Source organism: Sphaeramia orbicularis, chromosome 14 (genome assembly GCF_902148855.1).
Source record: "Sphaeramia orbicularis chromosome 14, fSphaOr1.1, whole genome shotgun sequence".
Classification (NCBI taxonomy): domain Eukaryota; kingdom Metazoa; phylum Chordata; class Actinopteri; order Kurtiformes; family Apogonidae; genus Sphaeramia; species Sphaeramia orbicularis.
In genome coordinates, this window is record NC_043970.1 from 13,550,343 (window position 1) to 13,694,521 (window position 144,179).

General features: G+C 36.4%; 1 protein-coding gene and 1 long non-coding RNA gene across 9 annotated transcripts; one reads left to right on the forward strand and one right to left on the reverse strand.

Moving 5' to 3' along the window:
• The first annotated feature begins 478 nt into the window (after nucleotides 1-478).
• Nucleotides 479-53,325, forward strand: gabra1 (gamma-aminobutyric acid type A receptor subunit alpha1). Of its 8 annotated transcripts, none has more exons than XM_030153849.1 (10): nucleotides 479-680; nucleotides 2,938-3,043; nucleotides 7,166-7,269; nucleotides 10,620-10,687; nucleotides 14,029-14,249; nucleotides 18,428-18,510; nucleotides 19,697-19,840; nucleotides 23,661-23,813; nucleotides 47,612-47,814; nucleotides 49,164-53,325. In XM_030153849.1, exons 1-10 carry the CDS (start codon nucleotides 656-658, stop codon nucleotides 49,482-49,484), a joined length of 1,428 nt encoding a protein of 475 aa, XP_030009709.1. In that variant the 5' UTR covers nucleotides 479-655; the 3' UTR covers nucleotides 49,485-53,325. The 8 variants fall into 8 exon arrangements, with proteins under 8 accessions (XP_030009709.1, XP_030009708.1, XP_030009710.1 ...); XM_030153848.1 differs by having other exon boundaries at nucleotides 480-680; nucleotides 2,935-3,043; XM_030153850.1 differs by having other exon boundaries at nucleotides 480-623; nucleotides 2,935-3,043.
• A 24,328-nt stretch (nucleotides 53,326-77,653) lies between these two features.
• LOC115433555 (uncharacterized) lies at nucleotides 77,654-102,697 on the reverse strand. The gene is made up of 3 exons (XR_003937380.1): nucleotides 102,540-102,697; nucleotides 94,528-94,533; nucleotides 77,654-77,665 (listed from the first exon to the last, which is right to left on the reverse strand). It is a non-coding gene; the product is annotated as an uncharacterized LOC115433555 (long non-coding RNA).
• Nucleotides 102,698-144,179: the final 41,482 nt, after the last annotated feature.

Below are 144,179 nucleotides of genomic sequence, written 5' to 3' on the forward strand. Positions count from 1 at the left end.
TAGATGTAATCCCTTGATGTCCCTCATAATTAATCACGCGCATGCACTACTTTAACCACGCGTGAGGAGGCAACACACGCATACACACACTGACAGAGGAAATGTTGCAGTGCAGACCAGACTGACGTGACTACACTGCCAGCTCACTCTGCCTGCTGTGATGGGAAAAGAAGAAAAAAAAAAAAAAAAAAAAAAAAACAGTCAAACTGGAGGCGTAAAAAAAATGAGTTGTTCTTGTATCAAAAGCATCCCCAAATCAACAGCTGGGGTTTATAGGTTGCTTAGGCGATCATAAATTAACTCTGATGTGAATAAACTGGCCATAAGAATGCCCTTGTTTTCCTCCAAGCCCTCCTGCCGTAGTCCTTGGTGATAAAAATGTCTTCTGATTTGTAGTTTAACTTGAAATACGCAGATGACTACAAAAATATACGCTGGGTATCATCAGCCTTTTTTTTTTTTTTTTTTTTTTTTTTCCTTCCCCTTGCAGATGCACGCAGCTCAGCGCTCCTCGCCGTTCTGTGCTCAGTCTGGAGTGGCGCGGCTCTAGCAGCAGAATATTTGGCTGTAAACAGAGACACAGTGCTGTTGTCTCGATGCGAAACGTGGGCTTTTAGGAGACGGTGAGTGGTTCGAGGGAGATTTTATTGCAGAGATGCTCTACTCTTCAATGCAAGCTGGTGAGGGAACACGATTTTCTTAAACATTTGGAGGTGTCTTTTCCTTGCATGTGTGCGCGCGTTTCCGAACCGTGTAATCCTTGCGTCTTGTGAGGTTTTGTTGCTTCATTTAAGGAACTTACTGTGCATTTTACATTTGCAGTTCTTGGCCATAACACATCTTAGCCTGTGCTGTTTTCGCGAGACTATTTCTGATGATTTCAAATTCTATCTCCTTGAAAATGAAAACGCAGGAGTCAGGGTGAAAGACGAGAGAAAGCGCGACGAGAGGGAAACAAGGGATTCCAGTTGCAAATCTAAGAGGATTTTTATTTAGCAGGCACTGTAAAGAGATTAGGGCGACAGTGGTGGAAGTTAAATTGTGCTGCATATAAAATGGACGGGCTAGTCTTTATATTAGGTTGGTACAGCCGATTCTAAAATAAAATGGACTGCGCTTGGACGCAATCTGATTTCGATGCATTTGGTCTCCTGGGATAATCTATGAGCTATAAGGTTTATAATAAATTGACAGGTCAGTACATAGTCAATATTTGTTAGTTGAGAACATTTGTGTTGCTGACAGACTGAGAGAGTTCAACTCACTACAGCACCACCAATGAACAGTGAGAGAGACCTGCGCATATCGTCAGCAGCCGCTTCTCCAGCCTCAAGCTAAAATTCGTCAGATCTGAGATCACAGAGGATTTTTCTCATTCAGTCCGGCTAGAAAAGATATTCACAAAAAGTTTGAGGATATAGGGAGCGGACAACGAATATACCCCGACTCATCTGCTGTAAGTGATTTTTTTCCTCAATTTTCTCGCCCTTTTTATCAGGCTGAAGAAAGACAGAAGGGAGTAACACTCGTATTTAGAGTGCGATGGTTTGTGTTGCTGGACACCGCTAGAATCAAAGACGAGTTTTATTGCGAGAAGGGGGGAGTTGCCGTCGAAATTAGGACCGTTTAAGGTGCATTTTATGGCAAACGGGAGCTGTTTGAGGTTTTTTTTTTTTTTTTTTTTTTTTTCCTAACAGGAGGCAACCTGCTTTCAGCACCACGGACAGCGCTCCGAATAAAACGGCATCAACGCACATTTGCTTAATTACTCCGCCACGCACGAATTGGATCGCCATGCATGTATTCAGACCAGCATTAAAAGGGATGCCAGTTGCATGCTAAATTTCTCATCAGTCTAAATTTATTCATATAATGTCGAGGAGAGAGAGGCATTTCCTTTGAATAACTTAGAAAGTGTGCTGGTGCGGGATTTTCTCCTCCATTCGTTAATCTGCATCATCCCTGCTTTATCAAATCCTTGTCAACCAAAGGATTTATTTTATTTTTATTTCATTTTAACAGGGCATTGTATGCCCTCCGACTCCCATCCGCTCTCAGTGCACCTTGGAACATCACAAGCAAGTAGGTATCGTCTTGTATGTAGGCGTTATTTCATTGGAAGAATTTGGTGGCCGTTGGTGAAATAGTGGTTTTGCGCTTTTAACAAGTATACGATTCACTTTTAGACACGTCGATTAAAAACGTATCGTGATTGTGGACATTATGTTTTGCATTCACCATAGCGCAGGCTATTGCTTACATACTTTATGACCTGGCTGACATCATGGCTTAGTGATTGAGGAGGAAGCAAATGCTCTTATTTTAGGGGATTTGGTTTGATATTGCGGTACCGCCGCGTTTCACATTGCAGGGTATTAGAGGAGGCTGTATACAGGTGCTACAAGCTCACACGGGGTGTTCTATGGCCGATGATGTGTTACCTTGGATTTTATTGTTAATTGTCATACAATCCATCTGCAGGCTGTGCCCTATGCATGTGTACTGAGTGACGGTTCTGAAAGTCGTATGAGCAATGGGTCAGGTTTGGATCGTCGAATTGCTGAGCAGCTATTTCAGCGGTCTCCTTCATAGTTAGGCTGTAGAGTATGTCTCTGTCAACGTGACACCTAATTCACAATGATGATGTAAAATCTTTAAGGGGTGCGTATGTGAAGTGGCATGTGATGGCTCAATGCATGTGGCAGGGTCATTTGGTTTGATTCATGTGCTGTCATTGAATCTGTGAGAGATGATAAGGGCCAAAAAGAACCTCCATAAAGGAACAAAGCTTTCCTCCCAGCCCCCATCTCCAAGTTAGCAGCTCTCTGAGCACATTTGCATATTTATTGATACTTGATTTGATGAAGTCTTTGACATAGTGATTCATACTGTATGTGTTAGTAATGTGGATCATTCTCTCTGTGTGACCTCCAGCAGTGAAAGGTCCTCATATTGCAACTATGTGTGGACGGAGCAGGACGGCCTTTCTGTGTCTGCTGTGGGCTTGCTTGCTTATCGCCGATGTTGTACTGGGTGGGAAAAGGTAAGGATGAACTTTGACTTACAAATGCATTGTGTTGTTGTGCGTCACATTGGGACACCTGATATTTCCTTATCCATGTATAAAATCCTCACACAACCCAAACAAATCATGGATACGGTTCTTGACAACTTGCTTAAAACACATTTTTAAACCTTTTACATTTCAGACAAGGTAAATCATTAATATTGTATATGAAATTATTGCCTACTTCCCATTGGTTGTGTCGCATAACATTTGGAGATAATCTCTTTTGGACTGCGATGTTCTAAGGTCACAACAGTCTCCAAACATTAAGCCAAATATTGATTTTGTTGAAAAGGATGATTATCTTTTAATGCGGTTCCATGCTGTGATATGTTTCACTGCTTATCAGCTAACTGGTCCACTGACACGTAAATATGTCAGTAAGTCAGTCAGTCAGGCAGCCAGGCAATCAGCCAACCAAGGAGGGCAACCATTTGTTCACCTGCTGAGCTTTTTTTTTTTTTTTTTTTGTCTTTTTCCCCCCATTGGTTGGTTTTTTTTGGGTTACAATCTTACAAAGCATATCCACTCTGGTTGTAACTGGGGCATCCCCACAGGACACCACCATGCTTATAATTGCATAGAGGTAATAAGAAGTACACCGCAGAGAGGAGACAAGGCACCAAAATAGCCACTATCTATGTTACCACAGTTCTTTGTGGTTCACTAGTCTTGTGGGACAACAATAAATTTAAATTTATCAGCTTACAGATAAAGGCTGCGTGCAGTTGATGATGTGTGCTGCACCGTGGTATTTGCTACAGCTGCTTGCACATGTGTTTTTTGACAGTGGCTGTAGGCATAGCGAGGGGAATGTAAAGATACCCTTCTCAATGTCAACACTAAGGTGTCAGATGTCACCCAACCAGAAGCAGTCTCTTCGAGTAGAAACGAGTAAGAGTGAGTGGATATGAGATGACAACTGTAACATGCGCTGTCATGTGACTGCAAATGCATTGATTCCCTCATGATTTAAATGCGAGGCCACCATCCTTGTATAGCTTATATAGCTCAAAGCCTCATAATCTGACGCCACTTCTTAATGGAATAATGTGGATAAATCTGACATTGAACCCCAAATAAACATGCAGCCATATAACCATTCAACTTATGTAAAACAAGCAATGTCAAAGGGACATTTCTGCAGCTGTTGCAACTGCATGTGGGCTCTTATGCTTTTGTTGGTCTTCTTAAGAATCCTGGGGAGACTTTTCTGCATGTGAATAATTCAGTAGGTTTGTCACCGGTAGTTGGTGAGGTTAATATGGTCCGGCTGTTTTTTTTTGTTGTTTTTTTTTGTCATTAACAGAACATAAGCATCAAACACATGTATGTACTTGCATGAAACAGTACATTTGAGATAGCTTTATTGCAAAGCACAGATGGATTCAGGCCTGTTAAATATATGATGCACTGCAACAATGGGAAGCACACTCATTTGATCCAGCTGATTAATCATGACTGTTGTTTAGGTTTGAGATGAACTGACTGGCCAGTTCAGGGTCTGATTTACTGTGTGTGATGTGCTACGCATTGGGCACATTAGAGAAAATGTAAAAAAAATACTGATTACTTTAGTGAGGAACTGTCACTGCAAACTGCAGGGCAATTATCACCCAGAGATTTACTGTATAATCTAGTCGCCTTTTTGAAGTGAAATACAGATTCACACACACTCTGTCTCCCTCTCGCTCTCACTCTCTCCTGCAAACACACACATTTACACACACATACACACACTCACACACACACCTTGGGGGATTTCAACAGGACACGGTAATCAGAGAGACCTAACACTCTCTTACAGTATGTTGCCAACGAAATAAATTGCCTTATAATTAGATATCCGAATATGACGAGTGTGTGAAAGAGAGAGAGAGAGAGAGAGAGAGAGCTCAGAATAGTCAAATGGAGTGAGAAAAGGACAGAGAGACACTGGCAGAGTGAGTGTGAGCGGCACTGTTGCTGTTAAGATGACCTGTAGATGGGGATGGTGTACAATGTTTTATGAGGAAGTGGCCCCTGGCTGATAAACATGTGTATTCTTCCACAGCACCCTTCTTCCTCTCCGTTTTAGTTTCTTTTTCGTTGACATACAACCCTAACCTCTCAACACCACCGCCGCTGCCACCACCCACATTTCTCATACACTGTAAAAAATGTCTACGTGAAAAAAAAAAAAAAAGCATCATTCTGTCTATCCCTGAAGAGTAAAAAGCTTAAGATTGCTCAGTATGTTGAATTCAGGTGAAATAAACCTGATTAGATCATTGAAAAAAATCAAAAAGGAATTGAATTTTTTAAAAAGTGGGATTTTACCATTACATTCAGTGCTAATTAAAAAATTGTGAGCATGTATTTTCATTGATGTTAGTGAACTTTGCATTCTTTGTTGTTTTCCGTCAGTGGGAAATATGCAGAGAGAATCGCAAACCAAAAGGTCTCCGAGTTTGTTTGAAATGCCGGTATGAATAGTTTCAAAATGCCTACGCAATATTAACGCGGAAAGTAAGAATTTTAAAAAGGCATGAGAGACAAAGTTGTTTTTTAAATTTTATTAGCTGACATTCATTAGATGTAGTCTATGCTTCCTTACATATAATTGGCTCCCCCGACGCTAACAACACCCATTAATTATTGTTTTGAATTCGTGGGTTTCAGTGCTGTTGCCTCTGACACCACTGCAAACACAAAAGCGTTCATCACAGTTTCTGCTGTTTAAAAAGCCTGCTTTGGGTCTCAGATGATGATGTTTATTGGCAGACAGAAGGACATTTTGAATGACGAGTAACTGGTGGCAGAGAGAGGCATGTTAACTCTTTTATATAAATCCATTTGTAGCACGGATGAAGCATCCTTATTTAGCACATGAAATGTTAAGAAGCACACATGTAAAGCACTGGATTCTGCTTCAATCCCACTGCTTTGAATTTGAGCTGCGTCTCTCAACTCCATTCCCCATTTTCACATAAGAGCATCTTTACCTTTTCCCAACCTTTTTATACCGGCTTTTATCTCTCCCCCTCTTCTATCTCTGCTATCTCCATCTTTTCTTCTCTTCTTAGCCGTTTCTTTAGAGTTTTCCTCTCATGTTCCTCCCACTGTCCCTCCTACGTCTTCTTCACTCCCTTTGCAGGTCTCCGCTAACTAATCTTGATGACCTCTCCCTCTCCTTGGAGCTGTTCAGCTAGCAGAGCTTGTTTCCAAACACTTGCTGTTTATTTAGCATGCAATCAAACCAGTATGGGCGGCTACTGGCATAAAAAGAACACAGGGCGGTGATTGCTTAGTGGCATACAATAATTTTCTACGCACGTTTATCTGATGATTATCAGCGCAAACATATAGTATGCATGAGAGTGTACACAGACTTGTATATATGCAACAATCCTAAGCCTAAAATACATTGAATGCATTTACTATGATAGGGTATGCAAACACATATGCACACAAACGCACATAGTCACTAAATATTCTCGTCGCATCTTGCCTGAAATGGAATGTAATACATGTAATTAGCGGCATATTCCTGATTATGTGTGTGTTGAAATATTTATGCGTTGAAGTGCTGCAAACACTGCTTGCACAATTACTGATTGTAAGCATTTTTGGCATTGCTGCAAGAATTTTGTTTCGTGCTGATCAAACAGCACATTTTAGAAAGGCCGTTGTGGTCTAAAAGACCACATTAATGTATAAATAATGTATTGTGAGTTCTCTATTCTCTCTCTCTTTGTGAGATTGTGCCTGTTATGGATGTACATTACAGGAACATACAGTAGCCCCACATGCCCAGCAGCTGAAAATAACACAAGCACTTGTAGATGGGTCACACACTGTGAATCGATATGTACAGCAAAGAGTCATTGTCGTAGAAGCCAGCAGATGTATGTTGTCACGTGTGTCCTTTTTTCTAGAACGCGATTTACTGTGCATTCTATCCTTGTGTAATTTAAAAGTGCTGTCCTGTGAGGGCAACGGTTCTCTTTTTCAGATATTTTTCATGCCGTTGACGACTCTGTTCTTATTGTTTTGTCAGATTTTAATGTTATTTTGGATTCTAGTTAAGACTTTAAATCTGATTCTTTGCTTTGCCAGCCTGACAGATGAAGCGGCTAACGACGGTAACACTACAGTGTTCACCAAGATCTTAGACAGCCTTCTGGATGGCTACGACAATCGCCTCAGGCCAGGACTGGGAGGTCAGTAAGTCTAAGTCACTCAGTGTATTTTGTTTTGCTTACTATAAATATTCAAATATGTGCTGAGTGACCCCCTACGGATTATCATCCACATAGCCAAACAGGATAATATCCAAAGTGAAGGACTAAATGCTATGTAGGTGGGTTTCCATGCAGCTGTCAGATTTCCATGTTATAATGTGAAAATATTGCAGTATAAACCATCATCTTCTTCTTTCATTTAACTGTGAATTCTCACACAGTTGATGTGGTTTCATGAAGTGTGTCCCTTTTCAAACTGCTGTCTACTGCTTTAGACAGATAGATAACATCATTGTCTGTTTCAAGTAAAAAAAACAAAATTTCTCTTTTGTTACGGCGGTAAGACAAAGTTTAAAAACCACACTCAGCATTAAAAACACCCCCACACAATCAAAAACACAGTACAATAGATAAAAACAAGTCAGACACATAAAAACACTAAAAACACAGTGCAGTCTATTTTGTGTTGTTAAGTGCAGCTATTGTGGAGGGGATGAAATATTTTTTGTAGATGTTTTTCCCGGTCAGTGGGGTTCTGTAGCGTCTGCCTGATGGCTGCAGCATGAGGGAGCGGTGGAGGGGATGGGAGGGGTCCTCAGTGATGAAGGTGGCTTTCTTCATCTCTGAGCGTCTATACAGTTCACATTGAGGGGGTTGGGCTTTTTGAGTGACTTTACACCTGATTTATTGTTTGGGATAGTTTTGTTTTGTGTTTGATGGTGAAGAAGTTGAACCAGCTTGAGATGTTAGAGGTGAGGATGGATTTGATGAGGGATTTAGAAACGAAGGTTAAAATGTCTTTGCAGATGTTTGAAGAACTGAGCTTCCTGAGCAGGTGGAGACACTGTTGTGCCTTTATTTAGACGGAGTCTGCGTGATGTACAAAGGACAGACAGGTGTTAATCTGTCCCAAGATATTAAAACTTTGCATCTGCTCCACACATAGACCCTGGATCTTCTGGGTTTGGAACAGATCTGGTCTTTACCCTGAGGATCCACAGCATAGCTCTTTAGTTTTCGCAGTGTCGAGCTCTGATGAACTTTCAGCAAAGGTTTGGACCAGGGTGAGGACCTTCTGCCGGTACCGTGCCAGGGCTTGGGTGTCAGTGATACATGCCACCAAGGCTATGTCGTCTGCATATTTAAAAGGTCTCAGTCCTTCCCTGCTACCGGTGATGCTGTTGGTGTAGGCAGAGAACAGGATAGGTGACAAAACACAGCTCTGTTTTTAAAACCATTGAATTGGATTTAAAAAAATTTAAAACAGAGGTCAAAATCTTGCCCACCAAAGGGTCCAGTTTAGCCTCCGGGATGAATTTGTTAAATGCAAAAATTACACTGAATATATTAATTATTTTAGTTCAGGTTCCACAATTTCATCTCATAATAACTATCATAATAACCTTTAAATACTCACAACTTCAAATTTTTCTCTTTCTGAATATAAGCATTTCCCTGTCATTTTACTGTATTTACACTAAAACAAACGGTCATTTCGCAAAAAAAAAAAACGTGAATAATCTGAACAAATATGAAAATTTTAAAATGTCTGAAGTGCAAGTTTACCAATATTCTGCCTGTTATTAAATGTTTTGTGTATTTGTTGATCCACTGTGATCTGTAAGTTGTAATTTACATGTGTAAATCATAAACTGAGACATAATATTGTTAAAATTGCACCTAGTTTTCTTAAGAAATTTCAGTTTGTTCATGTTATTCACATTGTTTTAAAAGATAGTTGGTAGATGGAAACATTTTCATCACATAATTTTACTTTTTTTGCTCAAAAACATAGAGGAAAGATTGGAGTTGATATTATTTATATGTTATTATGTTATTATTTTACTGGTCCAACCCACTTCAGATAAAATGTGGCTTAACCCTTTCATGCATTGTGGTCACTACAGTGGACAGTTATTCTACAGCTGTTTTCTTGTATATTCATAGGTTTTGTTGTTTTAGTTCCATATGAGCCAACACAGTGGACACTTATGCAACATCCTATAATACACTGCAATTCATACCATTACTGTAACTTTGCTGTTCTTGATAAACCTGATCTGCACTAACATGTTTAAGTGTAAATCAGTTGTTATTTGTTAGACAAAAAGAGTTGTTTTTTGCATATTAAATGAGGTAATAACTAGCATTACAATATGGTAAAATGTGAGAAAACATCAAATTAGCAGCCTTAAAAATGTTTTTATTTCATTGTTTTCATTTTACTTTCTGATATTGGGTTTTAAATACATATTTCTTTACTTAAAAAATTAAATGCATGGACATTTTTGTAACTCCATGAAAAAAAAAAAAAAAAACTCGATCGCAATTTTTTTTTTATGCCAAAGGAGGTATAAAAACACTCCAGAAAAAAAAAAAAAAATCTTGACTAAGGTTCTCATAATTCGTGCATGAAAGGGTTAATGTGGCCCCTGAGTTAAAATGAGTTTGAGACCCCTGATTTAAAAACATATGCTGTGGTGTGTCCATTAAAAAGTCCTTTATCCATAAAATCAGTGTGGAGTGAACCTGGAGATCAGAAAGGCGGTGTGGCAGGATGTTGGTATTTACAGTGTTAAAAATTCAAGTCCATGAATAAAATCCTTTGTGTGTAAACGTGTGGAGTCCAGTTATTTAGCGTTTTGTTAGAAAAAGAAACAAAATGGTTGGAGACTGAGACAAGTCCTGAGCTGAGAATGAGAAAAAACAAACCAAAGAAAGACAGAACGGGAGAAAAAAGCAGGAGAGATAATGTGAAAATTGGTATGTGAAGGATATGTGAGGACCGCTCAGAGTGATGCAGCAGGCATCAAACAGACAGGGAATGAAACCAGGACTGGAAGAAGTCCAGCAGCTAAGAGGAAGAAATTATGGAATATGATGGGTATCATTTATAAATCATGCTCTCATATTTCAGCGTCAGAATTGCAAAGAACACACACATTACCTTGCTAACACTTCCAAATGAATATACCCACTAGACTTATTCTGAATATCAGCATTATTGTACAAGAGTGGCATATTTTTTCAGTAAGTAAATTTATTAAGAAATTAAACCAGTGTCTGGGTAATGGAGCTGACACTGAGACCAATACCAGCATAAATGGTTATCGACATCCAAATTGGACATTTTTATGGTGCTGTTTTTTGGGAGGGGGGTTTACATTGTGTATGTGTGTGAGTGTGGAGGTGTCTGAGTGTTAAAAAAAAATGTTAAATAGATTGAATGGATCAGAGGCTGCAGCCAGGTGGTCTTGTATTAACAGGTAGTTAGGGGCTAATGAATGTCACTGATAGTCACTCACTCTGGCAATTTCCTGCTTCAACAGAGCGTGTAACTGAAGTCAAGACTGACATTTTCGTGACTAGTATTGGGCCAGTTTCGGACCATGACATGGTAAGAGTCTCTTCGCCTTTGTAAATGTCACCAGTCTCCCTATGTCCCCGTCTCTCCCCTTCTCATCAGTGTCTTTTAACCTCTTTGGACACAGTGGTCTTTAACCGAGGAAATGTTTATTAATTTGATGATTAATTTCATTAACACTTCATGTGGTAATAAAACTGTCACATGTGCAATTTTTTTTTTTTTTTTTTTATTTTCTTTTTTTCTGTCTCGCAGTCTCACAGTTACTAATCGCACGCTACATAAATGGCAAATATGATTTGTGGCATGTATGATCATGTGTGACTCAGACTATGCTCATGAAATGATAAATTCTTTGTTCTGTCTGTTAAGGACAGTATTTCAGACTTGTTTCATCACTAATTTGTCTTCATTAAAATACTAGAGCTAATAACAGTGCTGGAAATCAAGTTGAAGAGCAAAGTTGTAACGTACTAATTCATCCATCAGACATGTATTGTTTGTCTTTAATTAGCTATTTAACCCATAAAGACCCAGCACTTCTTTTGTGTCAGTTCCCAAATGAAATTTTCTCTATTTCTAACCTTTCTTAAGTGATTTATCACCATTTATTGTAATATTATACTCTGTATTTTGCATTTTATCAGTACAAATCAGGTTTTTCTATATTTAATTTACTGATCATGTAGGTATTCATAAAAGCTCAGATTAGTGTTGAAGGTTATCATATCAAAAACAAAGAAAACAGCAGAAAAAGTGACTTTTTTGGTAAAATGTCATTAACTGAACATAACCCAAGTATTTCCATCCACAACTCCATGAGTTTTACTGGCAAATCAATGTTGTAGAAGATGATGGTGTTTCCACGGTAACTACGGAGCCTCTGAGCATCCAAATGGGACATATCTGATGACCGTGAAAAGATGTAAAACTGTATTTTTTACACCAATTATTTGCATGTATTGATAGATTTAGTGGATCAACAGATATTAAACAGTTTAGATCAGTAGATGATTTTAATTGCCAGTGTTGTTTGGGTCTTTATGGGTTAAATGTAATAGTAGTGAATCAAAAAGAACAGCACTGAATATTGTTTATTTGGCTTCATGTGCTGCTCTGTTTAAGAAACTGGTACCAAATCTATGCTGATTGCATCAACAGCGACATCAAAATACCAATCAATGTTATTTCCACACTCCATATGCTACCCAAGAAAGCTGTGGGCTGTTTAAACATGACCATCTGAGTATTTCTCTGCTCACCGACAACCAATTATTTCATAAATGACACTCCTGCATGTATATTATGCACAACTGTGTGTTACTGTTTAGACTCCAAATTGTGTTTAGGAAATGAGGAAAAAAAATGTAATGTTTTGTTTGTTTAACATAAGTACAGGAGAATATGTCAAAGGCATTTTTTTTTTGGTAACTCACTATTTATTGTTTTTTTTTTTTCTTTGTTTTCATCCATTAAACATTGTATCAGATACAACAGGATATAATTATAAGAAAATATGTCAATAAAAACATGAAAATCAAATATAAAAAACAGCAAAAAAAACAAAAAAAACCCCACTAAAACACATAAAAAAAACAAACAAAAAAAGAATTACAAAAACTATAAAATACTTCTGTGTTACTGTTAAGACTCCAAACTGTGTTTATGAAATGAGAAAAAAAAAAAAAATGTTTTGTTTGTTTAAAGTAAGTACAGGAGAATATGTCAAAGGCAAATTTTTTGTAAGTCACTATCTAGTGTTTTTTTTTTTCCTTCTTTTCATCCATTAAACATTTTACAGTGATACAACAGGATAGAATTATTAGAAAATATATCAATAAAACATGAAAATCAAATATAAAAAACAGAAAAAAAAACAAAACAAAACACTAAAACACACATAAAAAACCAAACGAAAAAAGAATTACAAAAACTATAAAATACTGTAATTTTGTTGTCAAAAGCATTTTAATACTGATTTGTCTTTATTAGAAACTGGAACCAAGACAAATGTTGATAATCAGGTCCCAGTGCAACATTATGACATCCTTATCCATACATTTAGGGATTAATTGGCTGGTTTCAGTTTTGTTCTGTAAATTTAATAACAGTGGATCAAATATAAAGATGCCAAATACTGTTTCAAACATGCTGCTCTAATTAAAAAAACTAATCTTATTAAAAAATTCCTCGATTGACCAAATGATGTGCAGAAAAAACACAGCATCAAAGCAAAAATTTTCTTATGAATTTAAAATGCATCATCAAAATGTGAACCATATGCTACCTAAGAAAGCTGTGGGCTGTTTAAATATGACCATCTGAGTTTTGCCCCGTGCACTGGCGCCCCAATTAATCTCACTGCTTCTTTTTTACTGCTTGAAAATAATGACTCTTGTTTTACGCACGTGAAGTGTCCGTACAGTATTTGACATAATCTCAGTTAATTGCACTGGCTGACATACGGGCCACGACTACTTCACTGCTGTGGTAAAGCCAGAAGGAAGAACTAAGCAGCATTTTCTCCATCTCTAGCCTGTCCCTATCCTCCTCTTCTATTACCTTGAAGCTCTGTTTAAGCTCATACTAATTATCTAACTCGGACCGAGCGAAAGAAGGAGGGGAAGAGGACAAAAAAAAAAGGAAAAAAAAGAAAAAACAGGCTGCACTGTAATTTTTACGGGCTCGCTTTACTCTTCCCAGGCAGTCATGTGGAATCATTAAAATCTGCTCTCAGCTATAGTCATTAGCTGGCTTCAAAATGAAATGTCCTCTTAATTTTGTGTCCAGAGCCTCCTTTTTGTGTCCACTGTAATTCAGATTACCGAGCAAAGAAGTTTTCTGCATGAAAAAACGCTAACAATGATTATTTCTGCCACTTAACCAACAATGCAATACCTAATAACCAAATATTGCTCCATTTTCGTTTGGTGCATTTAGAAGACCACACAGTAATTAAGCAAATAATGAAAAAGAGAGAAAAAAAAACAAAAAAAAAACAAATGGAAAGGCAACCACATAACTGTGCTGACCAATTACCATGTTATAAAATGCAGACATTCTTCTGAAAGGACACAAGCCAGGAAACTCCTCTAGATCCTCTGTATGTGTATCAGAGCCTTTAACATGAAGCGACAGTTACCAGCAGGGAAACCAGGCCAAGGCTACCATAAGAAAGTCAAAGTGACACAAAGAGAAGAAAAGGAAAGTGCAAACATGAAAAAGGGTAAAAGGGAGAAAATAAGGTGTGGTTACTCAGCGTCTTGCGAAAGCCAGTTTGCGGGAGAAAAATATAGAAAGAGAGTGGAGCTTCCTGTTTCTTTGGCTTGTGCTTCTGCCTGCCCTCACTTCTGTTTCCACTTGTCCTCCTGTAGGAGTACACCATCGATGTCTTCTTCAGACAGAGCTGGAAGGACGAAAGGTTAAAGTTCAAAGGCCCCATGGCTGTACTGCGTCTCAACAACCTGATGGCCAGCAAGATCTGGACCCCTGATACTTTCTTCCACAACGGCAAGAAGTCAGTGGCTCACAACATGACAATGCCAAACAAGCTGCTGCGAATTACAGAGGAAGGGACACTGCTGTACACCATGAGGTAGGAAAACACGGTTCAGTGTAACAGTTCAAAATAACAGCCTTAGCAGTAGATTGACGTTTAACCTTTAGGAGTCTGAGCCTATTTAGGCCGTTTTTGAGTACTTTTGATTTTGCCTTTATATACGATATAAAGAAATGTTTACTATACCCATGTTTGGTATCAGTTTTTTCTCAGCACAACTTCATCTACCTCATCTGCCTATTATTTTTTCACTTTAACCTACTATACAGGGTGTCCCATAAGTCTCCATACATAGGAGATATAATACATTCCATGGTTCTAACATGTATTTCTTTATATTTCTTCTTTATAGTTCTTCAGCAGTGGAGGACACGCATTGAAATGTGTTCCCGACAAAATGGCAGTCATATAGAGCATATTATATAAATAAAAATGGTTTATGTCAAGAAACGTTTATTTTTCCTATGTATGGAGACTTATGGGACACCCTGTATTAACACAAAAGGTCAAAAAACACACAAAATATATAAAATCCGATTTGAAAAATGTACATCATTTATTGCATAAATAACATGAAAATGCTTAAAAAACATTTTCAAAGGCTTTAAAAGTGAATATTGGTTCCAAATATTAGGTATATAAGATTAAAATTGTAATAAATGAAAAGTGTGCTCAAATATTTGACGTAAAAGCATATCTTTTTATATCGCTTGTTTTGTCCGGTTTTCTCACCCGCCCCCCGGTTCAGGTGGGGGTCGTCTTCACCCTTACCTGTAATGCTAATGCAGTCTGTGGATTAGAATCCGCAGATTCTGCCATTTTTTTCTGTTTTGAAAAGGGACAAAAAATGACAGATATGGTCAGAAATATAACGCTTGCTTTATATCGCAATGATAACGCTATATCGCTTGTTTACTCCGGTTTCAAAACGTCATATATCCAGTTGTACTTGCTCTATCAACATCAAATAAAAAGTGGGGGAATGTTTCAAGTCCATATTTTTGAATGCAATTGTCCCCAGTGGTCTACGTGACCGACTTCCGACGCTACGACGTGATGAACAAGTCATGTGATTCAGTCACGGGGCCGTGACCATGGACCCCTAAGGGTTGATAGGTATACATATAGAATATAGAAAAGATGAAAATACCATTTTGTGTCTTCTCTAATGCGCCACTACAGAAAATCACACTTTCACAATAAACCAAAAAATATTTTCACACTTTCCATAATTTTGCTCTTTAATTAACAAGGTCAAATCCTCTTAGAGATTAAAGTCTGTCCAAGTTGCACAGGAAAAAGACAACAAACCACTTTTACACACTGCAAATGAACAAATATAACATCTATTAAAATGCAATAAAAATCAAGAACTAATTGAAGACAGAGATGAAAAACAAAACAAAAAAAACAAAAACAAAAAAAAAATCAACTCAATTTCACTGCAAAAATCCAAATCTTACCAAATCTATTTTCTCATTTCTACTCAAAATATCTCATCACACTTTAAATAAGACATAATCACCTAAAGAGTAACTTTTCAGTGAGATATATGAACTTATTTTTACACAATAGATCTTGAAAATCTTATTTCAAGAGATCTTACCAAGATAATTTTCACTTGTTCCATTGGCAGAATTTTTTTCCTTAATTCAAGAGTTTTTTTTTTTTTTTTTTTTTGCTTAATTCAGATTTTTTTTTTTTTTTTTTTGCTAAATTCAAGAGGTTTTTTTTTTTTTTTTTTTTTTTTTTTTTTTTTTTGCTTGATTCAGATTTTTTTTTTTTTTTTGCTCAATTCAAGATTTTTTTTTTTTGCTTAATTTGAGATTTTTTTGCTTAATTCAAGATTTTTTTTTTTGCTTAATTCAAGCAAAAAAAAAAAAAATCTACCAATGGAACAAGTGAAAATTATCTTGACTAGAAATGAGAAAAATACACTTGGTAAGATTTTGATTTTTGCAGTGTTTAGAAGCAATACACTTTGAGAATAGCCTTCAAAACATCCCCATCCCCCCAAAGTATTCCTGGCAGGTCTACATCATTCTGTAAATTATTCCAGGAGGAAGAAACAGCATATCGGAAAGCTTTCTAGTCTGTTCTGACTCTAGGGACATCATTTCTAGTACATATTGAGAGTACAGGCTGTATTGCTTTCTGTTTGTTCACATGCATATACAAAGATAAAAAAAAAAAAAAAAAAAAAAGCTGCCCAAGGAGTGGTTTATAAATGAATCCCAACCAATGGGAAAGCCTGCAGGATCACATAAATGAACATGTACAGATACCCTGGACACAGAGTACAGTACTGTGTTGGTTTCTGCAGCCACAACATAAAAGATCCTTAATGTTGTTTACTCTAGTAACCAGGATTATTGCATGGTTAGATGTCTACAGCCACCAGCAGCTCACTGAATTCCTCCACTGATGCAGTCTGAACTCAGTTAACACCTAAATCTATTTACTGTATTTCCTCAGTGGCAGTAAAAAAAAAAAAAAAACAGTACATAAACTATCTCTGTACACCAACTGAAAACCTTTAGTGTCGACAGACTGCAGAATCACACAAAAATGACAGAAATCCACTCAACAGCCACGCAATATTACCATGATCTAACACTCTCTGCAAAATCCTGTTATTTACATAGAATCACAGAATCTAAATCTATGGTAGTTACTGAAGTGTGGGGCTGTTTTTCTTATCTTTCGTTTCATATACGAGCTTTTGCAGCTGTGTATTTTCAGGCTGGGAACAAAACTATCTTTGCATTTTATTTTGACAATCGGATTTAATAAAAGTGCTTGTGACATCTCATGGCACCGAGGTACATCTCAAAATTCAGCACATTTTGTAGAAAATGCCAAGACACATGTATAAATATATATAGTTTATCCCTATTCAAGATACAAACACAGAAATATGATTTTTCCAAGAGAATGCCAGACAAAGGCAGGCTTTATAGCGAGACATCTTTTTACACAGAAATAGCACACTACAGTAGTAATTCTTACACATTATGGTCAGCCATTTCTAAGTCCTGCATAGCTCATACATTTTCATTACAATTTGTCATTTTCCTATTGTAGTGTTCTTCAGGAAAAATAAAATTGTTTTACACTGTCATGATTTATCACTTTGGGGATGCTAGCTGACAGTTGGAAGCAAGAAGATAAGGTGCACTAGTAGCTGAGCTGAGTTTAGAACCACACATGGCATCTCAGTTGCACTTGTGGGTAAATAAAACCTTTTAAGATGCAAATGCTGATGTACAACACAGAGCGATGTTAATGTGAGATGTCTACGGCAAGGATCATAAAACATTTGTTTTAGCATGTTTACTAGCAGGGGGAGGGGGGTGGAGGCGGAGCCCATATTGCTGTCACAGATGAGCGAGATGAGGGATGGATGGGAGATTAGTGTGTCACGGGTGGCCTGACATGCTGTTTTTCACCAAGCTGTCAGGAAAGAGAAACCCACAGCTCAAGGAACTGGAGCGTTTCTGTTGGTCTAGGGAAAAGTAGCTGCAGTTTGACAATGTTTGGCGCTGAGAGACTGAAAGAAAATAAAAAAATAAATATTACACCACATGTTTCTGTAGACTTCCTGTTCTGATTTGTCACTCATTGTTCCAGTCGCCTTTAACGCTTTCATGCACGAATTATGAGAACCTTAATCAACATTTTTTTCTGAGTGTTTTTGTTCCTCTTTGGGCATGAAAAAAACAATGCGATTGAATATTTTCTTCTGAAAAATAAATAAAAAAAAAAATACATAAAATAAAAATAATTTAAAATTTTTTTTTAAAAAAATAATGAAAAAAAAAATCTTATGAACCTATTTTTCATGAAATTGCAAAAATGTCCACTCAGCTGGACACCACACATTTAATTTTTGACGCACAGAAACATGTATTTACTGATAAATTGTGAGAAAACTATGAGGAGGGCTTGCGATTCTGGGGGTTTATGGTCAGTAGAGATCTACATAATGTTACCGATTCATGTCAGAAAAGATATGTAGTGTCTTAAAACTTTAATAAAGATAAGTGTAAAAAAATAAATAAATAAAATAAAATCCATGAATATAATGGAGAACAGCTGTAGAATAGCTGTCCACTGTAGTGACCAGTGTGCATGAAAGGGTTAAAGACAATCTGAATATCTTGCCACTGATTATTTTACTAATTCAGTGTCTTTATCTGTGTGGTTCATTCTAGGCTTACAGTAAGAGCAGAATGCCCCATGCATCTAGAAGACTTCCCTATGGACGCCCATGCTTGTCCACTCAAGTTCGGAAGCTGTAAGTGGGCAGCTTACTCACACACAAGTTGACATACATGCACATTAATGCTCATGGACAAACTGCGCAGAAATCCAGTCTCACATGCTATTCTGACATGCTGTCACTACCTCATCCAAGTGGAAGAGCGGCCACTGCCACCAGTCTCTGATAAGGGATGACAGTGTGGTAACAGCTGTTCTCCCAGAGGAACTGTCCGCTAAATCCCCTCTGGTCCCCTCTGGTCTCCCCTATCCAACCCTGCCAGACCCTGCAAGACCCTGGCAGGCATGCAACGCTCAGACCTGTGTTTATCCAAGGTTGCACCCTCTGAAAGATTTCCAGAGCATCACACCAGCTGCTCATAGCTGACAGCTACCCCTACCCTGCATCATCCTTGAGAAGGCATAACGAGAGACAGAATAATGGAGGATTGAGACATGAATAGGAAATGAGAGAACACTGGAAAGAGACTGGGCAGAGCATGAGAGAAAAGGCCAAAAATAAAGCCAAAATGAAATATAGAGATGCGAACGTGACACTGTCTCTGTGCCATTCCTTAGACAGCTGCACAGCATGAGTGAGAGGACCAAGCCTCACCACCCCCCCACCCCCCCTTTAAATTGAACTCACTCCCTAAATATTTCAGTGATGAGCTCTCTGCCTTATGCTGCAGTCTGCAGTCGACCCATCCTTTCCTCTGCAGTGGTCGAGCCACACTGCAGCTTTGACAGGTTGGGTCGCTGGAGGGAAGAAAAGACTGACTTTGCTGTTTTAAGGTCATGTCGTCCTGTTGAGATGTTTGTATTTTGACGTGCGTCTTTTAAGGAATGACATTATGTGACGTGACGCGAAGCGGATTGAGACGGAATGAGAATTAAAAACCAAGAAAATATGACAGAGGAAGAATGAAATAATGAAGGATGTGATAAAAGACTGGAGATTAGTGAGTGAAGGTAACATTTAACGAATGCTTTCTAATAGGCTTAACAAGTCAATTAGACTAGACATGTAGAACTGACAAGATGACATGAGGTAAGACTAAAACAGAAGAACTGAGCGGGAGACCTCATTTTAGATCGTTTTTTTTTTTCTTCTTAGTGGTATCCCACAGAGCTCCAAAAATATAACCCGCAAGGCAACACGTGATGAGAAAATCACGGCAGCAGAATAATTTATAACTTTTCACTTTGTCCCTCTTTGGCAGATGCCTACACTCGGGCAGAGGTGGTGTACGTGTGGACCAGAGGCGCTGCCCAGTCTGTGGTGGTAGCAGAGGACGGGTCCAGATTAAACCAGTATGATCTGATGGGGCAGAGTGTGGATTCTGGAGTGGTGCAGTCCAGCACAGGTGGGTTTTCAGTTAGTTATGATGTTAACAGAACACCTATATCCGGGATGTCAAACATGCGGCCCGGGGGCCAAAACCAGCCCACCAAAGGGTCCAATTTGGTCCGAATTTGCAAAATGGAAAAATTACACTGAAACTATTAAGAATCAAGGGTGTCAAATAGCAGTATGTGCATGGGTGTGTATATGTGTGCATATGCATATATGTGTATATATGTATATGTAAGTGTATGTGTATGTATGTATGTATGTATGTATGTGTGTGTGTGTGTGTGTGTGTGTGTGTGTGTGTATATATATACATATATATATATATATATATATATATATATATATATATATATATATATATATATATATATACATATATATAGTTGATTTAGACAAAGGGGTGAGAGCTAATAAGCTCCTTGACTTTTTTTCTTTTTCTTTTTTGTGTCAATTATTATTCTATGCTTCCTTGAATTTTCATTTCTATATTATGTTGTGCAAAGAAGTCAATTAGTAGCAATCAGGAAGCTTGTATCATTTCCATATTAGAAATCAATCAATCAATCAATCAATCAATCATTCAATCAATATATATATATATATATATATATATATATATATATATATATATATATATATATATATATATAAATAAAAATAAAAATAAAAAAAAATATATATATATGTATTTATTTATTTATTTATTTACAATTACAGACTATTCTCACAATAAAATGTGAATAACCTGAACAAATATGAACAGCCTATAATGTTTTAAGGAAAAAAACTAAAGTTAAATTTTAACAAAATAATAGATTCACTCGGATTTGTAAGTTGTGTTAATAATAAGCTGAGACATAATATTCTTGAAGTTGCACTTATTTTTCTTAACAAACATCAAGTTTCCATGATTGTTGAGGTTCATTTTTTCAAAATGCAATTGGACTTTTTCTTTTTTTGAAATTATATTTTTATTGCAAAGGCAAATGTCCATCACATACATTAATTACAGCCTTTATCATTCAAGAAAACACAATAGAATGGCTATAGAAAGTTTCAGTGATGATATCCATATTACCTTTCTAGAATTTCCTTTTACGGAGCATTAACTGCAGTTGAAACAATAACACAACAAAATAGAACAGAACAGGGGAGCGCACCACCTCACAAAAAAGCAGATAAGCTCACACAAAGTACAAATACAATCAGATGAAATCAGATCTGATTGGTTTTACGTACTCAGTCCATTTGGATCAGATATTATAAAATTTTTCTGTTCCAGCTCCGAGGGAAATGGATATCTTCTCCATAACATAAATCTCATAGACAATTCCAATCCATTCATCAACGCTGGGTGGTTCTACTTTTAACCATTTCCTCATAACAGATTTCTTACCGGATGCAATTGGACTTTTTCATACTAAAACAAAGTGAAAATTTTGGATTTTTAGGTATGTAAAAGTTAATATGCCTGTTATTTTACTGGTCTGGCCCACTGGAGATCACATGATGCTGTATGTGGCCCTTGAACTAAAATCAGTTTGACACCCATGACCTATATGGTTGATCTTGATCATTTTCTGTTATTTACCTGCACACATTATGTTCATGTGTCCAAAACTACTCAATGTGACAGCGGCATCAGTTCATCCACGTCCTTAGTTTGTAGCTTCACAAATGACAGGCCTTGTCCTAGTTTTATCATTTCCCTACTGGCCATTACATCTTTTTCCACCTCTATTTTTTGGTCCATTGATACTGGCAAAATTAGTGACAGCATAAAATGGGTGACCTGTTTGCAGTGATGCTAACTGAAGGCACAAAGTAATGCTTGCTTAAACAGCCTTCTACCCTTATCTACACTTTACTTTACTGGGCACAAGCTCCCAAGTGAGTATACTGAGCTTGTTTTAGTAATGTCCTGCAGATTAACACGATGGAGTAAATCCTAAATGTAGACATTATTGAATTAAAATGTCTAACAACTAGGTCTATGTTACATTACCAATAATTTCACTTCAGTGGCATCATATCTCCTTTATTAAAACCTTTAACACGATGGTTCCCAAACTTTATGTCTCGTGACACCATTTTAACATCACAAATTTTTGACAACCCCAGAAATTCAAAACTGAGACTTTTTTTTTTTTGTGCTAAAGTTAATTTGTTTTTGATCACGTAATAGTTTGCTATACTATGTCGCAATTAAACATTCATTTTAGACGACATTTAGTCTATACAGGGTGACACAAAAAAACAGGAACTTTTTAACAATCCAAAAAAACCAAGAGTGATGGAAGAAAAATATTTTATTCATAGTAATTGAAACCTTAAAACATGCCATTTAAGAAACAATGATGGAATTTTCATTGTTTAAAAATTACTTCCTGTAGATGGCGTCCTCCTCTACGAATGCATTCTTGAAATTTGCCGTTGAGATTCCTCACTGACCGCTGCAACATCTCAGCTGGGATACTGTGAATTTCATCCGGAATTCTCTGTTTTAACTCATCCGAGTTCTTGGTCGAGACGTGTACACTTTACTCTTGAGATAGCCCCACAACAAAAAAAATCACAAACGGATAAATCTGGTGATCTAGGGGGCCAGGGAACGTTACCCAATCTTGAGATCACACGGTTACCGAACAATTCTCGCACAGCCGCCAATGGTTACTAAAATAGGGGTGTGTTTACTTGCTCAAGGTCACTGTCTCGCAGTGCTGCCACTTGCTCATGTCTGCCAATACGCACTTCAAAAATTCCCGTTTTTTTGGGTCACCCTGTAATTTAAAAAAAAAAAGAAAATTCCATCATTGTTTCTTAAATGGCATGTTTTAAGGTTTCAATTACTATGAATAAAATATTTTTCTTCCATCACTCTTGGTTTTATTGGATTGTTAAAAAGTTCCCGTTTTTTTGTGTCACCCTGTATAATGTATATTATTATGGACGGAGACCGAAAAGCCAGGTGTACATTACTGCACAAAGTGAGAATTTGATTTTCCTTGGTCAGGATATGTACAGTCAGTCCAGCTTGGATTTACAAGGCTGACAATTAATACTGAACAAACAAGAACTCAAACTATGAATTATGAAAGAGCTGCAGCATCTGAAACTGACCACAATGAACATTTGAAAGATAAACAGTACCACAGTGCTTCAGTTTCACCTTCACAGTTTGTTATGTCTTTTATGGATTGTGATTGTCTCTCTCAACTCACCATATATTTTTTATTGGTAAGTTTTTTTTATTATTTTTATCAATTACTAGAAATTTCAGGCAACCCCATTTGAATTCCAGGTGACCCCAAGGTTGAAAAACACTGCTTTAACATTACTTGCAGGTATTTTTATGGAATGACGAGACATAGCATAAAAATGTGCCACTAAATGTATGAATAAAACTGTAAACATGAGTAATGTCACATGAACGCTCATTGACAGTCATGGTAAAATAACACACCATCCCACACTACTTCATAGCGTCAACTACTATGTCGACTGTGCATTTAAGTGGAAAATCGTAAAATCAACAACATATTACAACCATCCCCTTTGCTGCTACTAAGGCTAATACTTCTGACTATGACTGAACATACTGAATTTGTAACTGGCTATAAAAGCAACTACAACATTGATCATGTCTCACTATCGAATGTGTGGACAAATGACTCCAAGAACTGCTCCACTGAATTTTCACTACAATAAAACTGCCTGCCAAAACACTTTAGGCTAGTAACACAAACAACAAGTGTGCGATATATTGTTGCATATTGTCATTTTTATGCATTCTTCATGATTTCGTTGTTGTGCCTGTTTGCTGATCACAGGAGAGTACATTGTGATGACGACCCACTTCCACCTGAAGAGGAAAATCGGTTACTTTGTGATCCAGACGTATCTACCCTGCATCATGACAGTCATCCTCTCCCAGGTGTCTTTCTGGCTTAACAGAGAGTCTGTCCCTGCCAGGACTGTCTTTGGTGAGTTTGCTTTCTGAACATCTGTGGTTATAGAAGGGAGTCCATCACCAGAGGGTTTTCGAATCTGTTCTTTGAAAATTAATGTGGAGGATGGGATGATGAGACATTTGGTCCTCGATCAAAACCACCTGTGTCGCAAAAAAAATAAAAAAAATAAAAACATATCTGCTCTAATAAAATTCAACAAATATGCTTTTCAGAGAGTGAGCTGTCATAATACGGCATTATGTAATTATTCCTTTTTCAAAATAAATTCATTTGGGAAAAAAGTCAACTATGTAAATGCAATAACTGTTAGCGGCTAATGTTAAGTCTTAAGATAAATTACATAAACATTTGCTCAGTTTATGCAAATGAAAAATTACTTTATATTACAACATGCACTTTTTTATTTCAGATTTATAGCATTTCTATCAACTGTCTTTGAATAGAAGCAGCTGTAAATGACACACAGCCTTCACACACACTGTTGTCATTGACCCATGACACCAGTTGCTTTCCTTAATGCAGTGGTTCCCAACTTTTTGGCTCGTGGCCCCATTTTAACATCACAAATTCCTGGTGACCCCAGACATTCAAAACAGGGACTTTTTTTTTTTTTTTTTGGCTAAAATTAATTTGTTTTTGATCATGTAACAGTTTGCTATACTATTTTGCAAATAATCATTAATTTTAGACATCATTTAGTCTATTTAATGGATATTATTATGGATGGAGGCAGAAAAGCCAGGTGTAGATTACTGCACAAAGTGGAATTTCAGGCCACCCCATTTGAATTCCAGGCGACCCCACGTGGGGTCCCGACCCCAAGGTTGAAAAACACTGCCTTAATGTCAATGAACAGAGAGCATGTTTGTACAGGCTGTACTTGCAACAATACGACCATGTGGTTTTAACTTCCTGCAGAAGATAATAGACTGTGTTCAGAACTGCATAATGGATTTGGTAAATACTGGATGCTTTTTTCAAAGAAGTCTTTGTAAAATCGAGTGCATTTGCTCATGAGTGTTAGCATATTAGCAAGAATAGCCTCTGCTATTTATCAGCACATCGGCATATAACTCTCTATATAAAAATATATCACATCATACCAAAGCAGTTTAATGCACTTACACTTGTAAATATTGTGGGTTTTTATTTCTATTTTATTTTTGCCAGTAGTGAATTCAAGCTTGAACTCCTGTAGCAGATGGCGATAATGCACTAATTGCACAAATTACGACCTATCATTAGACAAACAAAGAAGAGGATGGCCATAATGCATTGTAGGATGCAGTATAACATGCAGATAGCTTGAGTGGCGTATCGAGAAATTTGGCTGGATCAGTACACATCTGGGTATTTTTGTCATACTGCAGATTTTCAGATTAGTCACATACTACATTAGTACTTTTGGCCACATTCAGTATGCACTAGTAGACAGTATGCCATTTTGAATGCAGGCTGCAACAAGAAGAAAAGATAAAATATCTGAATTCCTTCGTTATGTATCAAGCAGTTATCTATAAAAAATGAAAGGTGGTGCTTTTTCCATAAACCTTTATGGTTTACACTGAAATCAAAACAAAGGGTGCTGTCTTTATAGTGCTATAGAGGATGGTTAACAGATGTGGCGCTTGCTCATTGGCTCATATACATAATGTCCACGCTACATCAGCCCTTTAGGATTAGGGGTGTAAGAAAATATCGGTTCTGCAATATATCGCGATATTTCATTTTACAATACTGTATCCATATTTTTAGGTATTTATTCAAATGCAGATATTGTGGAGGTTCATTTTAGTTTTTTTTTGTTTTTCTTTTTTGTTTATATTTTATTTATTAGTATTTAACATTCTTTTATTAAAAAATGATAGTTCCTTTGTTGGGATTGCACAAAAATAATGTTATGATGTTAATTATGAACTAATAGACTATGAACATTTGAGCAGGATCTTAAACTGTAATGTCTGTAAAGCATAATTTACGTTTTAATAGAAGAAAACTTTGTGATATAGCATTAGATCCTGTTGTGATCAAATAAAAATGTGTTTAGTATTTGTACATATTTCTGGTGCAATTCCAATCTTCCAGGAATTAATCTTTTAAAAAAAGAAACAAAACCAATAAAAAAATTGCCTTTTTAACAGCATCGTGATACATCGTCATATATGGTTTCATGATCCTAGTATTGTGATTTGTATCGCATCGCCCAATACACACCCCTATTTAGGATGTCTGACACAAAGACTTTTGCTGACCCTGGTTTAGTTTGTAAGCTCCAGGATAGCGTTGAAGTCCAGATGGACAGATAAAGTAAAGCAGACATCCACTTTTGCTGCCTGTTTGGGTCTTATCAGTCACTACACATCCTTCGCTGATTCATTGCGTCTTTGTTATGTGGGTCTTTGTGGAAGAAAATGACACATCAGTGTTGACTATCAGCTGTTCTACGTAGACAAAAAATTACAGGTGTTTCTATCTGGCGCAGCTGTTATGCAGTTAAAATAAATAAAGTGTGTTTTATCATGCTACTACTGACCAAGCAAGCTGTTTATTTGAATGTCTACGTAGAAATGCATTTCAAGTGTAAATGTACAGTGATTATATCTGAAACAGTTCCATTTAGATGAACATGTTTCCTAAATGAAAAGTGGATATAGCCCTTGTTATTTGTTTCTACTCATTTCTGTTCTATGCTGGTCTCTTCTTTGCTGCTCTGTTCTATTCTGTCTCTGCGCCAATGAGGTGAACACAAGCTTTAATCAGTTGTGGCTGGTTGCAGTAGAATTTCAAGCACATGGCTCAGTGTGAATTTAGATTTACGTGCTCGGAATGTGTGTATGTGTCTACGACTGTGTGTGTTTGTGCATCCCTGTGTGCAACCTAAGTGTTCATGGGTGGGTGTGGATTTGTGTGTAATGTGCATGTGTCTGGGTGTGTTAGTGTGGGTCTGTGTGTGTATGTGTAGTGTATCTGTCTGTCTGTCACACTAAGGTCTTACATAATATCGCCCAAAAGGAAAGCTCTTGCTAGTCTGCAGCATGCTCTGTAGCAGCAAAGCACAGCAGCAGTATGAATGTCCTTGAGTTACCTCACCCTACTCTCTCTTCTTCTTATTTGTCTTCACTCCCTCCATCTTTCACTCTGTCTTTCCTCCTCCCTCTTTCTGTCTCTGTCTTTACATGGATGTTAGTGTTTCCCCTGGTCTGCTACTTAAAGAGGTTTCCCAGAAACATTAAACACACAACAGAATCAGCTCTGCAGTATACAGCAGGTTTTTTTTTTACCCTTCCTGCAATGTTTTGGTATATGTGTGTGCAAGCTGTAAGTGTCTTCATAAGTGTGTATGTGTGTGTGTGTGTCACAGTGAGCTACCTCCAGTGCTCGTCACGTGTCGAGGGGAAATGAGGATGGCCTAGATTAGATTCAAACAACTATCTAGGGCATGTGTGTCCCTCATGCCATCATTTCTGGTTCTGCTCTGTGAGATTACATGCATGCAGTAGGATGCACACACATGTGCATGAAAACATGCACAAACAACACATGCACATGGTTTCATGGAGCCACATAGCGTCCCAGTATACTAGGTAGGTCATCGATTTGATTAATATGCATCATCAGAGACAGCAGATGAATGACTCGGTTCGTCAAAGAGGTTACAATGTCAATATCGCTGTAAATGAATCATTAAAAAGACATAGCAGACAATCAAGATCTTTCATTGCCATCTTAATCCTGTGGATATCATCTAAGTCAAAGATTTATGCGGTATATCAAACCATTGTACATGTGTCTGGTGCTATTAGGATGAAAGAGCACTCACAGCTGCCTTGTCTTAGAAGTGTCACAGATCGCTTATGGGCCAGATTTACTAACACTTTGAGCTAAGGCAAACCGTCCTCCAAACTTACTGTTGGATTTATTAAAGACATGCAGTGAAAAGGTAGCAATAGAAAGGCGTGGATAATTTTTATTCAGATTGCCTTGTTGTATGTATTTGTACCGGTTTCTCTTTCAAAGGGCAACATTTAGGAAGAGTCTTTCAATAAATTATTAAATGTGATTACCAAAGTCTACCAACTGTGCCATTACTTAGCCATGAAAAAAGAATGTCTTCACCCTTTTAGGAATTGACACAGCTGGAATATTGCAAAAGGAGGCAACTCATCTCAGAACAGAAATCATCTGGTAAAAGGAACATAATTTTCTGTACTTAATTTATTTCAAATGCCAGAGGAAGGAATTATCAGACCAAATCTTCTACCAAGGCACATTATTCTTAATTTGCAAATGGACACCAAAGATGACCTGAAACCTCAAAAACATCTGACAGCCCTTCATCTGTAGCCTTTGGTTCTTTCCATCACAGGGTGTTATTTCACCTACATTGTCCCTGGGCTTGAGGTCACTAATGGGAAGGGAGCAGGGACTAGAATGACAGCAATTTGCCCTGGTCTTGGTGGATTGCTTAGGGCATAATTGAAATGAACTGGCTGCTTCTGTGTTCCTAAATTTGCTCATTGTTAGCTGATCAGTGGAAGAACCATTAACCCTAGTGTGCACTTTTTTGGAGGGTTTCATGCTAATTCATGCCAGCCCTATAGTCTTTTGTCTACTTGGTTAATCAAAAACAATCAGGCTCCCTGGCACATCCATTAGAACGTAACATCTGTTTCACATGTTCATCACCAAAATGATCTTTTAACATCAAGGGAAATCTATTGCTTAATTTAAGGTTCATTTGTAAATGTGTTATAATCAGCCAATGAGTATGATGTAACACAGACAGATGTCAGATATTGGCTTAATAGGGACATCTTCAAAATGCTGATGAATGCTAATAATACTTTAAGTGCTATACAGAGCAGGTGCACAAGATTTTCCAAATGAAACAACACTTCTTCTGCATAAGGAAAACAGAAATTGAATGTAGCACAAATGCAGTTTTAGTCATTCCTCCCTCAGACAGCTTTTTGTAGCTTGCTTCCTCTGCGTTTTTGTTTTAGAACAAACAAGGAGTACCGTGGTACTATATATGATCTCACATTGCTACAGATGTGATCAGGTTCATGTTTCAGATATCCAAATGTGACACAGAAACTCCACTAACATAAACAAATGCAGCCCTGAGAACACACTTTAAATTGCATTATGTGACTATGAAGCACAGCCTCTGCACTAAATCTTTTCCTAAAGCTTCCCCTGTAGATGAATAGGCAATTTGAAAACACAGCAGTGGGTAGAGTTATCTTATTTATCATTGTGCCGATTAAGAAGTTGATTAGTTTATAGCCAGTTCGGTGTAGTGGAAAACTGTTAGTAATTTATTTATTTGCAGTTCAAATGAAAACCAAACGGAAACAGCCATTGATGGCGCTGATATGGTGTATCGCCGTTGCTTCCTCTCTCTGCCTCTCTCTCTAAGCTGTCAGGGACAGAAGATTAGCTCACTTTCCTCTCTGCTCCTTAAGAGCAATTGGCTGGGTATTTACTGGTTCTCCCAAGATGCTGGTTAATGTATCTGCTCATTAAGGAGTTACACCCATGTGTGTGTGTGTGTGTGTGTGTGTGTGTGTGTGTGTGGGTGTGGATAAGTATCAGGAATGTTATGGGGACATAAATCTGTTTACACAGTCACATACAAGGAGTCATCTCCCTTTAGGAGACATAATGCTGGTCTCTGTGATGTAAAAATTCAGGGGTAAGACTTGTTTTTAGCTCAGATTGGGGTTAGGGTAAGTAATATTGACTTTGGCATATTGAGGTTATGGTTAAGGATTAAGTTAAATCTCCAGGAAATGATAGTCTGTTAATGTAATACTTCATACAATGACAGAATCATAACTGTGAGATTGTGTATTAACACAGATGTGGCCACATGCGTATGTAGGCCATGTGTTTCCTACATGTGCGCATACTGATTGCGTGCTACTTGGTGTTCATAAATTCATGGTTATGGGCTGACAAGACTGTCGCCACTGCTCTCATATAGTGCATGTGTGTCTATATGAACGTGTGTATGTATGTGAGTGTATTCCCACATCTGCAGTGCTGGTACAGTTGTTTAACACACCTGTCCATCAACATGTCAATTTATATCTTCATTTATGTAAATCAGAGGTGACGTAATGATGCTTGGAGTGATGTGTTACTGAGTCAGGCCCCAAGAGGCTTAAGATATTGATAATGGCATGAATAAATAAGTAGCCACATACTGCAGGAGACAGTGATAGGCATGCAGTAACAGCAGTTTCACTCCTGGGACCAGTTGAGGGAATATAAAGAGTTGCTTGACAACTCCCTACACAACAGTCAACCCCTCTCACTAACAGCATACAACTGCCACAGCACCAGTTCCCTGGCATTAATTAATGTATTAATACAGTGCGTTCCTATACAAATGCTCTTTGAATAGATTTTTTTCTTCGTTACATATGTGAGACTCATACGTGAGGCAATTCAAAACATCCTGGGAAAATGTTTCATCGCTATCAAACTGCCAAAAAATGAGCCAATGATGTACAGCAGCAAAACACAGCGATCCGTAGGCTACCTTGTGTTGTCTACTTCAACAACAAGAAACCGCTCACAGTTGCCAATGATGGAGACAGAAAATAAATGTGGACAGGGAAAGAACCTGTGGCTGCCCTAGTCAAGTGGATTGATGATGTCCAGTCACATAATGCCCTGTTGAGCTGTCTCTTAGTGAGGGAAAAGTCAGACGAACTGACAGCAAATGTGCTTGTAAAGTTTCCATAGGCTAGTTGGAACAGTTAAAAAAGAGAGAGAGAGCTGTGTTTAAGAGACTGGATGGGGAGACTTCTGAGAAATGGCGCATTTGTGTCATATTGTTTGAAGAATGCGAGTGGCTGAGAGGGAAAACCTGTGCCACTGGTAAGCCTGAGTCTGAAAGGTGACGAACTGCAACAATAGATATTGTATGGATTGGAAAGGATGAATGACATTTTCTGTTTTATTGTCCTTCATATCATAATGTTAGATCTGTTATGTTTGAGAAAATTCTACGTTAAAAGCCCGATTTGTTTTGGACGCCTGATGGGGATATGTACAGGGTGGGGAAGCAAAATTACAATGAACATTTAGTTGTTTTTTCTCAGCAGGCACTACGTCAATTGTTTTGAAACCAAACATATATTGATGTCATAATAATCATACTTAACACTATTATCCATACCTTTTCAGAAACTTTTGCCCATATGAGTAATTAGGAAAGCAAATGTCAAAGAGTGTGTGATTTGCTGAATGCACTCATCACACCAAAGGAGATTTCAAAAATAGTTGGAGTGTCCATAAAGACTGTTTATAATGGAAAGAAGAGAATGACTATGAGCAAAACTATTACGAGAAAGTCTGGAAGATACTATTAAAGAAGAATGGGAGAAGTTGTCACCCGAATATTAGAGGAACACGTGCGCAAGTTTCAGGAAGCGTGTGAAGGCAGTTACTGAGAAAGGAGGACACATAGAACTAGAAAAGCACTCTGAGAGCGCAGACCTCCACCAAGCGCAAAAATTCCCCACATAATCGGTGATACAAATCCTACATTTATTTTTTAAAATAAAATCCGCCTTCTGGATCAGATCTGGATCAGCCTTTGAAATGTGATAGAGGACCCCATTGTCAATTCCTGAGTTAAATTTCATGAGTTTTGGTCAATAATTAAGCGAGATATTGGGAAACGAAAATTTTGGCCCCATTTACCACAATGTTAACGAAAATTTCAAAGTGATCCAGAATCCAGGATTTCTTCCGGATCACCCCCAAAAGTTAATCATTTCTTCCTTATCCCATTTCCAACAAACCCTGAAAATTTCATCAAAATCTGTCCTTAACTTTTTGAGTTATGTTGCACACTAACGGACAGACAAACAAACAGACAGACAAACAAACCCTGGCAAAAACATAATCTCCTTGGCGGAGGTAATAAAAACATTTTCTATTATGTAAATTTTCTTGTGGCAAATAAATTCTCATGACTTTCAATAAACTAATTGGTCATACACTGTCTTTCAATCCCTGCCTCAAAATATTGTAAATTTTGCTTCCCCACCCTGTAGAGTTGGTTATTTGGAAATTAAATATATAGTTTGGCAAGATTTTTGGGGAAGGCATGGAAACTTAGACAAAGAACCCTGTATCCCAACCTAAAGGGACTTTGTTTTATGTAATTGTTATTGGGAGTATATGCTTTATATGTTGGTCATCTTCCTGTTGTCAGTAGTGTCTTATATGGGCTGGGCAGGTAAGTGTATGAGAAGTAGTTTCTCTTGTATCTCAGGAAATATTTATTTTTAAAATAGACCCAAAGTGCTTCCAAACTTGCTTCACAACATTAGTCTACATTTTGTTTGAATTTTTAGCCCCTCTGTCCTGTTTCATAGAAACACCCAGGTACAAAATGGAATCGAATACACATTTTGGACTGTACCTTGTCCATCCATGACAGAATATGTAAGCAAACCCCTACTGCAGTTGTACACCCGCTATACATTTACATTTAACAACTTAAGCGTGACCATTTTTTTTTTTATTATATAGGAACTAAAACTTCAATGATTAAATGAAATTGATTACTTTCAACCACTAAATTAATCAACACCAACTTTGATCGATAATCAGTTTGGGTCATTCTTCTTGTCAACATTATCTGGATCCAATGAATGAAATGTGAATATTTTGGGGTTTTTTGCTTCTTTTCTCCTCTATTTTGGACCAAATAAGAACTAATTTCAGGCTCTGAGATACATTTTTTTCCCCCATTTTCTGGCATTTTTAGATGAAACAATGAACTCATTAACCCTTTCATGCATGAATTATGAGAACCTTAGTCAAGATTTTTTTTTTTTTTCTGGAGTGTTTTTATACCTCCTTAGGCATAAAAAAAATTGCGATCGAGTTTTTTTTTTTTTTTTTTCATGGAGTTACAAAAATGTCCATGCATTTAATTTTTTAAGTAAAGAAATATGTATTTAAAACCCAATATCAGTAAGTAAAATGAGAACAATGAAATAAAAACATTTTTTAAGGCTGCTAATTTGATGTTTTCTCACATTTTACCATACTCCAATGCTAGTTATTACCTCATATAATATGCAAAAAAACAACTCTTTTTGTCTAACAAATAACAACTGATTTACACTTAAACATGTTACTGCAGATCAGGTTTATCAAAAACAGCAAAGTTACAGTAATGGTATGAATTGCAGTGTATTATGGGATGTTGCGTAAGCGTCCACTGTGTTGGCTCATATGGAACTAAAACAATAAAACCTATGAATATACAAGAGAACAGCTGGAGAAGAACTGTCCACTGGAGTGACCACTATGCATGAAAGGGTTAATCACAAATATGTAATCAGTCTACTGTGGAAATAGTTTTTCATGGGAGCCAACCACTAAAACCAAATTTTCTCTTGTATCTCCCATCTCAGTGGTCATATGTCCAACCACCTTTTCCTACATTCTGTAAATTATTTAAGATTAGGCAATATGATTGAAACAGAAAATAGGATTTACAAACTTTTAATCAGTGTTTTGTAATTATTTGTTTTAAAATGTCTTCAATACGTAGGTGTCATTGATACAAACGTGTAGAAAAATACTACGCAATGTAATCACTTCAAACTGAAGAGTTCTAACAGGGCTTTCCCAAGCTTTGTTGCGATGTAGAGGTGGATACTGTTGGAGAGTTTGTAAAACAGATCATTAATATCAACTTCACCACGCAGCCCAATTTAGGAGTATTCACATCACGAAAACAGACAGTGAGAGCGAAGGCATCCTATTTCACGCTGCACTTCTGACCCCGTCCCACATTCTCATTGTCACGTTTGATTGGTTGCACACTCCGTCAAAACATTGTTAGAGGCAAATTTCTATCCAGAACCAGTGAGCATGAGAGTCAACAGAGAGGGAAAGCACAGCCATTTTCCTGAAGGCTCACTTTCCCCCCACAGAGATTTGTCTGTGACTTGGCTCAGATCCAATGGCTGAGCAGTACATTTTACTCACTGGCTGGAGATTGGTCAGATTAGTTGAACCCTGTCATTCAAGGGGTTGAGTCAGTCAAGTCCTGAAGTTGGAAACAAACAGCACCAGCACTGAAAGCAATAAAAGAAGATCAATAGTAATAAAAAAGAAACATATACTTTACACCTCATGCTGAAAGACTGACCTTAAGGATATAATATGTGTTTGTGCATTAAAAAAAACCCACTCCATGTTATATAGTGCCCAACTAGACAAAAAATTGATTTTAAAATTGTATTTTAACTAAGAAAAGAAGTATAAGCCCATAAATATGCTTCAGCTAGAAATGTTTTGGGTTTTTTTTTCACCCTAATGGATTCAGTGAGTAGTTTCTCATTTCTTAACCCTTTATAGCAGTGGTTCCCAACCTTATTTGGCTCGTGAGCCCATTTTAAGATCACAAATTTCTGGCAACCCCAGACATTCAAAACTGAGACTTTTTTTTTTTCTAAAATTAATTTGTTTTTGATCTTGTAATAGTTTGCTATACTATTTTGCAAATAATCATTAATTTTAGATGACATTTTGTCTATATACAGAGTGGGGAAGCAAAATTTACAATGAACATTTAGTTGTTTTTTCTCAGCAGGCACTACGTCAATTGTTTTGAAACCAAACATATGTTGATGTCATAATCATACCTAACACTATTATCCATACCTTTTCAGAAACTTTTGCCCATATGAGTAATCAGGAAAGCAAACGTCAAAGAGTGTGTGATTTGCTGAATGCACTCGTCACACCAAAGGAGATTTCAAAAATAGTTGGAGTGTCCATAAAGACTGTTTATAATGGAAAGAAGAGAATGACTATGAGCAAAACTATTACGAGAAAGTCTGGAAGTGGAGGAAGCAACAAAAAACGTACCAAAGCTTTTATTAAAGCTCTCAAATCCAAAATCCTAAAGGATCCAACCAAATCCATGAGAAAAATGGCAATTGAACTTGAGGTAGACAACAAGACCGTTAGAAATGCAGTAAAATATGATTTGAAGTTAAAATCTTACACAAGAACACCAAAACACTTGTTGACAACAGCAACAAATCCAACTTTAGCAATTTTTCGGAATCATGTTAATGGCTGCCTTCTAGCCCAGATCTAAACCCTCTGGATTCTGCTATTTGGGGCGTTTTAGAACATGCTACCAATAGAACATCACACAGCAATGTCGACTTTCTTAAAGATACTATTAAAGAGGAATGGGAGAAGTTGTCACCCGAATATCCGAGGAACACTTGCGCAAGTTTCAGGAAGCGTGTGAAGGCAGTTATTGAGAAAGAAGGAGGACACATAGAATAAAAACATTTTCTATTATGTCAATTTTCTTGTGGCAAATAAATTCTCATGACTTTCAATAAACTAATTGGTCATACACTGTCTTTCAATCCCTGCCTCAAAATATTGTAAATTTTGCTTCCCCACCCTGTAATGTATATTATTATGGACGGAGACAGAAAAGCCAATTTGAGATTATTGCACAAAGTGAGAATTTTATTTTCCTCGGTCAGGATATGTTGTCAGTCCAGCTTGTATTTACAAGGCTGATAATTAATACTGAGCAAACAATAACTCAAACTATGAATTATGAAAGAGCTGCAGCATCTGAAACCGACCACAATGAACATTTGAAAGATAAACAGAACCACAGTGCTTCAGTTTCAGCTTCAAAGTTTGTCATGTCTTTTATGTATCGGGATTGTCTCTTTCAACTCACCATATATTTTTATTAGTAAGTATTTATTTTTATTTTTATCAATTGCTAGAAATTTCAAGTGACCCCATTTGAAGCATCTCAATTTTTCCAGGTGATACCACGTGGTGTTCCAACCCCAAGGTTGAAAAACACTGACCTAAAGAGTAACTTTTTAGTGAGATATAAGAACTTATTTATAGCAAAATTTCATACCTATATTTTTTATCAGCAGTTTTTTTTTTTTTTTATCAGTTACTAGAAATTCCAGGCAACCTCATTTAAATTCCAGTCGACCGCATATGGGGTCCCGACCCCAAGGTTGAAAAACACTGCTTTATAGGGCACTCATAAAAATACTCTGAAATACAAAATTTCAACCTTAGCATGTTAGTGCAGGACATAACAAGACTTTGTCACATTTGAGAATTGTTTACAAAATTTCATTATGTAGAAAATCATGGTTAATGAAGTTACCATATTTGGTTCCTTACCCATAAGAGGTGCAAAAAAAAAATCCAAGAAGTAGATATAAAAAATACAAGAAAAACATATATAAGGTGAAAAAATCATTTAGAACATTAGAATATCACTTTTAGAACATGAGACTAATATAAGTGCTGATCCAGACCCCTGCCCACATCCACATTCTCCCTTTGAACATCATTCCTTACATTAGTACCATTACTTCATGGTACCTAACAAAGCAGGTACACTCACTATTCATGCAGAGGTGGACCTTACAGACCCTGTAGACCACATTGGACCTGAGATTGTTGACTCACTGTCCTCACTGGAACTGTTGCTGTCATTGTCTTTTAATGTGTGCTGAAACTACCAAAAATAGTCACTTGGCCAATAAAGGGATAAACAACCATCAGTTTGATAGAGAACATGAAGTGAACATAAAGGCTGTGTTTCCAGGGTTATACAGCCCTCCCCATTAGCCCATCCCCTCTGACTCATCAAGAATCGGGACACCCCTACCTCTTCACATAAACACACAAAATGAAGGGGTAGGGGTAAGGAGTGAATTGGGATTGGGCCATAATGTATTTCACAAGTAATAAACAAATTTAACCTTCATCTGTAAACATGACTCATGCCACGACATGTGAAATAAACATTTATTGACAGTTTATCTCATGTCACTTCATCATCATCAACTGATAAATGTATTTTTAGCACTTTTTATATCTCGCAACATGTTGATGGAAACTATTCTATAACCATGCATTTTTACAATTGCTTGAGATAGTTTTTGACTTTTTGGGATAATAATAATAATGGATTAGATTTATATAGTGCTTTTCTATTTTTGTATACTCAAAGCATGTACAATGGATCCACTATTCATTCACTCAAACATTCACACTCTGGTGGTGGTAAACTACATATGTAGCTACAGCAGCCCTGGGGCAGACTGTTGGAAGCAAGATTCTAATAGTTTTGGATTTTTCATTATAGTTTAGTTTTATTTAGTTTTGACTTTTTTTTTCTCTAATTCAGTTAGTTTTAATTTGTGTTTAGAGCAGGTTTGTTAGTTTTTATTAGTTTTTATTATTTTCTAAATGCTCAGTTTTAGTTTTGTTTTAGTTTAGTCGTCTCTTTTCTCTTCTTCTCTGTGGTCGTATTCAAATAAATCCCATACAGGACTCTGCTGCTTTCTCCCAACTTTAGTCTCCATGTTTCCAAGTAGAGTGGGGACCAGAAGACAACTGGAAACCACAAGTGACGGATAGTTAAATATTTTATGGTGACAGCAGATAAAATTGCTTGAGGGAAATAAATCGATTTCATATTAATCTGACAAAGATGAAAACGAAAGGAATTTTATCCATAATTTTTATCCGTTTTTGTTAGTTTTGTAAACACACAATACAGTTTCAGTTAGTTATCGTTTTTTTCTTTCTGGTATAGTTTTTATTTATTTCAGTTAACGAAAATGTTTTTACAATTCTAGTTTTTGTCATTTTGTTAGTTTTCGTTAACCATAATAACCTTGGTTGGAAGACAGATGAGTTAAAGCACTTAATGATGAATGGAAGAACTTTTTAAGAGTAGAATCTAATGTAGCAAATTAGGGCTGCACGATATTGGAAAAAAAAACTGACATTGCGATTTTTTTAACCCTGGAATATGTATTGCGATATGAAAAACTACTCAGGAGGATATAATTGCTGTGGTGTTGACATAAATGGTCAAACAAATTAGTTGTGTTTTTCCTTTTGTTGTGGCAACAGGTGTAAGGCCCTGTCGACACAGAACACATGTTTCATATCATCCTTCTTGTACCTGAAATAATTCCAGATAACTGACCTTGCTTTTCTTTTTGGCACCAAGTCTTCATTTTCGGTGACTTTCTCTTGTTCGTTGCTCATTTTTCAATGTTGTTACCAGCAACTTACTCCATGTGCAGGGGCGTGGTCTGCTTCGGCAAACTGATTAAGAATGATTGTGATTGGTGGATCGCTGTGCGCAGTGTTTGTCAGGTACCCAAGCTGAAATTAGATGAGAACACATTGAGTTCATTTGCCTCCTACATCGCAGAATCTGCGATGTGACTATTGCGCACACGTACATTGTGATGACGATGCTCAAATGATATATTTTGCAGCTCTATAACAAATAAAAATAATGAATGAAAGTCAGTTATTATGAAAAAAACAAAAAGCACAAAAACATATTAGATATGGTAATAGAAATTGTCCATTGACCACTGCGATGGTCAAAGATGAAAAAAAAAAAAAAGGCAAAACACTATTTTATGTAGAAAGCAGAACCTGAATGCTCTGCTTCTTTAACTCTTTCACCACCTTCTGACAACACCACACAGCTTAGTTTACTCCGAACAGCACATAACTCACACTTTCTTTTTATTACGTCTCAAAAGATTGCTTCAAATCCACCACTATTTTATAAAAACATAGATTTTGTCTTTTGTTATAGATTTGACCAGGAGACCCCTGGTGGAAGAAACAGATGAATTTGAGCCCAAACATCCTCCCTTTATCTTTAGTTTTGCCTGGGGCAATTTATTTTTTAATCTGTAGTTTCCCAATGGCAATTTGACATCAGGGAACTCTATCAGAAAGACCACCTTGATAAACATCCAATCAAAATTCAATAAAATCTCTCTTGTTGAATCAGAAACCTATAAAGTATAATCTTCCCTGCATTCTCCAGAAACGCACATTTGGACTGCCGGTGGTTATCAAACTTCTCCTTGCCTCAGGCAGCAGTGATTGCCCTCCCTCCTTGAAATGGTCTGCCTCACCTTGTCATTCATCACCACAAACCTCTAATTTAGTCTTTCCCCAATTTGCTTTCTTGCTCTATCTCCCTCTATATCTGAAGATGTTTTTTTTTTTTCCTCCCATAGCGCTCTGTGTATGTGTGTTTGAAAGTAAGTCTGCAAACAGAGGCAAAAACCTTGTTAGAAGATATGTATCATATAAATCAACTGTCAGCGCTTGTGCACAGTGAACTAAATTGAGTGGAAGGGACTCTCAAGAATTGAGTTACACCACTATTAATCCAGTTAGAACTTTCCAGATCAGTGAGTTTGTTCATTAACAGCCTTCAAAGCCTCAAGTCTATTAGTCCCAACATGTCAAATGGAGTCATTTAAAACCAGCTCTGGAGTCATGTTCTAATGAATCAAGTTGCTACTTTTCTAAATGATTCCTAACACTAAACAAACACAAAGTGTGATTGGTCTCCGTGGTATTCAGAAAGGTACACCTTGTTAACACAATCACACCTTTAGATTAATAACATGATGGAAAACAGACACATACAGTACAATCAACATGGCAAACATCACATTTACACAATATTATTAATTTGAACTCTATCTTTAATGTTTTCTATTTTTTTTCCTCTTGTGGTTGTAAGATAGTGGAAAAACTGGATGACTTGTTTCCATGACAACAGAGCTTGTCAAACACAGTAAAGTATATATGATTCCAAGCATCGGGGTGCTTTTGTGCAGAACTTGTGTAATACCCAGTGGTGCTGCCTTTATCCTCCCCCACAAAATTAACTGATTTACTGGCAAACAAACTACCGGACAGATTGCGGCCACGCTACCGCCGCCCCAACCTACCATCCACCTTCTCTTACCTTCCTCCAGCACTTCCTGCCACCCCACGTATCTCCAAATATGTAAATACATCCTCCTCCTACACATGTATTTGGGTATCTTGTTATTCCCCACAGACACATCTGTCTCTTTGAACACTTGTCTTCTTTCACTCCATGTAGCAGTTTTAATGATGGTGAGATGCTCCGTTTTTTTTTTTTGTTTTTTTTTTTTTGGTGCCGGCAAAATCATTTCACTGGCTTTTTCTATAATATATATGTCCATGAACGCCCGCCTTATAAGCAATGATGCCTCGACTTATATTTTTTGCAAATACAAACAAGGCATATTAACATAATTCAGAGTTGAAATGGAAAAGATGCTCCTCTTTGGTGAAAGTATTAAAAGCTGCTTTGAAAACGTGACTTAATATTTCCATATCTCCTGCTACCATGCATTTTCATGACAATGTATCAACAAACCATTTAATGCCTCTCTTAATAGCGAGTGCAGTGCAGAACATGGTCATGTGAGGATTTAATGACATAACATCACAGTATTAACACTTAGGCTGCAATGCTGTACCTCTCTCGCTTTCAACAGTTTTTTTTTCCTCTCAATCTCTTTACACGAGTTGAGTCCTGACACGAAACTAAATTCTCGTCATTGTCATGTAAATGTATTTCGGTTTGTTTAAAACCACGCTTGTTAAACGTCAAGTAAAACATGGCACGACAAATGTGATAACAAGGCAGGTGTTACTGTAGATCATTCACTTGTGTTTTTTTCTGATTAATGAAATGTTCTAGCTACGGCATTTGATAAAAGCAACATGTTATAAAAGGCTTAGTAACAAATTTCAATAATAAATCACATCAGAATAAACAAGTTTGACCTACATATTTGTTATTCCCCATGGATGCTTAATGAACAGAAGGAATGTATGACCACGCATGCTGTGTACCTGCTAAGCAGATCCAGTAAATCCATCAGAGGTATCCTGTTCACTTATGGCTAATGACCAATCTTTTTTTTTTGGCTCGGGCTAATGAGAAGATAATAATCATCCTTTATGCTTCATGTCACATCACCAAGTCAGCGACGCCAAAAGCATGTGAAAAGAGTGGGAAGATGAAAAGAGTCAGTGATTCATCACTAACACTTCATCAGAACTGAGGAGAAGAAGGAAAAAGAACCCAGAATTCTCATAGGAACAAGTTACATGTAGTTTCTCAGTTTTTTAATAGTTGTTTTTGCACTTTAGAAGGGTTGTTTCCCAAACTGGATAATGACAAGTACATATTAAACTAATATAAGGCGAGGACAGTACATCCACTGACTGAAAGATATGTACAGATTTACTCAGTTGTAAACCACGACCTCAAAGAACTACTATACCAGTACAGTCTGTGACACCATCATTTTTTACATTTACATTTACATTTATGCATTTGGCAGATGCTTTTTTCCAAAGCAACTTAAAGGAGAAAAAACAAAATAAAAGAATAAAATAAAATAAAAAGAATAGATTAAAGACCTAAAACAGTTGTACAATTAAAAACAGTGCCGTACAGAAGAATAAAAAAGCAAAATGATAGACTAAAATACAAGAATAGATTTTAAAAAAGACCTAAAACAGCTGTACAATTAAAAACAGTGTCGTACAGAAGAATAAAAAAGCAAAATGATAGACTAAAATACAAGAAGATATTTTTAAAAAGACCTAAAACAGCTGTACAATTAAAAACAGTGTCGTACAGAAAAATAAAAAAGCAAAATGATAGACTAAAAATACAAGAATGGATTTTAAAAAAGACATAAAAACAGCTGTACAATTCAAAACAGTCATCCTAAACAGAATAGGAGTGGGAATAATACTGATAAAGAAATATATGTAGAATATATCATGCTGTACTGGTGCCAAATCACACACATGCAGGTGCCTGAGTTTGCTTTATCAGTTACTATTTATTATAATAATGACAAATAGTGACGTTTTAGTACATTTTTGTTAACACTCAGTTACCAAATTCTCTGAAACTGACACCGCATTGCAGTGAATAAATACCTTTGACCCTTAAGCTGTATTGTTTCTTTCTCTGTTACACAGACATCATGATGTCTCGTAGATTATTGTCTGTAATCTATCAGCGTCCAAAGAATCACTGCACTGTGATACTGTTGTAATTGTGGGCGGCGTAACGTGATAATATTATCGCTTATTCTGAGTTACTCCTATCCTTAATATTAAATCTATATAATTTACAGAGTATTCATTTCAGTTGGTCTTGTGCACTGTTTATGTAGGTATTACTTTATATTTAAATTACTACATTTCCTTTGCCCAGTGATGGATTACATAGACAGATGTACATTTTATTCATTACATCATCACATCTCATCACATCAGTATTGTCATGATCCTAAATTAGAACATCCTAAAATGTTCAAATCCAGCATACCCCTCCATCTCATCATGTAGATCTCTAAGTAATCCATTAAAGGCCACCACTTATGCATAAAACTGATGTCATTTCCCTTCAACCTGGCTCTAAACCTTTTAAATGCCAAAACCTGAAAATGTTCTCATAATGTTGGCTTGTGATGAAACCATTTAAATAATATATTTTTTTAATAATTTAGATTTTTTAATGATTTTTTTTAAGGTTCAACAGCAGTAGCAGCTGGTGCTAACTAAGAATACTGAAAAACAGCATTTATGAATTTGTACAGGGTCAAACTTTTAGTGTTTCAGTTAGATGATAATGCTTGTCATAAGCTTTTTTAATGTTTCACTGCATTTGATTTGGAGAAATAAAATGTTATTACTGGCAGAATCTTTCTACTATCCCACATTGCAAACCCACAGCCTAACCACTCAGCCAGCAGTCAGCTGCTGTTATTATGTCCTATATAACCTCGCCAAATAGCCCAGTAGTGTTTGGCTTTTTACTCTCTTAAACTAAAGTCGTTGTATAAACAGACGTGGAAATGACTGCACAGAGGTGGAACAGGCTTAATAAAATAAAACTTTGTGACCTGCAATATCTGGAGTAGATTAATCATCTGCTTTACATTCATTCTGGTGTTCTAAAAGCATCTTTATCCTACTGTAGCCAAATTTTTTGTTGTATTGTAGCCAAATGAAAATGATAAGTACAAGAAAATAAAAGCAATTCTGATGATTCTGATGACTCCTTAATGCTCCAGTGAGAGCACCACCTCATGCCACCTGTCCTCCAAAAGCCATGGAGCCACATAGGCTGAATTCACACAGCAAAGCTTAGTATTTGATTCTGATGTTTTGTTGAAATCCCATTTTTTTTCATGGTTGTTCACATTACAATTTACAGGAAAAAAATTATTAGACCATCAAAATTCATCAAAAACAATGGTTATGCAATCAAGTACTAGCTCCTGTGTGTATCATGTGACTAAAACAGACAGAAAAGAAAACATGGAATGCCTAAAAGCACTGTTTTTGACAATACGATGCCATAGATATTGATGTAAGAACTTAACCCTGTAAAGGTTGAACCATTAAATCATTGACAGAAAATTCCAGTTCTTTGAAACTGAAGCCTTTATTGGTCCTTCTGAACAACCCATTTTTTTTTATTTTTTTTTCAAATATCAATTTCCATGTATGAGTTTCAATTTTGTATCATATTTAATACACCGGGTCTCGACGCTCAAATATTATTATTTTTGAACAAACAAAGACATAATATAACACAAACATGTCTAACAAATTGGTAATTCCTTTTCAAAATTGGCAAAGTTCTGCCTCTTGACAATATTGTAGTGTCACTGGAAAGGCCTCTGGTGAACGAATTCCTCCCCCCTGGTGGATTATCCGTGTATTGCATGTATCTCATTGTTTACATCAGGTTTTTCAAGAACAAAAATATCACACTGATGATGTGGCAGACTTCAAAAGTCATATGTCAAATATGATACATTTGGCATTATAGGGTTAAGAGATTTTGGTTATTATCAAGAAAACCATGGGAAATGGCTAGATATCAGCTCTTAAATTAAACTCATATGACCTTATTTTTGTTCTTATTATTATATTTGTCCAAACAAATGTACCTTTGGTTGTACCAGGCATTAAAATGAACAAGAAACTGAAGAAAACAAGGGGTGGTCTAATGATTTTTTCTGTGACTGTAAATGCCATCAGACTCATGTGTGAACAGTGTACAGCCAGAAGAACACAGTGTGTTCATAGAAGTAAATATGGATTTTGCCAGATCCTGCCAACTCTGGCACAGAATTGTGATATCTGTCACATTTTAATGACATTAAAGTCATATCAGATATGTATTTGACAGTGGCGATTTCTCATAGACTGCGAGGGAAGCTCGGCTTCCCCTAAAATTACAAAAATTAAATGGTTAAATATGTACGGTTGTGTTGACATTTCATTGACTACAAATGTGTTAGAACACGTTCATCTCAAGGACGAGTTCGTTCAGAATCAGCTTTATCACAAATCAGCGGACTCAGTGTTGTTCACTTCTCATACATTCCCGTTGCGCTGTTTTCTCATACGATCTCTGCTCAGTGCATTTGTCCGTAGACGCTCGGCGTCCATGCACTTCAGTGGGACTGAGTGGAACAGTTTATTTCATTGCCTCAAAACTGGACGGTAATTGGATAAATGCCACGATGTTGTCCCACCCCCGGACGCTCAGTGTCTCTGGGTGTGAATGGAGCTGTGGGCGGAGCTCGGCTGGGCTGGATGCCAGGCTTCCATGTGCTGATTGGAGGATCAGTCGAAAGGCTGAACCCCGTTTGACTGACAGATATTTTGAGATCTACTCCTTTACTTGACAGAGTTCAGTTTAATACCGTCGCGCATTCTACTTGTGAAATCGAGACCGTGAAATCGAGAAACCACTGCGAAATTACTTGTTCATTTCTTGCACTGTAAATAAAACACACTCATTGTACTTCCTTGTTTCAATTTAACACAATTTCAGGGTTTTCTTGTTTACTTGGTACGATAAGGTCACTGACCATTTTCTTAAAAAGGAACGGAGGGCCGAATTTATGTTTAAATAACTTGACCATTTTTTTATGTAAGCCGACAATGAGCTTCCCCTGTCTGAAAGACGAGCAGCTGACACTGGTATTCATTTTAGGACCACATATGACAGTGACCTGGATTTGATTTGAAAACAAAAACAAAAACAAAAAAACATCTGATCTGTGCTGTTCAGACTGTCATATATTTCTAAAAAAAATCTGGGTCACATGGGTAAAAGTGTCAGCTTTATAATAATAATTATAATGGATTAGATTTATATAGCGCTTTTCTATGAACACATATTCAAAGTGTGTACAGTGGATCCATTATTCATTCACACTCTGGTGGTGGTTAACCACATATGTAGCCACAGTTTGACCCTTACTGAAGCGTGGCAGCCAAATATGGCCCCTCCGACAACCACCGAACATTCATAGTAGCAGCACCGGAGGCAAGGAGGGTGAAGTGTCTTGGCCAAGGACACAACAGCATATGACTCGGACATAGTGGGATTTGAACCGCCAACACTTGGGTTATTGGACAACCCTTAACTTTGGGCCACTTTTGCCATAGACACTTATTTATCTGGCACCAACCACGAAATAAACTAAACACAGTTAAAAACACCTTCAATAAATGTTGACATGGACTACACACACAGGACAAGTATTATATCCTAATAATTTCAGCAGACTTTTGCAAAAATTAATATTTTCAAACAGCTTTTCTTCTCCAAGTCCTTCTAGGTGAGCCTGTGTCAGTGTGCGTCTTATCGACCAGCTGCCACTGTTCAACAGGTAGATTTATTCACGCTGGAGGGACATTAATAATGTGCAAACAGCCACAGATGCAGTAAATACTAGTGAGGGTAATATTTCTGATAAGGAAGCAGTTGAAGTGAATCCAGTATGTGAAGGTGCACAGATCAGAATACTTTTACCGTTTAAAAAGGCAGGTTGTAGCAGACCTGACAAAAGCAGGTTTATTCTACAGTGTAACGGCAGGAATGACCTCCTCCAGTATCTCTGCGCTGAACTCCCTCATTAGTCTGTGGTTCTTTTAAGTCGTGGGTGAGAACACATGTATGAGTGTATGTGAGAGTATCATGTGTGTGTTTGCTGTACATGAACATCTCTGCCTACATCTCACATGTGTGTGGGAGGGTCCTCTCTGCATTTTTTATCATTTCCCTGTAAACCAGCTGTTCCTCGGCTCCCCCTCATGATAGCCCTCCGCACTGGTGGATTGTTAGCTGTTGCTCCAGCTGATGTTATTTGGTGTTTAAACATCTGCAGTAGCCTGTTCTTTGATGAGCACCGCATCATTAGATATACTCTGACCTACTTCTTCTTCTTCTTCTTCTTCTTCTTCTTCTTCTTCTTCTTCTTCTTCTTCTTCTTCTTCTTCTTCTTCTCTGTAGAGTTTCTCCGTTTGCCAAGCAGTGTGTAAACTGCCACACTGTAGTTTAGTATTTTCATTTGCCAGCTTTAACGTGGACTTAAAAGGTCTGGGTAAAAGTATGCATGAATTGGCTTATATATGCTACATCATTGTTCATTTTATTACAACAGCTTGTGCAGTGGTGAGCAGGTCAAATTTAGACACCAACACTATTTTGGCTGTCATTAGTCAGCAGCAGTGTTTCTGAGGTCAACTACATCTCCCAGCTGCATCTGTGAAAATCTCTTTCTTTCTGCTTTATTAAAAGCACAAGGACCAAGACGGTATCAGCTGTTCAGATAGATGAATGTGAATGTACTGCTTGGTCAGGGGATATAAAGATCTACTCTTATATGATCGCTTCTTTTTTTGGCAAATACAGGATAGATATCGATTCAGTGTAGCATTATTTATGTTATGTTTATATATTATATTATATATATTTCTGCTAGAAGTGCAATAACTGTCAGTATATCTTACATTTACGCATCTTTATGCTGCTATGTAGCTACGTTTTGTATCGTTTTGATCTACAATGAAATAAAATATATAGTTATCAAGCTTATCTGGCCATGGTTAACCGCTTAGAGTAGTTGATTTATGACATTTAAGAAGGTGCTGAATGGTATAAAACATCGTCACAGGGCATTTGGGCTGGATAATAAAAGAATAACTACATTTATTGTGCTATAATCTGGCAGTAATGGTAATTATTATACTGCAATTTCATTTTTACTTTTGTTTAACAGCTTGTCAGCTATAAAACTAACAAAAGGCTTTTGATTTCTTTGTGATTTCTTTAGGACAAAATGTTAGCTTTTACTCTCAAGAGAAATAATAATTTGACATTCTCCATTATCGGTATTAACTGATTGATCATATGTATTAGTAACATGTGAGTTATTCGAAATGTAATGACTTTGTGGAACAATCTAGAGCAAAAGATAAAGGAAAGTACAAACGTAAATATATTCAAAAAGAGGTATAAAAATTTGTTTCTAAATAGAAATATGGAAGATGAAGGATACAAATAGTATTGTCCCAAATACCATTCATGGTTCCTTGGAATTAAGAGTGAGTAATTATAATTTCAGAGATTTTCGTATTTGTGAGTGGACTAAAAGGAGGACAAATGTGAAGTCTAGATGGACTGGGGTTATGGGTGTGAAATTATGGAATGGACCTGATGAAGTTATTCACTCCTTTGGCGAAGTTTAAAAAAAAAAAAAAAGTGCCTAAAGTTTAAAATTATTTAGGAATATTGAATTGAGATGGTAGATTTGTTTTTGTTGGTTTTTTTTATAGTGTGAATGCTCCATGCTGTACACATTTAAATGGATGTGAGCAGTGTATTAGGTGAAAAGGAATGGCAATTTAGCTTCTAGCCTATTCCTTTTTTTGTATTTTATGTTTATTATGATTAATGTACCAAGTGCAATGACTGATGTACAAACCAAAATAAATTCATTCATTCATTCATTCATTCATTCTACATGTCGTCTGTCTCCTTGCAGGGGTGACCACTGTCCTGACCATGACCACACTCAGTATCAGCGCCAGGAACTCGCTCCCTAAAGTGGCCTACGCTACAGCTATGGACTGGTTCATCGCTGTTTGCTACGCCTTTGTCTTCTCCGCTCTCATTGAGTTCGCTACAGTCAACTACTTCACCAAGAGGGGTTACGCCTGGGATGGAAAAAGTGTGGTACCAGAGAAGGTATTTGAAACATTTTTATTGAAATACTTGAGAAGATACTGTAGATGCCTTTATGACACTGCTAGGTGGTGATGGATCACTAACTTCTCCTATTTATTATAAATTAAAGACTGTTCAGTTTGCAACAGATCACATAATCCATATTTCACCTCAAGCCATAAAGACCCTGTGCTATTTTTGTGGCAGTTCCAAAATATGCCATTTTTCTTAAGTGATTGATCAACATTTATTACAATATTCTTATATATTTTGTGTTTTTTCAGTGACAATCAGGTATTTTCCTATATTTAAGTTACTGATCATGTAGATGTTCATAAAAGCTCAGATTAGAATTGAGGGATATTATATCACAAATAGAGAAAACTGAAGAAAAACCGACTTTTTCAATAAAATAAATCATTAATTGAATATAAAGGACAGAGTTTACTTTAATGTGAAATGCTGCTGCATAATGGACAATCTATCCTTGCTTGCATAACAATTTTGTGTTTTGCGTAGGAATTTAGGGTAAGTTGAAGGATGGGGTAAGGGGGTAGGAGATTATAAATTAAATTTAATTCCGCTCCTTTTCAAATGTTGGACGTTCTTTTATATAATCCTTTAGTTGTTTGGTTTTAATGCATCAAACAAACAAACATAAACCAAGTGGGTCCATCTACTGTCATTGATCCAACTGGTGAATCAGTGTTTCCACGTTCACTACAGAGCCTCTGAATGTCCAAATGAGTCATATCTGATGATTATGAAAAGATGACAAACTGTATTTTACACCAATTATTTACATGTATTGATAGGATTAATGGATCAACAAGTATTGAACATTTTAGATCAGTGAATTATTTTGGTCGCTGGTGGAGATTTGGGTTTTTATGGGTTAAAATTCAACATTAACAACCCTCTGATTCTGAGTCTCATGTTTTTTTTCTGCCGCACAACATTTAGCACTTAACTGTTTAGAGACCTGGACCAGGCAGGGAATGTGCATTCGCTGTCACCAGCTAATCTCATGGGAAATGCAATTTGTGTAACATGACATGAACATTAATAGTTGAGTGTTCATCTATGTGTTTCCCACTTCACGTCTCTCTGCTGAGCGTTTAGCAGCAGAGCACTCAGTAATATGTAGATGTTTGGGAAAAATGAATGAATACTTTTATCTGGAAATACGTGCACATGTGTAATTAATATTCCCCATACTCTCAATAGTTGGATTGTACTATGTAGCCAAAGTATATGCATATTAAACACACATTCTGTGCATCAGTGCATGTAATACTGAGGCTTTGATGACATCCATAACCTCAATTATTCATCTTCCCCATCTTTCCAATGCCAACAAATACCATCAGCAAAAGAAGAAGAAGGAGTCTCTGCTGAAGAAGAACAACACCACAGCCTACCCAGCCGCCACTGCTACAGCCTTCGCCCCTCATATTGCCAGGGACCCTGGATTGGCCACGATTGCCAAAAGCGCCCCACCACCCCCAACCGAGCCCAAGGAGGAGCCAAAGCCCAAGCCTCCAGAGGCCAAGAAGACCTTTAACAGTGTGAGCAAGATAGACAGGATTGCCAGAATAGCCTTCCCTCTGCTCTTTGGAACCTTTAACTTGGTCTATTGGGCAACCTACTTGAATAAGAAGCCCAAATTGCAGGGGATAAATCCACACTAATCCATGTTTCATTCCTTTGAAATTATACCTGTAATTATTTCATTTTTTCTTTATTATTACTCCTGAAAAAGTGTTTATTTTCAGACAAACATGGTGTCCATGCTGGTTTGAACTCCAACTTGTTGCATTGCTTCTCTGTTTACCCAAATTTTGAAGATTTTGAAAAAACAAAATAGAGGAAAAAAAAAAAAAGAACAATAATGACACAGACTTTTGAAAGGTTGTTGTTCAGGTCTGGGATGATGCTACTAAGAAAATACTCCTATAAATATATAGCCAAGAGAATGCTATTCTACAACTGCACATAGCCCAAAATTGTCAAGGGGCTTTTGTTTCTATGTTTGTGTTTTTGTTTCTTTTCTTCTTCTTTTTTTATCATTATTTATTTCATTCCAGCAGGAAATCATAGACATGGTAAAAAGGCACTTGTGTATATGCATGGGCAGGGCATCCTATTATTTATTTATTTATTTATTTATTTATTTATTTATCTATTTATTTATTTACTCAGACATACAGGTAAACACTGACTGATGGCTTAGTTTCTTTCATATCTGCAGCAAAATGCTACGCTCAGTCTCTGTCGAAGTATCTTCCATTCTCTGTAGACATTTTATGAGATTAATTATATCATTCTTAAAACTATACGTTTAGGGTTTCTGCAATAGCAATAAAACATGTCTCAGTGGACACACCATTTATTTAGGGATCAAAAAAATACAAAAATCCAATCATTTCTGTGCTCAGCATTGAAATTATTGTTAATTTTTCTTTGCAACATTGTAAATATTATCAAGTGTTAGAGATGTCAATATTATGTTAAAGCTTTGCAAAGTGTAACTTAAGGATATGTTTATTGAAGAAATGGAAAAAGAAAGTTTTGAATTCATTTATTTTTGTTTCTATTTATGATACTTTCTATATAAAAAAAAAAAGAAGTATATACTGGTCTAATTCACGCTTAAGTGACTGTTTCTCTCCAAGTTAGCGTTCCATTCAAAGCTGCTTTCACACTGAAGTAAAATATTATTCAAATACATCTTTACCTGTGTGTTTGTCTACACACTGACAGCAACAACAGCAACAACAACATTGGCGTACACTGGGGTTAGCTAGCTACAGTATAAGTAAGAATGTAAAAATCATCTTGAATCCTGGAGTGCATTTTATATTTCAAATTGTCAGGAAAAAAAAAGAAAAAAATAATTTGTTCATTTTGATTGTTGTTGGGTTTTTTTTTGTTTTTTTTTGTCTGTTTGTTTTTGGCGTGTATAAAAGAGACACCAGATTTTCAACGGTGGAGCCTCATTTGCCAAAACACCATTTATAGCAAAGAACAATACAAGCATCATTTGAAAAGGGGCGGGGCACAATGAGAACGAGGAGAAGTGCCTTTACCGTTTTCAAAGTGAAGCTACGATGGCTACTTCTTTGCTGATGGATGGTGCGTCTGTAATTTCCATCCGACTGTTGTCCCCTGACCCTTTGTTTCTTTGTTTGGTCATAACAGTCCTCATCTCCCTTCAGTTCAAAAAAAAAAAAAAAAGTTGAGACATAAAACTCAGAAAGTACCAGCTACACTGCCTTCAGTATCACATGCCCGTTTGGACTCATTTGTTGCTGCTTGTTGGTGAGCAACAGCGAGAGACAGGGACATAGACGGAAAGAGACAAAGAAAGAGACAGGAGAAGTTGAGTTGAAGTGGCACTGTATTCTTACTTTAGCCGGAGCTGTGTTTCGCACAGAGGACTTGTCTTGTAGTTCTACGATAGTGATGAAGATGAATATATTTTTGTAGCATGATGTCAATCCCTCTTCCGAGAAAAACCAACAGAAACTCGCAAATGTGAAAAGAATGCTTTTTGTTTTTGTCTTGAACATTGCTTGCTCTATATTCTTTTAGCTTATAAAAACAACATACACTTTAGGGAAATGCTTCTTCTCTGATGTGGCACGTTAAGGTTTCTGAACAGTCCATTCTAGATTATGTTAATGTAGCAATATTAATTAGCAAGGGCTTTTCTTAGGACCTGAACCTAAGAGTCTGGGGATGATATCCGTTGTAGCTTTACATTGACCCCTCTTACTTGTGGCGTCATCTGTGCGATGTATACGTGAAAATCTAGGAATTCTTTAGATTCGGTCAAAGATCGCAGGCATCGCTTTGTGTGTCCATTGTGGGTTCGAGAAGCCACTGGCTCCTATAACCCTCACCTCGCTTCACAATTTATGTCTATTGAGTAGAAGCGCATTATGTTGCGTTATGGGTTCTAGATATGCTTTTTTTTTTTTTTTTTTTTTTTTTCAGAACACGTTTTACAGCGCACTGAACAGGCCAAAAGGCATGTAAGAACCCTGCAGACTTCTCTGTGTATTTGTGTGCTGAGGTGAGGAGGTCACACCATCGCCAGAGGGGAATGAAAACACAGACCAGTGGTTGTTGCTCTTGTTATGATTTGAATTATCATTACGAACAATATGAAACCTGTCCCCTTAATGGCAGAAGTCTTTGCAAGGATATGCAAGCAGTCTACCGTTCACAGCCACTTAACCTACAAGCAGAGGGTCAAGAAACTGCAAAGGTCAGGACGAAGAGTTGTATAAAGATATTTGAATTCTAAACTATTGTATGTATGTTTATTATCATGAAGAAAATATATATATACATATGTAAAATACATAATGCATACAGTATGATTCTATTAATGAAGATATTAGCTAAGATGATGATGAATATTGTTTGTATTATCAACCTATTGTTATGCATTTTGCACATTTAGAACAATAACATTACATTTATGTAGTCAGCTTTGTGCTATGCAAGGACAGCTTTGAACCACATCACTGACCTTCTCTTCCCAACCATTGTGTTGCAGATTTACAAGCTATTATTGAAAAGACATTAAAAAAAACAAAACAAAAAAAAAAAGCTTTGCTTTTATCAGCTCTACACCCATTAGCCTTTTTAGTTTCAGGTTTTTTTTTCCATTTTTTGTTTTTTCTTTATTATTATGATTTTTTTTTTTTTATCTTAACCACGGCTATACAGGGTGACATCAAAGAAGAAAACACTGGATTATCTGTTTTGTTTGCGCTTCGGATTTATCAGTGGTTGAAGGGAAAATGGCTTTCGATTTTGATTGCACTTTTTCTCCAGAGACATGCAATAACACAATTGATTTGGAAACCAGGAGCAAAACTGTAACAGGATCATCTTGTTATTAAAAACATTTGTTTATTTCTTGAACTTTGTTTGTCATTCTAAAAATGGAGGCAGGTGAAAATGTTATCTTGCTAAACGGATCATTTTGTTTGTCTTAGTTTTCCCAAAAGCTCAATGATATTAAAGGGGGCAGGAGAGAGGTTTGACTTTGACAGAGCAGATCCCGATTTTATACACTTTTTTTTCTCCCCCTGTTGAAAATGCTGTATCTTTGCTAAGCCCTTATCTTGTACTCTGAGCAGGATCTAAATCAACACTGTTGACCATCCACTACAATTTTTGAGCCAAGACTGGTTTTTGGTACATTTAATGTTCCAGAGATAGAGAGAGAATGTGAAATATGAGGCACAGTGCAATCATGAGCTTCCAACTTTTACCTTCACCTCCATGAGCAGGCCATACATGTATATAACACATCCGTAGGCACATCAGTCATTTACTTTGTCATGTTTGATGCAAGGTCCATTGCAGTTCTCAGCAGCACTTGCTTTACAACAGAGTCTTTGGTTATTCCTAGATACCTACTGGAGTCTTTTCTTGTATTTTTATCAAGCAAAATATGTTCTGATTTTCACTGAAATGTAAAAAAAAAAAAAACTAATTTTCTAAAGCACAAAAGTTGATTCTGGTAAGAGGAATTAGAAAGCGATGTACATATACACATATATACACATATATGTATATATGGACTTGGACGACACAAAACACACAGACCGACATGCATACACACATACAGTACACAGGAATGTGCTGGTAGTAAAATGGATACTGACAAAGGGTTCTGATGGATGTAGATGAAATGTTGAACCTTCTGTAAATGTTTTCTTTCGTTTCTTTTGGTTATGATATGGCCCTGTAGAATCTGATTCTCTGCATTAGTCTTTAAATAAAAAGAAAACAAATGAAAGTCATGTCTCTACCTCTGTCCTTTTGGGTGTCAGGAACCTTAAATAAGCCTTGGATTACGCTGTAAAAAGTTACCTGGGGATCAAATTAGGAAAGTTACTCTACAAACTGGCACTGAAATATTACAATTGTTGAACTTTTTTTAATCTTTTGGCATTATGCTTGTTCGCTTTCCATTTTTGCTTCACATTAATTCACCTCTCCAAGTAATATTTTTACGTTTCTCCATTTATAAACAGATATTTTCCCCAGAATGTGCATTCTTTATTGTATCAAACACAAAGAGTAGTTTCTTACTTAAGCAGAACAATCACTACTGAAGTAGAAGCTGTATTTTTTTTTCTAAATATGTAATGAATAGATTACATCTCTTGCTCTTTTCTTAAATTTAATCCAAAATTAATGGATTCTAATATGCCTTTAACTAATAAATATAAACCAATAAATATAAACCAATACAATTTTCAGCTTAGTTTATCAGCTTATTAGATGTTTGTACTTTTGGGCTTTAACCCATAAAGACCCAGTGCTATTTTTGTGACAGTTCCCAAATGATTTTTTTCTCTATTTCTGCCTTTCTTAATTGATTTATAACAACTTATTTAAATAATATTATCCTCTGTATTTTGCATTTTTTGGTGTAAATCATGAATTTTCCTATGTTTAATTCACAAATCATGTAGATGTTCATGAAAACTCAGAGTAAATTCAAAATTGATTATATTAAAACAGAGAAAAATGAAGAAAAAGTTACTTTTTCAACAAAGATATTGCTAACTGAATGAAAAATCAACTGTCTCCATCCACTGCCATTGATCCAACTCCATGGGTTTTACTGGTGAGACAGTGTTGTAGAAGATGATGGAGTTTCCATGTTCACTATGGAGTCTCTGAACGTCCAAATGGGTCAAATCTGATGACCATGAAAGATGACAAACTGCATTTTCACCAAAGATATTAACAATCCTTTTAGTTCAGGTTCCACATTCAGACTAATTCAATCTCAAGTGGGTCAAATTGGTAAAGTACTATCATAATAACATATAAATAATGACAACTCCAAATTTTTCTTTTTGTAAATGTAAATGGTTTATGTATTTACACTAAAACAAAGTATAATTTCGCAAAAAATGTGAATAACCTGAAATGTCTTAAGAGAAGTAAGTACAATTTTAACAATTTTCTGCCTGTTACTAAATGTTTGTGTGTTTGTAGATCCACTGTGATCTGCAAGTTATAATGTACATGTATAAATGATAAACTGAGGCATAATATTGTTAAAATTACACTTATTTTTTCAGTCTGTTCATGTTATTCACATCTTTTGAAAGGATAGTTTGTAGATGTAAACCTTTTCATAATGTAAATTTACTTTTTTCGCTCTAAAACGGAGAAAAGTTTGGAGTTGACATTATTTATATATTATTATGTTATTATTTTACTGATTCGGCCCACTTCAGATCAAATTTAGCTGAATGTGGCCCCTGAAATAAAATGAGTTTGACACCCCTGAACTAAAGCAAAAATGAATTTAAAGGTAAAAATGTGGGTCATTTAGCAACACTAATCTGTCAAATTGTCTCTAAAATGTCCTGTCAGAGAGATTTTGAATACTATGTTTTGACCCTTAAACAGTTTATATCTGTAAATAGTTTGTGCCACCGGTGCCTGTTTGGATCTTTATGGGTTAAGGTACTTTTTCAGTTCCCAAACTATGTGGATATATGAAATGCCGTTTCACTCTGTTCAACCTAAGAAAGATCAGGCCATACCTAACCGAACAGGCCACCCAGCTCCTGGTGCAGACTATGGTTATCTCCCGTCTTGACTACTGCAATGCTCTTCTAACGGGCCTCCCAGCTTGTGTTGTCAAACCACTACAGATGGTCCAGAATGCAGCAGCGCGTCTGGTCTTCAATCAGCCTAAAAGGGCACATGTCACCCCCTTACTCATTGAGTTACACTGGCTACCCATAGCTGCCCGCATCAAATTCAAATCTTTAATCCTAGCCTACAAAATTCTCCGTGGGTCTGCTCCTGTCTACTTAGGTGCACTAATAAAAGCTTATGTCGCCCCACGACCACTCCGCTCGTCTGGGGAACGTAGTCTGGTGGTCCCCAGACCTTGTACAAGACAATCCAGGCTCTTTTCATGGGTCGTTCCACGTTGGTGGAACGCTCTACCAAGTGCTACAAGAACAGAGTCATCCCTGCCTATCTTCAAGAAGCTCCTGAAGACCCAGCTCTTCCGAGAGCACCTCCTGTCCTAGCACTTTCAAACATTCCATTTTAAATATTCTAATAAGGTTTTCCCAGGACAACCACAGATTCTTTCACGATTATCTCTGGACCTGCTGCGGTGGTCCGGCCTCTTCCCTGCCCTCATCATCACCACTCACTTATCCTCAACCGCCTCCATGTGTCTCCCCCTACTCCCCCCTTCTCCCCCTCTCCCCCAGTCCCTATCTCTATCGCTCTCTCTTTTTCCCCTTCTCTACTCTCTCTCTTTAACCCCAACTGGTCAAGGCAGACGGCCATCCTCCAGGAGTCTGGGTCTGCTCCAGGTTTCTGCCTGTTAAAGGGAAGTTTTTCCTCGCCACTGTCACCAGTCACAAGTGTTTGCTCCTGGAGGATTCTGTTGGGTTTCTGTAAATTGGCTTAGAGTCTGGTTTTGACCAACTCTATATATAAAATGTCAAGAGATAACTTTCTTGTGATCTGGCGCTATATAAATAAAATTTGATTGATTGAGTGATTTAATTGGTTTTCCCCTGTAAGTCGCTTTGGAAAAAAGCGTCTGCCAAATGCGTAAACATAAACATAAACATAAACATATAATGTCACCAACCAGAGGAAATTCACCCACCTATTCAGCATTCATTGATAGTGGTCGTTACAGAGAGCTACTGGTTGAAGAAGTAAAAAAAAATAAAATAATAAAAATTCTTAAAGCACACTGCTCATAGTTTTTGTTACATCATTGGACAAAATTCCATAATTACCCTTCAGCACATTGTACTTTCAGTGGTCTGACAGGGCATGGGACTTCTGTTTCTACCTGTGATGCTTGGATATTATCTAATTATAGCCGTCTTAGACAGATAGTGGGGTTAAATGTATGCTCGTCAGCTGTAATTATCAGATTCTGCCAGATGTGACATGGACATGACTGTACTACTACACTTGGAAATGTGACTTCATTTCTCAATAACAGCATGAACCAGCATCAGGTCATCTACACATGGTCCCCACCTGGATTTAACTAAGCAAGTTCAGATCCTTTTGTTGGATAATTACCGTAATGACTCATGATTCAGTGAGAAATAGGTTATTTGACCCTAACTGATGCAGTGAGTAGCTTCTCATTTCTTAAACAACTATTCATTTGCCAAGATTCATCAGACTCTAATTGTGAAAGAGTTGTTCAGGGAGCATGAGACATCATTTTCACACATGGATTGGCCATCACAGAGTCCAGACCTGAACCCCATTGACAGTGGTCTGACCCTCAAATCATTTATACAAGATCTTGGACAAAAATTAATGCAACTATGGACAGAAATAATTGTTGTGGCTTTTATTGTGACATTGTTAGCTAAGCACTGTGTGGTAAAAACAATGCCATGGCAAATGTGTTCTATAATCAGGGTCCAGACTGGAAAAAATGTAAATCTGACAGAGTGTATTTTTCTCATTTCAAGTCAAAATATTTTATCACACTTAAAATAAGGCATAATCACTGGAAGAGAAACTTTTCAGTGAGATATAAGAACTTATTTTTAGACAATAGATCTTGAAAATCTTATTTCAACAAATCTTACCAAGATAATTTTCACTTGTTCCACTGGCAGAATTTTTTTGCTTGAATTAAGCAAAAAAAAAAAAAAAAAAGCTTGAATTAAGCAAAAAAAAAATCTGCCAATGGAACAAGTGAAAATTATCTTAGTTATCTATCATAAAATTACAGCATATGTTCAAAGTGGGGGTGGCGAGGTGGTGCAGTGGATAGCACTGTCGCTTCACAGCAAGAAGGTCCCAGGTTTAATTCCAACACCAGCACCGTAAAAATCCAAATCTTACCCAGTGTATTTTTCTCATTTCTAGTCAAAATATCTCATCACACTTAAAATAAGACAAAATCACCTAAAGAGCAACTTTTCAGTGAGATATAAGAACTTACTTTTAGACAATAGATCTTGAAAATCTTATTTCAACAAATCTTACCAAGATAATTTTCACTTGTTCCACTGGCAGAATTTTTTTGCTTGAATTAAGCAAAAAAAAAAAAAAAAGCTTGAATTAAGCAAAAAAAAATCTGCCAATGGAACAAGTGAAAATTATCTTAGTTATCTATCATAAAATTACAGCATATGTTCAAAGTGGGGGTGGCGAGGTGGTGCAGTGGATAGCACTGTCGCTTCACAGCAAGAAGGTCCCAGGTTTAATTCCAACACCAGCACCGTAAAAATCCAAATCTTACCCAGTGTATTTTTCTCATTTCTAGTCAAAATATCTCATCACACTTAAAATAAGACAAAATCACCTAAAGAGCAACTTTTCAGTAAGATATAAGAACTTACTTTTAGACAATAGATCTTGAAAATCTTAGCTCAAGAAATCTTACCAAGATAATTTTCTTTTGTTCCACTGGCAGATATTTTTTTTGCTTGAATTAAGCAAAAAATAAATAAATCTTGAATATCTCACTGAAAAGTTACTCTTTAGGTGATTATATCATATTTTAATGAGACATTTAGATAAGAAATGAGAAAAATACACTTGGTAAGATTTTGATTTTTGCAGTGCAATGGAATACTGTGGGTAGAACTTTTTTTTTTTTTTTTTGGCCAAGCTGTATATTTTCAGATTTAGTTTTTTGAGTTGTATAGAGTGGAGCGAGCCGTTGAAGAAAGGCTCCTGCACCTTTAAATGGTAGTACTATTAGCACACTATGAAAATACAAGTATAAATCCTGCAGTCTTCAACCGAAGTAAAAGCATGTCAGCATTATCAGCACAACGTTCATATGAAAAGCAGAAATAGTAGTAAAATGGTCCTAAGTGTGTGTTTACTTTGACTGTTGCATCAGTGTGCATGTTACTGCTTCAGATGCTTAAGATGGAGCTTATTTAAGCAACTTAATCTGCATCAGTGCATCATAAGTTGCTTTTCCATCGGACATCAGTGCAAAACTTTACCGATATTTACTAAATGTTGAAAAAACAGAAGTATGTAATGTCGGTTTTTCCATTAAATCGATGCGATGATTTGTTTATTTATTATGAGATGACATGAGAAGTCATTCCATAAACATGGCAACGAATGTAAATACGGTGTTGATTTACAGATATATTTATTATTATTATATATTACCCCTCTACTCCACACTAAATTAAAAAATGATTGGGTTTCCTGGTGTGTCCACATGTACTGCAATATGTTTCTTCTTTGCTTGTTGTAACGTCCGTCAACATCCGTTTTTTTAATTCACCTGACTCTAGCTGCGAAAAAAGGTCTTTCCATTACAGTTTTGTGTGATATACTATTTGCGCTATGCCCGAAAAACCACCTCTTGCCAGTGCAAAAACTTTTACTCGAAAAATGAGACTTTTGGCGAAATTGTCATTTTTCCATTAGGTAAATTTTTATGTGCAAGTTATATTTGTGCAATTTGAGGGTCAATGGAAAAGCGACTATAGTCTACAAGATTATCATATGTTCGTAGCATTGCTGTCCTGAGAGAATAAGGTATTGTTACAAGACAGCTTGAAACAATGCATTTTCCAACTTCCCCTGAGGATTTCTTGGAGAGTTTATTGAGTTTATTAAGCTTTAAATGAATATTTCATCAAAAACATTCAAAATCAACACATTTGTAGGTACGTGGTTCTCACCGGACAAGAAAGTGATGAAAAAATTTAATGTGACAAGTAACTAAAGTAGTCAGGCAAATGCAATGGGGTAAGAAGTGCAATATTTGCCTTTGAGATGCAGTGAATAGAAGAATAATAAACAGAGTCCATTGTTGCCAGTGACTGACAGAAGCTCCTTTTAAAGCCACCACCACTACCGCTAGAAATGGCAGACAGTTCGAACATGTCTTGACTGAAATCTTAAGTCTCTCTTCTCCTCTTCCTCTTTTATTGCTCTGTTGTGAAGCCTCCACCTCATCCTCATCTTCTCCCACCACACCATGAGATTTCAGGTGCAGGGGAACGTGTGCTCCTTCCTTAAAAGCATGTGAGCTGCCAAGTCCTGAGACTGTTATGTAATAAAGCTGCTTCTCGCTGGCAGAAGAGCAAAGAGAAGAGGCTTTTTCTCTTTCTCTCTGCCTGGTTCTCCTCCTCTTCCTCCTCCTCCTCCTCCTCCCTCTGTCTCTGACTGTCACTTTTTTTTGCTTATAGGCATTGATTTCAGGAGAGACATGGGAACATGTTCCACTCAGTCTTAGACACAGGATAAATTGCGCTCCAATTGTTTTAGCCTCAAATGAACATTTTTTTACATGGTTTGAGTAAACACTGAATTTCTAAACATTCTCGAGTAGCTTTTGTCCGTATACTCTTTGTTCTTTTTGAGCAGAACAAATCTATTCTCCAATGTGTCCCAGAATATTTTTACATAAACCAGAATGTGAAATTAAAAGAATGCTTTTCATCTAAAGGGCAAGGACTTTGGTTCTTCAATGAAGCCAGTGAGGAAGATGCCAATGACAGTCACAGGATGCCAGAGCAAAAAGAACTCACATACATTTCAGATAAAATACAGCATTTGGTTGGCAGGTCTATAAGACAGCTTCTGTTTTTTTTTTTTTTATAAAATGCGTTCTTTTCTCTTGATAGTTCAACTATAGTTATGGTTAATAGGTTACATTAGCAAAACTGTAACATGATACTGTTACTTATTTATAATTTTACCAAATGACTAAGCTACTTTCAGAGGTAGAAAAAGTACAGGGTGTCTATAAAGTCTCTTTACAATTTAACACATTTTTTACAAATCCAATGAATAGACAAATCTGAGGAAAATATTACTAAATGAAAAGTAGATATTGAAGCTCTTTTGCCTCATTTAATCCACTTCTATATGGACCAGAGATGGGAGTAAGTCCCATACATGCAAGTCTCAAGTAAGTCACAAGTCTTAACCCTCAAGTCTCCAGTAAGTCCAAGTCGTCTCTATAAGAGGATCAAGTAAGTCAAGTCCAAGCAGAGCTTTAGTCAAGCAAGTCGAGTCGCGAGTCAAGTCATTCGTTTTTTCAAATGTCTGTATTTCACCAAAACCAAACACCAAAACTGCTATAAGGTCTGAAAATAAAGTTTTAAATACATATAGCCTCATTCTTGGCATGTAGTTTTGGTGTTAAAACTCAGGGCTGCAAACGCAAAACAGAGAGAAAGAAACTAATTGATGCACACAAAGGGCTATGCAAAGCAGGTAGCTACGCTAACATTAGCCAGTTGGCGTTCTGGTGTTACAGCTAATTTGGTTAGCACTACGTTAGCGCTGCTTGCAGCTACTTGCCACTTTTTATTTTTTAGCTAAATGTATAAGAAAATAATAATAAGAAAAATATTAACGTATCAAGCCACTAGCCTAGTAGTCTCTCTGATGTCAGCAGCCAAGTAGCAAAATAATAATCAGGACGTTAATCCATCTAGCTTTAACCTAAGTTACATCATGTTACTCACCTTTCTTTATGAGCTGTCCTGAAATGTCGGATGAAATTCGACGTAGTGCTTGCAGTATCACTAACTTTAACATTGCAGATGTTGCACGTCGCTGCTCTTTTATTTGCTGTTGTCTGGTAGTCTTTGAATCCAAAATTTATTATTTTCGGGATGGTGTTGGTCTGACTGCCCTCCATCTCTCTGCTGATCAGCCCTAGACTCGTGCAGGCACGTCTGCATTGTGTGGAGGAGGGGTTGCCAGGTTTGCTGACAAAAAAAGCAATGTCGATCTGATAATTTATTTGTTTTTAAAGAAAAAAAACAACAAAACAAGACATGTTTTAACAAGACAGGTTTGTCATGTGACTTGGCAAGTCACATGCCAAAAGTCAAGTCAAGTCGCAGGTCAGGAAAGGCAAGTCAAAGTCAAGTCAAGTCTTTTCTTAATGTTGATCAAGTAAGTCACAAGTCACAAATCTGGCGACACGAGTCGGACTCGAGTCAAGTCATCGACTCGAGTCCCCCCATCTCTGATATGGACACTATTAGTTGCATGAAGTACATCAAGATAATAGTGGATTTGTTGCCATGTTGGTTGTAGCATAGACTCATCAATGGTGTCAATGACCTTTAGCTTCAGGTCCTTGATCCTTGAAGTCCCATATCCTTGTTCAATACACGATATCTTTAACAAAACCTCACAGAAAGAAATCCAGTGATATCTGGTGAATGAGGTGTCCAGGGAATCGGGCTATCTCTTCCAATCCACCGGTCTGGGAATGTTGAATTTAGGAACTCAGCAGCATGCAGTCCCCAATGTGGTGGTGCACCCTCTTGCTGTAACTGATTTTGTTTCAATAAACCACAATAAACAATGTGCCTTTTTTTTGAGAAGTCATTTTTTAGGGGTTTATTGAACAGAACCTATTTCATCAACATACACAAATGCAATGTTATTAAAAACTTTGTTAAAAACTGAGTGCAGAGAAAAAATATGATTAACACATCCCATCAATTGCTTTTGTAATTATTATTTTTTTAATTGTAAAGAGACTTTGTGGACACCCTGTATAAGCAGATGTAAAACAAATACTCACATAAAAGCAGGAGCAGTGATTCAACTGTATTAATTAAAAGTACAAGCTCTGAGATTAACTCAGAGTATGAGTAGAAAGTATTTCTACATATCTAATGCTGGTTCTGGGCTGAAACTCACATCATTAATTTAGGTATTATGGATGGATTAAAAATGCAGAGTCTCAGAGGCCCACCACCTCTGTAGGTTTATAATCATAAGTTTTAGGCAGACGCCACTAGCCTCTGAAAACCCCTGTAGCTCAGACAGTATGCACAAAGGACTTACTGACAACAGGCTATAAACACAATCCAAACTAGAAAAGCACTCTGAGAGCGCAGACCTCTGCCAAGGCAGATCAGTGCCCCCCCCCGATCACCACCAAAATTTAATCATTTGTTCCTTGTGCCAGCATCAATATTTCCTGAAATTTTCATCCAAATCTGTCCATAACTTTTTGAAAGATCTGGATCAGTCTTTGCCATTTGATAGAACGCCCCATTGTAAATCCCTGAGTCAAATTGCATGAGATTTGCACAGTTCCCCCATATTGAGATTTCCACCATAAAAATTAGTCCCATATTTATTTTACCTATATTTTAAGATTCCTTGACCATGAAAACATACCATTAGCAACTGGATTCATAATTATATCCTTATTAGTTCAGTAGTTATTCACGAAAATCACAATTCTCGTAATGGCGGTTTTCTTCTGGATCTAGCTCCTTAAGTATTAAAGCTACATGAAATCCGGTGGCATACTCCCGATGCGGAACTGACTGAGCTACACGATGGCACTTGTCAGAAATTTCTACCTTTAATATTAAAGGCACAGTAGGCCAAAAAGTAAGGGCACCCCCATTTTTTATATAAATTGAGATAAAATCCGCCTTCTGGATCAGATCTGGATCAGCCTTTGAAATGTGATAGAGGACCCCATTGTCAATTCCTGAGTTAAATTTCATGAGTTTTGGTCAATAATTAAGCGAGATATTGGGAAACGAAAATTTTGGCCCCATTTACCACAATGTTAACGAAAATTTCAAAGTGATCCAGAATCCAGGATTTCTTCCGGATCACCCCCAAAAGTTAATCATTTCTTCCTTATCCCATTTCCAACAAACCCTGAAAATTTCATCAAAATCTGTCCATAACTTTTTGAGTTATGTTGCACACTAACGGACAGACAAACAGACAAACAAACAAACCCTGGCAAAAACATAACCTCCTTGGCGGAGGTAATGAAAATATCAACACCTGAAGATGTTTTCTAGCATGTCATACACAAATACAATTATTGTCTCATTCTGTCCTGCATAAGTAAAGTGATAATATCATTAAAGATATCCACATCCTGATAGAGAGACACAATACAAAAGACAAGTGAATGTCTCACTGTAGAACACAGGTGTCAACTAGAAGCACTCGGAGAGCGCAGACCTCCGCCAAGGCTGATCAGTGGCCCCCCCCGTGGGCCCCCCCACCCCCGATCACCACCAAAATTTAATCATTTCTTCCTTATCCCATTTCCAACAAACCCTGGAAATTTCATCAAAATCTGTCCATAACTTTTTGAGTTATGTTGCACACTAACGGACAGACAAACAGACAGACAGACAAACAGACAGACAAACAAACCCTGGCAAAAACATAACCTCCTTGGGGGAGGTAAACATGCGGCCCGGGGGCCAAATCCAGCCCACCAAAGGGTCCAGTCCGGCCCACAGGATGAATTTGTGAAGTGCAATAATTACACTAAGACATTGCAGCATAGGAGGAAACTTCTGTGCCAAATATGAGCGTAAATTGTACCTTTAATTTAACAAGCAGGAAGAAAACTAATGGAATTACCGCAACAGGATAGCGATTGCTCTGCCTATGGCTCTCACTCAGGGTGCAACTTTAGAAATTACAAAAATACAAAAAAAAATACACAAAAAGGCCAATAAACATTGCCATACACATACTAAGTCAAAACTAGTACTAACACAACAACCCCGCTGAATTCTTGCACATAAAAATAACACATTTACAACAAAATACCCACTACCCATAATGCACTGCAGCAAACATGCCACAATATTAACAATTCAGGTTCCACAATTCAGACCAATTCAATCTCAAGTGGGTCAGATCAGTCAAATACTATCATAATAACATAAAAATAATGACAACTCCAAATGTTTCTGTTTGTAAATGTAAATATTTTCATGTATTTACACTAAAACAAAGTATAATTTAGCAAAAAATGTCAATAATCTGAACAAATATGAACAACCGAAAATGTCTTAAGAGAAGTAAGTACAATTTCAACAATGTTCTGCCTGTTACTAAATGTTTTGTGTATTTGTAGATCCACTGTGATCTGTAAGTTATAATGAACATGTGTAAATGATAAACTGAGGCAGAATATTGATAAAATTACACTTATTTTTTCAATTTGTTCATGTTATTCACATCTTTTGAAAGGATAGTTTGTAGATGTAAACCTTTTCATTATGTAAATTTACTGTTTTTGCTCTAAAACATAGATAAAAGTTTGGAGTTGCCCTTATTTATATATTATTATGTTATTTTTTTACTGGTTTGGCCCACTGCAGATCAAATTTAGCTGAATGTGGTCCCTGAACTAAAATGAGTTTAACATCCCTGCTGTAGAAACACCAGCACACACAATAACGCACAGGACACTCCGTTATGCCCATAATAAAAATATAAATAAAGCAAACAAAAGCCTGAATCTTAAACTGTGGCAGGATAGAAGAAGACAGCGTGTGAAGACCTGAATTCATGTTGATTCTGAAGCTTAACTGATTTTTTTGTTTGTTTGTTTTTTAAAATATTTTATGTCAGTGATGGTGTGGGGTGGGGTTAATTCAAGATTTTTTTTGCTTAATTCAAGCAATAAAAAAAAATCTGCCAATGGAATAAGTAAAAATTATCTTTGTAAGATTTCTTGAAATAAGTTTTCCAAGATCTATTGTCCAAAAATAAGTTCTTATATCTTACTGAAAAGTTGCTCTTTAGGTGATTATGTCTTATTTTAAGTGTGATGAGATATTTTGATTAAAAATGAGAAAAATACACTTGATAAGATTTTGATTTTTGCAGTGAGGGACCTTTCTGTGTTGAGTTTGTATGTTCTCCCTGTGTTTGCGTGGGTTCTCTCTGGTACTCCGGCTTCCTCCCACCATCCAAACACATGCACTGATAGGTTAACTGGTTAATCTAACTTACCCATAGGTGTGAATGTGACAGTGATTGGTTGTTCGTCTCTATATGTCAGCTCTGTGATGAACTGGCGACTCATCCAGGGTGTACCCTACCTTCACCCATAGGTAGCGAGGATAGGCTTCAGCACCTCCTGTGACGCTCTTGAGAATAAAGCGGTTTAGAAGATGACTGACTGACTGTTCAATGTGATCCTTATGAAGAGGAGCTATTTTTCATCCAAACTGAAGCGAAGGAAGCAGTAGAAGTCACTATTACAAAGATGACAAATGACAGCTGTGAATTAACTCACCAGCAAACATTCAACACTATGATGCCTCAATTTTAACATTATGGCTGTTGACATTATTGGAATAACAAAACTCAAGGGAGCAATGAAACATCACTGACAATGTGGATCAACGGGGTAAGTTCCAGAACTTTTTACTATCTCTTAAAAAGCTTGACACAGAACTATTCATGTTCAAATGCTGTTTAAATATAATAAATAAATAATATTTAGTCTCTTGTAATCTGTCCTCTCTCAGTGTTCATTTTAGGTCTTTTCATACCTGAGGCTGGGGCTGCTGCACTTTGAGGTCATTTTCTCTTAATACACACTGGCAATGAAAGTATGAAGTAAATCAATACTCTGTAAAATAATGTCACTGTGGGGTGAAAAGTCAGAGGAGAAATGGCAGTTTTACAGTTTCCACAGGCTTCTTTTCAAGCAAATTAAAAACAAACGGAACCTTGTGTATCTGTGACAAGGTTAAGCTAGACAATCAGGCCATAAATGCAAGTAGCAAAGACCATCCCACTTTTCAGACACCAATGGGCGATGTCACCTTCCTTGATCCACTAATATTAAACCATCAAAAGTCATCAAAAACAATGGTTATGCAATCAAGTACTAACTCCTGTGTGTATCATGTGACTAAAACAGACAGAAAAGAAAACATGGAATGCCTAAAAGCACTGTTTTTGTCAGTACAATGCCATAGCAATTGATGTAAGAACTGAAGTGGTTTTGGTTATTATCAAGAAAACCATGGAAAATGGCTAGATATCAGCTCTGAAATTAACCCTTTCATGCACAGTGGTCACTCCAGTGGACAGCTCTTCTACAGCTGTTCTCTTGTATGAATGAACTGTAACAAATTCATGGATTTTGTTTTTCTTTTCGTTGTTTTTTTTGCTTTGTTTTGTTTTTACACACATCTTTATTAAAGATTTAAGACACTACATATCTTTTCTGACATGAATAGATAACATTATGTAGATCTTTCCTGAGCATAAACCCCCAGAATCACAAGCCCTCTCCATAGTTTTCACACAATTTATCAGTAAATACATGTTTCTGCGCGTCAAAAATTAAACATGTGGTGTCCAGCTGAGTGGACATTTTTGCAACTTCATGAAAAATAGGTTCATAAGATTTTTTTTTTTTTTTTAATAATTTTATTTATTTATTTATTTATTATTTATTTTTCACAAGAAAATTTTCAATCGCATTGTTTTTTTCATGCCTAAAGAGGAATAAAAACACTCAGGAAAAAATGTTGATTAAGGTTCTCATAATTCGTGCATGAAAGGGTTAAACTCTTATGAGCTATTTTTGTTATCATTATATTTGTCCAAATAAATGTACCTTTAGTTGTACCAGGTATTAAAATGAACAAGAAATTGAAGAAAATAAGGGTGGTGTAAGAATTTTTTTCCGCGACTGTATATACTGCATCTCCATGCTTATTTACTTAGATAAATAAATAATGTTTGTAACTGTCTTGTTATTCTACATCCATGATAAAAAGTCTGCAGGGTGATTTCTGTAGAGAGGAGGTGGATTGAGAGGAGCTTTTTAATGCAATTCCTCCTCTACATTACACTGTCAACCATTAGTTCAGATAGAAAGTCTGCTAATGACAACAAATGACTGGCTCCCGGCATAAGACAGACTCAACACAAACTACATGTAAGCACACAAGCAAGAGGGAATTTTACATACTGCACCTTGAAAAATTCATACTGCCAAAAAATTGCGGGACATTTTTGTACCGATACTTAGATCTGGCCTTGGGTTTGGGTTTGACTAGGGGTTCTATCACACAAGTCTAAACCAAGGTTCATGTTTTTTTTTTCACATTCTGTACATTTGATATAGTTTGTCTGCATGAGTTAGTCTGCATGATGGGCCTATATATTACTGTCATCTACATGTGCTGTGTTTCCCAATACTTAACATGGCTGACATCAGAGGGGATTTCTTATAGACTGCAAGCTCGGCTTCCCCTAAAATTACGAAAATTAAATGGTTAAATATGTACGGTTGTGTTGACATTTCATTGACTACGAATGTGTTAGAACACGTGCATCTCAAAGACGAGTTTGTTCAGAATCAGCTTTATCACAAATCAACGGACTCGATGTTGTTCACTTCTCATACATTCCCGTTGCGCTGTTTTCTCATACGATCTATGGTCAATGCATTTGCCCGTAGAAGCCCGGCATCCATGCATTTCAATGGGACTGAGTGGAACAGTTTTTTTCATTGCCTCAAAACTGGACGGTAATTGGATGAATGCCAGGATGTTGTCCCAGCCCCGGACGCTCGGTGTCTGTGGGGGTGGATGGAGCTGTGGGCGGAGCTCGGCTGGGCTGGACGCCGGGGTTCCACGTGCTGATTGGAGGATCAGTTGAAAGGCTGAATCCCGTTTGATTGACAGCTATTTTGAGATCTACTCCTTCACCGACAGAGTTCAGTTTAATACCGTCGTGCATTCTGCTGTGAAATCGAGAGAGAAACCACTACGAAATTACTCATGCATTTCTTGCACTGTAAATAAAACACACTCATTGTACTTCCTTGTTTCAATTTAACATAATTTCAACATTTTCTTGTTTAGTTAGTACGATAAGGTCATTGACCATTTTCTTAAAAAGGAATGGAGGGCCAAATTTATGTTTAAATAACTTGACTTTTTTTTTTGTTTTTTTTTTTGATGTAAGCCGACGATGAGCTTCCCCTCTCTGACAGATGAGCAGCCGCCAGTGGTTGACATGCTGAATTATGACGATATACCCATCTGGGTGTGCATCTAACCCTGGCACTCTCTTAATCCGACAAGTAGCTTTTTCTGTTCAAAAGGAAAAACCATAGACGAACAGATTACCACAATACATTTTGTACTATACTATACTACTATACTACATTATTTATTATAATGGCATTACTAACAAATTTGATTTCTTATTCATACCATATGACTACTGTGCCTCATCCATTCCCAAGTGCTACTACAGCAAATTTGTCTTCATCTGTTTTTTCTTCTTCTGTCTTTTGGTAACAATACATTGACGTAACTTCCTGTTCCTATCCACAACGGAGTTTCACATCGTGATTGAACCGTGTGGTACACTTCTTTTTGTTCCATCTAAGACCAGCTCTTTTGTCCTCTACTTTGGTCCTGGGGGAGGTTTCACACCTGCAAATTTGGTTTGGATCAAACTGAAAAGTCAGAAAGTGCAGACCAAAAGATGTAGGTGTGAAAGCACACTAAATCTGTCTTGGTTTTTACAGGCAACACACAGATCTTGGCAAGCTCCGCAGTGCAGAGGGCAGCAGTGTGTCAGCTAGTTACATGGAAACTGTCAAAAAAAAAATGCAGACTTATGTTAGCTAGCAGGATGGATCAGAAGTATGCAACCAGTCACAGGAAAATAAATGTATAGTCAACAGGCAAGACACGATTTCTGCACACCATCTTGGTCACTCATGGTTCTGAAGTGCAACTGGAAATAGATTAAATTGAGGCTAGTTTGCACCTGTCATTTTCCATAGAGGAGAAATTCAACTTAGAAATCAGAAATTACACCTTTAAAATCAACTGAGCTGATTTTTTTTTTTTTTTTTAAACAGACCAAATATTTACACCAATGCACACTGATATTTTGGTTGGTGTTGGGATTTTTTTTTTTTTTTTTTCTCTACGGAGCTTAGCCAGGTTTAGCTGCAAAACATGTACAGTCAAATTCACAAATATTTGAGCAGACACAAATTTATAAATGTAGTCACGTTGTAATAATGGAACATACATGCTGTTGTAAGAATATATTCAGAATATCTCCAACTTGACATTAAAAGTGGGACATTCTTTGGTAATAATACTGGAATACTGAAACAATGTTCCCAGATGCAAACTTCCTGGATAAATATATGTATTTACATTTTTAAAAAGTATATTAACAAAGATAATATATCTAGTCAACACTTAGACACAGTAGATGATAGTAATATAGCGTAATATTAGATGCTACTCATCTGCTACAAATAAGAAGACAAAAAAAGACCATAGTGCAGAGAAATGGCAGGACTGCATGAAGGTCTCTATGATAACCCTGATTCTTCTTAGGTGTTATTATGAGGTAATGAAATCATAATAATTTTCAAGTGATTACACACTAAAACAAGCATTATTTCAGTATTTCTCAAAAAAAACAAAAATAAAATAAAATAAAAAACTGAGTTGATTACCAGCTGGGTCTGTAACAATAGCTGTTGCTGAGATTGACTCAAATACAGTCTGCATTTAAAATAATAATAATCTGGATAAATTTCTGATGCCTGTCATTAATGTGCTGCCAGTTAAGCACAATGTTCACTTGTATAAGTTACATTTTAACACATTCAACATTATAAACCTGATGCTTCTAACACTCCTAGATCACTCATCTGAAGTGGTATTGTCCAAGGACACTGCAGGTGTGTGTTTGTGTTTTCAGAGATGTTGTCATTTGTAGAAACTTAGTATGACCTTGAGACAACATTTGTAGAATAAAAGCTCTAGTAAGAAATGAAGGATTTTTACCCACTGAAATGTTAGAGGTTTTATTTGATAGAAAAGCATATTGTGGTACTTTAGACATTGCATGAAGACGGTATGAAAAGGCGTTTCTCTAAATTGGTCTATTAACTCTCATTAAACAGAGGAAATTAGAATAAAGGGCTGACTTTAATATCATCAAATAAAGCCCAGTACCTTCTGTTGAGGTAAATAGAAACCCCATCCCCTGTATGTGGAAATATAGTATGAACCATTCCATTAATTGCATTTAGATACATCCAAATCGTACACACTGGGCCTGTTTAAGCTTGAATGATTATGTTTTAATTATGCTTTGGTTCATAATCGTGGAAGTTTGAGTGTTGGACAACTGATCTTCACATAAGTTATAAACTTGTGGGCACAGCTTATGAACTGAAAGTACAGACGTATTCTTTATCTTAACCTAAATCTAGGCTGGTTTTTACATTAGGTGAAGGTCATCTTGAACAATGAGTCTTTTTTGTCCTATTCAAACTAACCATTGATGAATGCAGTGGCAGGCTGTGGATTTGGTACCCGGGCCTTCATTGGGGACTTATTACACGACTTAATCCACATCTTAATATCACCACTATAACATTCACAATTATAAAAACCATGAATGCTATACAAAAACATAAAATGACAAGGTGTGGCATTACAAAAAGAGAGACATTTGGCATATTGAGGGTTAATACCGTTATTACTAAAGGGTCAAAACACGGTATTCGAAATCTCTCTGACGGGACATTTTAGAGACAGTTTGACAGATTAGTGTTCCTAAATGACCCACATTTTTACTTTTAAATTCATTTTTGCTTTAGTTGGACCATAAGGGATTTATCAAAAACAAAGAGCTACTTTATATTGAAATAAATATTGGAATGGCAATCAGTTAACACTTTCATGCATGAATTATGAGAGCCTTAATCAAGATTTTTTTTCCAGAGTGTTTTTATTCCTCTTTAAGCATGAAAAAAAAACAAAAACAAAAAACAATGGAATTGATTTTTTACTGACCTATTTTTCACGGAATTACAAAAATGTTCACTCAGCTAGACACCATGCGTTTAATTTTAGAAGCAAAGAAACATGTGTTTACTGATATACTGAGCGAAAACTATGAAAGAAAAACATTTTTAATGCTGCTAATCTGATGTTTTCTCACATTAAGATACCTGCATGGAGATAATGTGCAAAAAAAAAACCAAACGAACAAGCAACTTTTGTTTAAAAAAAAAAAAAAAAAAAACTGTTTATTTCAGTCTAGTAACAATTAGCTTTTTTTTTTTTTTTATTTTACACTCAAGCATGTTACTGCAGATAAGGTTTATCTAGAACAGCAAAGTTACAGTAATGGTATGAATTGCAGCGTATGGGATGATGCACAAAATAGCAAATCCATGAATATACAAGAAAACACCTTTCATCAGCTGTCCACTGTAGTGACCACTATGCATGAAAGGGTTAAAGTTCGCTCTCTGACAGGACATTACTGTGTTTTGACTCTAAAGCAAGAAACCCAGTTAAGACAACTCTAAACCTCTACACTACAACCAAAGCTGTGCCATGTGTACATCATCTGGAGCAGTTCAGAGTCAATATTTATCTAATAACATGACAAAAAACATTAAAAAATTAAAAAAAAAAATTAAAAAAACATAATAGCCTACTCACCACAGATGCTCATTCATTATACATAAAATTCGTCCTCCTTTCTTTGTGCAAGAAAACTTCAATGACCCTGTGATAGAGGTGATCTGTGTGTTTCAGTTCCGTCAATAACTCCTATTTTATGGCCATGGAGGTTAAAGTTGAGAGTCTCCTCTGTCCAGTCGTATTCCTGACATAAGTTTCTATTCTTTTGAGTGCAGAGAATGTCCGCTCAACCAGCTAGCAAGCATTGGGGTTGGCTGAACTCTCCTCATGATGTCCAGCTTTTCTGGAAAAGTCTGCCATGAAAGCTGATTTTTAAGTATGTCCAAGCCTAAATCATTTCATCTCCGTCAGCCAATGTGGGCGTAAAAAAATTCTACCTCAACTGTTTTAATAGTTCAATTCAGTTCATTCATTCACTCATTATGTGAACCTGCTTTATCCTCACTAGGGTCACGGGGGTCACTGGAGTCTATCCCAACTACTTACAGGCGAAGGCGGGGTACACCCTGGACATGTCACCAGTTCATCGCAAGGCTGACATTTAGAGACAAACAATCACTTTCACATGCACAAGTATGGGCAATTTAGATTAACCGACTAACCTATCAGTGCCTGTCTTTGGATGGTGGGAGGAGGCCGGAGTACTCGGAGAGAACCCACACAGACACGAGGAGAACATGCAAACTCCACACAGAAAGGTCCCATCCCCATTGAATGGTGTTGGAATCGAATCCAGGACCTTCTTGCTGGACAGCAAGAAGATCCAATTCAATTCAAGTGAGCTTTTTTGGCATGAATCAACAAGAATATTGCCAACACGATATCAGATAATAGTCCTGCTCTTACCGTCCAGTCAGAGGAAGGATAAATACTGATGACACTGGGGGACAGCGAGCTGACCCTGTGAGGTAAAACTAAAATCTGATTGGTTAAAGAAACAGTCCCAGTGCTATATAGCAGGGGTATTCCAATCCGGTCCTCGAGGGCCGGTATCCTGCATGTTTTAGATATTTCCCTCTTCCAGCACACCTGGTTCAATTAATGATCAGCTAATCATCAAGCTCTGCAGGAACCTGATAACGATGTAATGTCTTTCAGGTGTAATGGAAGAGGGAAATATATAATACATGTAGGATGCCGGCCTTCGAGGACTGGATTTTTAATACCCCTGCTATATAGTCTAAGTTACATGGGCCAGCAATTCTGATTTTGAAGGCCCTGAGTTGATTAGATTAACCCTGGTAATACATAGAGATGGAAATCCAATTAGACAAAATATCTTACATCCATATTCACGTACCGGAAGCCATGTGTTACGGGTACCGCAGCGGCAGCACCGCGTAAACAGAAATATTCCTGAAAAACAGGATAATAAAGATGAGGCAGGGCAACAGCGTGTCGTTTTCTCTGAGTCCTCTGCAGTTATTTATTTATCAAAATCATGAAAAGCAGGTGCATTTACCTTCACAATCATGCTGTTTCATGTACAATTTGTTTTCAATGTCTTTTAACATTTCCTTTCAATTTAGCATTACAATTAAAAAAGACTATAACAAAATAATTCTCATTATGCAAAATAAATAAAATGTTCCCATACTTTTCTGACTGTATTTACTCTATTATACTACATGAAATACAAAAACCATGGCATAATCAACCATTTACTCATTACCATGAATGTAATTTCTATGAGCAAAGCTCATTCACTTTTAATATATAGAACAACAGACTGCATAGAGTACTCTAAACTTACTTTCAATTTTAAACAGGTGTAACTTAAAATATCCGACCGACAGATTCACCATTTCGGCTTAAAATTCACACACAAAAAAAAAAAAAACTCTGTACATTCACCTAGTATGATGGGACATAAACTGTACACCGCTAAAACGTAAATTAACATTTCTAACATTTACATTTACCAACGGAGAATTACACGTGTGTGCGCTACAATGCTTAAGCTAATAAAACACACGCATCATCGTAAGCTAGCATCCCTCGTACATAGCTAACTACATGCTAACACTGAAACCGATACCGAGACAAAAAAAAAAAAAACACATCTTGCTCAACAAACTATCTGGCCAGCATAGTTAATTGACGTCTCCATGCAATTTTTATCCGGGTTTTGTGATGTTATGCATATTACTAACCTGAAAAACAGGATAATAAAGATGAGGCAGGGCTACAGCGTGTCGTTCTCTCTGAGTCCTCTGCGGTTCTGAGAAAGTCCATAGCGCAGATACACAGACTCACTACACGGCCTGCTGGTTTCAGCGAGTATTGTCCAGTCATGTAATTGAGATCAATTTTACTAAAACACACAAATAACGTGGTCTCTAGGGGATAACTTTTTCTCCAAAAATAAAATACATTTCAATGTTTTTTTTTTTTTTTTTTTTTAAATGACAATAATTCACAATTAAACATTTCACAACACAAATGTACCATAGTTTTGTGGTCGTCACACATGCAGCCAAGACAAATGCTAAGAAATGAAGGGAATAGTGGAAATTGGGAATAAATTAATACAATTTCATGGAACAAATATTATAATTTAGGTTGTAAATGTAGGTCAGTGTTTCTGATGATGTTTAGGCCAACAAAGAAGGCCTTGATGGTCCACCATTGGATGAATGACTCGTCTCAGTCCAATGCAGGACTGAACATTACAGTTGTAGTATCAGACTGTCTACTGCTCTATAATCAGACTGGAGACTTAAACAGATGATTACTTGTTTAATTTTTAGTTATCTTTTGCTTATCTTGGATAATGAATGGATAATGAATTCTCACTTAAGATTGAAACAGTTCATCTACATCTGCATCTACATTATGATATGTTTGTTTTGTTTTTTTTCATGAAAAGACAACCAATTTTACCCCTGAGAGTCTAAACATTCTCTTGAAGACTTCGCTGTTGAGTGTCTCCTTCAAAATTCTCTTTTTCTTTCTGAAAGTTTACAGTGTCCTCATGGAGATCAGCTCAAAGGGTACAGCAAGTCACTCTCTCCCACATCTGACGTACCTGGTGTCACATTCGATTCTTCTGCCTCTACATTCTCAAGGAGTGGCCACATCAGGGGACTCGCATCTCTCGAGATTTCTATTAGTTTTCTTGTTGCTTGCTCATTTTTCTGTCCCTTCGGTTCATCGTCTTACTCTTTCCCCATGCCTACTGTCTCTCTCTTTCCTCAATTACCCTTCGGAATACTCCACAGATTACTTGGCCAGGTATCAGGATCTGCGATTTGTTTTTCTCCTTCAATTCAAATGAATAAATGAATACGTAAGCAGCAAGGAAAACACAATTGGAGCGAAAGATAATTACTTTGAGTTTTGCACCCGCCGAAGGTAAGAGCTTCTGTTATAAAGGCTATTTACCCAAAGGCAGCGTGTGTGTTTTTATTTATTTATTTTTTTAAGGTGTTTTTCTTTTCCCCCTACATTATCTCCATCAGTATGTATGCTGCAAACTGTTTACATTTACACTGGGTACATCAAAAGTTCCAGTATCCTTCTTTTCCATTCATGGTTCATGAAAAAAAAAATGGAAATCAGTCTTTTTTTTTTTTTTTCTTTACAGGGTTTGAAGAGTCTGCAGTGAATTGGCACTCTATTATCATGAATTTCACCCATTTTCTGAAGTTCTTTCTGAGGAGTAGTTAAGATAAAAATTTGACGTCCAGTCCATAACTAGAAAAATGTCACACTTTAATGCAAGGTACTACAATGAAGGGCTGGAGACCTTTTGTAGTGGTTCAGTTGCATCTATGTATGTAGATGGACATATGTAGATGGACATTGCTGGTGCAACAACTACTGTATTGCATATTGTGCTTCTATGCTCATTTTAATTGTTTAGGTCACAGTTTAATACAGTTCACTCAGTTGTAGCAGGAAGAAATATTTAAAGAAATACTAGCTTAAGTATTAACATGGTTTTGTAAGTTTGATAATGGATGAAGTGTTGTCACTACATCCATTAATATTCTGTTATCTCTTCCTAGTGTTCAACCTCAAGCTGAACCCACTACCTGCTTTATTCATTTCAACTTCATTGGACAACAGCACAGTTTCCCTGAAGGGCTCTGTTGCACTGCATGAGATTTCCACAAATTACTGAGAGACCAAGCAGCCCCGCATAACGACAGCATCACCCTCAAATGTTCTCAGATGCAAATCTAACTAAAAACAAAAAACAAAAAAGGCTCCCTCATGGGGGATGTTACCATTTGCGGCCATAATGTTGCACATAACACAGAAAATGACTTGCTAAACTTGGCCTGGATGTCTTGCTGAAGTAGAGACTTTAGCCCACGAGCTGTTCTTTTGCAGTAAGGGTAATGTTAGTCAGATAACACGACATTTGCCGAGCCACCACAGTGACAGGTTTATCTAAATGAGCTCGTCATTATGCCCTGGTTGAACGCTGCAGAACACTGAGTATCAGCTAATGATGGTGGAACTAGCCAGAGGCTAGACTCGTCAGTCCAGAGGAAAGATTGGCTGATGGTAGGGATAAGAATGGGACACATTCTCCAGGGCATCATGATATCATCGGCATATTGTCTTTGCTCCTAAAGCTCTCATTACAACACAAATGTCTTAATTTATCTTCTCATCTTTTTTCTTCAGTATTCAAATGCTAATAGTTCTGACTTTTCTCCTTAACTTTGCTTTTTGGTTTGTTTTTGTCTTATTTTTTTATCCTTTGTTTGAAGTTGATATTCAGGGTCACCTCGCCGTCGAGCCACTGATCTCCAACACAAGCATTCCATCAGTTTTGACTGCACTTGATGTTTTGTTGCTCTGCTCTCCAGAGGAAGGAGTGATCTTGTGCCAAGACTGAAATGAGGTAAGACAGAAAGCAAGCACATGTAACAAAAGGTGAAGTGAGAAGCAGGAAAATAAGAGATCTGTGGAAACAAAGAGCTAGAGTGGGCGAAGTGGAGGTTGCACAAGGGCATTGGAGATGTTAGACTGGGAAAAGGCAGAAAAGAGGGACTGATGACGATACGACATGATGCAATATGGTCTGGAGGAAGACAACATCAGCAAAGGAAGTGACAGAACTCCAACACCAACACCTTAACTAGAGAATCCAAGACTCCAGGTCCTCATTCACATAGATTATCTCCTCCACACTGAAAAATATTACTGTGTAATGAATAAATAAATAAATAAAAAGAAACTATATATGTTCAGGTCCTTGGATATGGTTCCCTAGATGTGGATTCATATATATATCATCAGTTATGTTGAAGTTACCTGTGATGGAGTGAATGATGTTTCAGACTCAGCTCTGTCAACTCTATTATAAACTTGAGTATGAGCAGCTCTGGTATGGAAATGGAGTGAATGAACAATGAGTGCATTCTTCTGATATGGCTTTGTAGACAGTTTCTCACAGACTGGTGAACCTCTGATCACCTTTACTCCTCAGAGACTCCACCTTTGCAAGATTTCATGCCCAGCCATGTTACTGACCTGTTGATATTTAACCAAATTAGCAACAAACTAGCACACTGACCCATGGGGATCCACAGGTTCTAGGTGTGGTAGTTTTTATGCTGCTGTGTATTCATGCATGCTGTACCGCATTTGTCCAGCAGTCACCATCAAAGTGTTCTGGCCATAGCAACATGATTGTTATTCCAAAATAACTAATATCTCCCAAAATATTGGTCCTATCAACTTTCCGTTTTCACTAGTCTGTTTCTTGACCAAAACTACATAAGTATGCCAAACTGCAGCTGTCAGCTCTTTCCAGATTTTGTGTGAATCCCCTGACACACACACACACACACACACACACACAGAGGCCACTTGGCTTTTATAATATAGATTGTTCCTCCAGCTACCACCTTTTGTTCCCCACATCCCAACTTTTTGGAGATGCATTCAAATCATTGCTTTCTGTTTTTCTTCATATTTTACACAGCAAATGTGGGATGTGAAAACCAGATCTGAATGCATTGTATTATGATCAATGCCCATCATATAAAAGCAAATTTGGAAATGAAATAGAAACATGCAGAGATAAAGATCATCTTCTGGATTAGCAAGACTTTAGCCATGTCAGTGGATATTGTCGTGTAGCAAATATGTAGTATATTGTCTTCATTTCTGTGAAAATCACAAATCCTTGAAGGTGCACCATACAAATTCCTGATTCCAGATCCAAATCTGGATTGTCTTCCAACTGAACCAAGATATTGGATAAACAACCATGTGTAAAGTTTTCAAGTTAAAATGAGTCATAAATAAAACCTGATAAATAGTTCCATATTTATGTAATTTCAAATACACTTCAGGGCCCTTTTTGGTTCAAAATCTTCATCATTTCATGTATAATTTACACAAGCATGAAATCCAACATTTGGCAAAACATGACACTTATGATATTGGAATTTTGTTTTCTCTGTACAATATATCATCAGTGATGCTCAATGTATGCTAATTTTATCATTTTGTGATCATTACATACAGTGCATCTTTTATCACTTGATTTTTCTTTCAAGCCAATTTTATCTGTTATGACTATAAATGTGACTTTAGGAGTTTAATGGATCATTTCAGAAAAACAAGTAAAAAGTGCCGATCTTATACAGATCTACATTTTGGAGAAGCAAGTAATGCAGCATTTGCTAAGACATGAGTAAAGAGCTATAGGTCTATTCACACAGGACTGGACTTTGGACATTGTGGTGTAAATTTTTGCTTTACAAATTTCAGACATGGCAGATTCCCACAGGATTAAGATCACAGACAACCGATGCAATTATTACAGATGAACAGAGGTCCACAGGTTACACCAGTGGAATAGCAATGACTAGTCTACAGTGGAACCTTGACATACAGATTGAATTCATGCTTAAATCATGCTCGTTTTGCAATGTAGTCATTTTACGAATCAGCTTTCCCCACTGAAATTTACCCTTTCATGCATGAATTATGAGAACCTTAATCATGATTTTTTGAAGCAAAGAAACATTTATTTACTGATATACAGCGAAAACTATGAAATATAAACACTTTTAATGCTGCTAATCTGATGTTTTCTCATATTTAAACATACTCTAATACTAGTTATTACTCACTTCATGGAGATAAAATACAAAAAACCCGTTTTGTTACATAAAAAAATGATAATGACAGTCTAATAACAATTCATTTACATTCAAACATGTTACTGTAGATCAGGTTTATCAAGAACAGCAAAGTTACATATCCATAAGTGTCCACTGTGTTGGCTGATTTGGAACTAAAACAACAAAACCCATGAATACACAAGAGAACAGATGTAGAATAGCTGTCCACTGTAGTGACCACTATGCATGAAAGGGTTAAATGAAATAGAATTAATCCATTCCAACCCCCAAAAAACAACCATCCTTTTTTAAGGGTTTTTAAAATGGAAAAAGTGCAGATAGAAGGAAAATAACAATTATAAAAACAAATGAACTGGTTTATTATTATACTTATTTATCTTTAAGTTGAGACGATCAGTGTTTGAGGAATACAGAGAAGGAGGAGGAGGAAGAGGAGGAGGAGGGTGATTCTCTGGAGGGAGAATCTCCTTCCAGTAAAACATCAGATAGAAGAATTTCTGGAGTTTTCTGGCGTTTTACCTTTTGTTTTTTCTGACCTCACTTTCATCACTGTCTGCACTCGTGGGTTGTTTTATTAAAAACCTATCCAGAGAAATCTGTTTTCTTCTGCTTTTTAAAATCCTCCAAAAATTCGCCAGACCATTGTCATTAGATAAAGCAGCTGCACGACCTGAACTTTTGTCTGTCTGGATGATTTTTTTTTCCAACAAAACCCAAAACCTCTCACTACTTTGCCAACGCTTCTTTAAATTTATTCGTAGAGATAGCGTCTTCCACTACACTTTCCTCATTTGGGAATTTCGTAATCTCCTCTGCTGAGTGAAGTGAGCCTGCAGAGGCTGCTCCTGTTGGGAGGAACACCTGCTTATACTGCGGATTTCTTCTCGTATTTCGAAAAAAAATTCTCAATAGCCACGGCTCGCAAAGCTAATTCCTCGACTACAGTGTACTCGTACAGTGAGGTTCTACTGTGTTTTGAAGTATTTTATAAAGGATGCAGCAACATACAGTCCATGTCTACTATATAGTGTAAATCTTTTGGTTATGAATCTCATATGGACTTTTTTTCCTCAAAATACAGTAATTCTAAGCCGAGCAATGCTGGTGCAATAGCAACATTTTTTATTCTGAGGTTTAGAAGGAAGAGCATAAAGTCAGTAATCGTGGCTCAGGAAGAAAAAAATAATATTTCTGAATAAGATTTGGGAGGTATATTTTTGATATCTGTAATACTGACACAGTAGAAGGCGATAAAAAGGAAAGAATAGGAAGAAAAGATGATAAGAATGACAATGAGTCGAGGGAAGGCCACAGACAAACCTGGGAAAAATCAGAGGTTGGAGAACAAGCAGCAGAGATCCAGTGAAGCGTAAAGCTACTTGTAAAGTATGAAGCATGATATGCCTGTAGGTTTCACAGAAAGAAAATATTAAATAAATAACACTAGAAATTGAAAAATAATCATAATTATTCTACATTATGTTCCTCTAAGAAAATATTTAAGTTTGTCATCTAGAAGTTAATATTATCTGTTCTCTTCCAGCTGTTTGTCATGTCTGTTGATTTCATTATCCTGTACTTTTAACCCATAAGGACCCAGTGTTACTTGTGTGGCAGTTCCCAAATGATTTTTTCTCTGTATTTCACCCTGTAAAGCCTGAACCATTAAATCATTGACAGAAAATTCCAGTTCTTTGAAACTGGAGCCTTTATTGGTCCTTCTGAACAACAAAAAAAATGTTTTTCAAATATCAATTTCTATGTATGACTTTCAGTTTTGTATTATATTTGATACATTGGGTCTCAATGCTCAAATCATACTGTAATCCACGTTCTGTGTCCGGCGTCCATCCGATTGATGTCCCGATGTTGCAGCATGGGAGGGTGTACGGGTACAATGCCGCTTTTGCGCCACGGGAGGGCGCTATCGTAGAATGGCACCATGGGTACAATGCCGCTAGAAATATATAATATAACAAACATGTCAAACAAATTGGTAATTCCTTTGCAAAGTTCTGCCTCCTTCCTCATTCATGACAATCTAGTGTCACTGGAAAGGCCTCTGGTGAACAAATTCCTCCCCCCTGGTGGATTATCTATGTATTGCATGTATCTAATTGTATGTATCAGGTTTTTCAAGAGAAAAAATATCACACTGATCATGTAGAGGGCTTCAAAACTCATGTATCAAATATGATATGTTTGGCGTTATAGGGTTAACCTTCCTCAAGTATTTATCACCATTTATTGTAATATTATTTTTCTGTATTTTGTGTTTTTTCAGTGAAAATAAGGTATTTTCTATATTTCATTTACTGATCATTTAGGTGTTCATAAAAACTCAGAGTAAAGTTGAGGGATATTATATCAAAAACAGAATAAACTGAGGAAAAAATGACTTTTGGAGCAAATGTGTCATTAACTGAACATAAACCAAGTGTCTCCATCCACTGTCTTTGATCCAACTCGATTGGTTTTACTTGTGAATCAATGTTGTAGAAGGTGACAGTGTTTCCATGGTAACTACGGAGCCTCTGAATGTCCAAATGGGTCATATCTGATGACCATGAAAAGATGACAAATTGTATTTTACACCAATTATTTACATGTAATGATAGGATTAGTGGATCAGCAGTTATTACACATTTTAGATCAGTAAATTATTTTGGTCATCGGATGTTTGGGTCTTTATGGGTTAAACATATACATCAGACTTTAATAAGACTAAACCATCTTCGTCATCACTAGTCGCTTTTTCATTGGACATCTGCGCAAAACTTTACCAATATATACTAAATGTCGAAAAAACAGAAGTGTGTAATGTCGGTTTTTCCATTAAATCACAAATGCGATGATTTGCTTATTTATTATCGTGAGATGGCGCGAGACGTCATTCCATAAACATGGCAACGAACATAAATATGGTGTTGATTTACAGATATATTCATTATTATTATATATTACCCCTCTATCTCGTACTAAATTATAAAATGATTGGGTTTCCTGGTGTGTCCACACATACATGTTTCTTCTTCTTCTTTGCTTGTTGTAACGTACGTCAATATCCATTTTTTTAATTCACCTGACTCTAGTTGCGAAAAAAGGTCTTTCCATTGCAGTTCTGCGTGATATACCATTTGCGCTATGCCCGAAAAACCACCTTATGTCAGCGCAAAAACTTTTAATCGAAAAATTACACTTTTGGCAAAATTGTCGTTTTTCTATTAGGTAAATTTTTATGCGTAACTTATATTTGCGCAATTTGAGGGTCAATGGAAAAGCGACGACTGTTACTTTCCTGTGCCAAAGACATAAGATCACCTTATATATGTATAATGAAAGTTATGAAACATAATTAAAAGTTGCAGTTTCAACCATCAGTGAATTACATTTCTATTTTTTTACACAGTCAAGCTTCTTTTTTTTTTTTGCAATTCATGCTTATATTTACCACCAGACAACAGGAGGGTCGTTTTATTTGGCGTACATCATGACATGCAGTCTGTTGTATAATTAATTGATTTATTTATAGGCTTTTTGATGGCTTTCATGTGGAATTAACTCATTTTCTGACTCTTACAGAAACAGCCCTTCATTGTCACCAGTTAATAACACACGCAGGCATACGGAGATTAATGTTATTATTTTTGAATGAAAAAAGGATAATTAGATTTCATAACTGTTGCTGTTTGCAGAATTCTGCATTTCAGGTCGAATGCAATGAGTACTCATTACATTTTTATTTATTTATTTATTTGTTCCTATTTGCAGACTCATTTTATTTGGCAGTAAGGTGGCGGCTGTTTTCACTGACCATATCTACTGCATACAATCCAGTCTTTGTAGTAATACAACTGGATTTATGTGGAACAAATTCGACCCGCTTGTGGTTTTGAATTCTTTCATCCCAAACAATGGCCTGGCTTCAGTTTTGCTGCAGTAAGCTAGTTGGCTACACACTCAGTAAACACTGCCTAATTCTTGAAGGTCAAAGCATAAATACTCTGGAAGCCAATGTGGACAATACGTTTGCTTGGTTCAGTGCAGAATTATTAGGACGTGTGTTTAGTTTGAAAATAGCTTTCTTTACAGGACATTATTGGAATGAGTGTGCTGTCAGCTGTCTTGTAATACAGTAAGCTCCAGTGGACTTGTGTACTTGTGTTGACCCCATGCAGCACGACTATTGCACCTGTCACAGCCAGAAGGCCAGCTAAGCACCTGGCACACGCAGTTGTGCAAAAAAGGTTATAAAACCAATGAACGTGGTAGATTTAAACTGATGACCAGTCACATGGTGTCTTTTTCTACCCATGTTGAATGTGTCGTGCGTGCTCGCCTGTGTGTGGATACGCTCGTCGCATGCGCATATAGTGTGTTCGAGATTATGTGTGTCCTGCCTAGAGCTGTGTTTCTCTCCTATAAATCACAGTGTAAACCCACATTTACCACATGCAGCCTAAGCATCACCTGGTTACAATTCTTCTTTGTCTCCTGTGCTGTTCAACCTAAGCACTGTTTCACCCTTCAGGGATTCTGAAGGGAAAGCTTTTGTTCATTCCTCCCTTGTAGCTCAAATGTTCTTTTACTTTACCTATCTCTCTGTTTTCTTTTTGCTCAGTCTGCTCCCATCCCTCCTAATTTCCCTTCTCTTTTGAAGGCCTTCTGGATGTTCTCTGTCAAAACCAATATTTGCCATGCATATGTCTAACAAGCTCTGCAGTTCAAAAGGCTATGGAGCTCACTTCTGCTTAGACACACACTGCTGCTCACTCATATCCTGTTAGACAGCCATGGTCCTCAAACCATCTAGTCTGTAAGGAAAACTATTTCAACAACTTCAATTACAAAGGAAAATAAAAGCATTACAATTTTTTCTTCCAGATAATTGCACAATAATGTTTTAGAGAGCTTTGTTCTGTATTCCCGTGGGTTAACCCTACAAAACTGACTTCCTGAAAGTATGACACAGCGCCAGCTTTAACCCTGCAGTAACAAATGTATTGCCTTGTACAGGTACAAAATATAATTTCCTCTCGAGGACAAGCTTTTCCAGTCTCAAGAGCACAAATCAATAAAAAACTTCCAGGACAGCATGGTGTGTGACTAAGGAACTACAGTGTGAAACATGAATTAGTGCTAAAGCTGTGATACATGTAAGCTTTTGTTTTCAAGTCTAACACATTTCAGCTGCATGTTCTCCACTTACTTTTCAGTTTTCTCAAAATTCCCAAAACCTGAGCCTGTATAAAATTCTTTTGTGTCATAGATGCATCTCCATCTACAGCTCTATGCATACGGTAGGTAGCACATACTGCAGCGCGTTGAACCATAAATCAAGCTTTGATAAACTATGTACACTTGATCCAACCATATCTCACATCACCTCCCCGGGGAATGCATGGGATGCTATACATCCATCAACACTTAGTGGGTTAAATGCAAACAGTGAGGAAGGTAGATGGATCCTGATCAGACTAAAAGCATATTAAAACATATAGTGCTGTCTTCCGGCATGCTTCGGTATGTTGTTGTAAATTCACAATGTGTCTTTGGAAAGGTTTAGTGTTGCATATTGAAATAAAAGCTAAAACCACATAAAAAGCATTCATTGTGACTCACTAAAGCCTTCCCTACTGGCCAATTAAACATAATGAGACAACTCTGAGACTCCGTTAGGTGGATATGTTGATTGATTCCACCTCATATCCTAACATTCAGACTCAGATGTAGGAATGGTTTTCACTTTTTCCTGCTATGAAGGAACCCTGCTGTAATGCCCAAATCAGTCATACAATTGAAAATCCTTCACACAGCATATATTATTCCATCCAAGCTCAGAATCAGACCCAGGCTTTTGATCTCTGTTGGCATGTGTTGAAGTGGAAACTTTGAATCCTATGCTATGGCACCGTCCTGCTGTAAAGTTCATTCAGTTCCTCTAATAATGAATATAAAGCCTTCACCTCTTTCCTGCTGATTTTTTTTTTTTTTTTTTTTTTTTACAATATATGGCTGTTCAGTGATGGTCAAAAAGAAACAGCAAAGTAGCAGTTTTCTGGTAGTGATATGAATAATTTTGTTACATTATGAGAATTTTTAACCTAGAGCTATCAATAGAAACATGTTTTTTTAATCTTCTCAGTGGGAACAAATACCTGATATGATCTACAAATACAAATACAAATCAGGAATGAATTAGGATCAAGTTTGGAAGAGTTTTCCTGTATTGCATTTTGGCAGTTATTACATACTATAGAACTGAACAGCCCCTTGGAAGATTATTATTTAGAAAACCTGGATCCCTATATTCAGGTCAAACACACACTAAAACAGGGTTTTTCAACCTTGGGGTTGGGACCCCACATGGGTTGCCTGGAATTCAAATGGGGTTGCCTGAAACTTCTAGTAATTGATAAAAAAAAACAAAAAAAAAAACAACTTGCTAATAAAAAATACATGGTGAGTTGAGAGACACAATCACATACATGAAAGATATTAGAAACTCTGAAGCTGAAACTGAAGCACTGTGGTCCTGTTTATCTTCAAATGTTCATTGTGGTCGGTTTAAGATGCTGCAGCTCTTTCATAATTCATAGTTATTCTTTATATTTATTTATATATTCTCACTTTGTGCGGTAATCTCAACCTAGCTTTTATGCCTCTGTCCATAATAATATACATTATATAGCCTAAATGTTGTGTAAAATTAACCTTTATTTGCAACATAATACAGCAAACTATTACATGTTCAAAAATTAATTGCAGCAAAAAAAAAAAAAAAAAGTCTCAGTTTTGAATGTCTGGGGTCGCCAGAAATTTATGATGCTAAAATGGGGTCACGAGCCATAAAAGTTTGGAAACCACTCCACTAAAACAATGAAATGATTAATTTGTATGTGCACTGCTGTGTATAATCCCCCTCCTGTGTTCACTGATGTGTACATGAAAGTGTGGTGGTCTCTCTATACGGACTTCTGTGTGGTTTTCCGTGGCTACTCTGGCTTAAAAATTGGTCACGTAGTTGCTCTAAATTCCCCCTAGCTGTGAAAGGTTGTCTCCGACGATAAAAAGAACCATATCATTAACTTCTGACCTGACAAAGATAAAACATATATATATATCTTTAAACAATGAACTTCAATAATTATATCTGTATGTATCCAGCTTGGAACGTAACCAAATGTCACGCTTCTTTAAAGTCTGACATTCAGATCTGAAAGGTTTGCTACTTGACTTGGAACTTACTTCAAAAAATTTGCCCTCGGCGACTCGAGACTTGACTTATGCTTTGACAGGACTTCAAACTAGATGCACATCTGAACAGCTCAGTTATAAATGGCAACATCCTGCACTGATTACAAGGAAAAAATGAATGAAAGTTACTGTCACATATATGTAAAAAAAAAAAGTATTTGTCTGTATTACAATAGAATTAGAATCATAGAGAAACATATAATATCTATTTTTCTTTAAAATGAAAGGCTGAGTAATACCGCAGGCAGGAAAGCCAGCACCCACACTTTGATCTTTTGCTTTCAGATGACATGTCATTAGTTTCATCTCATTTTTTAAGCCCATTCTCCCAGGCTACACTGTTTGAAGTTATGCAGAGGTATCATATTCAAGACACTGTAAGCAATAGGGGAAAAGGTTGATATTCTGTTATAAAATACAGATGTACTACTATTGTTTTCAGGGAGTTTCATATTAATGGTTAAAGATTTGCCTAAGGCTCTGTTTCATAAAAGCCTCCAAATTTCCCTTTCAAACATTCAAGATTTGTATCATTTTAAATGAATCTCCTTTCTTCCTTTTCATGTTTCTTCCTCGAGAAACTGCGCTCTGTACATGGGAATTCTCCATACATATTAAACACGACACTTATGTCACCTTGAGCACAAATAGAGGCGAAATGCATAGTAATTTAATTTAGTAAATAATTGCTCGTTGGCGCAAACTCTGCTCTACGATTGGAAATCCATAAGGAATACTGAGTCACCCCACCTCTGTGTACCACACACACATACACCTACACAAACACACACACACACACACACACACACACTGACTGCTAATGCTCATGTAATTTGTTATTGTTGACATTTGTTCCACCCTCAGGCAATGTATTTTCTGTTTTCATACACCTTTTATTGTTTCACATTGTCATCTAGCCCCACCCACCATGTAAAAAACAACAGGATAGATAGATAGATAGATAGATAGATAGATAGATAGATAGATAGATAGATAGATAGATAGATAGATAGATAGATAGATAGATAGATAGATAGATAGATAGATAGATAGATAGATAGATAGATAGATAGATAGATAGATAGATAGATAGATAGATAGATAGATAATATGTGTGAATATATAGATAATAAATGTGTGAATGCGTCACACAGACAAAGCCTTTGAGACATTAGACTAAAAGGACACAGAGGCAGAGAGAGTTGAGTTTCGTTTAGAGGATGGGAGGGATTGAGACGCAGAGATACAGAGAGAATATGCCTCTATTATTCATCTGCTCAACTCACTGCAGTAGATCCAGCAGGGGGAGGTGTTGCAATATTTGGATGCCGGCTGCTAGTTAGTTGCAAAAAAACACATGTGCATGCACAAACATTTGCTACACACACATATATTTCAAACTAATTCAGCAGAGAAGCAGGCCATAAAAGGAATACAAGGCCCCTAATGGGTCTTTTAATACAGGCCAGACAGAGGTGATGTGTCTTTTTGCCTGCTCTTTTCCCTCTTTATCTACCACCTCTCGCATTGTGTGCAGGAGTCCGACTCACTTGGCTGGGGGAAAAGGTAAACACGGAGGAGGGTGGTGAAAGAGCTGTTCAAAACCATGAAATGTCTCCCCTCACTTGGGAGGTTCTGACATTTTGTCTTGAAGGCAGGGCGAGTGGGAGAGGTAGAAAGAGAGTGAGAGGCAGAGCAGGATATTAGGACGATGCCAGACAGACTTGTATCTCTGTCACACACAATACAATTGTTGCATTCACTAGATGGCCATTATCATAGAACAAAAGAATAATACGGGATTTGGGATTTTGGTTTATTGACACACTTATTCCACTCATTTGATTTTATGAGTCTCCTGACAGTGGGTGGAGCAGCAAAGTTTTTTTTTTTTTTTTTTTTGGCAGTATCTGCAGGCGTACCTCTCAGTCTACTATACCATGTAGCTTTGGGCTGGCTTCAGCTTTTGGAATTTGACTTAAATGAATCAAGTATTAAAGCCAGACCTTGATCTCAGGAAACGTCAATAAATACAGGCCGTAGATTAGACAGACAGTGTGAAAGGGGATTGTTATGGGCAGTAACCTTGATTCAGATACAGGTGCTGAACATAGTGGTGGAGAAAATTTAATTTAGTTATACTTTTTGATAAGAAAAAGGATAAGAAAGTATTTTTCCGTGCACAAAAGCGCAACCGGTGTTGTGCAGTATTAAGTTACTATAGTGATTTTAATGTTAGATGAACGTTCAGGGCAGGGGACTAATTTACAGAACTTATTTTTATTGATCAGAGTTAAGATGTAAAGCTGGATCTAAACCAATCCAGCTGGAAATTTCTACAAAACATGTTTCACGTATCAACTTTCAACTTTATTTATCCTTAGAAAAGGAAATTCGGTGTGCAGCAGGGGTCATAAACACATAAACACATACACAGAAACACATACTCATAAACAGCACCCCCATATGCCACCCCAATAAAATTACATAAAACAGGACAACACACAACGAAGCCACTCCCCTTCCCAACACAAGTAAAAAAAAAAAAAAAAAAAAAAAAAAAAAAAAAAAACAGGTCCAATTGGGCAGTACACAAGTTAATTGCCATATGGCCTCGGACGTTAAAAAATAAATAATTCACATAAAAGATTTTAAAAATTGACATAAGAAAAAAAACAAAAAAACAAAAACTAGATATCAGCTACGTGAATTCAGATTCCTAATAGCCGCAGGAATAAAGGAGTCCCTAGCCCGTCCAGTTCTCAATTGAGGAAGCCTAAAACGGCGACCAGAGGGGAGCAAATTAAACTCCCCAAAAAGTGGGTGATCAGGGCTACATAACCTGATCAATATATTTATTCATTCATTCACTCATTTTCTGAATCTTCAGTAGGGTCAGGGGGGTCATGGTAGCCTATCCCAGCTATTTATGGGTGAAGGCGGGGTACACCCTGGACATGTCACCAGTTCATCGCAGCTGACATATAGAGACAAACAATCACTCTCATATTCACACCTATGGGCAATTTAGATTAACCAATTAACCTATCAGTACACGTCATTGGATAGTAGGAGGAAGCTGGAGTACCCAGAGAGAACCCACACAGACATGAGGAGAACATGCAAACTCCACACAGAAAGGTCCCACCCCTTTAGACTGGTGTTGGGGCACAAGTGCTATCCACTGCAGCACCATTGTCACACTATCAAATATCAATAGTTTAACATTAACATTATAGTGTTTTACTAACATCGTTGTCAGAATTCATTTTTCCTTTACTCAACTGAGAGGAAGTTTTTTTTTTCTTTTTTTAAAAAAATATTTTATTTTGGTTTTCAAATTTTCATTTTACAAATAAAGAAAAAGAACAATGGAACAAACAAATGTGACAAATACTGCCCCCCCCCCCCCCCCCCGCTCACTCAAAGAACAAAAAAAAAAAAAAAGAAAAAAAAAAACAGGGAGACTCCTGCTCTTACTTTTTGTTCAAAAGGACACATGGCATGACAAAATAAGACCAGTTAAGTTACAATTGCACCTACATAGTCTAAATAAGGTTGCCAAATTCTAACAAAAGTTTTAGATGACTTTCTTAGGCTATATGTTATTTTTTCTAAAGGGACACAACTTTTCACCTCTGTGTACCATTTGGTTAAAGGAATGGGAGAATCAGACTTCCATGTAACAGCAATAATTTTTCTAGCTACTGCCAAGGCTATTTCGAGGAATTTTGTTTGATATTTGTTTAGTGGTTCATTAATCTTCATAAAATTGCCAATTAGACAGATTTCAGGATCCAGGGGTATTGAACTCTTGGTAACATTAGACAAAATATCACATAAGCCCAGCCAAAAATCTCTGACTTTCACACACGACCAAGTACAATGTAAAAATGAAACAATTTCTACTGCACATCGGAAGCATACATCAGAGAGTTCAGGTTTAGACCTATGGATTTTTTCTGGAGTCAGATATAACTGATGCAGAAAGTTGTAATGGATAAGCCTATATTTTGAGTTTATAGTGGCTGATATGCTGTTCTCACACAAATCGGACCAGAGGGCGTCTTCAATTGTAATGTTTAAGTCTGATTCCCACCTTTCTTTGGATTTTCCAAAGAAAGGTTTTTTTTTTTTTTTTTCTTTTTTTTTTTTAGTTTTTATGCAGTGTAACTCACTGGAAATAGCCTGTTGAAATAAGCCTGTCATTAGGTGATGATTAAAGCTTTTTGGTTTGAGTTCAGAAGATTGTGGTGTGTTTAAATTGCATAAGTTGGATTTCATTTAGAAAACTGCGATAGCTCTTACATAAAAAAAAAAAAAAAAAAAAAAAAAAAAATGGACATTGTATCTGATAACCTTAGTGCTGATAATGACATTCAAACTAAGGTTAGGAGTCTTTATGGCAGGAGTAATTTTATCTCTCGCAGGTTTTATTTTTCTTCCACTATTGTTAAGTATAAATTGTTCATATCTTTTTGCTCGAATATTTATCTCTGTTACTCATGGGTTAATCGTAAACATTGTACTGCTCACTCAGTCAGAGTTGCTTTTAACAATGCATTCCGTATTATATATGTTTTTTATCGTAGCTGTAGTGCTAGTGGTATGTTCTGTTTTAATAATGTTCGCTCTTATTATGAGATGTTATGGAAAGCAATTTTTAATTTTATACTGTGTTTAAGTCACTCTAGAAATATTGTGGTTTTTACAATTGTTAACTCTGACTCTTATGCTGATTCTACACTTGTTAAATACTGGCACCAGCATCTTTATACTTGTTATTGAAGATAGGGTGTGTGCATTGCGTGTTGTTTTTTATATTTATAACCCTTTTTATTATAATTTTTTAAATGTTCATTATACTCTATGGACTGTAACTATTTACATGTCTGATACAAATAAATAAATGAAAATGAAAATATAGCAACAACCATCTCTATACCTCATGTAGCATAACTTTTTAAAAACTAAAATATGAAGTTTTGAGGTTGTTTGGATGTATCATGAGCTATTTCAATAAGTTGAAATATTCAGTATATTCATCTCACACTTTTTTGTCGCCGCCATCTTTCAGACACAAACATCATTGGTGTGCAATGAATCTTAGGTAAGTGGACGCAGCAAAGGATCCAATGGTTGGATCATTTGAAGGTGTCTTCGAAAAGTGACAGTCAGTACCGGTTGCAGTCCCAGAACACAGACAAGGCTTGTGACTTACTCTTTATCCAATCTTTATAGGCTTCCTCTGTATTAACCCTTTCATGCATAGTAGTCACTAAAGTGGACAGTTATTCTACAGCTGTTCTCTTGTATATTCATGGATTTTGTTATTTTGTTTCATATCAGCCAACACAATACACAATACACTGCAACTGATAACATTACTGTAACTTCGCTGTTCTTGATAAACCATATCTAACATGTTTGAGCATAAATCAATTCATTGTTATCGTTATCAGACTGTAATTATCAACAAAAGATTTTTTTTTTTTTTTTTTTTTGGAGTATTATCTCCATGAAGTGACAAGTATTGGAGTTCACTACAAACAAAAAGTTAAGGATTTTATTTTATTTTATTTTATTTTATTTTTTTTTGTCATTTTTGCCATTTGCAAATAAAACTGTGTCTGGTCATTAAAAAATGTGTTTCAATTCAGTTCACACAAAAAAAGTAAAAAATGTTGTGCAAAAATCCCAACTGAAAAAACATAGCCCCAAAATTTTAAATATCCATAACTTTTTGTTTGTAGTGTATGTTAAAATGTGAGAAAACATCAAATTAGCAGCATTAAATGTTTTTATTTCATAGTTTTCACATAGTATATCAGTAAATACACGTTTCGTTGCTTAAGAATGAAACGCACATTTTTGCAACTCCATGAAAAATAGCTTCATTAAAAAAAATAATAATAATAATATCAGTGTTTTTTAAATGCCTAAAGAGGAATAAAGAAAAACATCTTGATTAACGTTCTTATAATCCATGCATGAAAGGGCCAATGTTTTTTTGTGCAGGCATGAGCATAATACCGGGTGTCCACAAAGTCTCTTTACAAATTAAAAAATGTATTACAAAAGCAGTTGATGAGATATGGTAATCAGATTTGTTCTATGTACTCAGTGGTTGGTCCCTTTTTTTTCAATGAGAGATCAGTTAGTGCAAATGTTTACTTTGACCTCTTGACTGAATACTCTACCGTCAAAGTTTGGACTCACCTGTTTTTTCTTTATTTTCATGACTATTTACATTGTAGATTCTCACTGAAGGCATCAAAACTATAAATGAACACATATGGAATTATGTAGTTAAAAAAAGTGGGACATAACTCAAAGCATGTTTGATATTTTAGATTCTTCAAAATAGACACATTTTGTTTTTATTACTGCTTTGCACATTCTTGACATTCTCTGGATTAGCTTCATGAGGTAGTCACCTGAAATGTTTTCCAACAGTCTTGAAGGAGTTCCCAGTGATGCTGAGTACTTCTTGGTCATCTGTGGTCCATCTCATGCCATTTAAATGAGAAGTCCAAACTTTTGGCTGGTAGTGTATGTGTCACCACAACTGGATGACCTTCAACCAACCATCATTTTCCAGGTAGATGGTGCACCACCACATTGGGGACTGCATGTTGGTGGGTTCCTAAATAAAACATTTCCAGATTGGTGGATTGGAAGGGATGGTCCAATCCCCTGGACACCTCGTTCACCAGATATCACTGTCCTGGATTTCTTTCTATGGGGTTATGTTAAAGATATCATGTATTGAACAACGATACAGGACAACAACGACCTGAAGCAAAAGATTACTGATGCCATTGACACCATCAGGGTGTGATTTGTTGGAAGGGATGGGGGGGGGGGGGGTTCATCTTCAGGGGGGACAACCAACCAATTGAAATAACAGGCAGGTTGTGACAGTTTTCTTCCACCTATATCCTACATTACTGGCACTAACGTACACCTGAACCAAGCTGTTGGCAGTCTCAGAATTCACAAACGTCCCCATCCACTCGGGGAGGGGGGGGGGGGGGGGTAGTGTGACAAATTCATGGGGCCCAGCATTTGTGTGTCTGGTGGATACAGGTTAGAAGTTGTGAAAAGTTCGTGTAAGGTCTGCTGTATAATAGAGGCATAGAACCCAGGAGTTGGATGTTGAAAGTATGTAAAGTTTCACTTTCATTTCATGCCAGCGTTAGTTATGATAGTTATGGACCCCAACGTATATAACTGCTGCGCCCCCCTGCAAACACAAAAAAAAAAAAAAAAACATCTCCCCCTCAGTTTTTTAGACAAATCACACTCTGGACACCATTGATGAGTCTATGATACAGCCAACATGGTCAGAAATCCAGTACTGTCTGAATGTGGTTCATGCAACTAATGGTGTCCATATAGAGGTGGATTAAATGAGGCAAACAACCTTCAAGGTCTACTTTCCCTTGTGTAATAATTTCCACAGATTTGTTAATATTGCTTTTGTAATAATGGGCGACACTGTGGTGTGGTGGATAGCACTCGTGCCTCACAGCAAGAATCCTGGGTTCAATTCCAACACCAATGGGGGTGGGACCTTTCTGTGTGGAGTTTGCATGTTCTCTCTAGGTACTCCGGCTTCCTCCCACCATCCAAAGACATGCACTGATAGGTTAATTGGTTAATCTAAATCGCCTATAGGTGTGAATGTAAGAGTGATTGTTTGTTTCTATGTATCAGCCCTGTGATGAACTGGGAACATGTCCAGGGTGTACCCCGCCTTCAGTAGCTGGGATAGGCTCCAAGCGACCCCTGTGACCCTAGTGAGGATAAAGCAGGTTCAGATAATGAATGAATGAATGAATGAATGAATGCTTTTGTAATAAAGTATTAATTGATGTACTGTACATGTAGACATGATATGAATCATATTTTTCATTAAAACACTGAAATTATACTTGGTTTGCAAAGCCATGAAAAGTGCACCCAGTTGTGTGATGTGATCTTTATTATCAGGAGGGATCCATCAACATCTGCTTTCGTTTACTTGAAATTCTGCATATCTTCTCTTCTTCTTATTTTACCTATTACTTGCGTCTCACACTTGAAGCCAATTTTTTAATGTACTGTACATAGCTGTGTTTCACTGCAAATCGTTATAGAAGCAGGTCATCAAGACCAGGGGTGTCAAACTCATTTTGGTTCAGGGGCCATATTCAGCCCAATTTAATCTCAAGCGGGCCAGACCAGTAAAATATTGACTTAAAAACCTATAAATAATGACAAATCCAAGTTTTCTTTTTGTTTTGGTAAAATAAAAAAAATAAAAAAAAAAAAATAATAATAATAATAATAATAATAATTACGAAAATATTTAAATTAATAGAATAGAATAACCTGAAAAAACAGAAATTTCATTTGAAAAATTAGTGCGATTTTAACAATATTATGCCTCAACTTATTATTTATACATGTGCATTACACACAGTGTTACATAAACATTTGGTAACAGGTAGAATATTGTTAAAATTTTGGAGTATGGAACTAAAATTTGAACAATTTCTACAATATTACATCTCTTATTGTGTTTATGTTATGTTTATGCATTTGGCAGACACTTTTTTCCAAAGCGACTTACAGAGGACAACCAATTAAATCGCTCAATAACCAATTAAATTACTCAAAATTATTATATAATATATGAAATAATATTATTATTAACACAACTACAGATCACAGTGGATCCATAAATACACAAAACATTTAGTAACAGGCAGAATATTGTTAAAATTGCACATTTCAGGTTGTTCATCTTTGTTTTTATTTATGTATTTATTTGCATTTTATTGTGAAAGAATAGCTTTGTAAATGTAAATATTTTCACAGTGTAATGTTATTTTTTTCACTTAAATTTTTTACACATAATTTTTCTCAAAGAAAATTTGCAGTTGTCATTATTTATGGGTTATTGTGTTGTTACTTTTACTGTATATCACATTGGTCTGTATGTGGAACCTGAACCAAAATGATTTTTGACAACCTTGACTGTTCAGGTAAATTTTTGCACTTTCATCCTGTGGGCCGGAATGGAACCTTTGGTGGGCCAGATTTGGCCCCCGGGCCGGATGTTTGACACCTGTGATCTAGACACTGAATTTCCTGTTTTTCATATTTGTATGTTTTGTGATTTAGGATAGGAATTGATACAATGAATAATAATAACGCAACAATGCTCACCATGTCTGAAAATAAGCATTCCATCACCAGCGGCTAATTATATAATGAATGCAGTCTCCAATGTTATTCAGCCTTTTTCTACTGTCACAACACCAAAAGCACAGGCAACCTGAAGGAGATTATTTCTTGCGCGTGTCAACTTTGAGGTGATGTGCGGTCTTATTTTTAATTACATTATTAACACATTGACCAGGGACACACTGAGCCGGGCTATGATGTACCTCGGGTGCAGGCTATTGTTCATTGTGAGACTGGCCACATGGACTAAATAAATCATTGTTGTATTTCAAAAATATTAAAAATTAAAACTGACCTCAACTGCCTTCATGCCACCAAATTATGTCTCTAAGCCAAATTCATAAAATTTGTGCAACTGGATTTTTCAAAAGCTTGTCTTTCCTTTGAGAAGCTTTGGCCATTGTTACTGAAACACAATTAGGTGGATGGGAGCAAGTTGCATTCTATAAATATGCAGGGCAACCAATTATATGAATCTGGGACTGACATATCCGGTCCGTGATGCAGAACGACCACTGACTCACCCGATTCTTTTTATCTTTCCTAGAGCTTTTGTGTGTCAGATTAGTTTCAGATTTTGTCATGAAAGTTGATGTAACTCTGTAGAAACATTCCATTACCTTTAGGATTACATAAGACAGTGTTTTTCAACCTTGGGGTTAGGACCTATGTGGGATCGCCTGGAATTCAAATAGGGTCGCCTGAAATTTCTAGTAATTGATTAAAATAAAAGCATACCAATAAAAAAATATATGGTGAGTTGAGAGAGACAATCCCAAAACATAAAAGACATGACAAACTGTGAAGCTGAAACTGAAGCCCTGTGGTACTGTTTATCTGTCAAATGTTCATTGTGGTCAGTTTCAGATGCTGCAGCTCTTTCATAATTCATAGTTTGAGGTCTTGTTTGTTCAGTATTAATTGTCAGCCTTGTAAATCCAAGCTGGACTGACTGTACATATCCTGACCAAGGAAAATCAAATTCTCACTTTGTGCAGTAATCTACACCTGGCTTTTCTGCCTCCATCCATAACAGTGGCGATTTCTCATAGACTGCAGTGGAAGCCCGGCTTCCCCTAAAATTGCGAAAATTAAATGGTTAAATATGTACGGTTGTGTTGACATTTCATTGACTACAAATGTGTTTGAACACGTTCATCTCTCAGACAAGTTTGTTCAGAATCAGCTTTATCACAAATCAACGGACACGATGTTGTTCACTTCTCCTCCATTCCCGCTGCGCTGTTTTCTCATTCGATCTCTGCTCAGTGCATTTGTCCGTAGACTGCGGGCGTCTATGGGCTTCAATGGGACTGAGTGGAACAGTTTTTTTCATTGCCTCAAAACTGGACAGTAATTGGATAAATGCCACGATGTTGTCCCGCCCCCGGATGCTCGGCGTCTCTGGGGGTGAATGGAGCTGTGGGCGGAGCTTGGCCGGGCTGGACGCCAGAATCCCACGTGCTGATTGGAGGATCAGTCGAAAGGCTGAATCCCGTTTGATTGACAGCTTTTTTCAGATCTACTCCTTCACTGACACAGTTCAGTTTAATATCACCATGCATTCTGCTGTGAAATCGAGAGAGAAACCACTATGTAATTACTCGTTCATTTCTTGCACTGTAAATAAAACACACTCATTGTACTTCCTTGTTTCAATTTAACATAATTTCAGCGTTGTCTTGTTTCAGTTACATAATTTAATCATTTCTTTTTTGAGTTTAATATCGTTTTGTAGATAGTTAAATCAATCATACTGTTGGCTAGGTCGAGTGAAAGGAGCATCTCTATTTTAAAAAGGCTGAACTCTTACACCCACAACACAATGGGCCAAGGCAATCTAAGCAGCCTAGCTCTGCTGGACATTAAGAGGACGCTGGTCCAGTCCCTGGAAAAGACGCCTACTTGATACAATAAGGTCACTGACCATTTTCTTAAAAAGGAACAGAGGGCGGAATTTATGTTTAAATAACCTGACAATTTTTTTTTGATGTAAGCCAACAATGAGCTTCTCCTATCTGAAAGACGAGCAGCCACCACTTGTCCATAATAATTTACATTATGTAGACTAAATGTTGTCTTAAATTAACGTTTATTTGCAACATAGTATAGCAAACTATTACATGATCAAAATCAAATTAATTTTAGCAAAAAAACATAAAGTCTCTGTTTTGAATGTTTGGGGTTGCCAGAAATTTGTGATGTTAAAATGGGGTCACAGGCCAAAAAAGGTTGGGAACCACTGTGTTAAAGTTTTTAATAAATGGGATATAATGCCACTGAAATGAAATTATTGGTAACGTAACATAGACCTAGTTGCTAGATATTTTAATTCCATCATGTATGCATTTAGGATTTACCTCACAGTGTTAATCTACAGAACAGCTCAGTATATTCACTTGGGAGCTTGTGCCCAGTAAAGCAAAGTGTAGATAAGGGAAGAAGAATGTTTAAGCTATTACATGATCAAAAATTTATTTTGGAAAAAAAAAAAAAAAGTCTCCATTTTGAATATCTGGGGTCACCAGAAATTTGTGATGTTAAAACGGGGTCACGAGCCAAAAAAGGTTGGGAACCACTGACATAAGAGAAAAATATTTCTATTCTTTTCCCCAAAAATGGCATACTTTGCCAAGGGTTGACAGCTCAGTATAGAACTGAAGATAACAGTGAAACTTCGGTAACACTTTACTTGAAGGTCTAGTTTATAATGCATTAAGCGCACATTCATAAGACATTATAATGCATTCATAATGCATTATAAAAGCCATTACAACAGGTTATGATCATGTACAACAACTTATACCAAGGTTAATAAAGTATTATAAGTGTAGGCATAATGTATTCTAAATTCAGCTTTCATTATGTTTTATACATCCATACCAAAGCAATGTGAAGGAATTCATTTTTTTAGGTGGGGAACTTTTGTTAGGTTTTGTCACTGGTCCATATACCCATGTATTTTAGGGATTTCATATTTATTTTTTTAAAAAAAGCATGTGTTTGAATTAACAAAGGTTTAGTGCTGCCACATTATTTTTTATTTATGTATAAAACCACATGGAACACTTCTATTTACTGTCTCTGTTCTTTTAATGTTTTGTTTTTGCAAAATAAAGAGTCATTAAGAACAGTTTCATGTGTAATTTTTGACTTACACTTTACTTAAGAGCCAGTACATACTGCTTGTAAGTCATCATACTTGTGTTACAATATCATACAATTGCTAATAACCCTATACAGTGTTGTCACTTTACTAAAAGCTCTTAAAGTCATCCTGCAACTTATTATTGATGTTTCTAAGGCATTATTCAGTTTCAGAAACTACATGTCAGAGCAGTTCTCTGTGTCTTTATAACTGGTGAGTTATGACGGTTAGAATGTGTTCTGTACCCAGGACTGGAGATTCTTCCTTCAAACACTGTTGTCACTTTGGTATGGATGTATAAAACATAATGAAAGCTGAATTTAGAATACATTATGCCTACACTTATAATACTTTATTAACCTTGGTATAAGTTGTTGTACATGATTATAAACTGCTGTAATGACTTTTATAATGCATTATAAATGCATTATAATGTCTTATGAATGTGCGCTTAATGCATTATAAACTAGACCTTCAAGTAAAGTGTTACCGAAACTTCTTTTGTCTTCTACTTTTTCTTTACATAATCATTATGAAGGAGGTGTTATACTGTAAGTAGAAGAACAGGCTAAATCATTGTATGCAGTGATGTACATGCTTTTTGTCCTTTTTTTTTTTCTGGTATGAATCATTATTTGTTCAACCACACACTATTGTTTTCACATAATAAAATAACAAGCTTTAAACTTAAAATACTGAGGAGAAAAAGGGATCTAACACATGACACTATTGAATCCTTTTTGTTGTGTTTTTCAAGTACAGTACGTTATGCATTGTATCCCAGCTAGGGGCTCATGCTAGGTTAGGATATGATTGACAGAGCATCAGATACAGCCGTGGCAGGGCATAGCGAGACCACCGTTATCTCATGTGCCCTCCTCTCGCTGCCTCTCCAGTGACACCGCCATGCTGTCTTGCACCTGTCCAGCCGTGCGAGTTTCATATTCAACCCTAGTGGCACCATGAGACCAGGCAGCGGAGAGAGAGGCAGCGAGGGATGGAAACACAAGGGGGAAAGGGGGGGTAGAGGGCGGAGGGATGATGGAGGGAAGGATGGAGACAGCGAAGAGGAAGGGCAAAAAGGAAAAAAATCCAATAGAGGTTTTGAACACTCTCCAGAAAACGCATTAAGAAGTTACTTGGCTAAATCTACTCAGGTCTACAGGCGGCAACTGCTTTACTGCTTTAAATTAAATCATACGTCCAGGTAATTGTTGTCACACACAAAGAAAAGCATCTCCCTCCCACTACATGCACTGAACGCTCTTTCACTCTAGATGGAAGATAGTGAAATGACAGGCCTGAGATGAAATGTGAACCAGATGATAATGGCGACTATCATGTTGATGATGCAGTGACCGTTATGAGAATTGGATGTCACCATGATTGTGCAGACGAAGTGAAATAATTACAATTAAGCCAAAACAACAATGATGTGAAGGATGGCAGTAATGGCGCTGACGATGATGATGATTTCCACCCTTCGTACCTGCATGATTTACTGGCTGTGTTTGGGATTCCTAAGCAGATGCTGTTAGACTTTGTTACATTTCATGGCTTTAATCAAATGCACTTCTTATGCTGGGTATAGCTCAACCGGTGGCAGCAGTGTATAAGCACTTCTCCTAATGTCAACAAGGTATTCATTTGAAGAGGATGACAGAAAGTGAAACCAAGGACAAGTGTAGAAAATCTAAATGACAAAGAAAAACCATCATTCTACAAGTAAGATCAGTTTGCTTCAAGTTTTAAGAGGAAAGAAAAATAGTTAATCTTCTGTTTTTGGCAATTCATCTGAACTTGGCAGGACAAAGAGGTAAAAAAAAAATAACACTTACTATGAATTCTCTATAAATAACAAGGGCATGTTGGGAGTGTGTACCACTGCCAAGGCCCCAGAGTTCAGTAACTGTCTCTTATAATTCATCTCATAATGGATCTACTCCAAAATGTGTGTTCCTCCTTTGCCACGTCCTACCCTTCCACCAATTCTCATGATAATTGCAGTAGTTTTTGAGTAACAGACAAATAACAAATAGACCCAAAATATAACTTTTTATGTATAATGCTACTAACAACACTAATGATAATAACACTGCTCTACAATTTCTATGAAAATATCTGGTTCAGACATTAAACGTTTGTATGTTTTTTTATGTCATTTTAATCTATTCTTGTGTTTTAGTCTATTATTTTGCTTTTTTATTCTTCTTTAGGACAAAGTTGTAGGGCCATTCCACCGAATGGGTGTCATTTGCTTGTTATAACTCTTCCAAATTAAACTTCATTTTTTTTTAGTCTTTTTTCAACACTGAATCTAATAACACACATATTTAACTATTCAAAATGTGTATTTGTCCATCTCAGGCAACTTTATTTCATTTTTTACAAGGTTTTTAAGCGGAACATGATTGCATTTTTCTCAGTCCTGTTACAAAAAGTCATGTGACATTTAAAAAGCACACTTAAAAGCTTGTCAACTAATTCCTTTGTTTTCCTCTCAACAAAGTGTTTATTTTAAAGAAATGGTTGGTTACATGTTAAAATAATTAATATTTGTGACTAAAAAATCACTATATATGCACGCAAGTTGTAATTTTCTTAAAACTGCAAAGTCATTTTTTCATTTTAAAGGAGACCCAAACCTCAAATTTATCAAAAATTTTTATGATGCAATTAATTAAATACTTGGACAAAGAATGGACCACACATAATTGAAAAAATCCGGTGGTTTAGCTTTATTTTTTAGAAAAAGTTATTCAGTAACAGGAATGAACATTGGGTAACAGGAATGAATATGTGTGTGTGTGTTAGAGTGGTCCAAAACATTTTTTTTTTCAGATTCTCTGGATTAGAACCCTGCATTTGGTTCCATATCTGGCCAAATTACTTCGGTCCAAATTTTACGCAAATTAATTAATATTTAGAGGTTGCACAGACACGTGCAGATTGCTCTATATACTATAACAGAACTAGCCAAATGAATAGAGTAATTTCAACTGTAAAACTTTAAAATCTAGTGAATAGTATTATATTGAGTAACATTCACTAATAAATCAATAAACCAGAGGATGCTACTCACTCCTGTTACTGTTACTCAGTCCTGTTACTCTTTATTTGAGTAACAGGACTGAAAGTAACAGGAATGAGTTTTTAGCACAGAATTAGCAAGTTCATGAAATACAGCCACATGGCATTCATGGTAATAGCAGGAGGACACTGAGCACATTCTTGTGATTTGCAAAAAATATGTATTTTTAAGGTAAACAAATAACATCTAAGAAATAATTTTGGTAACAGGACTGAGCGTTGAGATTAACCTTCTCAGTCACAGTTACAATATCATCAAATATATAGGGAAAAAAAATGAAATAACTTAGTTTTGATCTTCCCACAGCCTTCAGAAAATCCAGCTGACGTAACTTCCTGCTGAACATGGGACTTGTGGAACATTCCAAATTTTTCAGAGGGGAGAATGTGTTAGGGTAACAGGACAGAGTGAGAACCCAGGGACATAACTAAAATGCATATTTTCACCAAAATATTATGGATTTCTCATGAAAAAAATGTATTTAAAGCATAGATGGAATATGGAGTCATACAACAATGCAAAAAAAAAAAAAAAAATTCTGAAGTATTTTAATCATTATATTTCATGGTAAAGTGTAGCATTAGAGAATGGGGACAGGCAACAAATGCTATTTTTCAGTGTTTGAGGTAGTTTTTATTAATGTTTTCAAATAAATATTTGAGATTTGCAAATAGATCAATGTGCAGGACCCTTTGCTTAATAGTAAAATGTATTTTAGAGTTGATTTTCATGCACATTTATACATATAATGTCCTGGGGACGGAAATGGCACCCATTCAGTGGAATGGCCCTGTAGTTGTACAGCTGTTTTATGTCTTTAATCTTTTATTTTATTTTTCTTTTATCTTTGGTTTTTCCCCTCTAAGTTGCTTTGGAAAAAAGCGTCTGCCAAATGCATAAATGGGTAAATGTAACTGTGCTAAACTTATGTGACCAGACTATTCCCTCTGTGTTGTGTTGTTGGACGAGCATAAACCCAAGACACAGTGATTCATGTGGAGGCAGTCTCCATTTATTTACCCTGGATAACAAGATTATAAAACAGTTTGCTGGGAGGCTAAATCGTGCCCTGTACCCAGATCTATAATGATGAAAATATCATGTTAACACCATGCGGGACAGACAACAAAACCAAGTTCAATATCAAAGTAAACACAACTTAATAAACATGGATGACATAAATAATAAGAAATATTAGCAAATAAATGTACAAATACAGGGGATGTGACGATATGGATACTGACCTCTCGCCAGAGACAATATGAAAAAGGGGAGAGCTACGGGCACACAGGGAATTTATACATGAACACTACGGGGGGGACACATGAAGAAGAAATGGGTGTGGCTGGAGGACTAACACCCCAAACAGACTGTACAATAAGGAAGACACCAGGTATGCATAAACTATGAATGAAAACAACAATTTAACCCAATTTTGTGTAATTTTATAATAATATATATTGAACGGCGACATGGTGGTGCAGTGGTTAGCACTCGTACCTCACAGCAAGAAGGTCCTGGGTTCGATTCCAATACCAGTCGACGGGGGTTGGGACCTTTCTGTGTGGAGTTTGCATGTTCTGCCCGTGTCTGCGTGGGTTCTCTCTGGGTACTCCGGCTTCCTCCCACCATCCAAAGACATGCACTGATAGGTTAATTGGTTAATCTAAATTGCCCATAGGTGTGAATGTGGGAGTGATTGTTTGTCTCTATATGTTCAGCCCTGTGATGAACTGGCGACTTGTCCAGGGTGTACCCCGCCTTCGCCCCTATGCAGCTGGAATAGGCTCCAAGCAACCCCCGTGACCCTAGTGAGGATAAAGCGGGTTCAGAAAATGAATGAATGAATGAATATATTGAACTGATTACACTTACATACTTTAATAGAATCAGAAAACAAATTACAACAGTGCTGTTTGGCTCACATTTTCAGTATATATGATGGCGTCATTACACATATATATTGGTTTATGTACATTTATACAATGGATTTATAAATGTTCCACTACATAGAACCTGTAAAGTGAATGTATTGCAATGTGCAGACACTGTTCTGAGGCAGATCTGGTGAATCTGAGACAAACATTCCTTTCGAATAAAACCCATTCTCTCGTTAATTCTCAGAATTTCACATTTTGGCCCAAGACTGTAAACTACAATCAACTAGCACTTTTGACAGAATTTGTCTTTGTCTTTGGTAAAGTTTAACTATTCTTAAAATTCATGAAAATACAGGTTTTATGTAAAGTATAATAAATTCTGTTACTGTAGTGTACAATAAAGTAGTTACTTTTATTATTAGATGCATCCATGGTCTCTTTGTGAATGAGTGTCTGCCTGTTGTTCCCATTGTATTTAACGGCAGTAGACAGAATGTCACCAACTTTGGCACATTCACATGTATACAAGGATGAAATGAAAGAGGTAGAAGGTCAGAGTCAGTGTCATCTTATGTCTGTCCATTCTTATGAGCCTGATGTCTCAAAAACACTCAGTTTTGGCACAAAATGTTCCCTTCAATGAACGGATACAATAAAAAGATTTCACAATCTTGCAATAATTCCTAGCAGGGGCGCTGTTAGCAATTGTGGGCCCTATGAAAGGTAAACATTGAGGACCCTTCTTAAAATTCCGTATCTCGTCGATCTGTTGGAGTGTGTGTGTGGGTTATATATACATGGGGGTGCGGTCCATAACTAACGTAACTTATGCTGACATGAAACAAAACTGAAACTTAACATGCTTTCAATGTCCGACTCCCAACTTCTATTTCTCCATCATACAATGGATCTTACACAATATTTTTACAACTTTCAAGCTGTATCCACTGGACCCCCTCCACTGCTCTATGGGCCCCCCACAAATGCTGGGCCCCATGAATTTGTCATGTTTACCCCCCCTCCTCTTTACAGCACCCAAGATTCCTAGTAAATGAAAGAACTTCATGAATATTGGAAATATCTGACTGAACTTATAGGTTTGGTGTTACCCGTCCAATCATTATCTAAATGAGTTTATAGTTGCAGGACCGGGGAACTAAATCTGATTACTACTGGCATCAGCAAGAGGTAGAGTTCACCTTCTACAGGTCACCAGTTCGCCACAGAGCTGATACATAGGGTCTATTCAGTTCACAAGCATTAGCAGTTGCCTCTGATTAATTGCTCCGATTTTACCATTCACTTTTTTTTCTTTTTTTTTTTTTCTAAACATGCCTAATATCAGATTCAGGTGTGATCTAGTTACAGACCAGGAATGACCCACATGCATAAAAGAACAATAGTAAAGATGTGGTACACAGCATGCTGTTGTACAGAGTGAGGTGCTGCTGAGGCCAGTCTTTACTGTTTCATTTCCAGTTGATGTTGAACAGAAAATAACAAGGATGAGGAGGAAAATGGCAGCTATGTTTTAAATCATGGCTTTTTGCAGAGGAAGTGACTCCCTCCAGTGCAGAAATGAGACGAACGTCGACCTCGACAGTAAATTGCAGAAGTTCCAATTTGACACAGACTCGCACCTGCTTCTCATTTTAGAGCACATGTGGAAACATCCTACAAATCACAATTTAAATAATCAGTTTCGATGTGATTTGGGCTGTCAGATTTTCATGATTCATTCTTAGCCCATTTAGACCCAGTGCTACTTTTGTGGCATTTCCCAAATGAATTTTTCTCTCTATTTAACCATTGTAAGTGATTTATCACCATTTATGATCATATTTTCCTCTGTATTTAGCATTTTTCAATGTAAATAATCTATTTTCCTTTATTTAATTCACTGATCATGTAGATGTTTATGAAAACTTCAAATTCAAAGGTAAATTAAGTATCAGACACATAAAAAAACAGAAGAAAAACTGCCTTTTTCATCAAAGATATTAATAACTGAATGTAAAAACAAGTGTCTCCATCCACTGTTATTGATTAAACTCCATGGCTTAAAGCTTAAAACTCATAAAGTCAGAAGGATTGTGAGGTCCCGCTTTCACGGTCTGTATTCATACTGAAAATCAAGATCAAGCGAGCTTTTGCCCTTCTGCTGCTTCTGGTGAATCAATGTTGTAGAAGATGATAGTGTTTTCATGCTCAATATGGAGGGCCTGGATGTCCAAATGGGTCATATCTGAATATGATTTAAAGCTGAGAATCTGCATTTTACTTCAATTATTTACACATACTGATAGGATTAATGGATCATCAAGTATTAAACATTTTAGATCAGGGGTGTCAAACATGCGGCCCGGGGGCCAAATGCAGCCCACCAAAGGGTCCAATCCGGCCTGCGGGATGAGTCAGCAAAAATTACACTTAAGATATTAACAATCAAGGATGTCGTAGTCATTTTGGTTCAGGTTCCACGTACAGACCAATTTGATCTCAACTAAAATAATAGCATAATAACCTATAAATAATGACTCCAAATTTTCTTAGTTTAATGTGAAAAACATATTACATTACATCTATAAATAAGTAAGGACAACTCCAAACTTTTCTCTTTGTTTTAGTGTAAAAATTTACATTAAATGATGAAAATATTTACATTCACAAACTATCCTTTACCAATAAAATGTGAAATACCTGAAATTTTGAAAGGGAAATTTTAATTATTAATTATTCTTCCTGTTATTAAATATTTTGTGCCTTTGTAGATCCAATCCGTAATATGCATGTATAAATGGTAAGTTGAGGTGTAGTATTGTTAAAATTGCACTTATTTTTCTCATGAAATTTCAGTTTTTTTTCAGGTTGTTCACATCATTTTTGTTTGGATAGTTTGCAAATGTACATATTTTTATAATTTAATTTTGACTGCACTAAAACAAAGAGGAAAATTTGGAGTCGTCATTATTTATAGGTTATTATGCTATTGTTTTACCGGTCCGGCCCACTTGAGATCAGTTTGGGCTGAATGTGGCCCCTGAACTAAAATGAGTTTGACACCCCTGGTTTAGATCATTAATTGGTTGTGGTCATCGGTGGCTGTTTGGGTCTTTATGGGTTAATGGAGCCATAGAGAAAAGACAACCATTCACACTTACATTCACACTCATTAACAGTTTAGAGTTGCTAATTAACCCTTTAACCTACACGCCTAGAACACCCAAAGGACACAAACAGAGAAGCCTCAGAGTTCACGGTTAGCACTGGGCTAGTGTGTTATATAACCCTTTTTAACTTGTACATTTCTTTACATGAAAACCATAACTGTAACTCAATGAGATCTTTGTTAAATTGTCCTAATGCATAATAGGAACTGGTACAAGAGTGTCCCAATCAGAATTTACAGCACACTGCAGGCAGACCACATTAGTCCTCATTCGTTCTGCTACAAGTAAGAAAAATGACTGTGCCACAGCAAATGAATTACTCAAACCTTCAGTGTGTGAAGCCCAAATTGACCTTTACATGGCGCCTATCAAAGGGGAGCATTGCATAATTGAAAATCTTTAAAATATAAATGGACACTGAATCTCATCATTGTTAGAACATCAACAGGAGCGGACTCATGCATCAGATATGATAGGAATTCTGAGCTTCATCCAAAATTACTGTATTAGGATCAATTTTACAAACACACACTCCTCACCCCCCTTTCTGTTTACATGGACAACATGTCAATACGTGGCCATAGGTAAAGTTATTCATGATCTTGTTGGTTTTTCACCAGTTGTGGGTTCACATGTTAGTGTGGACCAATTGTTTTTATCATGTAGCCTGTGTAGTGTGGACGCAGAGCTGCAAAGGTGACCACACAGCAGCTCTTATGGTTTAATCATTTCATCTCATTTTTAGTTTTACACATCCACAAGTATATTGAATTGTACTATTATTACTTTTTTATGGTATAGTGTGAGGAACATTTTTATTTGTTCAAGCTTAAAAGGGTATGATGAAAGAATGCATGACCTGTGTTCTATTAAAAAAAAGTATTCTTAAATTTTCTTAAAGAAAATTGACAATGCTTGTACTGAATTGTTTTCATTCTTCATCCTCTTTATCTTTAGTAAAACCACTTCCTGAGTTATAGAAACAAATCCTGCCATTCTTTTCCATTTTTCTTCCCATTACACCGTCCATTGTAGTTGGGTGCTTCTATGAAACTGGGTTCATTTTGGTATCTGGCACTTTTCCAGCTTTTTAGACCCAATAATAAAAGAGAAATTTAGACATGTTTCTCTCCAGGATGTACCTATTGATGACCTCAGATAAAGGCAAAAAAAAAAAAAAAAAAATATATATATATATATATATATGTACTCTTACGCTGAGCCATCCCAAAATTAATGAATTTTTAATAAAATATTGGGGCCAAAAATAGGACCAAAACTGGGGCATGAAAAACTACCAAGATGTCAGTGTGTTTTATTTTGAAAACATGGCTTGAAATGGTCTCATACAGCGCTATAAATAAAGACACTGTGTTAAATGTGTCAATCCTAGTGTTTTTTCTAATCCCAAATCCCAGATGATTTTGCAACAGTGGTCATTTTTGTGAACACTCTGCCTTGCACAATTAGTTCGATTCCCAAAATGTACCTGTGAGAGAATAAAGAACTAGTAAAAAAAAAATAGTAGCGCATTATTTTCGTGTCCTTTTGACTGTGTTACATACAGATTTTTGTATTAAAAACACTATAAAATAATATAAAAATGTGTTCAATCTGAAAAATAGTTTCTCTTTTATCTCAGTAAGTATTTATTTTTAAAACAGACCCAAAGTGCTTCCAAACTTGCTTCATAACATTAGTCTACATCTGGTTTGAATTTTTCACAAACAAGGACCCATCAAGGATTTACTTTCATAAAGCTACATCATCTGGATTTGCCAGAGTACTGTTCCAATGTCTAAGATCCTTCTTAGGGCTTAGTCCAGCTTTTGAAGAAATTTCAAGGATGCATCCATGGCTCCTCATGTCCTTGGCTCTGTTAAAATATCTACAATCTTTTATTCAACATGGCAACTGTTCATTGACTATTATATTTAAAATAACTCATCATAAATAGGTAAAAAAAAACACAAAAAAAAAACAAAGAGCATATAACATCCTCTGTCTTTTTTTTTTTTCTCTTTCCTGTTATTAGTTTGTTTTATCTTGTTCGGCTTGGTGCATATGTTATAAGTGTATTTATTTATTCACTCATCTTCCATTTCCCCTTTTGGGAACTTATATGCATCTCATTATACCTTGTTTGAAGTGTACTTGTATTTGAAAAACTCCAATAAAAAAAAAATAATAATAATAACACCATCATGTGTGTGAGTGTTTTCAGATTGTCAGTACAAAGCTGACCATGACAGCAAATTAATCCTCAAAGAAGAAGAAAAAAGAACTGATCGCTTCACCAGTGTAAAATACATTTAATCTAATTATCAGGTGATCTAATTGGGCAAGATAAGACTGGTTTGTTTGCATTATATAGAGTAAGTCATACACAAAGACAGTTCAGTGTGATAATAAATAAATGGAACATCCACACTCTCAAAAATAGAGGTACCAGTTTGTACTTATAAGGGTACAAATGCTTGTCACTGGGGGTGTACTTTTTTGAGAGACATTTCTGTACCCTTTCGAAATGGTTCATTGGCCCAGAAGTTAAAGTTTGAACCAGTGGCCTCATTGAGAAAAAAAAACAAAACAAAAACACCATAGGCAAGCTACGACATCAAGACATGGAGGTGTGAATGAAAACGTGATAAAACAGAGATTATGGCAATAATCAGAGGTTCTAATAAGCTAAAAAAAATTAGTAGGCTATTATCATTGAGCTAATTGGGCTTTTAAATTAAAAGACAAATTATTGTTAAATATAATATGGAGTAATTACAGTATGATACATAATAAATAATGTGCTAAGCATAATGTTTGAACTATAATTAGGCCTACTGTTAAGTTCTCCTAGCCTATAGCCTATTCTCATGGTCTACACACATTTTTAATGCTGCAGGGTACCTTATAGTACAAATTTGCACTTTACATAACTTTGGACCCTTTTTCATAGTCTAAAGGTGCAATTCTGGCCTCCTAAAGACCAGTATTGTACTTTTGAGAGAACATTCTTAAAAAAATTTGCTTATACAGGGTGGGGAAGCAAAATTTACAATGAACATTTAGTTGTTTTTTCTCAGCAGGTACTACGTCAGTTGTTTTGAAACCAAACATATATTGATGTCATAATCATACCTAACACTATTATCCATACCTTTTCAGAAACTTTTGCCCATATGAGTAATCAGGAAAGCAAACGTCAAAGAGTGTGTGATTTGCTGAATGCACTCGTCACACCAAAGGAGATTTCAAAAATAGTTGGAGTGTCCATAATGACTGTTTATAATGTAAAGAAGAGAATGACTATGAGCAAAACTATTACGAGAAAGTCTGGAAGATACTATTACAGAAGAATGGGAGAAGTTGTCACCCAAATATTTGAGGAACACCTGCGCAAGTTTCAGGAAGCGTGTGAAGGCAGTTATTGAGAAAGAAGGAGGACACATAGAATAAAAACATTTTCTATTATGTACATTTTCTTGTGGCAAATAAATTCTCATGACTTTCAATAAACTAATTGGTCATACACTGTCTTTCAATCCCTGCCTCAAAATATTGTAAATTTTGCTTCCCCACCCTGTAGGTACATAAATGTTCTGATCTCGTACCTCTATTTTTGAGAGTGCAGAGGAAAATAAAATCATACAAAGATAGAAATATTAAAGAAAACACAGAACAGATGGAATCATAAAAGACTATTGTAATTGAAGAAACAGTCCTCCTGAATTGACCAACAGTAATTCATGCAGAAAATCAGAAATAACGTTAGAGTTAAATCATTGACCCATGAGAAACATCGTATTTTTTTCTTGGATTTAAAAGTACCTACATTCTTGATAAATATAAATGTAATGTTGCAGCAGAACAGATACAATGCTGCTTCACCTTTATGACTGTCCTTGTAAATGTATTTTTTGGTTTTCTATTAAATCTTACTGTCACATCTGTCACTGATCCACTAGTTTTAGGGCATAACCTTTTCTGCTTTTATTAAACGTTTCTATTCATGAAGGAATTGATTAGAAGGAAGAACTCTGGCCTTGTCTTTGATGGAAGGATCCTTGAGATTGAGAAACAGCCCGTATGTGTCTTATACGTCCCTGCTCCAGTATTCTGTCCATCTCCCTCTCAGTAGTTTAACATCCTCTTCCCTACAGATTCTGTCTTTTGGTATTAAATCCACCCATACTCACTTGTTCTCCATTCTGTTCTCACACAGTCTATACACAGCACATACAGTACTTTCCTTTTATTTCAAGTACATACTGTCAGGTTTTAGGATAAAGGGAGAACTCAGATGCAGATTATTACGATATTACCGTAAGAATGTCTGATTTATATATGTTTCTATCTGGTTCATAAATGTTTCTATCTGGTGTACTGCATCTCCGCTCACATAACACATCCGTTATTGTGCAGCTGAAATATGATTACCAGTAGGGACAAATGATACTGAAATCATAATTATTGATAAAATATTGTTGAGCAAGTGTAACTTTAGTGTAACCTCTTTTTTTTAGTAATGCATAACCACAACTAGATATTAGATGTTATCTTGAATAACACTGGGTTACAAAAAATTGTTTTTTGCAAGTTGTCCAGGTTTTTTCAACTGAATTAGGACCATTTTGCACCGCTAAATCCAAAAATGACATCTGTTTCTCTCAATCAGGTCAGGGTTTTTTTGCTAATTTGATTTTGAAAAATTTGATCTTTGAAATAAGACTGGTAAGCACACTTTATGAAACTTGTGACTTGATTTCTGTTAGGTACAATGGTGTATTCACTGCAGATGTAGCAGAATACGTCAGGCTTATTTTTGCAAGATCTTCTAGTTGAAGCCATTTCATTCACCTGTAATATTAAAAAAAAAAACATTAATCATACAGGGTGGGGCAGCAAAATTTACAATATTTTGAGGCAGGGATTGAAAGACAGTGTATGACCAATTAGTTTATTGAAAGTCATGAGAACTTATTTGCCACAAGAAAATTTACATAATAGAAAATATTTTTATTCTATGTGTCCTCCTTCTTTCTCAATAACTGCCTTCACACGCTTCCTGAAACTTGCGCAAATGTTCCTCAAATATTCGGGTGACAACTTCTCCCATTCTTCTTTAATAGTATCTTCCAGACTTTCTCGTAATAGCTTTGCTCATAGTCATTCTCTTCTTTACATTATAAACAGTCTTTATGGACACTCCAACTATTTTTGAAATCTCCTTTGGTGTGACGAGTGCATTCAGCAAATCACACACTCTTTGACGTTTGCTTTCCTGATTACTCATATGGGCAAAAGTTTCTGAAAAGGTATGGATAATAGTGTTAGGTATGATTATGACATCAATATATGTTTGGTTTCAAAACAATTGAAGTAGTGCCTGCTGAGAAAAAACTACTAAATCTTCATTGTAAATTTTGCTTCCCCACCCTGTAAATTGGCAAAAGTAAAATCTTCAGAACTCGTTTATTGCAAGAAATATGAAAGCATTTTGTATCATATGATGTGAAAATGCCCATAAATGTAAGCAAAAATGTTAAAAAGCCAATATGTAGCATAGTTCAGAAAGTTGACCTGATTGTGCAAAATTAATGTGAGTTTTGGATTCAGCACACCAAAATTATCTTAAATCAGCTCAAAAAACTTAAACAGTAAATTTGTTGAAGCTTTAGCTTGAACTGTACAATTACATAATGTAAAAATGTACAATAATGTAATGACATGTTTCCCTGAATGCTTTGTGGTGTGTGGTAAGGTCTTGGGGGGGGGCAAATATGTTGCCTAGGGCACCAAAATGCCTGGAACCGGCCCCGATGGTGAGTCCAAACAAGGTGAGGAAATAGTCCAAAAGCACAAAAGCAACATAAAGGTAATACAAATTGCACAGGGGACACAGATGGGGACAGGGGTGATGAGTATGAAGTTACAAACTGACAGGGAATAAACGGAAGGTGTGTACAGACAGGGTAGAGAACAGTATGGGTGGAGACAGGGCCAAAGGAGGGGAGTGGATAGGAGGGTGTGAATGAAGGGGAAGGGGCAGATAGACAGAGACACAACTGAGGGGCAATAGAGCTGATGTCCATACCAGACAGAGGTGAGACTGAAGAATGGAGTAGAAACACAAACACGAGAAGCAAACACACAAACACAGACGAGGCAGTTACTATAAAACTAGAAGCACTCGGAGAGCGCAGTCCTCCGCCAAGGCTGATCAGTGCCCCCCCCCCCCCCCCCCCCCCCCCGTGGGCCCCCCCACCCCCGATTACCACCAAAATTTAATCATTTCTTCCTTATCCCATTTCCAACAAACCCTGAAAATTTCATCAAAATCTGAGATATATTGCACACTAACGGACAGACAAACAAACAGACAGACAGACAAATAAACCCTGGCAAAGACATAACCTCCTTGGCGGAGGTAATAATACAGGAACTGAACTGGAAATGTTGCTCCTCTGGGGTTCAGAGAGCATACAGGTTGAAGAAATCTGTGAATGAATAGCAAGGGCACGCGTGTGTTAAACTCCGTTTAATCCACAAAAGAGGATGTTTTCTTCCTCTGTACATTTTTTACAAATAATATTCTCAATAATTCAGATATTCCATGAATACCGACTGGCATTAAAGAGTCCAAAAAAAGAGTCCAACTGGCCATAGCTTTGTAAGCCACTCTATTACCAATTTATAATTGCAACACAACTTCATAGATTCCACAAAATGCACACTAAATACACACAAAATACAGTAAAATGTACCTTGTTTTTAAACCAAATGATTTTTCCATATTTATGCTTTTAACCCTTTTTAATAATTCTCTTTGTCATGAAATTAATTACTCTTTTAAATCTCTTTTTTTACCGTATGACTTTTAACATGTACAGATATTTCTACTCTTATTTAGTTATTTATTTAACAATAACCCCATGAAATATAATATAACTATGCTTAAACTATTATGCTTTAAGCTACTTGCTGTGGTAGCCTTCATACATCAAATGGCTGCCGAGTACTAAATACATTTTACAATAGTCTTACTGATACTTGGTAATAAACCATTTTTGTTACACACGAACTCAGCAAGTTACCTATTGTGTGAAAGATATTTCAGAATGGTCTCTAAGTTTTCATTTCATGTGGTTCCTTTCACCAAAAACCGGTTTACTCTGGCTCATGCCACGCTGTTGCTCCTTTACGCTAGCCCAGTAGCTAGCAGGTTAGCTTGCAACACGCTCACATTTTACTTGTGTACCTTAAACAAACATCACTTCTCTGCATATTAACATGACATATTATCATTTCACACATCTTCAGACACAGATAAAATACACTTCACTGACGAAATTTTTTAGTGGTTACTAACCTGTGAATGAATAGCAAGAGCACGCGTGTGTTAAACTCCATTTAATCCACACAAGAGGATGTTTTCTTCCTCTGTGGTGCCTCAGCTACTCTCCAGTACGCGCCATGCGCCATCTACTGGACAGCGTAAGGACTGCATTCGACTCAAAAAAGTTTGCATTAGGGCCACATGAATTATTATGTGAAAATAAAATAATTCAACAAGAAAATAAAATTTTTTAGGGGTGTCTTTTTTTTTCTCAGTCTTACATTTTCAAGCCTCTACAGAAACCATCAATGTTCAAAGTTTTTGTTTAGTATCTGTCATTAGTCGAACGGTCCAAAGGGTCCGATAGGCTGTTGGTATCAGTTGGCGTCCGTCTGTTGTCCGTCCTTCTGTCCGTCCATTTTCTGTCCATCCATCGTCCATCCATAAAGAATTTTTCAAGAATCTTCTCCGAAACCATCTGTCAGAATGACTTGATATATTTTTTTTTTTTGTGATCAAATATTTAATGACTTTTATAATATAAAAACTAAATTAACAACCTAAAACAAACAAACAAACAAGGTCCAGGACATTAATTACAAAAATCTGCATCTGCACATGACAAAATAATATAACATAAAATCATACAACAAAACACAAGAATACGACAAACACACGCACGCCTCATACCAAAAGGGCTTTAAGATCAGACACAGTTCGGTTCCAGAGCTCGATAGTTTCTTCCTTGGCATTACGCATCCGCGCTGTGGATAATTCCAAGTAGGCCACATCGATAAATGTTTAGTACCCACTGACGGTGAGACAAAGAGTGTGGAGGTTTCCATCTTGTGGCTAGCATCTTCTTAGCCGCAGTCAAGCCAGCCAAAAAGACTCTTTCTTGCATTTTACGACATTTCAGCTGAGACATATCATTGAGGATCAAAACCAAAGGCGAAAGGGGGATATCACACGACAACAAATTAGACTTGATATATATATATATTTTTTTTTTTATTTGGTTTATTTGATAGGGACAGATACAAAAGACATAGACCTACTGTAACACAGCAATCCCATGCATGCATCATCGTGCTTATAGCAAAAGCTAATTTGCAGCACCGAACCCTAGACGGGCTTTTATGACAAGTTAAAATACGGAGAGGAATGGAGAGACAATGACCTTTTACATACAAAACTGTGGTATAGGAAAGAAAATAATCAGGTTAAACCAAAGAAACAGATAAACATTATACAAGCATTAAACATGAATACACTGCTGTTACATTTGTTGTGGAACATCTTTGGGGTAAGGTCTACCATGTTCTTTCAAAGAATTGGGAAACATTGATTTTTTATTTTTTTTATGAATTTTTTAAGTTTTAAAAATCCCCATTGGTTTATAATGGGGAAAAAAATTCAAAATGCTATAACTTAAAAAAAGTTAAAGATATGGATATATTTACGATTGGCAATAGACAGAAAGTCACATATGGGCTTTTATTTGGTGCCATGACCTTTGACCTTGAGTGACATTGAAAGATCAAACCAATACCAATTAAACCTCTTTCACCCTGACCATATTTTCAGGGGAAAAATGCCTAAAAAGACATATCCAAAGTAAATGAAGAATTACTTCACAATAATTAGGTTCATATGGATGTTCTTGGTGTCTATGGACATTTAGAGATGTCACAGAATCTATTCCCATTGTCTAAAATATTGTATCTATTACTATGCCTGAGTAAACTGTAACTAAATGACAGAGAAATTTGAATTTTTTATCCTCGCCTGTTTTTTTTTCAGCTGGATTGACGATGGTATGCATAAATTAATTGTTTGTGTCAGAGATTTTTAATAGCGTATATTTTACCCCACAAAGATTAAAAATCATGTTTGAACATTAAAGTTTGCACTAAAATACACTTTTGATGTATTTTTATTAACATTAGGGTCTAAACTTTGAGCAAAAGTTGAAAAAAACATCCATTGTCCTGATTTATTATATTTTTTATAGTAGATGAATATTAATATAATTTATTAGGCCCGCGGGCTGATGGGGCTAAAGGGGTTTTAATGTCTTAAATATGCCGTTGGACTACAGGACCCTTGCTCCTTTTCTTTTTCTTTTTGTTTCTCAGTGGGAGTTTTAGTTGAATCAGACTTTTTTAACTATAATTGCAGCACATGGCTTTGTTTTACTCTGTTTGACTGTTAGATTACATTACATTATATTAGACTTTATTGATCCCACAAATTTAAAGGGCAAGGCAACCACCGAATTAAGGGCAAGAAAAAAAAAAAGTGAAAATGCATAAGGATAGTGCAAAAAAAATAAAAATAAAAATAAAAAAAAACAAGATAGTGAAAAGGCAAACAGTAATAAAAAAAATAATAATAGTAATAAAAAAATGCACAGACTATATACATATTTACAACACAGGGGAATATTGCAAAAAGTCAGACAGTACAGGTGGTGATGCAATTTATCGAAAAAAGGAATACCGCCAGAGGACTAGATCTATTCTGTGAAGAGACAAGGTATGATACGTAGAATTTCAAGTAAACAAGTACAGATGTTGATGGATCCCTCCTGACAATTAAAGATCACATCATGAACGGCTGCATCTTTCATACCGTGACTCCTCTGGCATCGCGTACTTTACCCAGAATGCTTTGTTTATAAATTTGCCAGTTGCATTCTAGATCAGTCGGGGTGTTTTCATGTCCGTTGCCCAATCCAAGGCCAACTTTTATTTATTTATTTTTCTTTTTTACCTTGGGAACTGAAACATGCTTTGTGTCTCATTGAGGAGGCATAGAAGAGCTTCAGGCTGCACACACACGGTGCATTTTGGTGAATATTTAGAGTGCAGGATTCAACTCTGGGAGTGTGATGAGTGCAGACTTAATACCCCCGGTTATGTTTTATTTTTACAGGCTTTAGGTGATGAGCTGCTGAATTCACAAAGCCCATGGTGTGTGGTTGTTAATCTGGTGAATACTTCCGTTCTCACTCATAATCCCAATGTTTGAGAGTAATTATTAAAACATACAAGTAGAGCAATTATTGGTTCAAACCTGTAGTGCACTGAACAGATATAGTAAACAGGCATATTTAACACCTTACTTAAAGAACCTGCTTCATGGATGTTTATTTTTTACTCAACACACATGTAAAACAATGACCTTCCTAGTTATACGTACAAATTCATTTAACAATTCCTCCTGACTGCTTTGTGTGAAAGTTTTACATTTGCAGACATAAATTGAAGCAACCAAGCCCAAGGAAATGGTGCATATTACTTGACTTAATCAACCTCACACCCGAGGAGACTACTGCTTTTGAACTTTGGAAAGCTTGTTACTGTATTAAAGCTAAGCCTGTAAATTTGGGGTCTTCTTCATTGAGAGAAGTCCCGTGGCAATGGCTGTTAGTGCTATTAGAAGATAATGAAGGGGTAAGATGGGATGCTGTGTTGACTTTCATCTTTATGAATTCTTTAAAATAAGCTAAGTCTGCTGTTACATGGTAAAGCACTGATGAAAGAAGCAAGTAAACAAGTAAATTATTTACAGATACAAAATCCACTGTATGTATCTGTTAAAGGGGCAACATGTAGTATTTCTACTTTCAAATATTAAAGTACGACCTAAAGTTATAATTAGTGTTTAGAGTAAAGAGCTCTGAATTTATGCCAGTGATACCAATGTACTGAATTGTAAAGATATGAACTGAATCTACAGCTCTGGAAAAAAATAAGAGACCACTGCAAAATGATCACTTTCTCTGATTTTACCATGTTTAGGTATGTTCATTCGTTTTCTGAACCCACTTTATCCTCATTAGGGTCGCTGGAGCCTATTCCAGTTAATTATGGGGGAAGGCGGGGTACACCTTAGGTATGAGTTGCCAGATTTATAGGTATGTGTTTGAGTAAAATGAACATTTTTGTTTTATTCTTTAAACCAGTGGTTCTCAACCTTTTTCCTGTGAAATATTTTTTTCAGCCATGTACCCCCTAACCAGCGCAAAGCATTTTTGGTTGAAAAAAAAAAGACTTAAAAGAGAGTGCTGTGCCATCACTGTCTGATTTATTAAACTTTGGAACTCCATTTGTAGTGGTCTCTCCTGAACTATTTGGAAATAAAAAGATACAACTAAAAAAAGAAAGAAATAATTAACTTAATTATAAATAAAGATTTGTGCGCATAAAAATAATTATCAACATAAAGTGTCCTCCTTTGGGATCATAGTAAAGATCTGTTCTCAAAAAAGAAATAATTAACTTAATTATAAATAAAGATTTGTCTTCATAAAAATAATTTTCAACATAAAGTGTCCTCCTTTGGGATCATAGTAAAGATCTGTTCTCAAAAAAGAAATAATTAACTTAATTATAAATAAAGATTTGTCTTCATAAAAATTATTTTCAACATAAAGTGTCCTCCTTTGGGATCATAGTAAAGATCTGTTCTCAAAAAGAAATCATTAACTTAATTTTAAATAAAAGCAGAAACTGCTAAAAAATTTTAAAAAATGATTCCGCATCGTGTCTTGAAATGATCTGAATTCGGACAGTTTCCTCTTAAAAAAGTCAGGTGGCTTACCAATGTGACATCCATGTTTAGTCTTAAGATGACTGCAGGTGTGCTGGCTTCATGCTACTGTTAGCTAGTTTCTCCCCACAGAAAAAAACACAGTGCCTTGGGTGGGTTGCAACTTGTGGGCGTAAATCCAAATAAAACATAATCTTCAAGATACAGCCGGAATTTTGCCGGCTCTGGTTTGGCCTTCTTTGCCACTTGTCCCTCCGTGTTTTCAAAAGAATTATGCTTCAACCACAACTCCATTGCTTGAGTTTTCAAGTGATTGACAGGTGAAGGTAGGGGGCATATGACAGGCTGGGTCGAACCATTCTGGTGTGGGATGATGAAATCGAATAGCCTACTGAATATAAAATTCATTTTATGAACTCATATATTTTCCTGAAATATTTAATTGTTCATTCACTCATTTTCTGAACTCGCTTTATCCTCACTAGGGTCACGGGGGTCGCTTGGAGCCTATCCCAGCTACATAGGGGCGAAGGCGGGGTACACCCTGGACAAGTTGCCAGTTCATCGCAGGGCTGAACATATAGAGACAAACCATCACTCTCACATTCACACCTATGGACAATTTAGATTAACCAATTAACCTATCGGTGCATGTCTTTGGATGGTGGGAGGAAGCCAGAATACCCAGAGAAAACCCACGCAGACACAGGGAGAACATGCAAACTCCACACAGAAAGGTCCCACCCCCCGTCGACTGGTGTTGGAATCGAATCCAGGACCTTCTTGCTGTGAGGCACGAGTGCTAACCACTGCACCACCGTGTCGCCCAATATTTAATTAATTTAATAATTATTTTTAAAGGATTTTTGCATGGATGCAACTTTTTAAATATATTTTAAAATCTCACGTACCCCCTGGAGTGCCTTCACGTACCCCCATGGGTATGCGTACCCCCATTTGAGAACCACTGCTCTAAACTACCGGCAACATTTCTCCCAAACTCCAAATAAAACTATTATTATTTAGAGCATGTATTTGCAGAACACGACACATGGTCAAAAAAAAAAAAAAAGATGCAGTGTTTTAAGACCTCAAATAATGCAAAGAAAACCAGTTCATACTCATTTCTTAACAACACATTACTAATGTTTTAACTTGGTAGAAGTTCAGACATCAATATTTGGTGGAATAACCCTGATTTTCAATGACAGCCTTCACGTGTCTTGTCTCTCCACCATTGCTGTTGGATGACTTTATGCAGCTCCTGGCATAGAAATTCAAGAAGCTCAGCAAAGTTCCAAGGCTTGTGACCATCTATTTTCCTCTAGAGCACAGGTGTCAAACATACTTCCCATGGGCCAAAACCGGCCCTCCAAAGGGTTCAATCCAGCCCCCAGGATGAATATGCAAATTTTACACAAAAGACAATGACAATCAAATTGCATTGATTACAAAGCTAAATTCTATATTTTTCAGTTCCAGGCACCTGTTATTATATGTTTTGTGTATTTCTAGGTCCACCATGAACTGTAAATTGTAATACACATGAGGAAATAGTAAGCTGAGGCATCATATGGTTAAAACTGCAATTATTTTTCTGAGGAAATTTCAGGTTGTTCATAGAAATGCAGGTTATTCACACTTTTTGTTTGAGGATAGTTTGTAAATATAACACTTTATTACACTAAAGCAAAAAAATAACATTTAGAGTTGTCATTATTCCTAAGTTATGATACTATTATTTTACTGGTTCGGCCCACTTGCAGTCAAATTGGGTGTATGTGGCCCCAGAACTAAAATGAGTTTGACACCCCTGCTCTAGAGGTTTTCAAAGTGGGTTCAGGTCTGGAGATTGGGCTGGCCATGACAGGGTCTTCATCTGGTGGTCCGTCATCCACACCTGTATTGACCTAGCTGAGGCCAGGAGCATTGTCCTGATAGAAAAACCAGTCCCCAGAGTTTGGGAACATTGTCAGAGCAGAAGTCCAGCAGTTTTCAATAGTTATTTTTGGATTCCACTTACTTTTGTGAAACTAATAGCAATGTTTTTGCCTACTGTAAGAAGATAGTGATGGCCACAGTTGTGGTTTTTCTTCTCCTTCTTAAATAAAGACATTGATCAGGTGTTTATTAAGTACAATAAGGTGTGTTTGTGTTGGAATTCAACAGACACAGAAATGGAATGGCTGTCATACATCCTGATTTGAGAAGAAATTGTAGTGGTCTCCTAATTTTTTCCAGAGCTGTATTTATGTAGATGGATCAGGAAATTTATGTGACCACTAGAGGAAGTAGTGAGTCATTCTGTTGGTCTCTTATGGTGAGGAAAAGTGATGAGATGGGATGAGAACTGGTAAGAAACAACTTTTAGAGTCAAAGAAAGTGACAAGGTGAAAAAGTTAGAAATACTGTGTTCATTTTCACCATTGGACACAGTTGTAAATGAAAAGAATGGAATTCAATGCTGAAATCACAGCATATCTTCTACAGGGGTTGGACAAAATAATGGAAACACCTTCACCTCAAGATGGTAATGCCCCAATCCATACAGCTAGAATTGTTAAAGAATGGCATGAGGAACATTCTAATGAAGTTGAGCATCTCGTATGGCCGGCACAGTCCCCAGACCTCCACATTATTGAGCATTTATGGTCAGTTTTAGAGATTCAAGTAAGACGTGGATTTCCACCGCCATCGTCTCTAAAAGAGTTGGAGGGTATTCTAACTGAAGAATGGCTTAAAATTCCTTTGGAAACAATTCACAAGTTGTATGAATCAATACCTTGGAGAATTGAGGCTGTAATTGCCGCAAAAGGCGGACCTACACCATATTAAATTATATTTTGTTGATTTTTTAAGGTGTTTCCATTATTTTGTCCAACCCCTGTACATGGGTGAGTTTGATTATGAGGCTTTTGAAGATATAAAGTTGCGAATGTAGCAAAGATAAGAACGTTAATAAGGAAGGTTTTATGTTTGTTGATCTGTTTGTTCAGACTAAAGTGTGACAGTTTTGAGCTTGTTTGAATTATTCTCTGTGTACGATGATTAGATTAGATTAGATTAGATTAGATTAGATTAGATTAGATTAGATTAGATTAGATTAGATTAGATAAAATATACCTTTATTGATTCCTTGGGCAGAGCCTTCAGGAAATTAAGGACAGATTCTGAACAGATCTCTAGTGCAGCTGTTGATAACACAAACTGTACAAAGAATAAAGGTGATATGTGGTTTCACTGTGACAAAGCTAAGATAAGATAAGATGAACTAAGGTAACAGAACTAAAATGTAAACTATCATCTGGCACAGCATGTGAAAATTAGACTTTTTTTTTTTGTTTTAATGATTGTGAAAATCTCTAAGAGCTTTAGTTTGAAGAGGAAAACTTGTTGATACCATACTATAGAAATGTGTAAACAATGTGCTTTATTCAGTGACTGATACAGTTTGTGAATACTTAGCATTGATTTGTTGGTGTTTTGGTAGACATATGTGCGTTCTGGTACATGACTTCCACCTTACGTTTTGGATTTTCTTTCACTAGAAAACATGTTCAAGGACTCTTTTAAAAATGTTTTGAATCGTGCATGATTTCTACACACATACAGGCTCATTTCTTGCTTCAAAGCTCACAATCTGCAAATTCGGTCCCTGGTCCGTCTCCCAACATCATCCCTTTGGTACACTTTGCCTTTGTGGACTCTCTTGGTGGCATTTCTGTGTGAGGAGCCCAAGAATGTGAGCTCACAGACACATACGATACACACTTCTAATCTTTGTTGTCTGAGATTATACAGCAAGCCAGACTGGTTGCGGGGTTCTTTCCTGGGCCTTTAAAGGCTTCCTAAAAGAGCAGCAAAGAAGGATGACTTTCCACAGACTCCCCACTGCTCAGTGGAGAGGGATAAAAGACATACATGGAGGCAGACCGCTTACACTTACCAGGTTTACAGCCAATACAAATACAGGTGTACAGACTGAAACCAGCAGGATGTTTAAAGACTGAGGCAGACGGCAAAAACATTCTGACAATGAACAGAAAAGTCAACATTTTATGGAAGCATCTCTTTTTTTCAGAGCAGCATGTGTGGGTACATTAAATGGAATGTCATTAACTTCATTTTGTGAGTTGGTTTATTTTGACATATTTCGGCTTCTTCCAACTTCTGAGACTTTGATACTGTTATGAAGTCCTCTGTAGTAACATATTACATATTTGCCGGAGCTAGCCTTAAAGCCTTAAAGGGAACAGCGTCTGGTAATTAAAAATAAATAAATAAATAAATAAATAAATAAATCATTTTATGTAATTGTGATCATAGAGTTTTTAAAATTTATTCAAGATAGAATACATTCAGCACGCTAAATCCACCCAGGAGAAGCCCACTGTCATTCTTGTTTCCAGCTGAAACCAGTGAAAAAGTTGGATGTCGTTCTGTATTTGAATACGTTTGATATAGTAACTTTAAACAAATCCTATAAATCCTTATTAATCTCATCTTTTGAATCTATTTCAGTCATAAAAAATAGTAAAAAGGGTAGCAGTATGTTCACGTCCCCAGTCATATTTTATCTTTTCTTTACTAAATCTTCAATTATTCACGTAAACTTCCAAATCCTGCATCAACGCAGATACAGGCAGGCAATTTGTTAAACAATATCTGTCCTCAGCACAGTATTTCCATCACTTTTATGGTATTTCTGGGAAGTTAATGGCCCCAATCTCTATGGGCATGCTAACCCTGACTGTTGGTATCCTCTTAGCCACAGACAGAATAAGAGGCCCCTCCACCATGGACACAACAAGGCCAAGTAAATTAACAACTATTGTTGTGAGTAACCAATGTGCCTGCTATGCACAGTGGGACAGAGTGCTATGGCCTTGGGTTGAACAAGATGTTATGTAAGCATCCAAATGGAGAAGCAGAAAAGAGTGATGGGCTTTGGATAAAACATTCTCCTACGCAATGAATTTAAATCAAAGGCATTAAAAACCACTGAGGTGTGTGAAGATGTACTGCACTGATTAGGTGAAGTTGGCTCCGTATTCATAAAAATAAAGCTGTTGTGCTGAATTACAGTAATTTCTTCTCCTCTAGTCCTTGTGAATGTCATCGTAAAGTAGAATTGATGTGCTGCTCTGCTCTGTGAAAATAACATTTTGGGTGAAAGTCACAGTTATGCCCTCACCTCTGTTCCTTAGATCATGTGGTAAGACAAACAGTATTTCATGCTAAATGTCATTTTGTGGCTTCAAAAACACCATTACACAGTAGGAAAAATCTTATTTATATATGAAAGTCGTCATATTGTTCATGGTATTCATATAGAGCAGGGGTGTCAAAGTCATTTTAGTTCAGGGGCCATATTTAGCCCAATTTGATCTCAAGCGGGCCAGACCAGTAAAATAATGACTTAATAACCTATAAATAATGACAAATCCAAGTTTTTCTTTTTGTTTTAGCACAAAAAAAAACAAAAAACAAATTAAATTATGAAAATATTTACATTTTACAAAAAAGATGTGAATAACCTGAAAAAACTGAAATTTCATTTGAAAAATTAGTGCAATTTTAACAATATTATGCCTCGACTTATTATTTATACACGTACATTACACACAATGTTACATAAACATTTGGTAACAGGCAGAATATTGTTAAAATTTTGGAGTTTGGAACTAAAATTTGAACAATTTCTACAATATTCCATCTCTTATTATTAACACAACTACAGATCACAGTGGATCCATAAATGCACCAAACATTTACTAACAGAAAGAATATTGTTCAAATTGTACATTTCAGGTTGTTCATCTTTGTTTTTATTTATGTATTTATTTGCATTTTATTGTGAAAGAATAGTTTTGTAAATGTTAATATTTTCACAGTGTAATGTTATTTTTTTTACTTACATTTTTTCCACATAATTTTTCACAAAGAAAATTTGTCGTCATTATTTATGGGTTATTGTGTTGTTATTTTTACTGTAGATCACATTGGTCTGTGTGTGGAACCTGAACCAAAATGATTTTTGACAACCTTGACTGTTCAGGTTCATTTTTGCACTTTCATCCCGCGGGCCGGAATGGAACCTTTGGCGGGCCAGATTTGGCCCCCGGGCCGCATGTTTGACACCTGTGATATAGAGTATTCCCACAGCTTTTACCCAATAAATAGATGTGATCCATGACGGTGTTTATAACACTGGTCAACAACAAATTTATTGTTTACGTTTTTTGAGCTGATTTAGGATAATTTTGGTGTGCTGAATCCAAAAATCACATTAATTTTGCTCAATCAGGTCAACTTTCTGAACTATGCTACATATTGGCTTTTTAACATTTTTGCTTACATTTATGGACATTTTCACATCATATGATACAAAATTCTTTCATATTTCTTGCAATAAACAAGTTCTGAAGATTTTACTTTTGCCAATTTATGATTAATGTTTTTTTTTAATATTACAGGTGAATGAAATGGCTTCGACTAGAAGATCTTGCAAAAATAAGCCTGACGTATTCTGCTACATCTGCGGTGAATACACCATTGTACCTAACAGGAATCAAGTCAAAAAAACCTGACCTGATTGACAAAAACAGATGTCATTTTTGGATTTAGCAGTGCAAAATGGTCCTAATTCAGTTGAAAAAACCTAGACAACTTGCAAAAAACATTTTTTTGTAACCCAGTGTAATCAAGGTGTTGTTCTTCTATCTGCAGTGGTGTGAACCGGAGCCTTTGGCCAATCCTTTTAATGTTGTCAAAATAAGACATAAATAAAACTGCCCTGAGAATCTGTCCTCCTACTGTTCCCTTAATGACTTAGGTGACGTGCTTCAGGTCTTGAAGTGATGTTGAATGTATGGCAGTACAGCCAAATAAATGCACTAAATGGCTCCTCCCTCGGCGTGGTGCTTTGACTGCCATTAAAAAGACTGAGACAGGAGTTTATAGCCGATGGTCTGTGTGAGGCTAAAGCGCTCCTCAGGGACTGTCCATTTACTGGCAGTGGGTGCTAGTACTCTAAGCTCTTTCTCACACAACCTTTAATGTGGCATGTTTATTGTGATGCATGTGTAGGCTACACGTAATAGATTACTTAATGTGTTTGGTTTCATTCATTTAAATGCATTGACCTGATTGGATTGTGATGTCTAATGATTTTCAATGCAACGATGTGAGTGTTTGCAATGTGCATTAAGGAGAATATTTTTTAGCTCACCGGCGATAGGTCATGAGTTATTATGACGGCGCTGTGTCCGGCGTTGTCTTCACTGATGACAGTGTCGTCTTTGTTAGCGATTTCTTCAGTCATCTTCTGGTCGGATTCATTTCAAATGTTAGCTTCCTTGGGACAATGTCTGCAAAGTTTGTTCACAGTTTTGAGAAATTAGGATTTTTGCTTCTTTTTTAGTATATATTTATTCATAAAAAAAAAAAAAAAAAAACAGTAACACAAAACAGCCCCCCTGTCCCGCACATCAATAAATCAACAGCAATCCTTACAACAATAAATTAACCCTTTCATGCATAGTGGTCACTACGGTGGATAGTTATTCTCCAGCTGTTTTCTTGTATATTCATGGTTTTTGTTGTTTTATTTGCATATCAGTCAACACAGTGTACGCTCATGCACCATCCCAAACACTGCAGTTCATGCAATTATTGTAACTTTGCTGCTCATGATAAACCTGATCTGCAGTAACATGTTTCAGTGAAAATCAGTTGCTAATTGTTATTAGACTGTAATTAACAGTTTTCTGAAACTATTTATTCATTCATTCATTCATTCACTCATTTATTTATTTATTTATTTATTTTTGCATATCCTCCTGAGACCCAGCAATGAATTTTGTCCTCCGTAGGGGACAAAAGTTTGACAGTTTTACCTAAAAAATGCTGTGCATTACAAAGGACATTCCACTAAAAAATCAATCAACAAATAAAAATGATTTTAAAAATGTATCTGAAAAAACTGTTGCATTATGCAGTTTCCAATCAAGACAATTTTTTAATGTAAAAAAGCTTAAACTGTCAAATTCCTGGGTCTCGGGAGGATGTTATCTCCATGAAATGAGTAAGAATTAATATTAGAGTATGATAAAATGCGAGAAAACGTTGGCAATTTAACAATTAGTGGCATTAAAAAATGTTTTTATTTCATAGTTTTCACACAGTTTATCACTTTCTGATGATGAGTTTTAAATACATCTTTCTTTGCTTCAAAAATTAAATGCATGGTATCCAGCTGAGTGGACATTTTTGTGACTCGACGAAAAATAGGTTCATAAAAAAAAAAAAAAAAATCATTTGCATTGTTTATTTCATGCCTAAAGAACAAAAGAAAATATTGACTAAGGTTCTCATAATTCATACATGAAAGGGTTAATATGCTACAAATTAGTAATCGTATATCAAACAAACTACAAAGGCACTCAGAGAGCGCAGACATCCACCAAGGCAGATCAGTCCCCCCCAATCATTTGTTCCTTGTGCCAGTATCAACATTTCCTGAAAAATTCATCCAAATCTGTCCATAAGTTTTTGAGTTATCTTGCTAACAGACAAACAAAACAAAAAATCCGCCCCCCCTCCCTTGATCACCACCAAAATGTAATCATTTGTTCCTTGTGCCAGTATTAGTATTTCCTGAAGATTTCATGAAAATCTGTGCATAACTTTTTGAGTTATCTTGCTAACAGACAAACAGATGCACAAACCCCAATGAAAACGTAACCTCCGCCGTTACACTTGGTGGAGGTACACTGAACAAAAATATAAACGCACCACTTTTGTTTTTGCTCCCATTTTTCATGAGCTGAACTCAAAGATCTAAAACTTTTTCTGTCTACACACAAGGTTTATTTCTCTCAAATATTGTTCACAAATCTGTCTAAATTTGTGTTAGTGAACACTTCTTCTTTGCTGAGATAATCCATCCACCTCACAGGTGCGGCATATCAAGATGCTGATTAGACAGCATGATTATTGCACAGGTGTGCCTTAGGCTGGCCACAATAAAAGGCCACTCCAAAATGTGCAGTTTTATCACACAGCACAATACCACAGATGTCACAAGTTTTGAGGGAATATGCAATTGGCATGCTGACTTCAGGAATCTCCACCAGAGCTTTTGCCAGTGAATTGAATGTTCATTTCTCTACCATAAGCCATCTCCAAAGGTGTTTCAGAGAATTCATGAAGAAGACTGTGCGAGGAAAATGGTGGTCACACCAAATACTGACTGGTTTTCTGACCCCCCTGGACCACCCAATACAGTAAAAGTGCACATTTTAGAGTGGCCTTTTATTGTGGCCAGCCTAAGTCACACCTGTGCAATAATCCTGCTGTGTAATCAGCATCTTGATATGCCACACCTGTGAGGGGGATGGATTATCTCAGCAAAGGACAAAGGAGAAGTGCTCACTAACACAGATTTAAACAAATTTATGAACAATATTTGAGAGAAATAGGCCTTTTGTGTACATAGAAAAAGTTTTAGATCTTTGAGTTTAGCTCATGAAAAATGGGAGCAAAAACAAAAGTGGTGCGTTTATATTTTTGTTCAGTGTAATAAAAGACAGAAAAGTGTATGTAATGAAGAAAACAGCAATGTCAATCACTCACATCAGTCACCTCATTGAAGAAATTTTAACACATGGTTCCATATCTGGTCAAACACTTTGCCTCTATCATCATTCTTATACCTTAGTCTTTCCAGATGCAGCGTGTTTGCCAGTTCCTCCAACCAAAAGTAAAACATGGGCACTGAGTCCTTCTTCCACATTCTCTGGATCTACTTTTTAGTATTCACCACACCAAACAAAACAGCAACTTTTCATATTTATTGGCTGATGGTAAAGCACTAAAAGCCCCAATGATGGCAATGAGTGGTGTTATGACCCAGGCTCATAACACCGGTCTACAAGGAAAATGCTTCTAGAATAAAAGTAATGAAATTTTACTACATGAGAGTCATTGATAAAGAAAAATCAAGTCAAAAATGCTGGTTGGCTGAACTTTCCAAGATACAGCCTTGGGTCAAAATGTGAAATTCAAGGATTAACGAGAGAATGGGTTTGACTCAAAAGGAATATTTGTCTCAGAGCTACAAGATCTACTTCAAAACACTGTCTGCACATTAGAATACATTCACTTTACAGGTTCTATTTAGTGGAAGATTTATAAAACTATTAAATAAATGTACATAAACCAATATATATATGTGTAATAACACTTAATCATATACCTTGAAAACATCAGCAAACCGGCACTTTTGTCATTTATTTTCCAATTAATCTTATTAAAATATGTAACATTTAGCACATTTAATCTCTGAAGCAAATCATTTCTAAAAAATTGTAGACCAGTGTAATTTATATTTATATGATAATGTTGTGCTCTCCCCCAGTCCTGTAGGGGTGCTGTGTTTTTCTTTTGCCGTTTTGTTCTCCCATGCAGGAAGCTGCTGATTGGTGGTGCCAGATGGACCAGCATTTCCAAATGGCCCTGGATGCAGCAGCTCTGCTCTCTGCCAGCTCCCAACAGAGATCCTGTGTGTGTTTGGTCTCCAGTCATCGTGTTGTTCATTTGTGTCTGTTGTAGTTTGTAATTGTAAATAGATGTACATAGTATTGTGTTTGTGAATCAGTCCAAATTTCTGGTAGGGGGAGGGCGGCTCTTTTTGTTTCACACTTTTCTCCTGTTTTGCATTAAGGGAGCTTAAGTTAGTTATTGTATTTTATTTATTGAATTTATTTTTGGATTAAGAAATTTAGTTTTGACTTTCAAGAAAACTTTTTGTTGTTGTTTTAGCTGAGCCCTCCCCTAACCCTCTTTGAGTTATTTAAAAAAAAAACATGCATATATATTTGGACTGTAGTTCTGGACTGGCGTTGTGATTGGGAGTTGGGAGAGGACAAATAGAGCATATTATGTACGTCCTGGTTAACCTCTAGGCCAGGTCGTAACAGTGGATCTGGATCCCAGTACTTAGGATTTTTGCATTTTTTTAATGAATTTTTGAAATATTAAAAATTTGCCTTTACTTATACTCTGTAAGTCTGGAATTTGTATTTACTAAAATGCTTTAATTACAATGATTTAAGTTTTATGATGTTACTATAAAATGTTAAGTATATTCTACTAATTTGTAGACATAGTTGAAAGTACGAAAAAGTTTAAGTTGAATGGAATTAAATCACTAAGTTTTAGTCATGACCACACCTTTTTATCTTCGCATTGCATTGTGGGTATTGGGCATGTTGTTGAAAATGTGTTATTTTTCTGTGCAGAGGTTCAGCGGGGTTGTGGTGTTAGTGTTAATTTGGATTTAATGTGTGTATGGCAGTGTTTATTGGCCTTTTTGTGTTTGTTTTTGTATTTTTGTAGAGCTGCACCATGAGTCAGAGCCATAGGAAGAACAATGGCTTTCCTGTTCATCTACAACTGTCATTGTGTCATGGAACCCATCATGTCTTGTCAAATTAAGAACATTTCCTGTACTGGCAATTAATATTAGGCTAACATCCATTCTTACTGCAATATATTAAGTCTGATAATTCCATGACCATTTAGGTCTAAAATAGATTTTGACTTTGATTAACTTAAAAAAAAAAAAAAAGTTATTTAATCAATAATAAATGAATTTGGCTGCAATTGAGAAAACTAGTCAGTGTAACCTAAAATGCTGAGTTGAAAGGTTGGATAGTGGGGTTGAATTTACAACAGATTTAAAGTACAAATAACTTGTCTTTTAGTGTTTTCTACTTAACCCTCCGGTATCCCGTCCAGCAAGGCCCTTACTAAGCACCAAGTGTGCCTTTATGGCACACTTGTGGAATTATGTCAAAAAAAATTTCATACAGTTTGTTTTTAATTCTTTTACACTTTTTTCTATTTCATCAATTTGAGCTGTAAATAAAAATACCAAATACTCAATAATCGTCACATTTTTTAACCCTGTAAATGACTTGTTTGTAATGTAAACAAATCATTTTTTGGTTGCAAAAAACAAAACAAAAAAAATTGTTTTTTTTTTTCAATATACTGCATAAAAAGTGGATCACATATTATTTAAGTTTTTTCATCCTGGCAAATGTCGATGATTAACTCCAACATTAGTTAATTTGCATTATTATTCTTGGCACTAGGTCAAATGTACAAAAATACTAGCATCTGTCACCAAGTGTGCTTAAAATGCATACCTATAAACCAAACTATTAAATATTATATGTTGATTTATTTTCCTGCTCTAATTTGATTTTATTTTTGTAAATCCAGGTCAGTCCTAATCATACATATCAAATGGAAGAAATAGTGCGTTTTAGGCACACTTGGGAGACAGATGCTAGTCTTGTAATTTTCTTTTGTTTACAATGTGCACATTTTAGTTGGTGGCCAGAAGTTTAAAAATCATGCAAAAATGAACAACTTTTGAATTCTAACCTTATTTCAATTGTGAAAAATAATATGAAGTTTTTTAACAAGAAGTGCAAAGTGTGCCTAAAAGGCGCACCCAGATACCAGAGGGTTAATAGTTTAAGTTCAGTACTTTTAGCATTGAAGTTGAACCTACTTAAACCAATTGATTAGTCGATCATTACTCAAATCATTTAAGTGCCTCAAATTTTTTAAGTAAACTCTACTTATCTGGGCTTACAGTGTAATGGTCCATATTTTGATGACTTTTAACATGGAAATGGTTACAGATCTCAACACAGTTACTATTGAGCACTGATAGGAAGTCATATATGGACTTTCATTTAATTTGTTGAGTTCTCCTTCTGTAAAAGTACCACCCACTTCTACTGGGAGATTAATCTCCTGCATCATCACCACAGGACTCTAACATAGAACAGAACCTGACAGCCTCACAAATTCAACTCGTTATTGATTCTTCATCGAACATGCCGGTGAGCTACAGGGACATTGGTCCTATTTTACTGTAGATGCAACATAAGCATCTTTTGATGACACTATAATAAGACTACAGTATATCTAATAAAGTAGGGGTGTCAAACTCATTTTAGTTCAGGGGCCACAATCAGCTAAATTTGATCTGAAGAGGGCTGGACCAATATAATAATACATAGATAATGTCAACTCCAAACTTTTCTCTATGTTTTACAGTGAAAAATGAAAAATTACATTATGAAGATTTTTGCATCTACAAACTATCCTGTCAAAAAATGTGAATAACATGAACAAACTGAAAAATATGTCATTTTAACAATATTCTGCCTCAGTTTATCATTTGCACATGTACATTATAACTTACAGATCACAGTGGCTCTACAAACACACAAAACATTTAGTAACAGGCAGAATATTGTTAAAATTGCACTTACTTCTCTTAAGACTTTTCAAGTTGTTCATATTTGTTTAGGTTATTTAGATATTTTTTACAATATTATACTTTGTTTTAGTGCAGTGGTTCTTAACCTTGTTGGAGGTACTGAACCCCACCAGTTTCATATGCGCATTCACCGAACCCTTCTTTATTAAAAAAAATACAATATGATTTTTTTCAAATTCAAGACACAGGTATATGTTTTACTGGTGCACAAAATGAACTGTGCATTAACATCACTGTGTTCAAAGAACAAAACCAATACAGTGCATGAACTCACAACAAATTCCATACCTTTTCACAAAGACATGACCTTTTTTAATACTACCACACTGAAATGGTTTTAATTTTTAACCTTATGTATTCCAATAATGAACTTATTGTATTTATGCTATCTATCATTTTTAACATTTTAACACACACCCATCACCTAATTTCCATCAGGCTACAATAATAATGAATATTTACTGCAAATCAGTGTGACTTCTGCTGTTGCCTTTGAGAGACCAGTTCAGAAATGCGTGGCTTCACCTTGGCAAGTGCCACTCTCATGTCATTTTCACAGCAAAGTCTGTTCCTTTGTGTTGTAGTGCTATAAGCAACAACAATACACCGCGTATATTGGATGTCAATCAGAGAAAGAGTCTCCGAAGCCGTTTGTTTACATACACGGACCTAGCCCAACACACACACCCGACAAATGAGTCGAGTGTGTGTCTTGACCTCCGTCGAACCCCTGAGACTGACTCACCGAACCCCTAGGGTTCGATCGAACCCAGGTTAAGAATCAGTTTTAGTGTAAAAACATGAAAATATTTACATTTACAAAGACAAAAATTTGGAGTTGTGAGTATTTATAGGTTATTATGACCTGCTTGAGATTGAATTGGTCTGAATGTGGAACCTGAACTAAAATGATTGTGAATATCTTTGTGTAATTTTTGCATTTCACAAATTCATCCCAAGGGCCAGACTGGACCCTTTGGCGGGCCGGATTTGGCCCCTGGGCCACATGTTTGACACCTGTGTGATAAAGGAACTAACACTATGCTAATGCAGGATTTAGGATGATCTAAAGCAGGCCATACAGTTTGATTAATAACTAGTCACCCCGTGGTACTTTTTCATACTTAATATGTAGTTAAACACTACTAAGAAATGTTTATTCACACCTATTCTCTTTGTGAATTGAAATGCAGTCATGTCAGCTGGATTTCGCTTACATAACACTTCTGTCGGTCTGAGGATGTGACCAGTGTAACTCATGAAAGGATCGATCTAAATCTTGACAGACATACTGACTGAGTGGCTGTCTGCAGGTGATTAGATTTCAGGGCATCTAGCTTAATTAAATACTGCTTTAAAAGATTGTTGCCCATTGTAAGATTGGCATTTTTCCTTGTGCAGTGTTCTTATTCCTTCTTGGATGCTTTTAGTTATGTAAACGTGAGAGCAGGTAGTCTTCGGCTTTTAGAGAGGCTGAAATAAAATTGAACGTAACTGAAACCAAGCTCAGTTGATTGCATATCAATTCACACATTCCTTAACTGATGATGTTATGACTTGATTAGCTCGTGATGAGCAGGACTCCATAATACACCCTGCATCAATTCATGCATTTAATCATAATGCATTAGTTAAGATTCATATACTTTTAATGTGTGTACATGAAAAGCACTACTGTTACAACATGATTGTTATATTAGATTCATTGGTCACGACTGTTGTACATGTTTCCTGATGATGTTTAACGCTTGTATCTCTATTTGCATCAAGATTCAGTAGATTTTATCATCACACAGTCTGCGTGTTTTGCCCAGTGTGGCTGTAGATTTAACGATAACTGATAAAATCATAGTCTGAGCCCTAATATTGTTAGCTTGCATGTTAAAAATTTTTCAAGTCATTTTAACCCTTTCATGCATGAATTATGAGAACCTTAATCATGATTTCCCCCCTGTTTTTATTCCTCTTTAGGCATGTAAAAAAAAAACAAAAAAAAAACAATATGATGGACAGCTTTTTATGAACCTATTTTTCATGGAGTTGCAAAAATGTCCACTCAAATGGATACGATGCATTTAATTTTTGAAGCCAAGAAACGTGTATTTACTGATATACTGTGAAAACTATGAAATATAAACACTTTTAATGCTGCTAATCTGATGTTTTCTCATATTTAAACATGCTCTAATACTAGTTATTACTCACTTCATGGAGATAATGTACAAAAAAACCCATTTTATTAAAGAAAAAAAATAATAATTACAGTCTAATAACAATTGATTTACACTCAAACATGTTAGTGCAGATCAGGTTTATCAAGAACAGCAAAGATACATGATGCATAAGTGTCCACTGTGTTGGCTGATATGGAACAAAAAAACAAACAAACCCATGAATATACAAGAGAACAGCTGGAGAATGACTATCCACTGGAGTGACCACTAGGCATGAAAGGGTTAATTTTAACCCATAAAGATCCAAACATCCACGAGGACCAAAAGAATTTACTGATCTAAAATGTATAATAACCGTTGATCCACTAATCCTATCAATACATGTGAATAATTGGTCTAAAATGCAGTTTGTCATCTTTTCATGGTCATCAGATATGACCCATTTGGACGTTCAGAGGCTCTGTAGTTACCGTGGAAACACTGTCATCTTCTACAACATTGATTCACCAGTAAAACCCACGGAGTTAGATCAATGACAGTAGATGGAGACACTTGGTTTGTGTTCAGTTAATGACAGATTTGCTCCAAAAGTCAGTTTTTCTTCAGATTTCTCTGTTTTTGATTTAATAATCCTCAACTTTACTCTGAGCTTTTATGAACATCTACATGATCAGTAAATAAAATATAAGAAAATACCTTACTTTCACTGAGAAAACACAAAATACAGAAGATAATATTACAATAAATGGTGATAAATCATTTGAGGAAGGTTAAATATAGAGGAAAAAGTCATTTGGGAACTGCCATATGAGTAACACTGGGTCTTTATGGGTTTAGAATACTCTTGTATCTGTGTACAGTGGTGCGCAAAAATAGTAGAACACTTGTCAAATCTTAAGACACTGGTGGTTTATTTTTTTCAAAGAGCCTGAATTTCACTTTTTTGCCATTGCAAAAGGCAAAGGTAATGAGAATATTTCACCCACAAATTTATCAGTCCAGCCCTTTTTTTTTTTTTTACATTTTACTCTAATATTTAGTGTGGCCCCCCTTGGCAACAATCACAGCAGCGCATCTTTCTGGCATTGTGTCGATGTATTTTCTGAGAGTTTCAACCCCAATGTCATTCCACACTCTCAGAAGATCATTCCAGAGAGTTTCCCTAGAGTTTCCTTAGATTGTTGCCAAGGGGGGGCCACATTAAATATTAGAGTAAAATGTAAAAAAAAAAAAAAAAAAGGACGGAACTGATGAATTTGTTGTGAAATATTCTCAGTACCTTTGCCTTTACCTTTTGCAATGGCAAAAAAGTGAAATTCAGGCTCTGAAAACAAATAAACCACCAGTTTCTTAAGATTTGACAAGTGTTCTAATATTTTTGCACACCACTGCAGGTTCTCATTTGTCCAGGTCATCATTCTTCTCGGTAGCTCTTCTTGGTTCAGCTGGACTGGTTTAGCTCTTTTGAAAACATTTTGTCTCTCATCCAAGAGACTTCTTCAGTTCTAAAGAACCAAGAAGAATTTTCTTGTACTTACATATCATGCCAAGATAAATCTAAAATGACAAATAGTGATTCTCTATACCACAGGTGTCAAACATGCGGCCCGGGGGCCAAATCCAGCCCTCTAAAGGGTCCAATCTGGCCCGTAGGATGAATTACACTGAAGATATTAACAATCAATGGTGTAAAAATCATTTTAAGTCAGGTTCCACATACAGACCAATTAGATCTTAATTGGGTCACATCGGTAAAATAATATCATAATAACCTAAACAGCATGGGGAAGCAAAATTTACAATATTTTGAGGCAGGGATTGAAAGACAGTGTATGACCAATTAGTTTATTGAAAGTTATGAGAATTTAAATCTTCAAATCATATTTTACTGCATTTCTAACGGTCTTGTTGTCTACCTCAAGTTCAATTGCCATTTTTCTCATGGATTTGGTTGGATCCTTTAGGATTTTGGATTTGAGAGCTTTAATAAAAGCTTTGGTACGTCTTTTGTTGCTTCCTCCACTTCCAGACTTTCTCGTAATAGTTTTGCTCATAGTCATTCTCTTCTTTCCATTATAAACAGTCTTTATGGACACTCCAACTATTTTTGAAATCTCCTTTGGTGTGACGAGTGCATTCAGCAAATCACACACTCTTTGACGTTTGCTTTCCTGATTACTCATATGGGCAAAAGTTTCTGAAAAGGTATGGATAATAGTGTTAGGTATGATTATGACATCAATATATGTTTGGTTTCAAAACAATTGACGTAGTGCCTGCTGAGAAAAAAACAACTAAATGTTCATTGTAAATGTTGCTTCCCCACCCTATAAATAATGAAAACTGCCGATTTTATCTTTGTTTTAATGAAAAAAAGTTAAATTATATGAAAATATTTGCATTAATTAATTACCCTTTTACAAAAAATGTGAATAACCTGAAAAAATATGAACAACCTTAAATGTCTTAAGAGAAGTAAATGCAATTTTACCAATATTCTGCCTGTTACTAAATGTTTTGCGTATTTGTAATTGTAATGTAAGTTGTAATGCACATGTGTAAATGATAAACTGATAAACCGAGGCATAATATTGCTAAAATTGCTCTTGTTTTTCTTGAGACATTTCAAGTTGTTCATGTTATTCAGATTTTAAAGAAAACGTTGTAGATTTAACCCTTTCATGCATAGTGGTCGTCACAGTGGACAGCTATTCTACAGCTGTTCTCTTGTATATTCATGGGTTTTATTGTTTTAGTTCCATATCAGCCAACACAGTGGACACTTATGCATCATCCCATACAGTGCATTTCATACCGTTACTGTAACTATGCTGTTCTTGATAAACCTGATCTGCAGTGATGCATGTTTTAGTGTAAATCAACAAACAAAACAGTTTTTTTTTTTTGCATATTATCTTCATGAAACAAATAATAACTAGTATTAGAGTATGTTAAAATGTGGGGAAACATCTGATTAGCAGCATTAAAAATGTTTTTATTGCATACTTTTCCATATCACTTTCTGATATTAGGTTTTAAAAACATGTTTCTTTGATTGAAAAATTAAATGCATGGGGTCCAGCTGAGTGGACAGTTTTGTAACTCCTTAAAAAAAAACAACCTAAATCGCATGTTTTTTTTTCATGCCTAAAGAGCAATAAAAACACACAAATATTGTGACCAAGATTCTCATAATTGCATGAAAGGGTTAAACATCAACATAATGTAATTTTACTTTTTTCACTGTTATTATTTTACTGGTCCGGCCCACTTGAGATCATACTGGGGTGAATATGGCCCCTGAACTAAAATGAGTTTGACACCCCTGCTCTATACAATTTAAACTAAATACGCATTCATTAAAACACAAATCTCTCATGCAGCCAAACAGCATAAAAGAAGTTCTTTTACCTTGGACTGCAAAGGAGAAAAAAATTACTTGTGGAATTCAGTATGAGATCATGATGAAGAAAGAAACCAACGACGTTATCTGATGCCTTCGAGGACAGAGAACCATGTTTAATATTACTGTCCTATGGCTTCTTTGGTATAGTGTTCACAGGCTTAAAAGTGATTTGTTTTTTGGAAACCTAAGCTTGTAATAAATGGGGTATGGCAGAGCATTAGTGTTCTTTAGATGATAAAGTGGTGCTCTGGCACATCCTCAACTCTTAGAAAGCTCCGCGGAAACAGGGAGGCCACCTTGAAGGTGGAAGAAGCAGCAACGCTTGATACGCTGTAGAGACAGCTTTATTTAGGAAACAGTGAGATGTGAAAAAGGCCACAGACAAATATGCATCGGTTTTCACGATATATTTGTTTTCCGAAATACTAAAAGGGTAACTGGAATTTTCAGAGTATTAGAGCTCTGCCAGGGGAACAGCTAATCTTGATGGCAACGCTTGTGTAGAGAGATTTACTTTTGATAGAAAAATGCATCATACTGTAAGTACATCCCAAAGCAGATAAATGTTTTGGCATCTGCGCTCGGTATATTTGTGTTTGTGAGTTTTGCAACGCTCTCACACGGAGGTTAGCTTGAGAACAAACTCCTGTGGGTTCAATACAGAAGTCTTGTATTCTAAAAACATTCAGCTTTCCTCTATTTCAACTTACTTGGCAATGTCCTGCCTCCAACCTGCACCAGTTCTGCAGTTTGGCATTTTCTCCCTCATATGTAATCTGTAGTATCTGCATCAGTGACTTTGGATTCAATTGTGGTTTGCGTTTGATAAAGCTGTGACCCTGAAGAGAACATAAAAGCCTCAGAAATAATACCAGAGCTGAAAGCAGAAACTCCCTGTGATCTACCTTTGGGAGTGGAGATTATACCTGCTTAACGTCAAGCAAACCAAATACGTTATGAAAGAGGCTATGAAATCAGCTGGCTAAATTTCCCCCTAATCACAGTAGAGAGGTTAGATGCTGGCAGAAGTCTTACCAAATACAGTGCAGGAGCAAGCCTTAGGAACTGGATGACTATTACAGGCTGAGGGTGAACTGAATTTCCAAATAATCTTTACGGTTGGTTTAGTTCATAATGGAGAGTTTACTGGATCTGAACGATTCAGACAGAGGCAGATAAACTGTCAATTTGAACTCAGTGAAACAGGTTGAAACGTGACAGTGACAGATGAACTGCAGACATGATTTACACATCTTTCAATTATTCTGTTTATTTTTTATTGTACATTTTTGTTTACTTTTTTATTCGGGTTTTTTTATTTTTCTATTTTTATTTTTTACTTTTTTTAATTATTTATTTGTATTTTTTTTCCTGTTATGAGTGATTTTAAAAGTGTCAAATTTCAACTAAGGATTATTCTCTATCATCAAACTTCCAAGTTTACCGTTCTGAATGTTCATTGTATAACTATAGTTTGTGTGTTTCCTCGCTGAAACTTTCCTACATTTCAAATGATTAGACATATTTGTGACATTTTTTAGATTTTTTTTCTTAGGAACTGAATGTTTTTGTAAAACCTTATGGCAAGATCCATGCAATAATAATAATGTTAATACTACTACTACTACTGCTAGTAATAATAATAATAATAATAATAATAATAATAATAATAATAATAATAATAATAATATTCATTCATTCATTTTCTGAACCCGCTTTATCCTCACTAGGGTCACGGGGGTCGCTTGGAGCCTATCCCAGCTACATAGGGGCGAAGGCGGACCTTGGACAAGTCGCCAGTTCATCGCAGGGCTTATTAATAATAATAATAATAATAATAATAATTGCAATAAGTCCTTTGTAAGATGCTTAACCTCCTAAGACCCAGCTATGGGTTTTCTGTCCACATTTGTGGACAAGAGTTTCACAACTTTATACAAAAAAAAAGAAAAAAAGAAGAAAAAATTGTCCACCACAAAGGACATTCTATAAAAATTTTAAAACCTGCATCTGAAAAAACTGCTGCATCATGATGTTTCCAATAAAGGCGCTCATTTAATAAAATACAAAAAAAGCCTGTACTTTGCTGACATTTCCTGCGTCTCAGAAGGTTAATGATATAATAATTTGTTAGTAAGAATATACAGTACTATTCAAAATCTTAAAATACTATAAGGTTTGTTGTTTTAGCAAAGTTTAGCAAATAATGACCTTATTTATGCATTTTTACTCTCTCTAACAACATGCATATAACTGTCATGTACAGTAAATACTAACAGCATAGAAGATGTTATGATATGTGTGTTCTGCACAGAGATGAGGAATGTAAGACAGTCCAAGCCTAAGGAAAAACTCTGGGATGTTGTGACTTAAGCTTGGTATAACATACAACAAAATAATTTATGAAAACTTCCAGAGTTCAATATGTACCAAATCCAAACAAAGGTCACACTAAATACTGACATTATCTGCACAAATTTCATGTATTTTCTTGTTTTTGTTTTGTTTTTCTTTACAAAGAAACTGAGAAATAAACATGTATAGTCATTGAAACTTTAAAAATTACTAAGCTAAAGGTGACCTGAGATATGTGTTTTTACAATATTACCAGTGATACATTTAGAGTATGTTCGTAGGACAGATATGTATGGACAGACTGGAGGTTTGGTGTTTTGGTCCCCGGTTTAACTTATTTATCACTGTAAGCATGTTGTCTATTAATGTTTTACAGCATTTTATAAACGCTGTCCATTTGATTTAAATTATTAGCCTTAATAAGTTATTCTTTTTGACTTAAATCCAATAGATTCAACTAACAAAAGAGACAAAGTAAAGCTTTACTGATATTTATTATTTATTTCACTTTCTTTAAAGTTTTTGCTGTTTTCAGGAAGTCTTTTTATTACCATTAACTACTGCGTTTTCTCAGTTATATTACAAATGAGGCCTTCAACTCAGATTAAATAAAGGCTATGATGATACTACTACTACTACTTTTACTACCACTACTACTACTACTACCACTACAACTAATAATAATAATAATAATAATAATAATAATAATAATAATAATAATAATAATAATAATAATATGGTTGTTGTTGTTTTTTTTTCAATTATTTGTTATGAGCAGAAGAAAAGAAAAAAAAAAAAATTCTGTGTACAAGGAACTAATGGCTGAGCAAATACGTTGATAAATAAAGATGATCATGTCAAAATAGCAATGCCATGCCATGTACACTAGTAATAAGAAATTAATTCAATAAATTAATTCAATATGTACTGTTCAAAAGAAGTGGGAAGAATAATAATATTTTTATATTATATATTATAAAATAATAATAATAATAATAATAATAATAATAATAATAATAATAATAATAATTATTATTATTATTATTATTATTATTATTATTATTATTATTATTATTATTATTATTATTATAATCACCTCCGCCAAGGAGGTTATGTTTTTGCCAGGGTTTGTTTGTTTGTTTGTTTGTTTGTCTGTCCGTTAGTGTGCAACATAACTCAAAAAGTTATGGACAGATTTGGATGAAATTTTCAGGGTTTGTTGGAAATGGGATAAGGAAGAAATGATTAAATTTTGGTGGTGATCGGGGGTGGGGGGGCCCACGGGGGGGGGGGGGGGGCACTGATCAACCTTGGCGGAGGTCTGCACTCTCCGAGTGCTTCTAGTTATTATTATTATTATTATTATTATTATTATTATTATTATTATTATTATTAAGTGCTACAGTCATTGATATGATAGTGCAGCTGAAAAGCCCCATCCCAGCCTAAAGTACCTCCTATGAACCTTATTTGAAATGATTAAAAATGTACCTTATCTGTGATCTTCCTTGAGGATCAGTCTCTATAGTATTATCAGTCCAGAGTCCAGACACCATCCCCGTAGCATGGCAGGTTAAATGAAAAGCAGCATGGGAATAAAAGCTCATTGAGATGTGCTATCACGCCTGAGAGGTGATTGATTTGGTGGTTCATGGCCCCCTTCAAGCTGACAGACCTGACTCCCCAAAAACCTGGAACAGTTCACATCCTCCATAAACTTCCTGTCCACAGCAACGGGGTCATTGTCTTCTCATATTTAACCTCTCACTCTATACACCACGGTGATAACAGTCTTGTTAATTTACTAAGCCTGAACTTGTAGCACGAGACATGAGACATTTAAAACAGTATGAGGTTTATATTTTTATTTCAAATTTCAAAGCAATTAGAGGCAGTGGTGTTGTCCAGGGTATACAGCAGTATGCGGAGTATACCCACTTATTTTTCAGTCAGCATTGGGTACACCCACTTCTAAATCCCCCTGAAGCGCACCATTCAGTCGTATCTGAGCCAAACTGCCCATTTTTTCCCCTAGGTTGGTGAAGCCATGACCCGCCCTACTCTGCCTCTAATTGGCTGGTACTCAGTGTCTTCGCTGATTAGATTGGTTAACTTTAGGCATGAGGACTGATGAGCCAATCAGAGGCAGAGTAGGTCAGATCCTGCCGAGGACAATATTGCTAACTAGCGCCGGCCACCTCTGGAACCAGATTGGACACCTCAGGTTCCAGTGCCACCCCAGTTGATTGACAGGTCACTGCACGTCTCATTGAAAGATGCACAGTTATTGGAAATGCGAATGAGAAAGGCAGAATAAAAATCTGTCAAGTGAGTGACAAATATTGAGAGAATCTACTTTTATAGAATACATAATTCTGAGGTAAGTTTTAAGGTGGTTTCATAATGAGTCACTGTTAAACTACTGGACATGTGACTGCACATTTAGAGGAAAAGAGATTTTTTCACCAGTAGTTAAACTGTGTGAGTAGGCTAACGTTATGAAAGGCTAATGTTATTTTATGTTTGCCTCATGTTGAATCCATTTCCATTCATGCAGCTGCTTGTGTGACCAGTAAAACCTACAAACAGCTTTTGATCAAGTCGTGATCATTTTATAATAGTGAGCAAATACGACTGACAGATTTTAAACTAAATAGAGTAGTCTGACATGTCACTGTTTCTAAAACAGGGCGTTTTTTTTAACGGCATTTTTTACTTAAAACAAAAAAGAAAAAGGCAAAAGTTGAGAGTATTCCCACTTCTTCCAGGAACACTACACCACTGATTAGAAGTAACAGTAACAGGCCTATCTCAGCTGAGTGAATGTGAAGAGACTGCATGGAGGAGCAACAGGTCTGTATCCTAACACCGCATATGAAAATTTGGATGATCAAAACCGCTTGCGTGTCCAGATTGTTCCAGTCATCAGACAGCTTCTCGTTAATGTTAAGTTCGGAAGAAACCATTATGTGAAACAAGGTAAAAGCGAACTAACGCAAATCAACAGTCTGGTGTACTTAATGGGGAACCTCATTAAATCAGCAGAGAGTACAAAGTGACACAACATGACTTATTGTTAGATAAAAGAACAATTTCTAAAAGGACTCTAACAGAGACAGGTTTTAAAGCAGATTACACTGTATGCATGGGAAGTAAAATAAGTTGGGACAACTGAGGGACCAGGTGGTTTTCAGTCTGGTGGTATTTTAGATGTGATTGAAAATGCATATTAGTTTCAGACCACATGAAGTGTCTGTTGTCCCATGTTCATGTCCATAAGGGGATGTGTTTGTCCATTTGCTACAGTAAGTTTCAATAAACAGACTTCATAGTGAGTTTGTCTATTCCAGTTTTAGCCTGCTTTATTTTGTTTCCACTGTAACAGACTCATGGAGACATATTCTCAGGAGCAAGTTAAAACTTTGTGGGTTTTTTTTTTTCCTGTCTGTTTTTGGATTTTTTAATTTATTTATTTTTTTGCCTCTGAAGTTACATCACTTGTGTTTGTATGCCAGTCTCTGTCTCATCTCCAATAGTGCTTACAGTAGATCATTCTGCTCCCACAGCTTGATGCTAACAGAGTGGGGCTGTGACAGCATATGTGTGGGTTGTAAAACTGGAATGATAGTGGAACTGGGCATCTGTGTGTGTGTTCACTGATTCTATCCTATAGGACTGCACCTCCCCCAGGTCCTACCTAAAGATGACACAACATATCGCTGTTGCCAGGTTCGCACACGTCACCCTGTCTGTGGAGAAATAATGGGTGCCATGAAGGATAAAATCATTAAAAACTGCTAAAGTCATGTGCCAGTACTGTCACAGCCCAAAATGAGCCCAAACTGTTTCATTACACAAATGAATACACTGTTGCTTTGTAACAGACAAATAAATAATTGAATTAATGTTGTACTGTAATAGACTCAACACATAGCATTTTACACTTTTTGTTTATTATTAAATGGGAGGCAAGGGGATTTGTTTTTGGTTCGGTTTGTTTG

Coding starts and splice junctions, on each gene's coding strand:
- gabra1 (XM_030153847.1), top strand. CDS start 2,031: ATGCCCTCCGACTCCCATCCGCTCTCAGTGCACCTTGGAACATCACAA. Junction 14,250..18,427: donor ACACTGCTGTACACCATGAG/GTAGGAAAACAC, acceptor GGTTCATTCTAG/GCTTACAGTAAGAGCAGAAT. Junction 18,511..19,696: donor TCCACTCAAGTTCGGAAGCT/GTAAGTGGGCAG, acceptor CCTCTTTGGCAG/ATGCCTACACTCGGGCAGAG.